The 144,179-nt window shown below is 39.8% G+C and overlaps 2 protein-coding genes across 13 annotated transcripts; both read left to right on the top strand.

Moving 5' to 3' along the window:
* The first annotated feature begins 25,014 nt into the window (after positions 1 to 25,014).
* On the top strand, positions 25,015 to 141,954 carry ENPP2 (ectonucleotide pyrophosphatase/phosphodiesterase 2). Of its 12 annotated transcripts, none has more exons than XM_016959803.4 (27): positions 25,040 to 25,479; positions 60,509 to 60,611; positions 72,282 to 72,437; positions 77,484 to 77,609; positions 79,696 to 79,756; positions 81,448 to 81,545; positions 81,768 to 81,847; positions 82,626 to 82,745; positions 91,021 to 91,076; positions 97,546 to 97,611; positions 98,258 to 98,330; positions 102,980 to 103,135; positions 105,129 to 105,237; positions 108,352 to 108,477; positions 111,919 to 111,950; positions 112,693 to 112,820; positions 114,945 to 115,032; positions 115,190 to 115,277; positions 116,394 to 116,578; positions 118,838 to 118,889; positions 126,766 to 126,840; positions 128,172 to 128,308; positions 129,647 to 129,782; positions 130,765 to 130,842; positions 134,065 to 134,197; positions 136,029 to 136,185; positions 141,349 to 141,954. In XM_016959803.4, exons 1-27 carry the CDS (start codon positions 25,459 to 25,461, stop codon positions 141,517 to 141,519), a joined length of 2,811 nt encoding a protein of 936 aa, XP_016815292.1. In that variant the 5' UTR covers positions 25,040 to 25,458; the 3' UTR covers positions 141,520 to 141,954. The 12 variants fall into 12 exon arrangements, with proteins under 12 accessions (XP_024201031.1, XP_016815292.1, XP_024201029.1 ...); XM_009455833.5 differs by lacking the exon at positions 25,040 to 25,479 and adding an exon at positions 60,046 to 60,288 and having other exon boundaries at positions 116,394 to 116,566; XM_009455832.5 differs by lacking the exon at positions 25,040 to 25,479 and adding an exon at positions 60,046 to 60,288.
* LOC112204199 (cytochrome c-like) lies at positions 80,443 to 80,929 on the top strand. The gene has a single exon (XM_063817361.1). It carries the CDS (start codon positions 80,531 to 80,533, stop codon positions 80,843 to 80,845), a length of 315 nt encoding a protein of 104 aa, XP_063673431.1. The 5' UTR covers positions 80,443 to 80,530; the 3' UTR covers positions 80,846 to 80,929.
* Positions 141,955 to 144,179: the final 2,225 nt, after the last annotated feature.

Genomic DNA, 144,179 nt, shown 5'->3' with positions numbered 1-144,179 from the left:
AGAAGAGAAAAGGCAGTTAGCTTCCCGCAAGGTCATCAGTACAAGGCAGAAAGATCTCCAGCCAGAGCATTAGCACAATCGGCTGTAACTCAGAGACTCACTAAATTCCTTTCCAATTTTGCAGGAATGGTTTGAGTATTCCGTAAGTTCTGTGGCAACCTCTTCTTTGTTTTGTCTTGGCAGAGCTGAAGGAAAACTACAGTGGGGGTAATTTTCCGTATTTTTACCATAAATTTTAAACTATCCACCAGGAAAGAAAAAGAGCAGTAAATTGAATGTTCTGCTCTTAAGAGAGACTCATGCAGAGAGGAAGGAAACTCACAAGGCCCTAATGACATCATTTACTAAGAAAGTCCTTAGAAACTGTCAGCGCTGCCAATGGACTCAACTGAGAAGGTATCTGAAGGAAATTAATTGATTCCTGTTTTTGTGTTAGAGTGGAAAGGGGATTAGAAATAATGAATAGCTACTTTTACCTTGCCACTCGTCCTCAGATTTGCAAACAGCAATAAATGCCCTGAAGTATCTTCTGAGAGAACTAGTTCAAATAAGTGAAGAGATATCTCTGGTGGTCTTAATTTCTAATCAGAAGGCAAGGATTTTGTACTTTTTTTTTTTTTTTTTTTTTTTTTTAGAAAAGCAGTAATATTCAATAGGAATGGCACAATCTAAACAAAAAAATAAGAAAAGTGGTAATATATATGCTGAGGTTTGAATTGTATAACTGCAACTGCACATGAAGAATTTAATGATGGCTTGTATACGTTGTGAGCTTTCTTACAGTTTTTGACTCTACCTTTCATGTTAGTCAAATCAAGATTGCATTAAAGTCTGTGCATTTTATTTCATAATAGTCATAATTTCATATATAGAGCATTGACTTTGTGTCAGGCATTGTACTAACACTTCACAAGAGATCAAAAGAAATCGGTATTCTAATTTTTATTTTACAGGCAAGAGGAAACTGAGATTTGGAGATGCCTAAAGGAAAAAAAAGTAAGTAGAAGATTTGTGATTTGAAGCCAAACCACCTAATTCGGAAGTTTGTAGAGTTGAGACAACTTTAACCCTATACTTTCCTTAGGGATAAAATACTTCTTTATTTTATAGGGACTAAGATCAAGAGAGATAGAGATTTTCTTTTTTTTTTTTTTTTGAGACAGAGTTCCGCTCTGTTGTCCAGGCTGGAGTGCAGTGGCACGATCTCAGCTCATTGCAACCAATGCCTCCCGTGTTCAAGTGATTCTCCTGCCTCAGCCTCCCAAGTAGCTAGGATTACAGGCACATGCCACCACACTTGGCTAATTTTTGTATTTTTAGTAGAGATGGGGTTTTGCCATGTTAGCCAGGCTGGTCTCGAACTCCTGACCTCAGATGATCCACCCGCCTTGGCCTCCCAAAGTGCTGGGATTACAGGTGTGAGCCACCATGCCTGGCTGAGATAGAGAATATTAAAGGGAGGAAACAAAAATTAAAAAAGATGTCATTCGAAAAAATGGGCTGGGACTGTTAGTGTCTGATACCTCTTTTCAAATCATTTTAGCTTTGCATTTTAGTGGTATTCTTTCCCTAACTATGTATGTTCTTATAGGCAAAGTACAGTATACTTGAATCTGGGCTTTCTTACCTATAAAAGATGGAGTTGGATGAAATTAACATTAAATTCTTTCAGTTTCCTACATGCTATAAGAATACATGGTCCTGCCTTCAAGAAACCTGCCAACTCAGGTCAGGAGCAGTGGCTCAGGCCTGTAATCCCAGAACTTTGGGAGGCCAAGGCAGACAGATCGCTTGAGGCCGGGAGCTCGAGACAAGCCTGGCCATCATGGCAAAACCCCATCTCTACTAAAAATACAAAAATTAGCCGGGTGTGGTGGCACATGCCTGTAATCCCAGCTGCTCGAGAGGCTGAGGCAGGAGAATCGCTTGAACTTAGCAGGTGGAGGTTGCAGTGAGCCAAGATCCTGCCACTGTACTCCAGCCTGGGTGACAGAGTGAGACTCTGTCACCAAAAAAAAAAAAAAAAAAAAAAAAAAGAAAGAAAAAAAGAAAGAAAGATTCTCTAGTCTCTAGGCAGGTAAAAAGATAAAAAGATACTAGCAATGCATGATGCAAATAGAAGTTCAGGGTAATAATTGAAATATCTCTTAAGGTGGTCTTGGAGTCATTGCTAAATGAATGGTAAAAACTAAGGAAGGCATAACACTGAGAGATGACAACAGTACTGTCATCAGAAAAATTTCTCCAAGGGGATAAAACTGAAACTGGGTTTTCAAAAAGTTCAGCCCAATTTGGAACTTCAAAAAATTTAGAAGATGGATACATACTGTCTGTAATAAATCACATACTACAGGAGTAGGTGAAATTGAAGAAGATCAAAAATAGGTGGGGAAAAAGATGAGAACAAAGGTGTGCAGGGAAGCCCTTGCCCTAATACAGGATAGTTTTTCATTTTGCATATTCCCATTAATATTTCATACACGTTTATCTAACATCACACCGTATCATCACCATCTACTTATGGTCCCTTTATTTAGTCTGCAGCTCTTTGTCAATAATTCTCTATCTCCATACTTGGCACAGCGCCTGCATTGATGATTCACTTAATAAATAACTGACTGAATGAATGTTGGCACCATTTGGAGATATTTATTCATTCATTAAAAGAAGACAACTCTATTGAGCATTTTGTGGGTTAGGTATACCATGCAAAGGTTTAAGCAAAATTGGTCCTGCCCTCACGTTTCTCCATAGTCCCATTCATAAATATCTGAAATGTGAAGTAAGAAGGGAAGAATGCCTCGAGGGAAATTTTGTGATCGAAACTCTGCCAATTTGGATGGACCAGAAGGAAGAGTTCAAGTAACTTTTCAACTCACAGTGCCTAAAGAGAAGAGAGAACAGGCAAATACGATCCTGAACAGCTAATTTTTTGGTCTTGTTTCTCTATTTTCAGGATAGATTAGTTTCCTCAGGCCTTGCATATTTCCTCTACTATTCTAGCCTCTTGTAAGGCTATAAACAAGAGACTAAGATCATGTTCTGACTTTTTGGTAGAGGTGTATCTAATTCTAGAAGAATGCAGAACATATATAAAAGCAATGCAATAAGAGCATTGCTTTCCATCATTGACTGGAAAAAAACTTGAATGTAAATGCTGGCCTTGAGATTGGGAGGAAAAGGAGAGAGGAGGCTGAAGGAAAAATAGGTTGGTGTTTTAATTTCCATTCGTCACTTCATAGAGAGTTAAAGCATAGGAAGTCTAGATAAGTGATGGTTTCATTTTAAAATTAATCCACTCATTTTATTACAAACACAAATGGTGTGCTTACATAGTGTCCAAGGCACTATACTAAGCTTTCAGAGAGCCAACCCGGAGACTCAACATTTGTGTAAATCTGAGACAGAATATACAAAGTGTATACATTTGCTCAAATGGCCATAACAAAGCATTACAGACTGGATGGCTTATATAAGAGCAGTTTGTTTTCTCACAGCACTGGAAGCTAGATGCCTGAGATCAAGATGGCGGCAGGGCCGAGTTCTTCTGAGGCCTCTTTGGCTTTTTGATGGCCATTTTCCCCTTTTATTTTCACCTACATTTCCTCTGTATGTTGTCAGCGTCCTAATTTCCTCTTCTTAGAAGGATGCCAGGCATTTTGGCTTAGGGCCCACCTGTATGACCTCATTTTACCTTAATTACCTCTTTAAAGTCCCTAACTCCAAATCCCATCATATTCTGCAATACTAGGGGTTAGGGCTTCAACATACGAGTTTTAGGGAGACACAATTCAGCCCATAATACTAAAGCTTCAAATGTCCAGTCTTAATTCCAGAAGGGGAAGAGCTTGGGGCTTTAAATTTTATTCAAGTTGTTCTTTTCCAGCTTTAAAAGGTAAATAAATATATGTTCTTCTCAAAAATTAAAAACCAATTCAAAACATTCAAAGCATTAACATTTTCCATTCACTCAGGATTTTGCTGTTTGATAAAGATGGTGATTTTTCAATTTTTTGGCACTAGGCAGTGTTAACCAGCCCTGACTGTTTTGTTTACTAAGTCCTTAGTTACAGCTTGGGGTTGACGTACAATGTCTTGCTCTGGAAATGTGTACACATTGTACAAGCCCTAAAAGAGAAAAAAAAACATGATACTTTGCTGGCCTTAGGATAAGATTTACTATAAAGGAGGACTTCAAGGGTATTAAGAAAGGGGATACATGATGCTGAACAATTCCTTTCCAATGGGCACAGATTAATTGTTTGGACTTGGATAAGAGAAAACATTGTTATTTGGAATTAAGGGGAACAATGTGACATTAATATTGTTGGTTGTGCTTATCAACAGGAACCTACATGCTTGTTAAAGTCACTTCTGTTCCCATAGAGGACAATTCCATTTTTGAACTTAACAACAATATAAGAGATGTCATGAGGTTCTTGTATTGGTTGGAATTAAACTGAACTGTGGGAAACAGGAAATAAAGGCAATAGCTTAAACAAGTAGAAATGCGTGTCTACCACACATTCAAGAGGTCTGTAGGCAGGAGCCAGTGATCCATGGTGCAAGTGGCCTAGACAAGCTTTTTTTTCTGATTGTAATGCTGAGTACAGCTTCTATTCCAAAATGGCCTCTGGAACCGTAGTGATTACATGTAAACTTTAGCCAACAGGAAGGAAAATGTAATGAAGAATGATGGGTCACCTCCTGTTAGGAATACTTCCCAGAAATTTTATATGCCACTTTTGCTTATATCACATTGCCAAAATGTAGTTGTAGCCATAGATAGCTGCAAGGGAGGCTGGGGAATGCAGACTTTTTTCTGGGGAGCCACTGGCCTCCCTAAATATGAAGGTTTCAATTACTGATGAAGAGGAAAAATCAGGGAGAAAATGGGCAGGAACTGACACAACTCCAAGCTCCTAAAAACAAATTTCACTGCTGATATTTCAGTATGTATTTTTTTTTTTTAAATACAAGTTGTGGGTTGGGGGGGCAGTCCCCTGGTCTCTGATCTTATGATTACAATTGCAGACTTTATAATAAACATACCTGATTGTGCACTGGCACTGCAAATTACTCCATGTGTGAGTTTGGCACACACATGGAGTGATTAAGGCACATAACACATAGGGGTATTGGAAGAGTTAAGCCACATTCCCTGGCACATGTGCAGTATGGAATAAATGATGGTGTTTATTGCTATTGTTGTTCTTTTTAATTTCCCTGTTGAAAAAATGTATACCCCGAAACATGTCCAATAAAAGATATGCCATCTGGGCTGGGCGTGGTGGCTCACACCTGTAATCCCAGCACTTTGAGAGGCCGAGGCAGGCGGATCACAAGGTCTATTGATCAAGACCATCCTGGCCAACATGGTGAAACCCTGTCTCTACTAAAAATACAAAAAAATTAGCTGGGTGTGGTGGTGCGTGCCTCTAGTCTCAGCTACTTGAGAGGCTGAGACAGGAGAATCTCTTGAATCTGGGAGGTGGAGGTTGCAGTGAGCCAAGATTGCGCCACTGCACTCCAGCCTGGTGACAGAGTGAGACTCCGTCTCAAAAAAAAAAAAAAGATATGCCATCTGTATTAGTTCATTCTTATGCTGCTATAAGTAACTGCCTGAGACTGGGTAATTTATAAAGGAAGGAGGTTTAATTGACTCACAGTTCCGCAAGGCTGGGGAGGCCTCAGGAAACTTACAATCATGGCAGAAGGGGAAGCAAACACATTCTTCTTCACATGGTAGCAGGAGAGAGAAGTGCTGAGCAAAAGAGGGAAAAGCCCCTTATAAAGCCATCAGATCTTATGAGAATTCACTCACTATCAAGAGAACAGCAGCATGGGGGTAACTTCCCTCGTGATTCAATTACCTCCCACCAAGTCCCTCCTGTGACACATGGGGATTATAGGAACTCAAATCTCATGTACTCATGTTTCAAAACACAATCATGCCTCCCCAACAGTCCCCCAAAGTCTTAACTCATTCCAGCATTAACCCCAAACTCCAAGTCCAAAGCCTCATCTGAGACAAGACAAGTCCCTTCTTCCTATGAGTCAGTAAAATCAAAAGCAAGTTAGTTACTTACTATACACAATGTGGGTACAGGCATTGGGTAAATACACCCATTCTAAATGGGATAAATTGGCCAAAACAAAGGGGCTATATGCCCTGTGCAAGTCTGAAATCCTATTGAGCAGTCATTAAACCTTAAAGTTCCAAAATGATCTCCTTTGACTCCATGTCTCACAACCACGTCACACTGATGCAAGAAGTGGTCTCCTACAGCCTTGGGAAGCTCCACTCCTAGGTTTGCAGCCCCTCTCCTGGCTGCTTTCATGGGCTGGCATTGAGGGCCGCTTTTCCAAGGGCACAGTGCAAGCTGTTCGTGGATCTACCATTTTGGAGTCTGGAGGATGGTGGCCCTCTTCTCACAGCTCCACTAGGCAGTGTCCCAGTGGGGACTTTGTGTGGGGGCTCGTATCCCACATTTCCCTCCCACACTGCCCTAGGAGAGGTTCTCCATGAGGGCTTGTCCCTGCAGCAAACTTCTGCCTGGACATGCAGGCGTTTCCATACATCCTCTGAAATGTGGGCGGACGTTCCCAAACCTCAATTCTTGTCTTCTAGTACCCACAGGACCAACAAGTGGAAACTGCCAAGGCTCTGGGGCTTGCACCCTCTGAAGCAATGTCCTGAGCTGTACGTTGGTTCCTTTTAGCCACAGCTGGAGCTGAAACAGCTGGGATGCAGGGCACCAAGTCCCAAGGCTGCACACAGCAGGGGGTCCCTGGACCATTTTTCCCTCCTAGGCCCTGCCACTACCCATCATGTCTCTGACATACCCTGGAGACATTTTCCCCATTGTTTTGGTGATTAGCATTTGGCTCCTCATTATTTATGCAAATTTCTGTAGGTGGCTTGAATTTCTCCCTGGGTTTTTCTTTTCTACTGCATTGTCAGGCTGCAAATTTTCCAAATTTTTATTCTCTGTTACTTCTTGAATGCTTTGCTGCTTAGAAATTTCTTCTGCTAGATACCCTAAATCATCTCTCTCAAGTTCAAAGTTCCATAAATCTCTAGGGCAGAGGCAAAAAGCTGCCAGTCTCTTTGCTAAAGCATAGTAAGAGTCAAGAGTCACCTTTTTTCAAGTTCCCGACGAGTTCCTCATCTCCATCTGGGACCTCCTCAGCCTGTACTTCAGTGTCCATATCACCAACGGCATTTTGGTCAAAACCATTCAACAAGTCTCCAGGAAGTTCCAAACTTTCCCACATTTTCCTGTATTCTTCTGAGCCTTCCAAGCTGTTCCAACTTCTGCCTGTTACCTAGTTCCAAAGTTGCTTCCACATTTTCAGATATCCTTATAGCAGCACCCCACTAATGGTGCCAATTTACTATATTTGTTCATTTTCATGCTGCTATAAATAACTGCCTGAGACTGGGTAATTTATAAAGGAAAAAGGTTTTATTGACTCACAGTTGCACATGGCTGGAGAGGCCTCAGGAAATTTACAATCATGGTGGAAGGGGAAAGAAACACATCCTTCTTCACATGGCAGCAGGAGAGAGAAGTGTCAAGCAAAGAGGGAAAAGTCCCTTATAAAACCATCAGATCGCTTGAGAACTCACTCACTATCAAGAGAACAGCAGCATGGGGGTAACTGCCCCCATGATTCAATTACCTCCCACTAAGTCCCTCCTATGACATGTGGGTATTATGGGAACTACAATTCAAGATGAGATTTGGGTGGGGACACAGCCAAACCATATCGCCATCCAATCAGTTAGAGGAGACCACATGCCTTGCAAGCTGCAGTCACTACAGTGCCAAAACAAGGAGTTTCTCTTTGTTTCTAATTAAGTTGGTTTGGGGACCTATGGCTGTGAATATTCTGTATATATAAATCCTGGTCCTGTGGCCCCATGGAATAGCCTTTTCCTCTTAGAATTCTCTGTGAAGAGGGGCTAGGTGCCCTGGATAGAAATAGCATAGAGAAATTCCAGAATCTTTAAATATCTTCCCATCGTACATTCATAAAACATCTTTTCCCCCTATTTAGGAAAACTGGAAAGTTGCTGGTACCCCTTCCCACCAATATGACTGGTTGATTGGTTTTGAATCGGTTGAGCCACAAAATTGAGCATCAGTTCTGTATTCCAGCCTTGGTGTGTTCTTGGGCTCTTTTTTAAAGAGGCACATGAGTTATGAATCTACCTGCAGTGACCTCAGCCTGGAAAAAACAGCATGGTAGAATGAACATTCATTGACCATCTGTTATGTGATAGGCATTTTACTGAGCAGCAAAAAGCACTGATGTCTTGTGGGAGAGACAGGAGCTGAAAAAATAATCCAAGAGATTAGATGATACCCTCAGAAAGAGTACTTATGATATCATCTCCCACATCAAGGAATTTTGTGTATTCATCAACATACAGAAGTTGGAAATGAATAAACACAACTCGGTATGGAGAAATTTCTGTTAAAGAAAGTACAGGGGAAGCATAAAGAGATTTTCGTTGTTGCCCTTCTTTTGGTACCAATTTTGTGACCTCTATTAGTTTAGTTTCCATTCATTGGTACTTACCATTGCCAAGAATGGTACCAGTGCAGTCTGGCTAATTTGCAGGACAGAGGCTGATAAGCTAACATTATACCAAAACAGTCCTAGGTAGAATAATTACGTTTTGCATGGCAGCCAGAATTTGTAAAAGGAATCCAGCCACAGTTTTCTAATAGGAGTCCCTTGGAAACTATTATCTAAAAGCATGACTTTTTTTTTTAGCTTAAGGCATTTGTTAATTTAATATAATCTGACTTGAAAGTTAGCATAATGGAAATAGGATAGCGCTTTGAATCCAGGATAGGATTGTATGTAAATCTAGCTTTCTCTACTAGTTTCAGCATGATTGTGCAAGGGTTACTGAATGTCTCTTAGCCTCTGTTTCCTCTTCTGGAGGATTTTTCTGAAGATTAAGTAAAATGGAATATGCACAACACTAGTGTATTTCCTGGTATGTATTAGATTCTTACTTAATATTCGTTTGTCACCTTCCCTTCCACTCTCCTTTCTTCCTCCCCATATTGCTGTTGTCAATTGCCAAATTCAGTGGGCGACTTTTAGTGCCTGTTTTATGACACTTTTCAACATTTGACCCTGTAGACTAAATCCTTTCTTTTTTCTTTTTGTTTTTTTTTTTGGAGATGGAGTCCTACTCTGTGACCCAGGCTGGAGTGTAGTGGTGCTATCTTGGCTCACTGCACCCTCTGCCTCCCGGGTTCAAGCAATTCTCCTGCCTCAGCCTCCCGAGTAGCTGGGATTACAGGTGCCCACTACCATGCCCGGCTTATTTTTGTATTTTTAGTAGAGACGGGGTTTCACCATGTTAGCCAGGCTGGTCTTGAACTCCTGACCTCAGGTGATCTGCCCACTTCTGCCTCCCAAAGTGCTGGGATTACAGGCGTGAGCCACTGTGCCTGGCCTACAAATCCTTTCTTGGTACTCTTTCTCCTATTGTTTTTCACAACGTGACTGTCTCTGCGTTTTTTTCCCACCTTTGAAATGCTACCCTTCGTGAACTCAGCTTTCCCCACAAGTGCTTTAAAGACTGTTGTTCTTTAGCTTACATCTTAACCCTCCTCTCACTTCATACTGTCTTTCTTGTCAAATTAATCGTGGTTCCAGCCACCACAACTTTCAATCTATTGGTGACTTCCAAATTCATACCTGCTGCCCTGACTCCTTCTTGAATCCCAGTTCCATGTTCCGAACAGCCTGATTGATAACTTCCTCGGAAGGTCCCAGGCCCTTCAACATATTAAAAAATGAATTCGTTCCCTCTGCTGTATTTCCCATCTCAGTTAAGGCATGGCATTTACTAAGTTACTTCTTCTTTTCCACTAACCCTAAACTTCCCTTTCAATCAGTCAAAAAGTCTTGTCAATTTGGTCTGCAAAATTTTTTCCAGACTTTTCTTCCTGTCATTACTGGTACCCCCACCCCCCGCCCAGTTCAGTTTTGCTTCATCTCTGTTCTTATTTTTGATGGCTACATTAGCTTCCTAATTGATTTCCCTGCCTCCATTCTCTTTCCCCTTCTAGTCTCTCTGTTGATTAGTTTTACATCAGTATATTCTCTCCTGCTTAACTGTTTTAAAGGGATAAATGCTGGTTAGAAACAAAGAATTAAAGCCATTTCCACCCTAACTCTACCTTCTAAAACGAACTGAACAAAAGAAAAGAACATTTCATCTTCAAAGAACTTAGAAAATACCTACAATCCCCAAACTCTCAGCAATAATTGCTAAACATAGTCAAATTTGGATCTAATGGGAGGAAGACACTTATAGTTGTTGAAGTCGAATAAAAGAGAGAGACGAATCTTTGAAATTTAAACATTTTATTTGGGAAGAAAGAATTTCAATTCTAAGGCCAGGTGTGGTGGCTCACATCTATAATTCCAGCACTTTGAGAGGCTGAGGGAGGTGGATCACCTGAAGTCAGGAGTTCAAGACCAGCTTGGCTAACATGGTGAAACTCTACCAAAAATATAAAAATTAGCCAGGAGTGGCTGGGCGTGCTGGCTTACACCTGTAATCCCAGCACTTTGGGAGGCCGAGGTGGGCAGATCACAAGGTCAGGAAATCAAGACCATCCTGGCTAACACGGTGAAACCCCGTCTCTACTAAAAATACAAAAAAATTAGCTGGGCGTGGTGTCCGGCGCCTATAGTCCCAGCTACTGGGGAGGCTGAGGCAGGAGAATGGCATGAACTGGGAGGCGGAGCTTGCAGTGAGCGGAGATCACGCCACTGCACTCCAGCCTGGGCGACAGAGCGAGACTCCATCTCAAAAAAAAAAAAAAAAAAAAAAAAATAGCCAGGAGTGGTGGTGCATGCCTGTAATCCCAGCTACTTGGGAGGCGGAAGCAGGAGAATTGTTTGAACCTAGGGGTGTAGGTTGCAGTGAACTAAGATCATGCCACTAAGTCATGCCACAGCCTAGGTGGCAGAGCAAGACTGTCTCAAAAAAAAAATTTTTTTTAATTCCAGGCAAACATGCAGACCAGGTGGTTTTTGGTATGTCGAAAGAATAAAGAGAAGGTCGGAAGTTTTATTTTTTTAAAAAGATAAGTGTTATGTATTTCTCTTTGACAAAGTTCATTGGCACTAGTAAGGTTTTGGTAAGCTTTGCAAGTTTTGATTGGTAGGTGATGGCAATGGGTAAGACTATTCTTAGAGTCACAAGCAGGTTGTTTCATCAGCTGTTAGATAAAACCGCTTTCAGCTTACAGCAGAGAGTTTCAGCAGCCAAGCTCACAGAGAATTACATTCTTGGAGCAACGTTATGTGCCCTGAGTGTTTTTTCCTCCTGATCCTTCGACTCTGATTTAGTTGGGTGTGACCAGGATGACCCAATTTGTATAATCAACGTTCACATCGTAAATCCACAGTTCCACAGAGGTCTCCAAAAGGAGGCAGCGCATCTCTGAAGAGCCAGTTGTGCCTGAAACAGCAACACATGTGGTTGTGCGTAGACTGGGAGAGCATCCTTGTCCCTGTTCCATACTGCAGAGCAACATGGGAAGCAGAGTCAAAAGAGAATCCTGCTACCATGCCATCCTTATGGGAATTCTCAGTGAGAGAGAACATCATAACCCTGTCAGAGGGTGGACGTCATCATATCAGAGTCAACTGAACAACACAGGCAGATGCATAAACACACAACACTTGTGATAGAGGAGGCTTTACTGTGTGCCAGGTAGAGCTCCTGTTCTTCCATCAAATAATTCTCCATACAGAAAAACAAATTGCAGATAGATCAAAGAAGATGAAAACAGACCAGGTAACCAAAAAATGAAAATCTGAGAAAGAATAAAAAAAGAAGAAAACAAATAAGAGAACAGAACTAAGAACAAACATACGTATTATGACAATTTTAGTGAGGGTAAAATAATCTATTAAAAGAAAGACATAAAGAAGGAATAATAAAATAAAATCCAGATCTCATACCCTACAGCAAAACAAGATCTTAGTTTATCAAAAACATAAACATGAACTAGGAAGTCATAAAAGTGTGAAAGAAAACATGAGTGGATTTAAAAATAACATTGGCATGGAAGAGATCTTTCTAAGCATTGGATAGAGCCCAGAAGCCGTAAACGAACTGGTGGTCAATTTTCTTCTTTCTGTAAAATATAAATAGCTGTTATAAATCAGGGAGGAAAATATAACAAACTAATAGAAAAATTGGCAAGGAAAAATAAAAAAAGTTGTTCTTAGACAAAGAAGTGCAAATGGTTTATAAACATATGAGCCATTGGTTATCTTCACTGAGTTAAAGAAATGTAAGTCAAAACAAGGAAATAAACAATGTTCAGTTATCAGATTGGCCAAGACTTAAAGTTTGATAACAGAGTGATGTAAAGAGTATACAGAAGTAGATACAGTCATATTCTAGTTGTGGGAATATAAATAGGTATTTTTTTAAATGGGCAAGTTGAAAATAGCTCTCAGGTTTAAAAAGCACATACCCTTTGATCCAGCAATTCTCCTTTTAGGAGTTTTTTTCCTACAGTGATACTCCCACATGGTTGCAAAGGGTAGATAGTGCAAGAATGGATTGAAGCCTTGTTTGTAATAATCAACAATTGGGGACAACCTAAAAATCTGCCAGCTGGGGACTACTGAGAAGCTGATGTAACAATCTGATGTGTGGAATACCATATAGCTATTTCAAATAATGAGGTGAAATTATACATACTGAAATGGAAAGATCTCTGTGCTGTATTGCAAAGTGGAAAAGAAGCAAGTGTGATAGTGTATAAATATTTATTCACTAAAAAGGCTTATAACAGTATTTATTATACATGGACAATTTCTTGAAGGAGAAGGAATAAAGATTTGACACTGGTTACCTCTGAACCATAGACCCCATAGTCTGGGATAAAGAGAGGGATTGATTTTTAAAAGTTTATCTTTTTGTACTGCTTGAAATTTTTTTTTTACTACATGCATGGTTTTTATAATGAGGATAGAAAATACTAAAAAGAAAATATAATAAAATACAAAAGAGAAAATTTCAAAGCTCTTTAATGAGATTTGCGTTAAGCCTGCATTATTTATAGAACTCAGTCTAGATGCTCTGCCTGATAAGAGCTTGGTGAACTAGCCCAGTTCACCTTGCCAGCCCCATCTCTCAGCATTTCTTACCATACTTAACCAGTTATTGTTTCTTGAGCACATCATGGCCTCCGTGTATTTATTCATCTACCTCTTTTGTATGAAATTTCTCTTATTCCCCCCCCAGAAAATGTTACTCATCCATTAAATCCCAGTTCAAATGATACCTCATCTATGAGGTCTGAGCTGATTATTCTAGACTATTCCATTGTCCTTGCTCTTGTAGGGGAGACCAGATTTGTTTTTGTCTCATGCACTCTGAGTCAAAGGACAATTGGATGAAACTAAGCCCTCTACAGAGCACTCTGATCAGGTCATCAGTTGCTGTGTAAATTGGCTCCAGTTCCTTGGGACTTCTGGGTATGAGAGTTGCGTTCAGTGAGAGTTTGGCTTTAAACTTGCTTTGGCAGGTCATCAGACAGAAGGAAGAAGGGTCAAACACATTTGTTAACATCACGTATGTGTATGTGTTTTACATAAACTATTGCATTCAGTCTTTATAGCCCTCCTTCAAAGTAGGTCTTATCCTTGTTTCGCAAACGAAAAAACCTGAGGCTCAAAGAGGTTAAGTGAATTACTCAAAGTCATTGGGGAAATTTGGTTTCAAATTTGGGACTTCCTGTTTCCAAAACCTGTGTTTGTTCCACTCTGGAATTTGTGTTTGGATAGGAGGCAACGGTGCTCTCACGTGAGAGGCTCCATCCTCCAATTTCCTCTGATACGAAGGTGAGCAGAGACCAGGCTGAGGACAGGGGCATGAAGGCAGCATTGGCAGCATGGTAGGAAAGCTGGAGGAAGTAGGTGTGGTGATCTCCATTCTGCATGCCATTTATTTGTTAATTTTCTCTCTATGAAAGTCCTGGATTTGTTGGATGCTCTCCTGACCCAGGTTCTGTCCTTCCAAGGGCCAGCTGGGGTAATACCGTTTTCTGGAGTATCGTAGGGCATATGATTATTAATACTTGGCAAACTTTGGCCTAGGAAATGTGAAACACGTGCCTGTTTGTGAGGCTTCTTCACATGTTTCTAATCAACCAACCAGATTTCACTTGAATCTTTTATGGCTTCCCTGAAATTTGTAGTGAAACTGGAAGCCAAGTGTAGCTCTGGGCCAATTTGTGGTTGCTGTAATAACCATCCCTTTTCCTGACTCCTTCAACCACTTAGTGAAAATTATTATTGCAGGAAAATTTTTTAGTCATACTTTCCAGGGGGTTGCAATTTCTTTACTTGTCCTATGGATAAATATTATATTAGAGCAGTATGGTTGGATAGGTCTTTGCATGTTTTACGAAAGACACACCACTGACAGTAGGAATTAAATATATTGAAAATTGTATAAGTAGGATGAACTGCACCTTCAATTCAATTCAAGAAACATTTTGAATACCTCCTATGTATAAATTCATCTCCATGAATTTAAGGCATACCAAAGAGGGGTATATTGACACAGTTACTACCTTTGTTTCTTATGAAAGTTCACAACTTAAACTGAACACATCTTAAAGAGAACTCAATATCTTTTGCACAGTTCTGAGTTTGGATGATAGCACCACCAGGGACCCAGTGCTGAAACTAGAAACTCTGGAATCATTTCCAATTTTTCTCCTCCCCTTACATCCATCAAGTCCAAGAGATTTTGATCTCCTAAGTGTTTCTTGATTCTGCATTTTCATGTTCACTGCCGTGATCCCTTCCCTGGTCCAGACCTTTATCATGTCTTGCCTGGACTGTTCCAGTGGCTTTCTCTCTGCCTTCCCTGGCCTCAGGCTCTCATATTTCTTACTCTGCCAGAGTGATTACTCAAAACACAAGTATGAGCATGTCACTCTCCTGCTCAAAATGCTTCATGAACTCCCTGTCCCCGATAGGGTGAAAACCAAACTCCTCAGTAAGACATTCAAGGCCTTTTACTATATTGCCTTGGCTGCCATGTTGGGGAAGGGTGGGTAGACTTGTGAGTGAAGACATCTTAGAAAGACTGTTATCTTTTCATATAAAAATATCAAGACTCAAAGGAAAGAAATTTGACATTTTTTCATCTGTAAAATCTGAAAGTTGTGGTTTTGGATGAACTAAGATAGATTCTCAGTCCCTAGAAGTGCACCTCTGCAAGGGCATTCTGTAAGGGTAGAGAAAAAAACTCTTAAGATGAATATCGGACAGTAGGTATGAAGAAACAGAAGTTCAAAATTTTTAACATATTTATGCATCCATCCATTTATTCATTCATTCCTTTGATCAACAGATATCTATTGAATATTTAGGCAAAGAGATTACAAAAGAAACATGGTACAGACCCACTCTCAAAGGAAGACAGATAAATAGGCAATTAAAAGACTATAGAGGCTGGGCGCGGTGGCTCACACCTGCAATCCCAGCACTTCGATATGTCAAGGTGGGTGGATCACGAGGTCAGGAGATTGAGACCATCCTGGCCAACATGGTGAAACCCTGTCTCTACTAAAAATACAAAAATTAGCTGGGCGTGGTGGTGTGTGCCTATAATCCCAGCTACTCAGGAGGCTGAGGCAGAATTGCTTGGACCCAGGAGGCAGAGGTGGCAATGAGTTGAGATCACGCCACTGCACTCCAGCCTGGTGACAGAGAGCTAAACTCTGTCTCAAAAAAAAAAAAAAAAAAAAAAAGGACTATAGCATGATCTCTCTGTATGAAAAACAAAAACACTTGGTGCTTTGGGAACACGTATTTGAGGCACCTAACCTATTCCAAGAGGGTGTGGGAAGATGATATTTAAGTGGAGAGCAGGAAGAAGAATGTGACTTACCCAGGTGAAGAGAGAAAGAAAGAGAAGTTAAAGCAGCGGAGAACATGGGTAAAGGGTCAGAAAGAAGATAGAGAGAAATTTTGAGATGCTAATATGGTGGATTATAGTGCTGAGGTTAGGATGGAAGCAAGCGTAGGGACGACTAGATCTGAGTTTACAACAGTACGTAATAAACCCTCTGGGGCACCTCTAGTTCTCACTAGATCTTAGGCAAAAGTAGGCCATTGCCCGGGTTCATGGCTTAGCATGTGGGTTCCAGCCCCACTCAAATGCTTAGCCAGGTGCCTGTGTCTGTAGGCAGCAATCTTGGCCAGATGACTGCTAACCTATATTAAGGAGTTGATGCTTTCTCTTCAGGACAGTGGGAAACCCTGCAGGGCGTGACTCAGAGGAACTAGGTGGTCAGATTAGAATTTTAGGATGATCTGTCCGGCTGCAGCATGGAAGATTTCTTAGAAGATTTCAAACTGGAGTCAAGGAGAATGGTTAGGAGACCTACTCGGTGGTCCAGATGAGAGATAATTGTGGCCTGACCTAAAGTTGTGGCATTCATTGGCGTCGGTGCCATCATGACTAATTAAGAGAAGTGTATCAGCAGACTTCAAGAGGCAAAAGTCTTGCTCTTTCTCACCAAAGCCTGTCTTGGTGAGAGACACAAAATAATGGATTTGCTGAACCATTATTTAGACTCAGTGAGAAAATAGATTCTTCTATTTTTTAAAAACAACTTTATTGAGGTATAAATAATATATAAAAACTACACTTATTTAATGTATACAATTTGATGTGTTTGGACATATGCAAATATCCATAAAACCATCACTACAACCAAAGTAATGAATGTATCCATCACCTCTATCCAAAGGGAAATAGGTTCTACTTTTTTTTTGAGACAGAGCCTGGCTCTGTCACCCAGGCTGGAGTGCACTGGCGCCATCACAGCTCACTGCAGGCTTGACCTCCTGGGCTCAAGGGATCCTCCCACCTCAGCCTCCTGAGTAGATGGGACTACAGGTATGTGCCACCACACCTGGCTAATTTTTAATTTTTTTTTTTTATAGAAACAGTCTGACTTTGTTGCCCAGCCTGGTCTGGAACTCCTGGGCTCAAGTGATCTTCCCAAAGTGCTGGGATTACAGACATGAGGCACTGTGCCCAGCCTGGAAATCGGTTCTTAACAATAGAAATTACAAAGAGCAGTAGGAAGAGAAACAGAAAGAGATTTCTTCTGTCTCCTAAGCTGGCCCAAAGGAGCATCCCCTTTCCTTCCTTCATTTATGTAATAACCTCGCTTGAGCCTGACAAAAACATTTATGTTTGTGACAACTTATTCCATTCTTTCTTTCCAAGGGGGTATTGAAGACTTTCATTCATTGCCTCAAAAAGCAATTCATGCTTTCAAGATTGTGTAATTGCACCGAGTTAAATTTTTACAGGCCCTGGCGTGGGTGAGACATGAGCCTGCAGGACGAAGGTGTGAGAAGTGCAGAGAGTCAGGCAACAGTGCGATTAGCCACAGGGAGAATTTGGGTTGCTATGTGTAAATATCCTCAGCCACCAGCCCAGGGGTGCTTGCAGGGCTAGTCCTTGAGCTGGAAAAACCACTAATGAACACAATCACTCAGATTTTTCTCTAGTTTTCTTTTTTTTTGAGACAGAGTCTTGCTCTGTTGCCCAGGCTGAATTGCAGTGGTGCAATCTCAGCTCACTGCAACCTCCGCCTCCTGGGTTCAAGAGATTCTCCTGCCTCAGCCTCCCTAGTAGCGGGGATTACAGGCACGCACCACCACACCTGGCCAAGTTTTCTATTTTGGTAGAGATGGGGTTTTGCCATGTTGGCCAGGCTGGTCTCGAATTCCTGACCTCAAGTGATCCACCCACCTCAGCCTCCCAAAGTGCTGGGATTACAGGTGTCAGCCAGTGCATCTGGCCTTTAGATGTTTCTCTAATTTTCTAACCAAGTTATTAAAATTCTGTTATTTTAACCAAAGGAAAAATCCCTGCCATAAAAGAGCAAGGTGTATTCCTAGAGTTTTCCCCACCTAGGCATTGGGATGCTCAATAAGACCTACTTTCTCTGGGGCCTCCTTTGGTCTCTCGAAATTCCTTTCAGAATTAAAATTCCATGCTTTCATGAAATGTTTGCATTTTGAAGTTTCAGCACACAATAGGATCTCAATGCATATCTGTCAAAGGGAGGAATGAGCATTTTTTGTGCCAGACCCAAGGCTAGACTGGGAGACACAAAGATAAAGGAAAAAGGTCCTTACTAATGCTCACAGTGCAGCAGCAGAGTTGGTCTTATACACAGGTGACAACCGGGCACTGTCCTAGGAGCTGTCCTAGCTGGGGAATCATAGAGAAGGGAACGGCATGAGGGATGGTGGAGCGGAATCTGAGCAAAGGTTTGCCAGATGTGCAGGCAAGCCCATTCAAAGCAGTGGAAGTGAGACAAAGGTCCACTAATTATGCTACACAACTTGAAATAGACATGTGAGGCTTACATGCAAGAACAGCTCCCCTGGAGCTTGCAGGATAATTGTCTGACGAGCTGACAGCAAAATCAAGATACCCTGTGGCTCCTTGCTGCAGTGTCTGATGCAGACAGATGGTTGTATCTGACCAGTAGATTGCCTACGGAGGGTCAGCACCCCAAGGGCCGATTTCAGGTGTATTTTGGAGACACCTCCTGAGGGCTTGTATTCAGATCTATTTAGGAGACAGCACATACAGGTCTGGCACATAAGAATAGTACAAAGAAAATAAAGAAATTGTGGGAGAGGGGTGCAGGTGAATAGATGATCTGCCCTTGGTGAACAGAACCAAGTTCCATAAAGCCAACAGACTCTGCCTACTAGTGGCACTGGTGAATATATGGTAAGAAGAACTAGATCCCTTCCATCAACTTTAAAAAAAATTTTATTTAGACGGAGTCTCACTCTGTCACCCAGGCTGGAGTGCACTGGCACAATCTTGGCTCACTGTAACTTCCACCTCCTGGGTTCAAGCAATTCTTGTGCCTCAGCCTCCCAAGTAGCTGGGACTACAGGTGCTCACCACCATGCCTGGCTTTTTTTTTTTTTAATTTTGTATTTTTAATAGAGATGGGGTTTCTTCAAGTTGGCCAGGCTGGTCACTAACTCCTGGCCTCAGGCAAGCCACCCACCTAGGCCTCCCAAAATGTTGGGATTACAAGCGTGAGCCACCCTACCCAGCCTTCATCAACTTTTTGTGCTAGGAATGAACGCAACCTATCTCTCCCTTCACTTTCTGTGAATTACTCTTCAACTTCATCTAAATCTTTCCACTGTCCTAGCTCATAGCAAGCAGAACACAGATGATCATCTGGCAGAAGAATCCTGCATGGTATGTGAAGTTTTCCTAGAATAATGGTTTGCAGTACTTTTTAAAGCATCAGAACCCCCTTTCGATATTAAATATTGCTTAGAAGAACAATATACAAACAGCTGTGATCAAGCAACAAGTGTAAACATGCATTGGTATTTACAATGTCCCAGGTGCTGTGCTATGCACTTGTATGTGTGTTTTTTCATTTAATCTTCACAATTCTATGATGTGGTATCTATAAAGTAGGAATTACTTCTATCCTTTTTTAAGAGATGAGGAAGCAGGACACCAAAAGTTACAGGTAATGTGTGCAAATCTAGATTTTGACTCTGGAAGTTTGCCCTCAATGTGGGGGTCCTGATGGTGCAGGAGGTCCTGTTCATATGGCCCAGCTGGGACAGGCTGGGGCGGTAGGAGGCACAGCTGAGCCCTGTTGAAATCCATCTCTCTTTCCTGCTCTTCTGGGGTAACAGGTGTAGCTAAGTGTCTCCATTCTCCTTCTTCCTTATACTCTCTCACCTTGGGGCTCAGGAATTTGGATGATTTACCAGGCTGCTGTGAAATTTGGTCTAAGAAACATTGCCTTGGTTCATCCTTCAAGATCTCTACCAGAGTACATATTCCATCATATACACTCAATAGGAGAGTGATGCTTATGGACAAATGGGTCTTCAAAAGTGGAAGTTAATACCAATCACAACAGACAAGGTGTTGTATGATTCTATTTATATGAAATGACCAGAACAGGCAAACCTATAGAAACAGAATTCTGTCTCTATGAATGGTTACTGAGGCCTGGGAGAGTGAGGGGTACAAGGGGAATGACTGTTAATAAGTATGGGGTTCCTTTTGGATTTGGAGTGATGAAATATTCTAAAATTGATTGTGGTGATGGTTATATACTTTTGTGACTATCCTAAAAACCATGGAATGGTACCATTTAAATTGGTGAATTGTACATTATGTGACTAGGTCTCAATAATGCTGTTAAAAACAACAACAACAACAAAAATCACCCAAAAATGAAAGCAGAGCATCTCGTTTAAAGTTCATTAAGTGTGTTACTTCATTTCCTTCTACAACGTCTGTGGAATGCCGTTGCTGACTAGGCAGCCTGCCACACATGGGGCACAGGAGAAAAGAGCTCTTGGTCAAGAATAATCATGACACAGCAGCAGGAAGCAGCCTTGACTGCACTAATAGCATGTCATGAGCAAGCAGAGAAGAGGCCCAGAGCCTGGCAGAGGAGCTTGTGTTGAACCCAAACCCAGATTTTACCAGTAGGGAAACTCCTTAGGGAGCCAGGCTGGGGCATGGATGTTTTAGTAGAGCTAGCACCACTTGAAAGGTTGGAAAAATGAGAGGGCAGGGCTTGTTTGGGGGTTTGCATGCCTAGATAACAGATTATGTGGAGAGAGACCAAGGAGAAGAGGACTAAAGATAAGCAGAAGCTGAATGACCCCATTCCCTGAATCATTCATTCATCTCTTCACTCCTTTATTGAGCCTCACTTGTGTCATGCAGAGGCTAGGTCAGTTGTTCTCAAGCTTGGCTTTTCGAATTACCTAAATCTCACCTCAGTGATAGCTGGTCTGAGTGTGCTTTGGGCATGAAGATTGTTAAGAGCCTGGGAGATTCTAATTTTAGTTGATGTTGAAATTCAGTAGGCTGTATGATAGAGATAAAGAAAAAATTAAAAAAAAAGATTAAGGCAAATATGGTGCTGGCACCTGGTGTGTACAATCAACAATGCTTTCTGAGTTGCCTACTAGGTACGAGATACAGTGCTGAGTAAAACATAAGAGTCTCAGTCCTCATGAAGGTTCAGACTAGTGGAAACAACAGAAAATAAACAAGTGGGCAGACTGAGAAGCTTTTCATCACAACATCAGATAACTGATATGAAGGAAACAGGAAAGGTTAAAAGATAGCCAATAACGAAGAAAAAGATGGCTCATTAGATTGGCTGGTCAAGGAAGAACTCCTTCTTTTTTTAACATTTACTTACATATGTACATATAAATGCATACATATATATGTACAATCATCAACACAAATTACCATCTCCAAAAATTCCTCATGCCCCACTGTAATTTTTTTTTTAAATTTTACTTTAAGTTCTGGGATACCTGTGCTGAATGTGCAGATTTGTTACATTGGTATACATGTGCCATGGTGGTTTGCTGCACCTATCAACCCGTCATTTAGTTTTTAAGCCCTGCATGCATCAGGTATTTGTCCTACTGCTCACCCTCCCCTTGTCCCCCAACCCCCAACAGGCCTCGGTGAGTGATGTTCCCCTCCCTGTGTCCGTGTGTTCTCATTGTTCACCTGTCACTTATGAGTGAGAACATGCGGTATTTGGTTTTCTGTTCCTGTGTTAGTTTGCTGAGAATGATGGTTTCCAGCTTCATCTATGTCCCTGCAAAGGACATGAACTTATTCTTTTTATGACTGCATAGTATTCCATGGTATATATGTGCTATATTTTCCTTATCCAGTTTATCATTGATGGACATTTGGATTGGTTCCAAGTCTTTGCTATTGTGAATAGTGCTGCAATAAACATGCGTGTGCATGTGTCTTTATAGTAGAATGATTTATAATCCTTTGGGTATATACCCAGTAATGGGATGGCTGGGTCAAATGGTATTTCTAGCTCTGGATCCTTGAGGAATCACCACACTGTCTTCCACAGTGGTTGAACTAATTTACACTCCCACCAACAGTGTAAAAGCGTTCTTATTTCTCCACATCCTCGCCAGCATCTGTTGTTTCCTGACTTTTTAATGATCACCATTCTAACTGGCATGAGGTGGTATCTCACTGTGGTTTTGATTTTCGTTTCCCTAATAACCAGTGATGATGAGTTTTTTTCATATGTTTGTTGACTGCATAAATGTCTTCTTTTTGAGAAGTGTCTGTTCATATCCCAGGAAGAACTCTTTGAGCAGGTGACATTAAGCCAGCACCTGAAGTATGAGTAGAAACTGGCCTTGGAAGATCTATGGAAGAATGTTCCTGGCAGTGGGCACATGCTGGGTGCATGTGCTGTTGTTGTTGTTGCTGTTGTTGTTGTTACTGTTGCAAGGAACGGGCACATATTCAGACTCCATGAGGAAACATGGTGTGTGGGAGGGACTTTAATGTGTTTATAGGCTGTAAGGTTTTATTTATCCGTGTATGTGAAGAATCAAAGATGCTTGATTATAGTTGCTTTATAAATGCCTACTGAATAAATGAACTGATGTTATCAGTAGAGAAGAAGTTGAAAGGAAAGGCGATGGTTGATGAGTTTTCCATAGGAAGTGGGAAGAGAGGGAATCTACAGTGCACAGAAAAAGAGGTACCTCTGAGGTAGGAAGGGAGAAGTGGAGAATAGATATATTTTTCTGGTGCAGGGACAGGAAATAGAATTTCCTTCTGATAGCTACTGTGTTCTTTATTGGGGGAAAAGAGTTTGTTTGCTGAAAGCAAGCCAGGTGGGAGTGGGATCAGGGTTCTAAAGAGGTGGGAAGTGTTACTTTGCATAATTAGAGAAGTGAGCTGGCTGGGGACATTTGTAAGGACTGAGGTGGTGCTGAGTGCCCAGCCAGGGGTAGGCCAGACATCAATGGTGGTGCCAATGGCCATGATTTTGGAATGATGTTTACCTCTAGCAGATAGCTACATCTTGGGTGGAGAATTTGCAGATGGGTATGGCAATGGTAGGACAAAGAAGTGAACAAATTGAAGTGGAAGGAGAGACAGAATGAAATTGATATTAAAGACTAGTCGGAGACATAGAGGAAGTATTGTCAAGAAGGAGCTGAGGTCAGACGCAGTGGCTCACGCCTGTAATCCCAGCTCTTTGGGAGGCCAGGGCAGGTGGATCACTTCAGGTCAGGAGTTCGAGACCAGCCTGGCAAATATAGTGAAACTCCACCTCTACTAAAAATAGAAAAATTACCCAGTTGTAGTAGTGGGCTCCTGTAATCTCAGCTACATGGGAGGCTGAGACAGGAGAATCGCTTGAATTCAGGAGGTGGAGGTTGCAGTGAGCAGAGATTGTGCCACTGCACTTCAGCCTGGGCGATAGAGCAAGACTCCGTCTGAAAACAAACAAACAAACAAAAGAAAACCCTGAATATAAGAAGAGGAAGGAACAAGGGATAAACTTCTAATGAGTCCAAAGCCAGATGTATGATGAGAATGAGGGAGTGAGAGGACTGGGAGAAAGAGAGTGCCTTGTTATTCCATGGTAAGCACTGCACATATTAAAGTACTTTAAAATATAACAGCTATCTTTTTCTGAGTATAACTCCATGCCTGCAGAAAGGCTAAGGGTTTTATCTACAGAATTTCATTTAATCCTCATAGTATATATTACAACTCCAGTTTTACTGATGAGAAAACTGAGGCTTGGTGAGGTTAAATGTATTGCTCACATTTTCGCAGCTAGGAAGAAGAAATTGCATCTGTCTGATGAAGCAAATGCCCCTAACTACCGAGCTAAGTGATGTTGATCTATATCTTTTTGTTGTTGTTGGAAAACAATGCATGACTCCTGTATCCTTCTCTTGTGAGTTGATGCCCCAGAGCCAGTTATATTAACACATTCAGCGCTGCAAGATGAAGTCCACATCCCCTAGAGTGACACAGGAGGCTGGTCAGAGTCCATCCCACACCCCCTTCTCTAGATTCACCCTCCCACACCGTCTGCTCCTGCTTGCCCCGACTATTTTCAAGTTCACTGAACACACCACAGCAGCTTTGTACCTGGTGCTGTCTGGGTCGGTGATGTCCTTCCCCCTCTTCTTCTCCTGGCTGGCTCCTCCAAGTCCTTCAAAATTGAGAGTGAGTGTCACCCCCTTTCCACTTTTCTGAGCTGAAAACAGTGAAAGTACTATTGCCTTTCACACTGGACGGGTCTAGGTCTAGGGCTTCTCTGCAGACCTCCACCATAACTCTCTGCCATCCCTCAACCCCGCCTCCGTCACATTAAAATTCTGTGATGCTGACTGCTTGTCCATTGTTCATTTCACAAGCTCACAGCCCCTTCCCTTTTGTTTAGTATTTCACTGTCTGGAAGGACCCAGAAATAAGATAGGAAGAGGTGCTGATAGTAGTTAGTGATAGACTTTGCTAGCAGCCCGGGGAACACCTACCTGGCTTGTACCTCTAAGTGGCTAGTCTGGTTACCACAGCATCCTTTTAGCAGTAGACTATTTTTTTTTAAATGTAGCCAGTAAATTCAAGATATCTGTGAATATCAAGGAACAAAACATCTATTATCTAATAAAACAATTTGACACTCACTTTTGTAATTCAAAAATTAAAATAACTGTAGCTACTATTGCTTTATATTAATTGTGTTCTCGTTAGTAGTGTGGGTCACTCAGCAGGGTGGTGGGTGGTTTCGTGGATGTGGACTGGATGCCAATTAAGAAGACCTGGATTTCACTTTCTGGTTGGGTGATGGGGCAAATCCTTTTCTGAGCTTCTAATTCTTTATGTGTAAAATGGCAGTAGTAGGAGAGCCTCCTCGGCATTGTTTGGGAGGCCAAATGACAGCATGATTGTGAAAAGCCCTTTGTAAACTGTAGCGTGTTTTAGAAAAAAAAAATGGTGGTGATATTTTCCAGAGCGTCAGAGGAACTTAAACAGCATAGGCCTGCCCCTGTTTGACCTGGAAATGCTAGTTCAGGGAATGCATTAACAACACAGCAGGAAACTTGTGCTGCGAAATCCTTTTGGAAACAGACTGAATCCTACAGAATGAAAGAGAAACGGCAAACCAAACCTCACAGAGGTTCTCCTTGAAAGATGAAAAATTAACTAGGCATTGTCGGGGGTGGGAATGTGGATGGCGGCGCTGGACGCCCCGTCTTCAGCCTCCCGACACTTTCCTTCTCCAAAGCCATTTTAGTCAAAGGTCATGTGTGTGTCTTGTCAAAGGCCAGCTTCCAATGGAATCATTGTCCCCCGGGACAGCGGCCCCCTGACTACATCTGCACTGGAGAAATCCCAAAAGCAAACGGCCAGTGCAAACAAGAGCAGTCCGCAGCAGCCGTCCCGAGCACAGCTCCCAGGTCGCGGGGCTGCAGCCCAGGCCGCGTCCGCAGCGCCCGGGCAGGAACAGACGCCGAGACTCCCGCAGCATGACCCGCCACGCCGATCGGGTACGGTATGCGCCTCTCTCTACCCGTCCTCCATTGCTTGGGCTCCCAGGTCACAGCTGCCATTCTGTCAAGCAGAGAAACCTTGCAAAGGGCCTCCAGGTTTGCCGGAAAACAGTCCCTGTTGGGCTGTGTTCCCGTGCACTCAGCTGGAGCAATTTGCAGGCGCGCAAATGCGGAGCTCAACTCATTTCAAGTTTTCATTGCCAGAGAATGAATTTGTAAATATCGAGTTTGTCTCTGGTTTCTGGAAAGCGAGCCGGTCCAACTTGCAGGACTCTCGGTTCACCACGGCTCCAGACTGCAAGCGGGCGACCCTCAGCCCTACCAGCCGCAGGGCACTGCAAGTTCTGCCCTCCTGGGCGGCGAGACGGGCCCGGCTTCTTGTTTATTACCTGTGGGACAGGGGCTTGGCAAGAAGGACGGGGATTTTTAAAACAATATGTTTAGTAATGTCCTCTGGACTCCCACACTTGCCTCCAGGAGACAGAATCATCTCCCTGAAGGAGGGAGCCCCTTCCCCACAACGCGCCGATCGCAGGCTCCACAAAGATGCTGATTGACGTGCACAATTCGGCACAGCCAGTTTCTTGGTCCTTTGTCCTTTTCTATTTGAACAAGCCTTTCAAACGGATCTGGCTAATTTTGGATAAGACTAGAGGGAGCCCTGGGTCTTAACTGATTATGGGTGCTTTAGATCTGGACTTGGAAATCTCCAAGGGCGAACACTGGGGAGCGTCCGCAAGGGCAGTGGGCACAGCCGGTCTTCAGGTGCGGAGCGGGGGTCAAAGGGTTCCAGCGATTGCTGGGCTTCCACACTCTGGTTTCATTTTAACAAGTGAAGCACGAGCCGCTTCTCACTGATAGAGGGGATGGAAACAAAAGCCGCTCTAGTGCCCAGCAGGATGGAGAGGGAACCCGATTCTGGTATTGCTTATGTATTTATCACATACCCAGTTCCACGGAGCACAGGTTTTCTGCACTTCTGCTCATCAGGTATTTAATGGAGCTTCCGGTTTCCCCCGCACTGGTCACCTCTGGCTGCCACCTCAGTTTTCTGCTCCTCTTCCCACCAAACTCCTTGAAAGAGTGGGTGGCCTTTGCTGTCTCCCGACATGTCCTCACTACCGTTTCCTCCTTCACACCCAGTCACCTGGCGTCCGCCCTCACCTCTGAGGGCCAACCTTTGGCAAGGCCGCCGAAGACCTCCTTGTAGCAAAACCATAGAGCATTTTCAACTCCCCCCCTCCCACGCACACACACAGTCTCTGTGTCATTTTGAACTATTGGTCCTTTCCTTTCTCTTTTTGACTCTGTCCTGGATGCTGCAATCCCATGCTTCCCGGGCTTCCGTCTGACCTTTTGAGTTACAATTTAATACTTAAAGGGCTTCACTTCATAAATGTTTGTGTGCACTGCTCTTTCTTCTTGACTCTCTTCCCTTGTCATCCTGCAGTCTCTCTGGATAATCTCATTCACTCCAGCGGCTTTAACCACTACATATACATGGTGTCTCCCAAACGTAGCCTAATCTTTCTCCTAAAATTCCAGTCTCTACTTTGATGTTCCATAGAGCACCTTAAAATCACCGAGTTAGGACCTGGATCTGTCTTCTCCCTTCTTCTCCCAGGCCTGCTCTTCCTCTTTTCTTTGCCACTGCTTAAATGGCATTTCTCAAGTTGTCCAAGTCAGACACAACAGAATCACCCTAGGTGACTTCTTCCCTTTCATTCATGACAATCATCACCAAGCCCTGTCTGATCTCGTTGCTGAGTATAATTCATACACATACCTGTGTCTCCACCTCCCCCACCACTGTTATACTTACGGCCAGTATTCCCTCAAATTCCATTCTGGCCGCAACTTCCCATTAGTCTCATCTGGGGCCAGTCCTGCCCAGCCCATACCTCCATTTTGTTTCTGCACTGTGTCAAATGATCTTTCTTTCTTTTTTTTTGAGATGGAGTCTTGCTCTGTTGCCCAGACTGGAGTGCAGTGGTGCAATCTCAGCTCACTGCAACCTCCACCTCCCGGGTTCAAGCAATTCTCCTGCCTCAGCCTCCCAAGTAGCTGGGATTACAGGTGCCTGCCACCATGCCTGGCTAATTTTTTTTTTTTTTTTTTTTTTTTTTTTTGTATTTTTAGTAGAGGAGGGGTTTCACCATGTTAGCCAGGCTGGTTTTGAACTCTTGACCTCAAGTGATCTGCCTGCCTCGGCCTCCCAAAATGCTAGGATTACAGGCGTGAGCCACCGTGCCCAGACTGCATCAAATGATCTTTCTAAAATATAATATGATCATGCAGTTCATTTTGGAAAAGTCTTCAGCAGATTCCCATTTTTATTTTCTTTCAAGAATAATTTTGGTGGATACACATTGTCCAACTTGCCTTTTACCTTCCTCTTCATTGTTATATCTTACTACTCACTCCCTCTCCACATTTTATGCACCATTTTTGTACATTTTATATACATTTTGTCCATATCATATATGAATTTAGGCATGTTAAACTATTTATTAAATAAGACTTTCTTTCTGTACATCTGTGAGGTCTGTGTCTAACCTCTGTTTTTATTTAGACCCAGCTGAAAGCCCCTTTCTCTTGGAAACGATGCAGATCATCCTTCCTAATGGGTTAGGTGGCCCTCTCTTGTTCCCCCAGAGCTTCCTTTATTTCTGTGGGTCAGAGCACTTACCATTCTTTATTACAAGTATCTATTTACTTGTCCATCCCACACCAGTCCTTAGGGATCAACTCTTTTTGTCTTAGTATCATTACAGTTAGTGCTTAGACCCAGGTGGGATGCTCAATGAATTTTTGTGCAATTTTTGTGAATGACCATTTATGTTTAAGCATTGAATTAGATGACAGAGATACAGAAGCTTTCAGGAAATTATCATCTATAATATGCTAAGGAATAAAGGTTAAGCATGATTATCAGGGAAAACATAGTTTTCTACTTATTTAGCAATGGAAGGGTTTAGACTTTCTGGATATTTGAGAATAATGCCTCGAGTCTGTGGGTCTATCAGCTCCCTCTCTAATTCACATCTCAACAGGTGGGCTTCTCCTATTGCTATTGCACCTATCCTAACCTTCCCCAAGAAAGAGCTGCAAGAAAGGCCTTTTGCAGTTTTGGCTCTGTTGACTTTGTGAAGGCAAAGGAGTCCTCTTTAGGCTGGAACCTGGCATGGGACAAGGACACTAAAGGCCTAGATAGGTGGGCTTGTAAGAGTCCTTGGATAAGCTTGATCCAGAGAAGGCATCCAGAACCTCAGAATGGGCCAGTGGGCAAGCAAGCCCTCTAAAAACTCTGTAGAAAGTGATGGAGAATTTGGGATGCTAGAGATAAGAAAATGCAGTTTTGATTTCCTAAAAAGAGAGATGTGTGCAATCTAAACCTTCAGACAGAAAGGTGAATGATGATTAAATTTGATAGGGAGTTATTTAAACTTGAAGTTGTTCTCAAACTGTTTGAGACCAAGGTCCTTTTCAGGTATAGATACACACTACTCTTCTCAGAAAAAAATGCAGGATACACCACATATTGCACTTTGTATGAACTTTCAGTGGGTTCATGACAAGTCAACTCTGAGACTCCTTTGAGTTGTAATGAACCTCCAGTTAGGAATCTCTAATCAAAGGAGTTAATTAATTCCACAGACATTTGGGAGAGTGAAGTAGGTGGCGAATAGTGGAGTCAGCATAAGTCAAATTAGGCACGTTTTCTTTTTTGAGATGATCCCAATATCATGTGTGCTGATGACCATGAACTTGGAGTCACAGGACCTGGGCTCACATCCCTGCTCTGGCAATTGCTACTTGTGTAATTTTCTGAGAGATGATTTTATTATCTATTAAAAAACAGTAATAGGTGCTGGAGGATTTACCTAAAATAAAGTATGTGAATGCACCTGAAACATGGTTATACTCAATAAACTTTAATCAGTTCACAACATTGATTTCAGGAAGGCACAGATTCTGTGATCTTCTTCCGGATTAGAAAAGTGCATATGGGCTGGATTAATGACTGGTTGAATGCATTTATTAAAGGAGAGCTGATTAACAGATGGATTGACATGTGAATGTCTTTAGTGGCATGCTACTGGCCTCTGTCTTCATTCCTGTTTATTCAGCGTCATTGATATCTATAAAGGCATAATATAAGGCTCCCATTTGCTAAGAGAAAAGGCATAAGGATTAGGAGTCTAAAAGTTATCAATAAGTTATAATCTGTTTTAACTTTTAATTTTTGGGGTGTGTGTGTGCAGAGACGGATATAAAAAGTCTTATGCATGGATCCCAAAATTCAATTGCAAATTACTAGGTATGTGTGTATGTGTATGACAGGGGCAGGTGGGAAGTAGAGGGAGAGGGAAAGCGGATTGAGAAAGGAAGAGAGAGAGAGAGGAAGAGACAGAAAGTTAGAGAGAAGTGGCAGCTTTATATAGTTAAGGTTTAGAGATTTAAACGGATGATAAAATCAATAGTGATATGTTTCTTTTAAAATAGAATTTTGTTGTATTAAAAGAGGTCTAGAGGCCGGGTGCGGTGGCTCATGCCTGTAATCCCAGCTCATGCCTGTAATCCCCTCGGGAGGCCGAGGTGGGTAGATCACAAGGTCAAGAGATGGAGACCATCCTGGCCAACATGGTGAAACCCTGTCTCTACTAAAAATACAAAAATTAGCTGGGCGTGGTGGCAAGCACCTGTAGTCCCAGGTACTCGGGAGGCTGAGGAAAGAGAATTGCTTGAACAGGGAGGTGGAGGTTGCAGTGAGCCGAGATTGCACCACTGCACTCCAGCCTGGGCAACAGAGTGAGACTCTGTCTCAAAAAAAAAAAAAAAAAAGAAAAAGAAAAAAAAAGTATAGAACATGAGACATGATAGTCATCGTACTCTGTATTGTTCAGACCATATTTAGAACAATTGTATCTAGTTCTGGGTGCTACACATTAATTTATTAGCAACTGTATTGGCTATTATTATTTGAGCACCTAATATGTGGCAACCACTCTGCTAGATGCTGGAGACAACAGTGCTGAAGAAGACCTGATCTCACGGTATTTACAAAGGAGCAGAGGTGTTAGGTGAGGAACCAGGTGATTTTAATTCAATATTATACTTGCTTTGATAGGGGAAGCTTAGGTCCTCGTGAAACCACCTGAGAAGGGATATTTAATCTAGACTTAATGGGACCAGGGTAAACATTCTTTAGGAAGTGATGTCTAAATTGAGACCCAAAGGCTGAGTAAAGATGAGGAAGGTGAAGGTGATGGAGGGAAGAGGGCTTCAAGCAGAGGTGTCAGTACCTTCAGTGAGCTGTGCAAGGGACTAAAGAAGGAATGCAAGAGAGGGGATGAGAGAAATGAGACTGGAGTGGTGGCTGAGGCCAGAATGGCATGACACTGTCCTTCTTGAAGCTGTAATTGATCTTTACGAAAATGGGGAGCCAATGAAGCTTGTAAGCAGGGCAGTGTCACAATCGGTTTGGGGTCTTGGAAAGATCAGTCTGGCTGCAGTATGAACAATGAGTTGGAAGGATGGCTGGTAAGACAGAGACCACTTAGGAGGCACTGTGTCATATAAGCAAGAAAAGATGGTGGCCCTAAACAAAAGGGTAGCAGGGAAGATGACAAGAGTGGATTAATTCAAAAGCGAATTAGGAGTTATAAGAGTACGGTGACAGACTGCAGGAATGCTCTAGGAAAGATGGGTACGGATATTTAAACTGCAAAAGAGAGGATTTAGAGGGTCACAATGTCTATCTTTCCCTCTAATGTGGAGGGAGATAATCATTGTGTTTGTCTTTGAGAGGGCAGGATGAATGAATGAATGAGCCAAATGAATAAGAGACACAAGGAGATACACTTCAGCTCAGTACAATAAAGAATTTTCTAACAGGCATCCCAAGGCAATGAGTTCTTTGTCACAGAGAAATTTAAGCAAAGGCTTGATAGCAATTCTAGGAAAAGCTGGAGAGGCAGGAATATGGTTAGCCAGGCTGGAGGGCATTGACATTTCTTTTCAACCCTAGGATTTCAAGATTCTGTGTATAAAGTTCACGTATCTGAGCTTGGTATTTAAGGCATCCTGGGATCCAGTCCTTTGTTGGGTGGCCATATGTCCTGGTTTCCTGGTATGGTCCTAGCTGTTTCCTGCAGCTATCAACAGCAGCCTTTTTCATGCTTGAAGGGGTCTTAGTTTGAACAATAAATTTTATGACCATCCAGCCCTACGACTTGATTTTCCTACCTCGACCCCTGACATTCTTTTAGAACTCCCATGAACTACTCATACTAAACTATTTGTTACTCTCAGAGTAGACCAGGCATTTTACTACAAGTTGGTTTACTTATGCCATTTCCTGTGTCAGGAATACCCTTGCTCTCCATTGTCTGTGTACCTCCTGGAAAATATACCTTTTCATTAAGTCCTAATCTAAATCAAATGCTAAGTCCTTCATTAAGCTTTTTTTTTTTTTAGACAGTTTTGCTCTTTTTGCCCAGGCTGGAATGTAATGGCCTGATCTCGGCTCACCACAACCTCCGCCTCCTGGGTTCAAGCGATTCTCCTGCCTCAGCCTCCCAAGTAGCTGGGATTACAGGCATGTGCCACCACGCCTGGCTAATTTTGTATTTTTAGTAGAGATGGGTTTTCTCCATGTTGGTCAGGCTGGACTTGAACTCCTGACCTTGGGTGATCTGCCCGCCTCGGCCTCCCAAAGTGCTAGGATAAGAGGTGTGAGCCACCACGCCCAGCCTTTTTTCTTTTTAAATTGTCTTTTTATAATGCGATACGTTGCATTATATTACTGAATATATAATTATTTTTATACTTTTTTGAGCTCTTTCCCTAAATTATCATCTCCTAGGAGTAAGATACTAAGATCTTTGAAAAATACAGTAACCCATTGGAATGAGTGGTGCTTTGTTTGAAGCAATAATCTTTCAGAGGCAAATTTTCGTTTTTTAAAAAAGGTCATATTTTCATTATATGAGTGATGGATGCATTTTGTGGAAAAAAAATCAAAAAAGGAAAGTACAAAGAAGAAACAAAAATTATCTACAATCTCACTATTTAGAGATAAGTATATTAATTCATTAATGAATATCCCGTCTATATTCTTTTATGTGTATGTAGTCTTAAAATTGGAATTGTCCATAGCCTTCTGTAACCTGCTTGTCTATAACAGCATACCACGAATATTGCCCCATGCCATTATATATTTTTCAAAAACATAATCTTCAATGGGTGTATTGTATTCTAGATGTAGCTGCCTCATGATTTGTTTGGCAAACTCCTGCTTGATATCAGGCTATTTCCACATTTTTGATGTTGCAAAAAGAGCTATAATGACCAACTCCCAAGACAAACATTTATGCATCCATTTGGTCTGGGACATTTATATTTTTCTAAGATGGCAAGGCAATTATTGATGGAAAGAAGGATATTGAGTCACTAAGAAAGCATGAGTTAAAAAAAGGCTAACTTTGCTTTTAAAATGTCATTTTTATTTTATGTTACATATATCAATTATATATGAGATTTTTACATATGTGTATATACATATTAGTCCTATAAATTAATGAAGGTTCCTTGTCCGATTTGGAAATGTGTCAACAATCTGTAGGCTTAGTACCGAAGGGATTGTTAACTGATAAGTAAATTTCTTGAACAAAAAATTGAGTTTGAAATCTAAAAACTTCAGTGCCTTTGTAGCAATGTGAGACATAATTTCATTCATAAGCTAAATATAAGGGAAAGTGACATGTTTGCCACAGAATAAAGGCATTTCTGTGAAAAGAGGGGCATTGCACTGCCTAGTGTTTTGGTGTTTGGAGAAGGTATGAGGCCACAGACTTGAAACCTTATTCCAAAGTAAATAATTGATCGTCTTAAAGACCCAACAAGCAGGAAGGTGTCCATTGTAGAGTGGAATATTTTTATCTGAGGAGAAGCAGGCTTTGGGATACACTGTGAACCCATTTGACCACTTTTTAATAGAATAAACGAAAGATGTTGTCATGGGTTGAATTGAATCCTCTCCCAATTCAAATGTTGAAATCATAATCCCCAGTTCCTTAGAAGGTGACCTTATTTAGAGACAGAGTCTTCAGAGAGGTATTCAAATTAAAGCAGGTCATGAGGATGGGTCCTAACCCAATATGACTGAGGTCTGTATAAAAAGGAGAGATTTAGACACAGGCACATACACAGGGAATAGATGGCCATCTACCAAGCCATGGAGTGAAGCCTCAGAAGAAACCAATCCCGCTGCCCGACACCTTGATCTCAGACTTCTCATCTCCAGAATGTGAGATGATACATTTCATTGTCTTTTCTTGTTGTTATTGTTTTGTTTTTGTTTTGGCTCACTGCAACCTCCACCTCCTAGGTTTAAGTGATTCTCCTGCCTTAGCCTCCCAAGTAGCTGGGACTACAGGCGTGTTCCACCACACCTGGCTATTTTTTGTATTTTTAGTAGAGATGGGGTTTTACCATGTTGGCCAGGTTGGTCTTGAACTGTGACCTCAAGTGATCTGCCTACCTCTTTCTCCCAAAGTGCTGGGGTAACAGGTGTGAGCCACCGCGCCTGGCTGATATATTTCATTGTGTAAGCCACCCACTACTTTGTCATATGGAGTTAACTAACCCACATTTCTTGAAAGCATAATGTCCTTAGCATGGTTTCAGCTGGTAACACTCAGTACAACATTATTTCACTTTCTAGTCACCAGAGAGTTTGCTCTTCGTCATGGAAATGATCGGGACAGTGCTTTGCAGTTTCACGGCTTGCAAATCATTTTCATTTCCATTATCTCCTTGACCCTGACCAAAGCGTGTGAGATGGGAATTCTCATCCTCTCTGTTTTAGAGAGAGAAAACAGAGGTTCAGAGAGGCTAAGTGAATTGTTCAAGGTTGCACAGCTTGGAAGTGGTAGCACTGAAACTCAAACATGGGTCTTCTGATGCGACATACTGTGCCCTTTTTTTTTTTTTTTTTTTTTTTTTTTTTTTTTTTTTTTTTTTTTTTGAGACGGAGTCTCGCTCTGTCGCCCAGGCTGGAGTGCAGTGGCGCGATCTCGGCTCACTGCAAGCTCCGCCTCCCGGGTTCACGCCATTCTCCTGCCTCAGCCTCCCGAGTAGCTGGGACTACAGGCGCCCGCTACCAAGCCCGGCTAATTTTTTGTATTTTTAGTAGAGACGGGGTTTCACCGTGTTAGCCAGGATGGTCTCGATCTCCTGACCTCGTGATCCGCCCGCCTCGGCCTCCCAAAGTGCTGGGATTACAGGCGTGAGCCACCGCGCCCGGCCCATACTGTGCTCTTTTAATTAAAACTTAATGCGTTTGTCTTCATGGACATGTCAAATATCATCTTCCTTCTCTGAAGTTTGAAAAGACATAGTTTGTAGCATGCTGAGCCACTTTCCCCCATTTTTATAACTTTCATAAGAATGATTTTATAAGCCCTCTTGTTGGACTATATGTGAAGCCTGAGGGCACCTACTCTGCCTCCGTCATCATTATCAAATATTTACCAGGAATCCTTGATTTATGCCCCTGTGTTTACTTGCAAAGAAAATTTCGTCTCCACTTAGAAGCTTTGTTTACTAACAAAATAGGCTTTCTCAGTACACAGTTTGACTACCCACAAATCCAACTGCAAAACTTTGGATATGTTGGATATATTCGAGTTTTTCCATCATTAATACTCTTCAGATATTAATTCAACATAGTGGCATGAGGGACGCCTACATTTTCCTGGAAGCTGCTTGACTTTAATCAGCAGGAACAAATGCAAGATTATCGTACTTTTCCCTTGGGTGACCTAAGCTTGTTCTTGGCACCCGTGAGTGCAGAGCACTTGGTTGTCTCAGAGTGTTTCGGTGGCTTCTACACAGCGGAGTTATTAGTTTTTAACCTTGGGGATAATTCCATAAGAATGCAATTCTTTTCCTCCCTGACAGAACAAAATATTGCTTGTGTTAGGTTATCCCTGTTATGCAATAAAACCAGTGGTTCCCAGGTGGTGAAACTGTAAGAGATCTATAGGTAGGGTTGTTAGATTTAGCAAAAAACAACAAAACAAAAGAGACAAAAACAATAAAATCCCAGGATGCCCCAGTTAAATTTCAGTTTCAGATAAACAATGTATACTTTTTTAGGATAAATGCATCCCTGATATTGAAAATACTAAAAAAGTATTGTACCTGGCAACCCTATCTGTAAGATAATTTTGTGGGTGGAGTGTTAATAATTTTTCGATGTTTTAAAAGTCTATGAAAATTATGCATTTACCCAAGTAAGACTTCAGAGGTTACTGACAAGGTGTTAAATTTCCTCGAGTTTGGTTGGGATTTTGTTTTTTGACCTAACTTGAAAAAGCACTGCTCATCTCGTGGGAACCACGACAATTATACTACCCATTTTCTTTTCTTTTCTTTTTTCTTTCTTTCTTTCTTTCTTTTTTTTTTTTGAGACAAGAGTCTCTCACTGTGTTGCCCAGGCTGGAGTGCAGTGGCGTGATTTTGGCTCGCTGGAACCTCCACCTCCCAGGTTCAAGTGATTCTCCTGCCTCAGCCTCCTGAGCAGCTGGGATTACAGGTGTGTGCCACCACACCTGGCCAATTTAAAAAAATATATTTTTGGTAGAGACGGGGTTTCACCATGTTGGCCAGGCTGATCTCGAACTCCTGACCTCAAGTGATCCTCCCGCCTTGGCCTCCCAAAGTCCTGGGATTACAGGCATGAGGCACTGTGCCTGGCCTATACTACCCGTTTTCAATGACATATTCTAGGGGTCATGCAAAGCCCATGCATTATCTCTTGCAACGCTCAAAATCAGGGGTTGGTTAACTATGGCCTGCAGGCCAGATATTGTCCTGCCTGTTTTTGTTGTTTTCTCCAGCACGTGTAAAAGTTTTGTTTCACACTTGCAAAGCAAAAGACAGTGAAAAGAAAAAGCTGGTTCACAGAAACAGTCTTAGGAAAGGGCCCTATTAGGAATAGAAATATGTAGATCTGTAAATCTCAAATTTCAGCTGCATCAGAATCACCTGGAGGGCTTGTTTGAACACCTGCTGCTGAGCCCCACCCCTAAAGTTTCTGATCCAGTAGGTCTGGTGTGGGCAGAGGATTTGCATTTCGAACTAGTTCCCAGGTAGTGCTATTTTGACTGGTTTGGGTTCACACTTTGAGACCCATTGGTCTAGATTCTAAATAAAATTATTTATTTATATATCTATGCAATTTACTTTATTGTTTATTTATTTAATTGACAAATAAAACATTGTATGTATTTACGAGATACAACATGATGTTTTGATACATGTATACACTGTTGAATGTATACATATAAAACAAACTAACATTAGTTTATCACCTCACATCCTTATCATTGGTGATGAGAATATTTAAAATCTGTTCCCTTAGCAATTTTCAAGTATATAATACATTATTATGCCCTAGTCACCATGCTGTAAAATAGAGTTTGAGAACCTAGTCCTCCTGGAGGAATAAGATATCTTTTCTAACTAAAACTTTGTACCCTTTGACCATCAGCTTCCCATTTCTCCCACCCCTATTCTCTGCTTGTATAAGTTTGATTTTTTTAGATTCCACATATAAATGCAATCATGTGGTATTTGTCTTTCTGTGCCTGGCTTATTTCATTAAGTATCATGACCTCCAGGTTCATCCAGATTGTTGCAAATGACAGGCTGTCATTCTTGTTTAAGGCTGCCTAGTATTCCATTGTGTATATATACCACATTTTCTTTATCAGTTCATCTGTTGATGGACACTTAAGTTGATTCCATATTTTGGCTATTGTGAGTAATGCTGCAATAAACATAGGAGTGCAGATATCTCTTCAACGTGCTGATTTCATTTCCTTTGGACATACACCTGGTAGTGGGATTGCTAGATCATATGGCAGTTCTATTTTTGATTGTTTGTGAAGTCCCTACACTGTTTTCCTTAATGATTGCACTAATTTACAATTCCATGAAGAGTGCTCAAGGGTTTCCTTTTCTCCACACCCTTGCCAACACTTGTTGTCTTTCTTTATTGTTGTTTTTGATAGTAGCTATTCTAACAGGTCCGAGGTGATATTTCACTGTGGTTTTGCTTTGCATTTCCCTGATGATTAGTGATGTTGAGCGCCTTTCCTGTACCTGTTGGCCTTTTGTATATCTTCTTTTGAGAAATGTCTATTCAGGTTCTTCAACCATTATTTTTTATTTTACTTTAAGTTCTGGGATACATGTGCTGAACATGCAGGTTTGTTACATAGGTATACATGTGACATGGTGGTTTGCTGCAACTATCAACCCGTTATCTAGGTTTTAAGCCCCACAAGCATGAGGTATTTGTCCTAAAGCTCTCCCTCCCCTTGCCCCTCAGCCCCCAACAGGCCCCAGTGTGTGATGTTCCCCTCCCTGTGTCCATGTATTCTCATTGTTCAACCCTCATTTAGGAGTGAGAACATGCGGTGTTTGGTTTTCTGTTCCTGTGTTAGTTTGCTGAGCATGATGGTTTCCAGCTTCATCTTTAAATCAGGTTGTTTTCTTGCTATTGTATATTTTGGATCTTAGGCCCTTATCAGATGTATGGCTTACAAATATTTTCTGTGAATATTTCCTTGGGTTGTCTTCTCACTCTGTTGAAGGTTTCCTTTGTTGTGCGGCTGCCTTCTGTTTGTGTAAATAAAATTTTAATGGAACGTAGCTACCCAATTTGTTTCCATACAGTTCATGACCAATTTCGCACTACAACATCAAGTTGAGTCACTGTGACAGAGATTGCTGGATGGCACACAAGACCTAAAATGCTTTTCTGGCCCCTTACAGAAACTTTGCCTACAACTGCTCAAAACTCTCTTTGAAGCTGTACTGTTATTCTCATTTTTAGAATGAAACAAATGGAAAACTGAAACTTGAGAAAGGTCTCACGGTTCTTAGAATTCAAACTAAGATCTGTTTGAATTCCAAAGCTTCTGCTCAGAAGCTGACCCAAGAGGGGCTGGTTGTTTGTTACCTTTGTCCTAAATTGATAAACAAAGGGGAAACTGATTTGTGACTTCTTGTTAAATACTGTCCTTTTCAAAGACAAGACAGATGGTATGGTGTAGTGGTAAAGTGCTCAGGCTCTGGGGCCACACTGCTTACATCCCAGCTCTCCCAATACATTCCTCTATATCTCAGCTTCTACCCCTATGAATTACAGATAATGATAGTACCTATGTGCATGATTGTTGCCAGGTTTAAATGAGATCATGTCTGAAAAGAAATTACAAGAGCACTTGACATGTGGTCCACAAGACATTTGTTATTTTAATTTCAAATAACTGTTTTTTCAAAGTAAGGACGTCTATGGAAATGAAAACAAAGAGTGTGGAAAGGTTGTTAACCAAAGCATCTCCTGTGGCTGGTTGTTAGAACATCTCCACTAGGAAGTTTCTACAGCACAGTGGCCCCTCCTTTTTAGACGATAGCTAGGAGAGATACATTTTCAGCTTCTCAATATTTATATTTATACTTATACTTTGGCCTGTCCACATTTCTTAGTCCCTTGGCCAGCCAGGGTTGCCTTGAAAAGGCCTGTGGTGAGATAAGATGTTTATCCAGTGATTGCTGGACCCTGAACCTCTTATTATTGTTACCCCTGATATTTATAGTCCCAGTATCCATTCCCAGTGACTCCAGATTGATTAAAAATGTAGTCAGGGCTGCCAGAAAATGGCCTTCTTAATACAAGACAAGCAATTTTCCTCAGAAACACCTCCATCTATAATTTGATCCTTAGGCAAAAGAAAGAAAAGCAATCAGTTTTTTCACCAATATTCTTCACCCTTTGAAGCATATTTTCTTATGGAATCACAAGGAATAAAATCTGTGTGTGGTGTGTTAAGCATATTAGAATGGCCTTGATCATCTGACGAGATTAGGAGATAAAGTTGTTCCCTGAGAGGGTTGGGAATGGAAGGTTCAAGACATTGTCCATGAACTAGTCAATGGATGGACATGATGTAGTCAAAGTCCTGGCAGGGAAGGCTGGAGGCTTTGCTGAAGTGAAGCCTCATGAATGCATGAATGTGTGTGGATAACATCAGCAGGGTTTTGTAATTTTTCCAGCATGTTTTGGGTGCCTTGGAACAGGGGTAAGAAAATAGTGTTATTTTTCTAGGGTTAGGGATTAGTACTGCACTAGGAAGAGAGAAAATTCTTAAGAACTCTGGCTTTTTTTTTTTTTTTTTTTTTTAATTGAGACAGAGTCTTGTCCTGTAGTCCAGGCTGGAGTGCAGTGGCACCACCTCGGTTCACTGCAACCTCCCTCTCCTAGGTACAAGCAATTCTCATATCTCAGCCTCCTGAGTAGCTGGGATTACAGGTGCACACTACCACGTCTGGCTAACTTTTGTATTTTTTTTGTAGAGATGGGGTTTTGCCATGTTGCCCAGGCTGGTCTTGAACTCCTGGCCTCAAGCAATCTGCCTGCCTTGGCCTTCCGAAGTGCCGGGACTACAGGTGTGAGCCACTGTGCCCAGCCAAGAAGTCTGGTCTTGGGTGCCCAGGCTGGGGAGGGATGGAGGTAGAAGGGCCCAGCAACCCTGCTGCCACTGACAGAGAATAAAGCTGCAGGCAGTTGCCTGATCCCTTTTCTCCTCTGCCTCAACCCTCCACACTCCAGTTATATTTTCCTTCCCCTTTCTTCGGCATTCTCTTCCTTTGTTAAATTATTCAAGCAATGTTAGTTGAACGTCCCTGTGTGCCAGGGACAGTGCTGGGGTCTGGGGACTTAATGGGAGGGACATAGACTTGGTGTCTACACTGGTGGGGCTTATAGTCCTGTGGCCTGGGGTGCAGAATGTCAGGAGTTGGGTAAGTGCTCAAGGCATAAGCACAGGGGAGAGAAGGATGAATGGGAGGGGATAAGGTGGTCAGGGAAGGTCTCTGTCTGGTCTGAGAACCGAGGATCCTCTGAAAGCAGAGGTGGAGAAATAGGAGGAGTTATATTTTCCAAAATTAGCCAGCTAGTAAAGTGGCAGTGCTGAAGTTTGAACCTAGATGTGCCTGATTCTAGGAAATGTCTGCTTTTAGCCTGGGAAATATAGTGAAACCTCTTCTCTACAAAAAATTAAAAAAATTAGCCGGCGTGGTGGCACATGTCTGTAGTCCTAGCTACTCAGAAGGCCAAGGCAGGAGGATCCCTTGAGCCCAGGAGTTTGAGGCTGAAGTTAGCTATGATTGCACCACTGCACTCCAGCTTGCGCGACAGAGCTGAGACTGTCTAAAAGAACAACAAAAACAGAAGCCCCAGTCCCTACCATTACACAGGCAATATCCACATAACAAACAAGCACGTGGACCCCCTGAATCTGAAATACAATTTTTGAAAAAAGAAATTTAAAGTATTTAAAACAATACCTGGCACATAGTAAACACATAATCGATATTACGTGTTATTATTTTAAAAACTGTTTACTTGTCACTAAATCTTAAGAAAAACATTAAACTTCCTCTGCAAGCATCTATACGTAACTGTATTGTGTTGCCGTGAAGGAACTTGAACAGCAACAAGACAAAAAATCATTCATTCACCCATTCTAATCATTTACTATGGCTTAGCCACGTTGTGTGTGTAAATGCACAAGGCAAAATCCTATTGTGCAGCTGTGAGCACCAATGCTGAGGAATGCTGAGAAAAGCATTGTTAGCCTGAGGTTGGGGCAAGACAGCAAGAGTCCACACACTCTTCCAATTCATCACAATGCCCCCTTCACGCCATAGGATGACAGCTCTCATTGAAATGCAGGGCATGTACATCCCACTTGTTGATTCCTTTCATTCCTAGACAAACACACGTCTAATAAAGAGGCACACATGTCTGTCCAGGTCACAAGCCTGGTTGGGAATGCGGGTATTTCAGAGAGGTTAGGCTGATGCTAGCATGTTGCTATTGCATCGTGAACTTTGAAAGTCCTTTAGCACTCTGGTGTTCAAAAGTCATGTTGACCGCATCGCTAATTACATGCTGCAGCCCACTGCTAAGGGACGATGAGAAGAACTGGAAATTAGAATTGGCAGACTTCGACATACAAAGTTCAACACTTTCTAAGCCAGATATTGTAGAACTTTCGGGAGATGATGGAGATGAAATCTCTGTTCTTGGGAAACTTTCAGTTTAGTAAGAAGAATTTCCAATAGAACAAACTCAATAGAGGAGGCATGGTATGGCGTAAAAATCATGGACTTTGAACGATGCAGACTGGGTTTAAATCATTTCTCTACCACAGACTATGTGGCCTTGATCAAATTATTTCATCTTTCTGCGTCTTGGTTTCTTCACTCATAAAATGAGATTATAGTCTAGCAGCGGTGGCGCATGCCTGTGATCCCAGCACTTTGGGAGGCCGAGGAGGGTGGATCACCTGAGGTCAGGAGTTCGAGACCAGACTGGCCAACATGGTGAAACCCTGATTCTACTAAAAATACAGAAATTAGCCAGGCATGGTGGGTGCCTGTAATCCCAGCTACTCGGGAGGCTGAGGCAGGAGAATCGCTTGAAACCGGGAGGCAGATGTTGCACTGAGCCAAGATAGTGCCATTGCACTCTAGCCTGGGCAATGGAATGAGACTCCATCTCAAAAAAAAAAAAAAAAAAAAAAAAAAAAACGATATTATATAAATACTTCATGCAATTCTATAACTACCTTAATAGATGGTAACTATTATAATCATTGCTGTGATATTGACTACTGTTATTATCAGAATATAGCAAATTCCTGCTGTATCACTGATGTGGTGACTGCACAAATTACTCAAACTCTTCACCTATAAAATATGATAATTCTAACTGCCTTATTTGTGTAATTCAGGAGGTAACTGTATTCTGTCATTACCAGCTAATATATTTATATATTTTCTGTTTTATTCCATCCAATAAAATGTAAGCTCTCTGAGCAGGGACTTGGATTCTTGTGTTAGTTACTGGACTCTTGTGCCTAGAACAGTGCCTAGGCCATAGTAGATTCTCAATAAAGTATGCTGCTGTTTAAATAAGTGGACAAGGAAATAAATGAATGGTCAATCTTATGTTAAATGTTCAGCAAATGGTAGGCTCTTGGTACATGGTAGTTGTTACTGCGCTTAGTATCATTATTATGATTAGAATGTGGTGGGTGCCGTGAGAGGAACGAATACAGAGAGATCGCTCCCAGCTCTGTCAGTCGGTGATCCTTGTTCTTAGCACTGGCATGTCATCAATTGTGTTGTAGTTGGGAGAAACAACCAGGCCATTGTCAATAGTAAGGTCATATGAGATTAACTGCAAAAATAAGGGTTTCTGAATTTTTATCAATTCTTAGGAGGAAAGGGAAATAGCTGCAGAAAGGGAGGGAAGATTGAAAAAAGGAGAAAAACAGCATCTTTTGCAAAATATTTTATCGCATGAGGCCATAGGCTACAAGTCTGTGATCAAGATTTACCCAGCCCCAAACTTAGAAGGCATGCAAAACCAGCTGCACCAGTCAGATGACACAAAGACAGTATTGGTATAGTGGCTCCAACCTGCAGCTGGGAGCAAAATGAGAAACTGTCCGTAAGAGAATCAGTTCTGCTTCTGAACTTTTAAAGGGACTAGGGAAAAACTTCTCAACTGCCCCTCACTTGAGAGATCGGAGGAGTTTCTTTTAATAGCAATAAAACTAAATGTCCCATTGCATAGTGTGCTGTTGCAAGAAATACCTAGAAACTGGGCTCTGGCTGGGCGGACCTGAATTTGAATGACCTGAATCTGTCCCGTGCTAGGTATGTAAATTTGGGCCAGTTACTTAAACTTTTGTGGGCCTCTGCAAAAAGAGAAACCAGTATGTATTTTGTAAGACTGTTGAGAGAATTCAGTAAGATAATCTCTGTACAACATCTGTGACATTTTAGTTCTTCGAAATATGGTGGCTACTATTATTAGCAATTAGTGCTACATGGATTATTGTATTTAATTCCCACAGCAACCCTATGAGGAAGGGATTATATGCATTCTCATTTACATATGAAGAAATGAAGGTCCAGAGAGGGTTCCTAACTCAGTCAAGTCCATAGAGCTAGTAGCATCCAAGTCATGATTCTAAACAAGCCAGAGAGTCCAGATTTTCAGCAATTAACAAGTTATACAGCATCTCTCATAAGAGCAATGGAAGCTTAGCAGGGCAGCATAAGGTCCAGAACTTCTGGCATTCTCTTGCATAATACTCTGGTGGCAATCTGAGGTAATTGTATTTCAAATATGTGGTGACTCTCTGTTTACAAAGGATTATGAGAGACACAGACGTGTCAGAGAGGCAATGTCAGGTCAACTTGGTCAGCTTATCGTATGTCTGTCTTCTGGATCAATCCAAAAAAACATTGCTTCATCTCTTGCTTAAGTCCATCATAGGATTTTGTGAAATGTGTTTCTTTCTTCTTTTCTTAGCTTACCCTTGACAAGTGTTCTGTGTATTTGGCATACATTAAATTGTGCATACCAATATTTTCTTTCTCTCTCTGTTTCCTTCAGGAGGTGAAATAGTAAGAACAAGGTATGTATAAAGATCCTTACCTTTCCTTTTGATTTATCCAGGAAAAAGTAAGACCAAATTCTGATTATTTAATTTAATTTGAGTAACTCTTTTTTGGTTATTATAGGGAGAGGACTCAGCTCTCTGAGAGAGTTTAAAGAAGACAGAGAAATAGTAGATGCTTAGAGTTGGAAAGAAGCTTAGATGTTGTATAGCCAAAGTGCTTCTGAATTCAGATACTTTTTAAGAAATCCTGACTACCACCACCTAGCCTTTGCTGAATAGTGACTGTTAGTTCATTTTTTATAACTATTTCTTTATCTCTTTTATGAGACAAAATATGCTTCTCTGTAACTTCTAGTTTTGCCTAGAAAAAGCATGCATGGGAGCCTGGGTATGGTGGCTCATGCCTGTTATTCCAGCACTTTGTGGGGCTGAGGCGGGAACATTGCTTGAGGCCAGGAGTTGTAGACAAGTCTGGACAACATAGCAAGACCCTCTCTCTCACTCTAATATTTATTATATATAATAAATATATAACATATTATATATAATAATATAAATTTATATTAAGTTTATAAATATAACAATATAAATTTATACTATAAATATTTTATATTATATATCTAGATATTAATATATAGATATATCTCTCTATATAATATAATTATATATTAAATATTATACAGAGATATCTCTATATATAATTATATATTAAGTATTATATATAGATACATCTATATAATATTGGTATTAGTATTATAATATAATATAGATATAGATATATAGCTATATCTTTTATATCTATACATAATAGTTATATATCTAGATATATAATACATGTAATATATATAGAATACCTAATATTATATATAGATATTTATATTATATATTATATCTCTGTATATAATATTATATATCTCTGTACATGTTATATAGATATATAACACATAATATATAATATAATATATAATATGTCTCTCTAGATAATATAACATATAATAAAATATTATACATATATAATATATTTAATATATAATATTTTCTATAGATATATAATAATATGTAATCCATTATATTACATATTATATAGAGAGATAAAAAATATATAGAGAGATGCATAATAAAGCCTGTGCATTTTGCGTTAACTTTCAAACGTTTGAGGAAGGGCAATGCACACCCACCTTCTCCCCTCATCTACGCCACACGTTCAGGCTGCACAGTCACAAGCGTGCTCATTAAATATCCATTTCCTGAACAGCAGTAAGAGTGAAACTTTTGAAACATAAATTGGACCATGTCATTGTCTGATTAAATCCCTCCAGTGGCTTTTCATTACATCCAACATGAAACATGAAGCCTCCATTATGGCCTGTAGGGGTCCTGCATAAACTAGCTCCCAATTACTTCTTTGACATTGTCTCTTACTGCTGCCTCGTCTCTCACTCCGCTCCAGCCACACTGGCCTCACTGAGCACACTGGGCTGCTCCTACTTCGGGGCCTTTGCACCTGCTATTTTTTCCAAGACACCTGGCTTCCCCCTCATGTCATCCGGGTCTCTGTTCACATGTCATCCCTTTAGAGAGATCTTTGTTGCTGCCTAACTGAAAATAGCTCCACCCGTTACTCCTCTGTTTTCTTGCTCTTGTGCTCCTTTTTCTTTATCGTTTATCAGCTACTTGACGTTATTTTCTTCTCCTACTAAAATGTGGGATTGCTGGGGCAGAGGCTGCATCCTCAATGCTTGACGTATACTAGGTGCTCAATAGAAGTTTGCTGAGTAAATAAACAAATGAATGAGTGAATTAATGAATTGGTTGGGTGATAAGGACCTCTCCTCATCCTGGTCATGCCTCTCTTAATGCTGTCCAGTTTTGTAGTGACCTCTTAAAACGAGCTATCCAGAGGTGAACACAATCTAGATGGAGTCTGGCTAGGCTCGGCTGAAACATTCCCCTCCTGGATGTGGGCAGGAATCATTATTAAAGAAGCCTAGGATAAAATGAAGTCATTTAGGGTGGTAGCCAAACATGGGCTTCTGTAGAGCTTGCAGGTTACCCAAATGCCTGGGTTTCTTTTACAAGAATTGCTGTTAGTGCTGGTCTCCCCTAGTGCAAAGTTGTATAACTAAATTTTGTATTCTGCTTCAAGAATGTTGTCCCAGATAGATAGATCTGGCTGTCTCGCTCAGATCTTATTTTTTAAACTCTTGATTTCAACCTGTCGATATATTTTTGAATTTTGATTCAGTCCATGGTACATTGTATGTGGCAGCTACCTATCACTGGAATATTGAGTTCAAGAACATATCTTACATCTGTGATTCAGGAATCAGGAGGCTACCATCTCTATCACCTCCACAGGTGTCTCTTGATGCTTAGGAAGCTGGAGAATAGATACTGAAATAATATTGCAGAAAACCTATCATTTCTGATCTTGTTTGCACAGATAACCAGCTGAAAGGGACAGGAAGAGGGATCTCAATTCTGCTGTCCAAATCTCATGTGCATAATGACAATCTCAGGAGCATAGTTGGCAGAGTCTATAAACTGTTTCTGTAACCATTTCTGCAAAAAATCTGCAGGACACGAAGGCAGCCTGGATGTGGGATGAATAGATTGAGGGAGCCAATTCTCAGGATATGGCATCTTAACAAACTGCTGACTTCCTGCTATGATGTGAATGTTTATGTCCTTCCCAAATTCATACTTTGAAATCCTAACTCCCAAGGTGATGATATAAGGAGGTGGGGACTTTGGGAGGTGATTAAATCATGAGGGTAGAGGCTTCATGAATGGGTCAATGTTCTTATATAAAAGACCCCACAGAGACCCTTACCCTTCCATAATGTGAGGTTACAGTGAGAAGACAGCTTTCTATGAGGAAATGGGGTCCTTACCAGACACAGAATCTGCTGGTGCCTTGATCGTAAACCTCCCAGCCTCCAGAACTATGAAAAATACATTTATGTTATATATAAGCCACCCACTTTATGGTATTTTTTTATAGAAGCATGAATGGACCAAGATACTTTACCATCTCCCAATTAAAACACACCTTTCATCTCACTATCCTTGATATCAAGTGGTACTTGACAAAGAGTAAGCTTTCAATAAGCATTAGCTAATACTGCAGTGGATGCTTACTAAATCTGTATTGAACCACTATTATTTGAATTTGGAAAACTCTGGTTTCCAAAATTTAGGCAATTGTCTGATAATGACCAGCATTCTCTCTGAGATCTTAGGATTTTGAAATGACATGTCCAGGATGCCCAAGGTTCTGGTCACTTTTTCATTTGCAACCTATTCTTTTTGGGGGTCACAAGAAGGTCAGCTTACAATAAAGGTTAATCTGTGGCTCCTATTATCTTCTGAATTAGGAAACATTATCAAGTATCAAGACTCATCAAACATTTACTAGATCCTCTGCCTTTAGTGGACTCAGGTTTCTTTCAGCACACAGTTGAACTTCCCATTCCTTTGAGGTCTTCCCAGTTTTGTAATTCTTATTGGGAAATCAAGAGAAAAGATGATTCCCCCACTTAATAGGCACTTGAACTTCGGCAAGTTGTTTGATATATTTGAAGTTGTTTTCATATCTATTCACAATGATAATACTGTGAAGGTTTTATAAATATTAAATTATGCACTATGTAAATGTCCCCAGTAGGTTGCCTGGCAAAGTGCAAACAATTACCGAATACTAGCTACCACTTAAAAGAATGTCTGTTCCATGTCAAATGTGGTACTATGTATACATGTTTGCTTTTTCCTTTCTCTACTCCCTTTCTGAAATTTTTGAGACTTTGCTCCTGGAATTTCCTCTGCTTGCAATGCCCTTCCCCTCTTTATCAACTTAAAAATCCCCTATCTATAATTTAACCATTATAATACATGCCCATCTGCCATATGAGCTGTCCTGATCTCCCTGTCAGAGGTCCTTTAGCTCTGTGACATATCTATGGACAGCCTTTCTGTTTTATTGATTGCAAAGTTGGAAGAGTGAGTGAGCCTTGATCTATCTGACATTAACTCTAGTTCATAAGGCTTTTTTTTAAAAGAAGTATTCTCCAAATGAAAGGTATTATTGTTCTTAAATTCTCACAACTGCCCCACAAACTCTGTTTACAGTTTGTTGCCATTAAGTTTCAGGATACTTGAGATGTGTACGCAAGAACTAGGGTCTCTTCTAGGCTGTTTTATTTAAAAGTAAAATGAAACAGAAAACCTGATGAAAGAGATATGGCGGAGGGCCAAGTTGCTCTGACAAACTCCCAGTTCTTCTAATTCTGGGGGATGCAAAGGGTTTCATCACACACACAGGGGCTCGTTAAGAGCAGTCCACACCATGACTCAAATGCATCAGTCCTCCTGTTAATCATCAGGTTCAGAGGATAACCGGGTTGACTCTGGGGACAACATTGAATGCATGAACCTGAGAACTGAAAATCAGGGTTAATGTTCCTTTTCTGTGCATCCAGATGCTTTGGAATTTGCTTCTCTGCAGGTATAATCTCGGTTCTTTTTTAAAACAGCTTTTTTGGGATATAATTTATATATTATACAATTCACTCTTTTAAACTGTACATTTCAGTGGTTTTAAATATATTTACAGAGATGTGCAAACATCACCATTATGCAATTTTAGGACATTTCATCACTCCAAAACAAAAACTCATACCCGATATCGGTCAATACCCCATCATCTGACAGCTGCTAATTGACCTTTTATCCCCTGTGGGTTTGCCTGTTCTAGATGTTTTATATAAATGGAATCATAAAACATGTGGCTTTTGTGGCTAGCTTCTTTCACCCAGCGTAATGTTTTCAAGGTTTGTGATGCTGAAGCACATATAAGGGCTTCATTCCTTTTTATTGCTGAGTAATATTTCACCGTATGGATATACCCCATTTCGTTTATCCATTCATCAGTTGGTAATGCTGCTGTGAACATTTGTGTTCAAGTTTTGTGTGGACGTATGTTTACTTCCTCTTGGGTATATACATAAGAGTGGAACTTTTGAGTTGTATGTGTAACTCTATATTTAACATTTTAAGAAACTGCCAAACTGCTTTCCAAAGTGACTGCATCATTTTACAGTTCATGTTTCCACATCCTTCCTAACAGTTTGTATTAACTATCTTTTAAATTTTAGCATCCCAGTGGGGGTAAAGTGGTGTCTCACAGTTTTGACTTGCATTTTCCTAATGATGTTGAACAAACTTTCATTTGCTTATTGTTCATTTGTGTATCTTCTTTGGAGAAATGTCTATTCTAATCCATTGATCATTTTTAAAAAATTGGATTATATGTCTTTTTATTGCTGAGTTGTAAGTGTTCTTTAAATGTTCTAGATATTTGAACATTATCAGTTATATGATTTGTAAATATTTTCTTCCAACCCGTAGGTCATCTTTTCACTTTCTTGCCATATTGACAATAATGTCTTCCGATCATGAAAAAGCAGATCTTCCCAAATTTAGGTCTTCTTTAATATATCTCAGTGATTCTCTCTAATGGCTATTGTGCAAATCTCACTTATTTTGTCAAATTTATTTCTAAGTATTTTAGACCTTTGACTATTATAAATGCAATTTTCTTTTCTTTTCTTTTCTTTTTTTTTTTTTGAGATGGAGTCTTGCTCTGTCATCCAGGCTGGAGTGCATTGGCACGATCTCGGCTCACTGCAAGCTCCGCCTCCCAGATTCACGCCATTCTCCTGCCTCAGCCTCCTGAGTAGCTGGGACTACAGGTGCCCACGACCACACCCGGCTATTTTTTTTTTTTTTTTGTATTTTTAGTAGAGACGGGGTTTCACCGTGTTAGCCAGGATGGTCTCGATCTCCTGACCTTGTGATCCACCCACCTCCGCCTCCCAAATTGCTGGGATTACAGGCATGAGCCACCGTGCCCGGCCATAAATGCAATTTTCTTCTTAACTTTTAGATTGTCTATTGTTAGTGTATAAAAATACAACTGATTTTTGTATTTTTGTCTTGTATCAAGCAACATTCATGAACTCATTAGTTTCACTTTTTATTTTTGGTAGATTCATTAGGATTTTCTATATACAAGATCTGTGAATGGAGATAGCTTTATTTCTTCTTTCCCAATTTGGATGGCATTCATTTATTTACTTATTTGCCTAATTCCTCAGGCTGGAAGTACAAAGTTGACTAGAAGTGGTAAAAACAGACATTTTTGTCTTGCTCCTGATCTTAGGGGAAAGCATTCAGTCTTTCACCATTAAATATGATGATGTTAGCTCTGGACTTTTCATAGAAGCCTTTTATCAGGCAGAGGAAGTTGTCCTCTCTTCCTAGTTTGTTGAATGCCCTTCACTGTTGTATGATTGCAAGGGGAATCACAGAAATGGCAGTTTTGCTTCCTCCCTGAGAGAGTTCCATTGTGCTGGTAAGCACGTGATGACACCTTTGCAGCGGCAAGTGTAAACTTCCTTTTAGATTTGAATCCAAACACATTCATTGAGTTAAAGCTCAACTTTTTGGGGCTTTCCAATCCAAGTAGAGGGGCTTTATTATTGTGGTTGAAATGTGTCCTTCAAAGCTGTTTCCAGAATCACCCTACCCTTTGCCACATAAGAGCTGCTCATTTTCTCATGAGGTTAAAAAGAATGTGAAAAAGGTGGATTGAAACATTTTTAACTTTACTTACATATAATCTCTCCATAAATAAAGGGATTTTCTTAGAACCCATGTCACTACTAAGCACTCTATGCCCAGCACTTTAGAAGATGCTGAGAGCACGATAGCAGATGACACAGACCTTGCTCTCTTATATATAGAGTAATGGGGAATATTTGTTTATTTTGTGTGTTTTAGCACTGAGGTACTTGCTTAACATGCATTATTACATCATTTGGTCTTCATATCAACCCTGTGTGAAAAGAACAATTATTTTTTAAAAGAAACTCATGTTTTAGAGAAGTTAAGCAAGGTCTCATGCTTGAAACAGGCAGACTCAAGTCAGTGGGACTCCAGAATCCAAACTTTTCTTTTTTTTGGGATGGAATTTTGTTCTTGTTGCCCAGGCTGGAGTGCAGTGGCATGATCTTGGCTCATTGCAACCTCTGCCTCCTGGGTTCAAGTGATTCTCCTGCCTCAGCCTTCCAAGTAGCCGGGATTACAGGCGCCCACGACCATGCCCAGCTAATTTTTGTATTTTTAGTAAAGATGGGATTTTGCCATGTTGGCCAGGTCGGCATCGATCTCCTGACCTCAGGTAATCCACCCGCCTCTGCCTCTCAAAGTGCTAGGATTACAGGTGTGAGCCACTGCGCCTGGCCACAGAATCCAAACCCTTATTCTCTATAGCACATTGCTTTTTTCCCCTGCTCTCTAAGAATTTATGCTCTTATTCCTGAGACAAGAAATACTGAAAAAGCGGGGAACCCTAAGAGAGAAAAGTACTCATTTTAAGATTTTATTTGGAAACAAAGTTTTAATGTTAAAAAATATGGCTAAAAGCCACTTAGCCTGCTAACTCCCCTTTACAAGTGAAGAGGCTTGGGTTTGCAGTGACAAAGCTAGTGAATAACAGAGGAAGGACTACAAGTCAAATTTCTTTGTGCCAAGTAGTTCACTTGGGAAATATTTATTGTGTTCCTATTATATTCCAGGCAGGGTGAAAAGCTCTGTGTAGTGCAAGGATAATTGGTCCCTGCATTTGGAGAGATCAAAAGGGATGGAGCTGCCTTAAAAGAGGTTGCAGACGGGCTGGGCGCAGTGGCTCACCCCTGTAATCTTAGCACTTTGGGAGGCTGAGGTGGGTGGATCACAAGGTCAGGAGTTCAAGACCAGCCTGGCCAAGATGGTGAAACCTCGTCTCTACTAAAAATACAAAAATCAGCTGGGTGTTGTGGTGGGTGCCGGTAATCCCAGCTACTTCGGAGGCTGAGGCAGAGAATTGCTTGAACCCGGGAGGCGGAGGTTGCAGTGAGCCAAGATTGTGCCACTGCACTCCAGCCTGGGCGACAGAGCAAAACTCTGTCTCAAAAAAAAAAAAAAAAAAAAAAGAGAGAGATTACAGACAATATGGTAACACAGTTCATTGTTGTTCTGTGCGAAGATGAGGGCAAAACTGGGGAGGCTCACAGCAGAGTGACACCTGACTTGAATTTTCATAAATATGTTGGTATTTGCCAGGGAAATTAGGTGGAGAAGGGCATTCTAGGCCAAAGCAACAATGTATGTTAAGGAATGGAGGTATGAAAGAGCACAACTTAATCAAGGAACAGAAAATAGTTCTCTAATTAAGAAAACTTAACATTTATGAACACTATTCTATGCTGGGCATTGTGCTAGGTGATTTACATGGATTATTTCGTGTAATACTCTCAAGAATCCTACCAGATGGAAACAGACAAGAAAACCGAGTTTTAGGATGGAGAAGTAATTTGCCTAAAGGTCATATAAGGTCTCACAGTTAAACTGTGGTCGAGCTGGGATTTGAATTCAGGGAGTTTAGTTTTGGATCTAGGGTCCTATGAGCCTGGTTAAGCAGCTTGAATTTACCCTCTAGGTCAGTGGTCCTCAAACTCGCATCAGAAGCACCTGGTGGAGTTGCGAAAACAGATTCTGGGCTTTAACCCAGAGTTTCTGATTCAGTAGGTATGAGGCAGGCTCCAAGCATTTGCACTTCTAACAAGTTTCCAGGTCATTCTAACCCTGCTCGTCCAGGGACCATACTTTGAGAACTGCTTTGATAGGAAGCCAAACAGAAAAGTTTTAAGTTTAGGAGGAAAAGGCCGGGTGCGCTGGCTCACGCCTGTAATCCCAGAACTTTGGGAGGCCGAGGTGGGTGGATCACGAGGTCAGGAGATCGAGACCATCCTGGCTAACACAGTGAAACCCCGTCTCTACTAAAAATACAAAAAAATTAGCCGGGTATGGTGGCACATGCCTGTAATCCCAGCTACTTGAGAGGCTGAGGCAGGAGAATTGCTTGAACCCAGGAGGCGGAGGCTGCGGTGAGCCGAGATCGTGCCATTGCGCTCCAGCCTGGGCAACAAGAGTGAAACTCCATCTCAAAAAAAAAAAAGTTTAGAAGGAAAATCATTAGATTTGCATATTGTTTAGGGCTTTCTGGGTAATGAATGGGAATAAATTATAAAAGAGAACTTAATGAAATGGTGGTCAGAGGGGACAGAGAGTACAAACAGGAAGAGCAGTTATGAAAGGACCTTTTTTTTTTTTTTTTGAGATTGAGTTTCGCTCCTGTTGCCTAGGCTGGAGTGCAATGGTGCGATCTCGGCTCAGCTCAACCTCCACTCCCCGGGTTCAAGCGATTCTCCTGCCTCAGCCTCCCAAGTAGCTGGAATGACAGGCATGCGCCACCACGCCCGCCTAATTTTGTATTAGAGATGGGGTTTCTCCATGTTGGTCAGGGTGGTCTTGAACTCCCAACCTCAGGTCCACCTGCCTCGGCCTCCCAAAGTACTGGGATTACAGGCGTGAGCCACCGTGCCCGGCTATGAGAGGACCTTCTAATGTGTGTCCAGAATAATGAAGCTGAAGGGATGAACCTAAACATTATCACATAGGAAGAAAATTTAGGAACTAACAGCACCTGATAACGGATGGCAGTAGTTGTCATTATTAACTAGAATCTGTAGACATGGTGTCTGGCAAGAAACAAGAGAGGAAAGGATTGAAATGAACAAAAAGTGAGTTGAGTTTAAGGTTTTCCTGAAAAGAAATGAAATTGGGAGGGTGAACTTGTTGTGTAGGTAGCTGCGTTTTGGACGTGTTGAGTGGAGGCCCTCGTGTGGTGTAGTAGAGAGGCATCACGCTGTGGCAGAAAGAGGACTGAGCTGGCATAGGAGACCTGGTTTTTAGAACTGGCTCAGTCAATTATCTGACCGTTTTGGAGATGCCCCATACTCTTTGAACCTCCATTTCTTTATCTGCAAGTGGAGTTTGTAGCCTGCCTATGTGAGTGAGACTGGAGGGTAAAATATGGGAGTCGTCAACCCTAGGGTAAAACTTTTGGTAAAACAGTTGTTTTTCCTAATTATCCTGTCACTCATTTGTGTTCATATATCACATAGTCACATTATAAAGTAGACTCAAAGATGAAAACCTTCATGTGGCAAAAATCCTGCTGGCGACTCAGCCCTTCTGAAAGGGGAAATTTTCTCCATTCATCTGGACACTTAGCATGCAGGGTTTAGAGTAGCTGAAAAGAAATAGTTACATTGAGTTTTGAGTTTTAAAATGTTTTATTATGAGCTAGAGTTAGGAACAAAGCTGAGTTATTTCCTAGGGGGAATGCTTTTTAAAACCTCAATATGAATAAATGCATTTTTAGTGTTTAAAGTCCAGTATATATATATGTGTGTGTGTATATATATGTATATATCTATATGTGTGTGTATATATATATATATATATATATATATATTAGTAATCTCCAGTCACAGCAGAAAATGGTTTAAAGCTATTAGCTCTGTCCCTTATTTTAACTATTTAATTCTAGGGTGTTAGCAAATGGATACCTATCCCCATGTCTTTCTTATGATCTAATTGAAAAGAAGTGACTTCACTGAGTATATATATGGTCATCATAATCATTAAGTATCTATTAATTCAGGAGTCACACTTAATACCTTCCTGCCCCTCAACTCCCATATCCAGTTCATTAACAAGTCTTTTTTCCTAACTCCCCCACTTGTCTTCCTCTCCACGCCGCCATAGCCTCCTCTGTGTAAGCTGTCATGATCTTTTGTCTGGCTTACTGCCAAAGTTTCCAAACTGATCTGCTATATCCATTCTTGACTCCCTCTGATTCATATCTACACCGTGCAGAGATTAATGCTTCAAAATCTGATTAAGCCTCCCCCTGCTTAAGCCTTTTAAGGGCTTTTTGTTGCCTTTAGGGTAAAGACAATATCACCTAACATGACCTCGGAGGCCCCACATGACCGGCCTCTGTTAACCTCTCCAGTCTCACTTCTCTCTATACTCACTTCTGCTCTCCCTGCACTAGTCAAACTGGCTGCCTTTTTGTCTCGTGGATGTGCCATACCTCCATCTTACAGAGGATCTTTGCCCGTTCTCTCTCCTCTGTCTAGAAGTCTTTGCTCCTTTCTTAATCTGGTTACTCACTCCCACACACCCTTCCAATCGCAGCTCAATGAACACTTACTCCACAAATTCTTCTCTGACCCTCTTGACTAGGTAATCTGAATGATATTTGCTCAAATCATGAGTTACCTCTATATTTCTTCATTTTCCACAGTTGTAATTTTACATTTATTTCTGTGTCTACTTGATTAATGTGGAGAGCAGGAGCTATGTGTGGGTCAGCTCCCTATGTAGTACGACCAGTTCCCAGAAGAGTGCTTGGTACCTTGTAGAAGCTAATGAATATTTGTGCAACATTCATACAGGGCAGAGATTATTCTGGTGTCAGGGCTCATGTGTAGATTCCATAGGGAGTAAATGTAATGCATAAAATTTATGCCATAAGTTAAAGTCATTGAAAGTTGCAACAGTGTTGATGTCAGCTTTTGATTGTGTAACAATAGCACAAGTCTAGTTTGCATTTGAACAGGTATATGCTGTTCTTCTACTGGAGAATCCTGTGGGACCATAGACTACCCATAAAACTTTGCTTTTGTGGTTTAGAATTGTAACTGTAAGACTTATACATGTTTGCAGCCCTGGATTGTGGGAGCAATTGAGCCAGCTTGTTCCTCTATTAGCCATCAAAATTTTCTGCTCAGTTTAGACTAGTAAATCCTTTTGCAAAGACTGTTGTCCAGTTTTTATCTGAATTTTCTAATAGTTCTCAACCACAGCAAAACTTAAAAACAGGACAACAGACTTTTAAGATAGAATAAGAAGAATATATATGGTGTTTTCTTACTTTTGTAGCGTATGCGCTATAGTTACTGCTAAATGATACTACAGAAAATGACATGGTTAATAATTATCTAACATCATACATAATCTTAGGATTATTCTGGGAATAATGTTAAATCTAGTGATGTCAGTTCTGCATAATGAGAAACTCTGGGTGTAGATACAGTTTCAATCAGTTCATGACAATTAATTACTTCAGGAAGCAAGAATGACAACCCTCTATCACTTATCTTTCAAATCTCACTGTTAACCTCAAGCCCTCTTATCTTCATCAGGGCTAGGGAACAAGGACGCATAGAATAATTTCATGAAAAGATAGACTGTGCATTTATATAAATGCAACTACTGTATTACAATTAAGCAATACACACACTGCTGCTTCGTGTCACCAGCAAAGTAAATAAAATACTACTCTGCTTCTTACAGTTTGGAGATGAGTCCCCTGGAAGAAAAGCCATAGTTTGTTTTTAAGGGATCTAAACTTTAATGTCCAATTAATAGTGAATGCTATTAATAACATATTAAAATTCCATATGAATTAGGCCAAACAATTCAGCATGCAGGGCATAAATACATTAATTCAGAGTAATTTATTATAATGCTCTACTTCTCCAAATGTGGTACTTATCTTTTTTTTGAGGAAACATAGATATTGTATTTATTAGACAAAGGCTTTATGTCAACCATCGTTAGCATATTAAAAAAACTAAAAATAAAAACATGAACAAAAAGTAAAGCAAATGAAGAGAACAATGTTTCCCTAAACAAAGTATGTCAGTGAACAAATAATTCAAAAAATAAACAAATAGAAATTCTGGAGCAGAAAAGTACACTAACTTAAATAAAAAAATTGACTAGAGTGATTTAACAGTACATTTGAGCAGGCAGAAGAAAGAAGTGGTGAGCTTGAAAATGGGTATTCAAAAGAGTATACCAAAAAGTCGTTTAAACCCCAAAGAAGGAAGTAACGGAGAAATTGAGAAGCAAAACTTCTAGATTTCCTAGAAGTCTCAGGTCATCATCCAGTTATAAATAGATCAAGGCATCAAGTGGAGCATGGCCTAAAATTAAAGCTCTATATTATGCGTTGCCTGGATGTCTGAAATCAGGAGGACCTTAAATGATCTAACTGCAAGTTCCTCCTCTCAGTGGATAAGATCCTCTAGCCATCAGTTTTTCCTATCTGGGAATCATAGTTTTTTGTTTATCCCTATGTTGAATTTTCCTGCCAGACCACAATTATTGAAGCCAGTCAATCACATCTGCTGCAGGAACCAGGTCTTATCTCCATAAACGTGGTTCTTATCTGACTTTCATCAAAGTAACCTATTGTGCCAGTTCTTGTCTGACCTCTAAACTCCTCTTTCTTCTCCCCACCTGCCAGACCTAATGAATCAGGATCTTGATACGCAGGGCATAAACATCAGCATTTTAAACAAGCCTCTAGGGTGATTCTGATACCCAATAAAATTTGAAAACCACAGAATGATTTCTAGGGACTGAGACTGTTGAAAGATTTGTTTCTAGTTCTAGGTTTTCTTCTGCCAGGGGGCAGTGTTCTCTGAAATATGGCTGGGCTAATAAACCATGTTGGAAGTTAATTTTTCAGTCTTTGTTATGCACTTCTTGTTTACTGAGCCAGCCACATGTGTCCTCATTACAAAATCTTAAACACCATAGCAAGTGAACTTCTCATAATTTAGTTTTCTTACAAAAGGTTTTGGACTAATTCCAGTCATTTTAATTGAATTTCTTAACCTACTTTATGCACTGTCAATCTTTTTTGTTTTTTTTTTTCAGCTTTAGGTAATGAGGGATAATTTTATTTTGTAGTTAATTTGATAGCCGAGGTAGGGACTTTGGTCATCTTGGTCATTCTCCTGACAGTTAATTTATAACAATAATCTTGTAGTGAAAATCTGTTTAACTGTGGCAAAATGATGTGTGTATGCACATATGTGCTTGTGTGTGTGCGTGTATGTGTGCATGTTAACATGTTCCTTATGCACAACAAGCTGGTAAAAGACAAAGTTCTTTGGCAGAACGGTTAACAGAAATAGTGGCTGAGGGCCGGGCACGGTGGTTCACACCTGTAATCCCAGCACTTTGGGAGGCTGAGATGGGCAGATCACCTGAGGTCAGGAGTTCGAGACCATCCTGACCAACATGGTGAAACCCTGTCTGTATTAAAAATACAAAAATTAGCCAGGCGTGTTGGCATGCACCTGTAATCCCAGCTACTCGGGAGGCTGAGACAGGAATCACTTGAACCCGGGAGGTGGAGGCTGCAGTGAGCCGAGATCGAGCCATTGCACTCCAGCCTGGGCAACAAGAGCGAAACTCCATCTCAAAATAAACAAATAAACAAACAAAAACAAAAAAACAAAGAAATAGTGGCTGAGGTCAACTCTTTTGGATATTGGGTAACAAGCAGATCAACTTGGCTATTACAGCTTTTTCCCCTGCACAGCTAGTCTGCATATAAGAGAAAAATAAATGGATGATGTTCAGCTTCTGAACTCTAACTTTTTTTCCAAGGGAACCCTCATTGTCTTCTAGCTAGGTTTATACAATCAAATATCAGACAAAGTCAAAAGTTGTTAGACTCTGGCAAGGCAAAAGAAGAGGCTGTTTTTGTTTTTAGAACATTTAGAGCACTGTGGCATATAATGAAATAACAGGATTGCCTTGATATTTTTCTTTGGGGTTTATTGTTTTCCTCTATCATGTCTGGCTTGTATCTTGAAATTTAACATAAATTATAGGAAAATCTTTCATGGAGTTAACATCTTTTATAAGCCTTGCTAAATACCCTACTCCAAATTTGTTCAGTATGGCATACAGACAAAAGCAAGAGGCTTACATATAAAAATGTATAAGCCTGTCCTCTTTGCAACAGTGCAAAACTAAAAGGATTTTAGAAAGGCAATTAACAGTTTGGCAGTATGTGTATTTTCTTTTTTTCAATTAGATATTACTAGATTCTAAGAATCTATAATGAAACCCAGGCCTACTGTACAACCCCCTATAAACAAGTTTTTGCTTTTGTGCTATCATGTTTTATTTGAGCAGAGCCACTACTCTGTTACTAATTTGTTGCATGGTAAGTCTCGTATTTGTTTACGCACGAACACATGTGCTGCGCAAGAAAGATGGTCACTGGACCTGCTGAGGAAGAGGCCAAAAACAAATCTTTTTCCCTCATTTGAATCCTGAAGGCATGTAATATTTAAACAACTTTCAGATTTAGAGCCCTTGATTTTTTCTTTTGAAAGTGTGCTGGTTGCCAAATTGCTTAGTAAAGAAACTTTAGTACCCACAATAGCCTCAAAGGACACAGTATTTGGTGGCTACATTTAACCAAGAAATAACTAGGGAAACAATTCTTGACATTTCAATTCTTGCTGCCATTGAGATTTCCTTCCTAAATTCAATTGCTAATAAAGCTTCCCATGCCATCCCCTTCCCCCACCCATCTGCCTCTCAAAAACCGCCCCCCCACCCCGCCCCGCCCGAAACAAGCTGACAGTCTTTACGGGAAGAAGAGGCAGAGACTGAAGTTATTTTGTCCGTCCTCCCAGGGCAGAAGGACTTTATGCTGCGTGGCTGGCATTTCCAGTATTTTGATAAAAGTTACTTCTCTAAACTTGAACCACAGCATGGGGAAAATAATGTTATCTTTTATGTTAGTTACAATTTTGCGAAATTTCATCATGAGAAACTTTCAAGGAGGCAGAAGTAGCTGAGAATGTGATACTAGGGACAGGGTCGCTCAAACTGCCAGCAAAATAAATAGATGGGAAAGACAGGAACGTTATTAGGTTTATAAATGATAAAACTTTCCTTGCTTAAAAAAAGTGGTGAGGTTGACGCCATTGAATGACTGCATTGTAAACCTTAAAAGCTTAAAGCTGGTGGAAAGCCCTTGCACAGCCCTGTTTTCATTTTTATCGGATGAAATGCATTTGGTTTCTTTTTGACAAACCATGTTTTTGTGAGGAAAGGAAAATGAACATGCACTGTTATGGGCCACGGCAATGTAACAAACCCTCCTGTTGCCAGAGGATACCACAAGAAAGTGTCTGTGGGTTAGGGGAGGGACCTGTAAGGGGGCGGGGATAAGGGGGATGATAGCTTAAGCCTCTTATGCTCAGAGCTGCGATTTGTGAACACCCTGTGATGTAATCAAGCTCTGGACAAATCAGAGGAGTCTGTCAACCTCCCAGGTGGGATTGCTTATAGTTAATAGACTAAACCCAGAGCCTCAAAGCAGTGCACTCCGTGAAGGCAAAGAGAACCCGCTGCAAAAGGCTTTCCAAGAATCCTCGACATGGCAAGGAGGAGCTCGTTCCAGTCGTGTCAGGTGGGAGAACGGAGGAATGACGGGGGACATGCTTGATCTTCAGAATCAGTGACTGATTGGCATTTTCCTTTTTGTTGTGCAAATTAAGATAGCACCTTATTATGCATTTTGTAAGTGGTAGGATTGGGTGGTGATATTGAAGCCATTTGAATCGCCTTTGTGTAATTTGATTTAGTCTTCTCCAGCTGTATTTGACGACTTGGTCTCTTTATTCTCTTAGATAATATCCCTGTTCACTTTTGCCGTTGGAATCAATATCTGCTTAGGATTCACTGCACATCGAATTAAGAGAGCAGAAGGATGGGAGGAAGGTCCTCCTACAGGTAAGTGTCAAAACTATTTGCATTTTCAATTTTTTAAAAATATTACATATGGGGTAATCAATGTAAGCTTATTAAAATATTTATTTTTAATACAATCTTGCAGTATAACTAAGTTAGTCCTAAATTTCTCTGGGTAAAACCACCTATTTGTATAATTCAGGTGGGAGAGTGTGGTTTTCATTAGAGAACATTTATGATTGTTTCATAGCTGGCTATTTCCATTTTTGTACTCAAATTTGTAAATGTTAGGATACAATTAAAACTCTTGTTCACAGACAAGGCTAAAGTAGAAGTGGTGAGAACAGGTGTTGGTTTAATATTGGAGCTACCCAAATCTGATTTGCTGTCACATGATATAGGATGTAGTATTTGCCACTAGAAAGTTCTGATGTAGGAAAAAGGAATGGAAGTTAAAAAGGCAGTGAGCTATCTTTATGAAACTTCAGAAATTTAGGACTTTAAGATTTACTTAAAATTGGAAAAACATAAAAGAGAGGAGGTGTTTAAAGATTTTTCAGGATTGATTTGTCCTCATTGTGTGTCCTTATGGCAAAGGAAAGGTAAGTTTTAATAGTGTACCTTGACTTAAATAATAGAACCAAAGTGAAAGAGTTTCTTTTTACAATACACTACACCATAAGTAGTGTTCCCATACAGTGTTCTTATAAAGGAGCTCCTTGTGCAGACAGAGGGGGCTTAACTGACCAGGTCTTAAGCAATGAGTTGGTTAATTTCCTGGAAATTGGAGCTGCTGATGGTTTTAGAAATAAAAAATTACATTTTAAGTAATGGGCACTCTAGGGAACAATATTTTCTGGACTTTTCCTGACATGCCAGCATGTTTGTCTGTCTTCCTGTGAATTTTGTGTTTCTCTGTATTTCTTGATTTGATTGTTATAAAAGACCATCACTTGCCTCTGTTTAGCCAGCTTGAAATTTTATTATCAACCGGGTTAGGACACATACATTGATGGAATACTAAATCTTCCTTACATCAATTAAGTTACTTTTGAATCATGCCAGTAGGTTGAAAGAATAATATTAGAAGTGAATTAGTGAATTGAAGTGGGGTGTGGCGGGGTTAAGAGTGAGAAAATAGATCATAAAACTTGCAGCCCCAGGGAGCCAAATGGACAAAATGAGTCGTCTTCTGTTGGGGAGGCAGAGGACAGTGGATCACTGAGCTAGAGAATGCTGTTTTTATTAGCAGCAAATGCTCTCTTCAAAGGCCTCTTTTTCGCTCCCATTAACACTGACTGTGACTGAACAGACAGGGGAATCAGATCCTTAGCATGGTCATGTGGGAAAGCTAGCAACTTGAGAGCCAACTGCTGGTTCTTTTCAATGAACACTAAAGGGAACTTTTTTTTCTGTTTCCTCTTAATATATTACTCTGGCTAAAACTGAGATTGAAAGAATTAAATGCTGTTTCCTTAATGAATATAAAATTGAGTCACTCATTTTTAAAGTTGACTTCTTTTGGAAAACAGTCATTAAAATCCTAGACTGGTACCCTGGAGTCCTGTAACTTGCTGTGTGGTGTTGAGCAAGTCACTTGTGAAGTCTGTTTCCTTAGCTGTACAATGAGGAGCAGACTTAGATGATTTCTACTTTTCTTTCTGGATTAAAAAAAAAAAATCCCAGGAATTATTCTGTTTCATTGCCTCTTGAATTTCTGTGCTCACTACTGGAAAACTTGAAAAGTATAGATTGGATTTATTAGTCTTTGAAAATATTTTGTGTATAGTAAATTATTTCCATGTTATAAGAATAGCTATATGAACTAATGAATAAATGCCACTTCTAGAAAAGTAGTATGGTCTATATTATAATTTATAAACCTAAATGGTCTTAAGTGGGCTACACAAATTTGCTCCTTGAATTATTTAATTAAGTCATTGGTTATTTTAGGCCTTTATGATATCATCTAAAATAATTTATTAAACTTCTAACCACGTGAAGCTTAGTCTTAGAATACAATGCAACCTAACTCTGAATTTTATGGTTTGGGTATGCCTGAATACTTTAATTTTTCTTTTGATGTAGCTTATGTGCTTTTTAGGAACTGTGGTTGATTTCTCCTGAATAAAAATCAAAGATGTACTTAGTAAACTAGGTAAAAGCATCCTGTAGACAGTGGAAATATCTTTATGTGTTTAAATGCTGCATAAGCTTAGAAAGGATCTCTCTCAATTGATACATGTGACTGATTATTCTGACCATTAGAAAAGCCTTCCCATCAGAAAATACTGGGTGAATTTTATAAGCCTGTAAGAATAAGACACTAGGTGGGGAGGAGGCAGCCATGCCTATTTCCAACAACACTTTTAGGCGCCAAAGAAATCCTGGGAAGCTCAGTGCTCCAAGGGTGCAACAAATAGAAGGAACACAAAGGGTATTGATATATGGCTAGCTTCGGATTGATCAGAGTGAGATCCACCATTCAAAAGCATGCAGTTGTTTAGTAACCATAGCTTCTCAGAGTCCTCAACAATAGCTGAGAATGTTCTGCACACATGGATGCCCTCGCTGCTGTACTATGGACTGGGGTGTTAGTTTCAAGGTTGTGGCAGTGCAAACAGACTGTCATAATTAATTAACTAACACACTTGTTACCTGGATTTATTGTTAGCGTAGGAAATAATGGCTGAATAGGATTTTTTATACCAGGCCATAAAAGATTTATAGATTTATTAGGAGATATGAAATGAGAAAAGCTACTTATAATTCTGTTGGGTAAATACAATGGGCATTCAGGTTAATGAGATGGTGAGATGGCTGGAATAAATTTTCTAAGAAAATATAAGCCATAACTGTGATTTAGTTTGACATCTTTTTCTCATATGTCTGATGTGGCCCACTTGATTTGCCTTTAAGACTGCAAGAGACTTTATATGTCTACAGGTGTCTGTGCACTCATGTGCACTTGCAGTGTGTATGTTTGTGGTGTTATGCAGGAGTCTATTTTATTGAAACTTGTGCTTTAGAAACTGTCTCCAGGTGGAAATAGAATATCCTCTTTGATATGTAAGTAATTTAATTCTTAAAAGACAAAAAGAAATTTGTGAGCTTGTGAATAGCTGGCTAACAGAGACTTAAAAGCTCAGTTTAATTCGTCATTGTTTTTAGTGGCTTGAAAGGAAAGTTGAAAAGTATGTGAATGAAATTCATAGGTTCATATGAAATGTAGACTGTCACTAACAACTTTATGGGTAAAGCTTTTCTTTGAGAATCATAGGGAAATCAGAAAATGGTACTAGAAGTGAGAAGGTTTATGTTCATTTGATAATTTTAGAAATTTTGCTCTGCAATGAAAAGCTATTTAAATGTTGGCATGGGAGAATGCAGGAAACTGTAAAGGGGACATAGATCAGCCATTTGCTCTGTGAGCAAAACTCTGTCATTAGGATTATCCTGTCATGGGGCTTTATGTGAAATTTCAGGTAGAAATTGGGGAGTTTGAGTCAATGGAATGAAATTATCTGAACTGGAAGCTAAGGAGGGTACAGATTTTTCAGTTCTTTGTTAAATGGGGCTGTAGTGTAGTGATTTTTCATTTATCTGAAAACTGTAGAGACTCCTCTATCTAGTTTACATACTCAGAAACCTCAGTCTTCCATGAAGTTCAGCCTAGATTTTTGAATCAATAAAATCAGCAAATCTTCCCCAAAATTATATTTTGAAAAGAACTTCTAAAATTTGAAAACTATGTACAAAAGTTTGAAAAACCTTTCGTTAATGAAAAAAATACTGTAGTTACAGTGAGATGATCTAAAATTTTATCCAGGCCTTGGCTAACTCATACAAGGCCTAGAGATCTAATTTTCCAACCAGGAAAATGGAGATAAAGTCGCTTTTATTTATCTGAAAAAGTTTTTGAAAATGCCTTTAAGGCTGATGAGAACTATAAGGTGTTAAGTATATGATAATTCATTTAATTAATCTTCAATTAGGCTTGAAGGCCAGTGTTTAAACTTATACCGTATTGAGTTAACAATACCTTTAATTTTAAATGACAACATTTTATTGTTTGGTAGCAGATGTGCAAATCATTCAGATTTATGCTACTGATGACCATTAAATTCTATTTAAGTGGTTTAGATGTTGAATTAAAGTTTTTAACTTTTAACTTCAATTACATAGAAATCTTTTTTTTTCCTTCTAGTTTGTGAGCTCTATATGAGGACATTGTATGTATGTATGTATGTATTTATTTTTTGAGAGACAGTCTCACTCTGTCACCCAGATTGGAGTGCAGTGGCGTGATCTCAGCTCACTGCAACCTCCACCTCCCAGGTTCAAGCAATTCTCCTGCCTCAGCCTCCTGAGTAGCTGAGATTACAGGTGCCCACCACCGTGCCCGGCTAATTTTTGTATTTTTAGTAGAGATGAGGTTTCACCATATTAGCCAGGCTGCTCTCGAACTCCTGACCTCAGGTGATCCACTCGCCTCAGCCTCCCAAAGTGCTAGGATTACAGGCATGAGTCACCGAGGCAGGTCAGAACATTGTATTTATAAATGTTTTGAAAGCACAGGTGTTTAAAAACTTCCCAGGTGGACCTCTTTATTAAAAAAAAAAAAGTTTATGAAATCTGGCCTAGCAGCTGTGAAGAGGAGAGAACAGTGATGTTGCAGTAATGGATATTTATAAAAAGTTATGTATTTAGGAAGCAAAGATACTGACATGTAGACCTGTGTGTAAGTTCTATTTACTAAAAAATGAGGTCAGAAGCATCAATAAAAAATGGCAAATTCAATACAAAAAAAGTATGACCAGAAAGAACGAACCATATACTCCAGAAGAGGCATAATACAGTATTAACTCTAGAGCTGGGCAGCATCTTGAATGCCACGCACACTGTCCTCTGCCTCGCCCTGTGGGTTATGCTTCAAACAGGGCAGCAGACACAAGGGAACTTGTCCTGTTTTAACGCTCTTGAGAAAAGGAGCTGGTATAACCACAGCTGGTAACACATTTTAAGGTTTTGCTCTCACTTTCAGGAAACACCTGGGCTAAGAACCAAGGAGAATGGGAGGAACAGATAGAGAGCAGTATCATAAACAGGAGCAGACAAAGCTTAGAAGAACCTTCCCCCTTTAGGCTAAGCTAAATGTTTCCAAACTTAAATACTGCCTCTTCTATTGGCCATCATCCAGATTTGAGTATTTGCATCTTTACGGGGGACATTTAGAGGGAAATATGATTGGGAGCCTTAGATCAAGTAATGTTTTGGCCATAACTTTTGTCATCGGTTAGGCTCCTTCCAAAAATTTAAATCATCAATAGTTTTGTTGTATCTTATGGAACAGATGGCACTAGAATTCTTTTGTTGTTGTTGTTTTTTGAGATGGAGTTTTGCTCTTGTGGCCCAGGCTGGAGTGCAATGGCATGATCTCGGCTCACTGCAACCTCCACCTCAAGCAATTCTCCTGCCTCAGCCCTAGCTGAGATTACAGGTGTGCACCCCCATGCCTGGCTAATTTTGTATTTTTAGTAGAGATGGGTTTTCTCCATGTTTGTCAGGCTGGTCTTGAACTCCCAACCTCAGGTGATCGGCCCACCTTGGCCTCCCAAAGTCCTGGGATTACAGGCGTGAGCCACCGTGCCCGGCCGGCACTAGAATTCTACAACCCTACCTCTCTATACATATTGTAAGATGGAATATTTTAGACATAAAGTTGACTTAAGTAAAAGTAATTGTACCTGTTTCTGTCAGAATTATGAATTTGAATGAAATAACGTATGTTTTACATTGGTGTTTCTTTAAATCATGAAATTATGCTTCTGTGAAAAATAAGAAATGCGTTGCATTGTTGTTATACATGTCATATATGTACCTGTGTGTATTTTAAAATTTGAGGTTTCTATTTTTTAAAAGAACACTATATAAAGCTATGAACATTTGTTTTTCAAGATTCTGGAACTGACTTGCATCTTTGAAGTAAAATAACATCATTTGAATATGTATTTTAAAAGGCGGCAATAGAATTTGAATCTCATAAAGGTATTAGCAAATGCCTCATAAGAAATTTCAAGCCTCCATCATACTTATCATATATTTCTGCCTTGATACATTTGGAGAGTACTTTTTGTTTGTTTTAGTTGTTTTCTGAGCTGTTATGGCCATCTCAGTAATGATGAAAAATTTGGGATACCACAAGTTCGTTGATGTTTCAGTTTTCATCCCGCCTCTCAATAAGTTACACATCTGAAGTGCTTACATCAATGTTCTCTTGATTTAGGTCAAGTAAAGGAAGACAACAGATTTTAAAACTCAGACTTCTAACAAATCGGATAATCTTTCCCTATTTGACATTACATCAGGTACAATAAAGAGAGAAGTCCTAAAAACTTCAAATGCATGCAGGAACAAAGGACTGAGGGATGTGCAGAATGTTCAGATAAATGGCTTGGGTGAGCCTAGAAATGACTTTTAACATCGTTCTCCTTCTGCTTCTTGCTTTTTCTTGATTTTAAACATCTTAGGCTGGGTGTAGGGAGAAGGACAGGGAACGTGAAGACTCCAAGTATACTGACTTGATTTTTATCAACTACATGAATGTATTATCACCCCAAAACTATGTATCTCTATTATTCATCCATAAAAAATGATTAAAAAAAGAATATGAAGGTGGATTGCAGAACTCCTAGGAAAACAGTTGGGACTAGAACTTGTCATGAAAGAAGATGGCTGGGATGGAATAGACCCTGGAAAGGCAGAGTGAATATTCCACTCTATTGTTCTATTTTATTTATTTGTTAATTTAATCATTTTGTTTATTTTTTTGTACACTCATCAAGATGGTCTTTTCCATTGCACACAGGAGTGTGTGGCATTACTGAGTGTCATCATACACTCATTCTATTTTATTTAAAAGAGATAGACTGGGCATGGTGGCTCACGCCTGCAATCCCAGCACTTTGGAAGGCCAAGGTGGGTGGATCACAATGTCAGGAGATCGAGACCATCCTGGCTAACACGGTAAAACCCGGTCTGTACTAAAAATACAAAAAATTAGCCGGGCATGGTGGTGGGCACCTGTAGTCCCAGCTACTCAGGAGGCTGAGGCAGGAGAATGGTGTGAACCCAGAAGACAGAGCTTGTAGTGAGCCAAGATTGCGCCACTACACTCCAGCCTGGGTGACAGAGCAAGACTCCGTCTCAAAAAAAAAAAAAAAAAAAAAAGATAGCAGCATGGCTGGGCGCAGTGGCTCACACCTGTAATCCCAGCACTTTGGGAGGCCAAGGCAGGCGGATCACGAGGTCAGGAGTTCAAGGCCAGCCTGACCAACATGGTGAAACCCCGTCTCTACCAAAAATACAAAAAATTAGCCGGGCATAGTGGCCGGTGCCTGTTATTCCAGCTACTCGGGAGGCTGAGGCAGGAGAATCACTTGAACCCAGGAGGCGGGGGTTGCAGTGAGCCGAGATCGCGCCATTACACTCCAGCCTGGGTGACAAGAGCAAAACTCCGTCTCAGAAAAGAAAAAAAAGAAAAAAAAAAAGAGATAGCAGCTCAAATTTATTTGGGTTATTGGTTTATAAGAGGTTCTATATGGCTCAAACTACCTTCCCTTTTTCTTTCCTGTCATTCTCAGCTGAATTCAAATCATCCGAGAATGAATTTTGACATAGGTATATCCTAATCCACCCAGCCCCAGGAATATACTCTAATTTGAAGCTGTCAATAACTTGATCTTAAGTACAGTACTTCTTTTGAGATACATCTTGGCATTATGAGTGTAAGGCTAACCCTAACAAAGTTGTCTTTAGTTTTGCTTGTCTTTAGGTTTGGCAAGAACTGTAACTGATAGGGACCGACTATTAAGTGAGATTCAATTATTTTCCAAAAACAAAGCAAAGGACAAATTTAGAGAATGATTAATGTTGTAAGAAAATAGTAAAAATCAGGTGAATGCGTGAAGAAAGATTAAATGTGGCTAAAAATTCACACAGATACTCTGAAAGTAAAGAAAGAAATAGGCCGGGTGTGGTGGCTCAAGCCTGTAACCCCAGCACTTTGGGAGGCCAAAGTAGGTGGATCACCTGAGGTCAGGAGTTAGAGACCAGCCTGACCAACATGGTGAAACCCTGTCTCTACTAAAAATACGAAAATTGCTGGACGTGGTCGTGGGTGCCTGTAATCCCAGCTACTCAGGAGGCTGAGGCAGGAGAACCCTTTGAACCTGGGAGGCAGAGGTTGCAGTGAGCCGAGATCACACCATTGCACTCCAGCCTGGGCAACAAGAGCAAAACTCCGTCTCAAAAAAAAAAAAAAAAAAAAAAAAAAAGGAAGAAATGATGATGAAGGAAAGCAAGGCGCGTGGTTGCAGGACAATTTCAAATGCATGCAGGAACACCGCACATCTGTAAACAAATTGCCTTTAGATCTCTTTGAAGTATCTCAGCTATCAGCATAGCTAAGCTTATTTATTTAAGCAGCTCGTGGGAATGAATTCTACTGAAGATTTACTAGAACGCTGTTGAAATGAGTCTATCTAAGCAGTATCCTTAAGGAATATTCAATTGTAAGTACTTTCCTTATATTTATTTTTACTGTAGGACTTTCTCTATTTTTTTCTGTTTTGTAATTTTTTTTTTTGTTTTACTTCTCAACCCCTCCTGCCTCCATGGTTTCTTATGGTTCAGCATGCACTGTTGATAGGTTGGTCAAAGACAATAGAAAAATGTGCTTTATGGACCACTGCATTGGAAGTGAATATTATTTTCTAAACTGAACTCGTACGGTTTGTATGTCTTTCAAAATCCTAGGAGCAACCATGCAGAAGTGTTTCACATCTCATGGTCTGGTAAATCTGTGTGCTTTAGTTGAACTGATCTGATGCCATAAAGGCTGGGATTGGATGACTCTGACTTTAAGACTTTAACGAGGACACAGGACTAAGGGATGAGCAGAATGTGCAGATAAATGGCTTGGGTGAACCTAGAAGTGACATTTAACATCTGTTCTTCTCCTGCTTCTTGCTTTTTCTTGATTTTAAAAGTAAGACATGAATTATAGAAAATGAAAAATTCATAAGCATGTAAATAAGAAAATAAAATTATAAATCGCATGTCAATAATATTTGTTAGGATATTTACATATATGGTATATATTTTATGCATATATACACATACCCACACACACATATATTATATGGTATATATTTTGTACATATATATACATACCCACACACACATCTATTATACGGTATATATTTTGTACATATACACATACCCACACATACATATATGACATATATTTTGTGCATATGTATACATACCCACACAGACATATATTATACAGTATATATTTTGTACATAAATATACATACCCACACGCACATATATTGTATGGTATTTATATATAATGAGAGAGAAGGAAAGAGAAAGTAAGTAAGCAAACAAAAAGACCAGGCAACTACCTGTGAATTCGTAGAATGTTAGAAATTTCAAACAACAGGAAGGTAAAAATCTTCCTCTTTCTTTCTCATTTTCCCTAAATGTAATTCCGTAAACTGTTTCTTACAGAAGGAAAAAGTTTGTTCACACCTGCATTTTAAAAATGTGATGCAAACTTGGACATTTTCTCCCTCCTTCCGCCCTACCCTGTCTCTCACTCGTCTCTAGTTTTGGCTCTGTTTTTATTTCTATCTTCATTTCTATCCTTATTGCCCTGTTTATCTCTATTTTTAAACACAAAGTCTAATATATAACACTCTATCCTGTATTTATTCTTTAAACAACTTATTTATATATTTTGTAGATCTTTCCATATTAGCCTACACAGATCTGACTCATTCTTTTTAAGGAGTGTGCAATAGTCCTCTTACGGTGCAATAGTCCACTTATGGATATAGTGATTCTTTCTTTCTTGATGGGAAAAACAACTTTGGTTGATTTCAGGATCTCTTTACCTGTAATAAAAGGACTGCAATGAACAATGGACATTTTTTGTACATGTAGCTTGGCAAACTTTTGCAAATATGTGTAAATGGTAAATTTCTAGTAATAGAATTTCTGGGTGAAACATTTATAAGCATTTAAAACATATTGATAGGTCTTTCTAAATTGCATTCTACTTTACAAAAATTTTAATTCCTAGAAACAGTTATGAGGCTGTTTATATTTTCCATTTATCAGAAATTATTTTGTATATTGAGATGAGACTCTAACTTAATTATTTATAGTCCCTACTTACAGATTGGGTCCCATCCACAACATTAATCTACTTATTTTCTAGTATCAGACTACTTTGATTATTTAACTTCAGAATATACTTTGCTATCTAGTCTTTATCAAATTACTTTTCCTTTTCAGAGGTTTTCTATTTTAAAATATTTTGTTTTTAAATAAGTGTTTAATATTTTTTCAAGTTTCATGAACTCTCAGTATTTTTGGCTGTGATTGCACTGAGTCTTCTGGTTTGTTTAGGAAGAATTAATATTTTTATAATATTGATATTTTTACCTTTAAGGTGGTATGTCTTTCATTTTAATTAGCTCATATATATATATATATTTTTTTAAGACGGAGTTTCACTCTGTTACCCAGGCTGGAGTGCAATAGTGCGATCTCTGCTCACTGCAGCCTCTGCCTCCCAGGTTTGGGCAATTCTCCTGCCTCAGCCTCCCGAGTAGCTGATATTACAGGCACCTGCCACCACGCTGGGCTAATTTTTGTATTTTTAGTAGAGACCGGGTTTTACTGTGTTGGCCAGGCTGGTCTCGAACTCCTGACCTCAGATGATCCACCGACCTCGGCCTCCCAAAGTGCTGGGATTACAGGTATGAGGCACCTTGCCCCCACCTTAATTAGATCTTAAAATTTTTTTTTTTGGTAGACTTTTCTTATGTATGTAGGTTCTACATACATATGATTAAATTTATACCAAATAAAATACCTAGCTATTTTATCATTTAGGCCCTATTGAGAATGAAACTTCCATTTAATTTTGAAACTATATTGTGTGCATATTACAAATTTGTGGAATTTTGATCTCACTGAATTCTTTTTTCCCCAAATTTTAGTTGATTCTTTTGATTTCTGATATACACTTATATCATGTGAAAATATTGATGGAGGAGTTTTTTGAGAAGCCCAGATTGTAGAGCTTGTATTTGTAAAACACTAGCTGAAACTGTAAAAGTCTTCTATTCCAATCTCATATATTCGTTCTGTTCTTGGAACATTTGAGCTGAATTTTCCTTGTAAAAAGTTTTGGATTTTTAAATAGGGACATGCTCTCTTGTTTCTAAGGATATAGATCAAGGTACTGTTCTCTGCGGTCATCGTTAGCACCCACAGGGGCACTAATCATCACAGATTTGCAGTAATAATAATTATAAATAGTAATTGAACAAATCGCCAACACTTGTTACTCTTTCTATATGTCTGACATGCGGCTAAGTGTTTTACATGGATTGATTCATTTAATTCTCTTTTCAACATAGAGTTACTTTTATGAGTCCCCCACTTTACAGATGAGGAAATCGTAGAACAAGGAAGTTGGGCAACCTGCCCAGAGTACATGGGTAGTAAGTAATGGAGCCAGTGTTCTCCTCCAGAGTCCACTGCAGCATCACACCACACAGCTTCCCAGTGCCACCTTTCCATGGTGACATGACCACTCTCCAGTCCATTGTTTTTGCCTCTTGTTCTTTGCAGTGCTATCAGACTCCCCCTGGACCAACATCTCCGGATCTTGCAAGGGCAGGTGCTTTGAACTTCAAGAGGCTGGACCTCCTGATTGTCGCTGTGACAACTTGTGTAAGAGCTATACCAGTTGCTGCCATGACTTTGATGAGCTGTGTTTGAAGACAGGTACGTAACTTATGAGTCCTCTCTACCTTCAAGTAGATGGCTTAAAGACTGCCTGCTATTGTATGCATCCTGGAGTGGCCACCCTGCTTTGGTCTATCCAAACTGTGGATTCTAGTTTTGTTTGTTGAATGATTATTGGTTGTATGTAGAGCATACCCTATGTCAATGACCATTGTTTCCACACAGGATCCAGCAGAGAAAGGTTCTTTTCAGCTGCAGTCATGATGTGCTGGTTTTGCAAATGTTTTTTGTTTTCGTTTTTGTTTCTTCACCTTCATCCTTTCTATATCTTGCTGTCAATTCCCACATTCACTGCTAGGGCGCGTGGGCTAAAATTGTGTATGTTCTTTTTTATTATTTATTTATTTATTAAGAGATAGCATCTCACTGTGTTGGTCAGGTTGGTCTTGAACCCCTGGCTTCAAGCAATCTTCCCGCCTCAGCCTCCCAAAGTGCTAGGATTATAGGAGTGAGCCACTGTGCCTGGCCTAATTGTGTACATTCTTAAAAAAATTTTTTTTTCTTGCTGTCCCAGCTTCTAGCATTTGTTTCACTTCATCTTATTGTACAGTAACTGTTAGTGTGCCTGTCATTCCCTGCTGTCTGTGCAAACGGAAAATTGTTATGGAATTCTGTTTGGAGTCTCACACTCTGGGTAGCTCTAAAATCTTCCTCCACACTTTTTGTGACTTTCTTTACATTTCTTTTGTACTGGAACAGTTACTAGGATATACAGGCTTCTGTATGAATGCACATGAGTTGAGAAAAACACCTCTGGGGACTTCTGCCATCCCACCTACTCTGTTTTCAAAGGACAATATTTCAGATAGGATTTTTGAGATATCTTGTAAGCTATCCACCATGCTTCTGGACAACACCATACTCAAACTATCTGAGAAAGACAACCGTCAATGCTGTTCTTGACATCACCAGAAGCAGTTTCCACGGTTTCCTTGGCAGGTTATTTCTTGTTTTTGGACTTTTATGCTTAGACAATTCTTTCAAAGACCTAACTCTTACTATCATTGCTATTAGTTTGATCTTTCAAATGTTATCATTAGAAACAGTTATTACTGTGTTTTGCTTAAGTGGTAGCTCTTGATTTATATGAAATCCAACATAAACTTCCTTACTAGTTCTGATTTGTTTTCCTCCTGCATCCCTGCAATAAGAACAGCTTCATTAGGCTGTTTTTTGCAGAATACATTTTCCAACCATTTAACCACTTTTTTGGGAGTTGCTTTCCTTTGGAACTTCTCCCAGTTTCTTTTAGTTGTGGGTCTGCAAACTAAATTGCTGAGACTATTGTAAGCTGAATGTATAGATGGAACAGATGTTCCAGCAGAGTTTTTTTGGCTCTAAAACATTATTTCAAGCCAGCCATCTGTGTTTGCTTGGCACTGAGGAATTTACTAATGTTTTATGTTTCCTCCTTACCTTGAATATCTTGTCTGTGGCATGTCATATCAAACTTCTGGATTCCTGGTCTTAGAATTCTTTGCAAAATGTAATGAATCCCTGACTCTAGCTTAGCTCTCTTTTGAATGTGGTTCATGCCTTTGTTCCTCAATTTATTAAGGATGGGATATAATAATATCTTATAGTCCATTTCCCTGTGTACAAAGATAACATATCCTGAATGTGAAGGAATCAAATATCAAATAATAATAAAAGGATGAATAGAAAAACAAAAGGCTCTGAGATTCTCCTTTGCTGAGGGAGCACTGCCTAGAAACAACCACAATGTTTCAGCGAAACTTTGATAACTCTGTGTGTGTGTGTTTTCAGTATGTATCTATGTGTGCATGTATACTTTTCCAACTGTGTGTATGTATATGCATGTGTGCGAAAGTATCTGTGTTAATAAATCTTTATACACATCGTCCTTTTGAATGGCTATGTAATGTTCCATTGAACTGTTGCAACCTAATTCATTGAGTAATTAAATGAATATTTCCCCGAGTTTTGCTATTATGAATGATGTATCAATGAATATAATTGACGCATATTCATACTTTTGCCTATTCTCCTTAAGATAAATTTTTGGAAGTGGGATTTTGGGGTCAAAGTATATGTGCATTCTTTTAAATTTAAATATACATTACTAAATTATACTTCTGAAAGTTTATGTTTCTACTAAAGGACACAAAGACCTTTCATCACTTCCTTTTCAGCATTGAATACTCTTATTTTAAAAAATATTTTTAAAATAATCTGGTAGGTGACCTCCTCCTTATTTTCCAATAAGGTTAAATATTTTTTATGTTTATTCCCATGTTTGCTTTGAAAATTACACAGATGACTGACTTGTCCTTTGTGTATAGTTCACTTTAAACTCTGGATTTATTTTATATTTCATTTGTACATAAAGACAATAGTTCCTCAATAAACGTAGCTTATTAATAATGATATTATTTTGTAAGTAATGTAGATGTGATTTTCTTATGGAATTAGGAGTGGAATAAAAGTTTATTGGTGGATAGAATCACCTTGAATTGAAAAAACCCCACAATATCTAGAGTCAAAGCAACCTTAGAAAATTGCTCATCATTGGGAAGAGCAGGTCATGGGAAAAGCAATTCTAAGCACTTAATCTCCTCGAGAAGAGATAGGAATGGAAACGAGATATTAAAAAATCAGAATGGCTGGGCATAGCTGCTCACGCCTGTAATCTCAGCACTTTGGGAGGCTGAGGGAGGCAGATCACTTGAAGTCAGGAGTTCGAGACCAGCCTGGCCAGCATGATGGAATCCCATCTCTACTAAAAATACAAAAATTACCCAGGCATGGCGGGAGGCACCTGTAATCCCAGTTTCTTGGGAAGCTGAGTCAGGAGAATCACTTGAACCTGAAAGGTAGAGGTTGCAGTGAGCTGAGATTATGCCACTGCACTCTAGCCCAGGCGACAGAGTGAGACTCTGTCTCAAAAAAACAAAACAAAACAACAAAAAATATCAGACAGCAGAATCAGGATGCAAAGGTAATTCTAAAAGAATAAAAATTAAATAGTAGTTGCATGGTTTTCTGGCTAAGATTTACCAAAAGGGGCAGGGGTAGCACTTATGCCAAACAACTAATATCTCTTTTTTTTTTTTAAATCTTTTTAGACGGAGTCTCCTCCTGTCACCCATGCTGGAGTGCAATGGCATGATCTTGGCTCACTGCAACCTCTGCCTCCTGGGTTCAAGCGATTCTCCTGCCTCAGCCTCCTGAGTAGCTGGGATTACAGGCATGCGCCACCATGCCTGGCTAATTTTTTGTATCTTTAGTAGAGACGGGGTTTCACCATGTTGGCCAGGCTGGTCTCGAACTCCTGACCTCACGATCCACCTGCCTCAGCCTCCCAAAGTGCTGGGATTACAGACATGAGCCACTGAACCTGGCCCGTAATATCTCTTTATCAGTGTATTCACCTAACAATAGTTTCTCTTGGTAGAATATTACTAAGAGGCAGGATTGCTTTCAAAATCATTTCTTTCCACTTATCACATATTTTAAGAGATAAAGACCTCAAGTGTTCATATGTATTTTAGCTCAGTGACATCTTTCTTGACCATTCTACTTCCTGGAGTAGCACCTATTTCACCCTGTCTTTCTCTATCAATGCCACCTGTTACTTCCTTCTCAACATTTGGCATAAGCTGAAATGATCTTGCTTATTGATTTACTTGCCTATGATCTGTCTTTTCCAATTGGAATGTAAGCTCCATGAAGACAGACCTAGTCTCTCCTGTTCTTTATGACATCCTGGCACCGAGAACATGGAAAACATGGTATAAGAGTCAATGAGTAAATGAATTAACTATGAAAGTTCTCAATAGAGTAGTTCTGAATTTAAAGAGTTATATTTTATCTCCATGGTCATTTCCAATTCAATTTAATACATATTGATTGAACACCTAGCATGTGCCAGGTGCAGCCTCCCAGGCTTACAGTCTGCCACTGGAAATAGAAGAGCGAAGAGAGAGGTGTCACTTTTCCTGCCATGGCGCTTACACTCTAGCAGATGAAAAAGTCAAAAAACACAGCACTCCTTTTAAAATGGAAAGGTTGTTTTTCTGAAATGTAAGAATTAAGCAGTGAGCTGTCAATCAGGTATGTTCACAGGGAAATCTGTAACCCATTTACTTGGCTTGAAAGTAGGAACTCTGATCTGTCATTGTAGGTAGGACCACAATGGGTCAGTGGTTAGAATCTTGAGCAAACATTGTAATGCCCCCTTTATACTCTTCACATCCTATTTAGGACTTTAACCTCCAGGTGCAGATAGAAACCATGTAGTTGTCCTGTTATTTGTGTTTGAATCACACTGATTAACGCTAAGCACAGCTACTTTAGGCTAGGCGCTGTGGCTCATGCCTGTAATCCCAGCACATTGGGAGGCCAAGGTGGGAGGATCACCTGAGGTCAGGAGTTTGAGACCAGCCTGGCCAACATGGTGAAACCCCGTCTCTACTAAAAATATAAAAATTAGCCAGGCGTGATGGCATATGTTTGTAATCCCAGCTACTCAGGAGGCTGAGGCGGGATAATCGCTTGAACCAGGGAGGCGGAGGTTACAGTGAGCCGAGATTTCGCCACAGCACTCCAGAGTGGGCAAGAGAGCAAGACTCTGTCAAAAATAAATAAATAAATAAAATAAAAATAAAGCTAAGCACACCCACTTCAGAAATTAAAAGAGCCAAGCTATAGAGGCTGTCCCTACAACAGTAGATAGCCCTATCATAAACCTTTGATGCCATAAATTTGTTGGGTCCTTTAGGACAATTCAAGAATGGTAGGGATACTTGCTTGCCTTTCAGGGTCCCATTTCTCCAAAGGAACCCAATTGCATTTTGATGTTGTTCTCTGATTTGAAAACTTAGAAATTCATCTTATCTGTAAGTTCTCCAAATGTCCTCTGGGCCTCAAGCCAACTCAAATTTCACAAGCAGAGTAAATGATGTGAGATTTTAGCTTTCTTCATTGGAAATCCTGTAAGCAATTGTGGCTTCTTTCATTTGGTTAGTGTGCAGCAGTGAAAATGTTTTATTGGGATGATTTTAGCCCGTGGCTGGGAGTGTACTAAGGACAGATGTGGAGAAGTCAGAAATGAAGAAAATGCCTGTCACTGCTCAGAGGACTGCTTGGCCAGGGGAGACTGCTGTACCAATTACCAAGTGGTTTGCAAAGGTACGTGTTTCTTTGGATTGGCCTGAGCTTTAAAAGAATAAAAACTGGAGGTGCTCCAGGAGATCCTGGATGCTAGGAATAGACCACACTGGATGTGAGTTTGGGAGGAAGGAATGAATTGTCCTTTTTAATTTCTCATGCTTCTTCATTAGTTTTGCTACTCTGTATTTCACTGATCTGAAGTAACAAGGGAAGAAACCAGAATTTCTTAATTAGACAGAACCATAATAATGAAGAGATTTCTAAATTTCCTATCTTGGTTTTAGGTCAAGTTTTCTAGAAGCAGATCCTGAGGCAGGAATTCGGTACGTGCAGTTTATTGAGGAAACGGATATACTGCAGGAAAACCATGTCGGAGGAAAGGGAAGCAGGATAGGGAAGTAGGAGTGTGGAGAGACAAGTGAGGACATGCTCTCAGTTAGCCTCGCCTCCCTCTATTGCTTGCTCTGAAAAGTGAATCCAGGTCACTACTCTTGAGGCAAGGAGCCAGGGCTTTTTTATCTATTGGATGTACACTGTTCACCAAGGCATTGGCAACTGCCCAGGGATGGGGGTACTTGCTGGTAAAGGGGATGAGGGGGCCAGCATTTCCTGTTATACCCCAAAGCCATATATGCATGAGTGTTGGCTTTGTCTGGTTGATTGTGGAATATGATGCTTTTATTCCAACAATTAACAATAGTTAATGGACTACAGAAAATATAAAAGATGCAGTTATTCTCTTTAATGGGTTTAAGTTGCCATGCAACCCACTTATAGAAGTTGATGGGAAGATCCAAGAATCTTTATCTATTGTTTGTAAGTCACTTTTTAAATTTCAAAATCAAGTCCTTTTCATTATCTCTGATGTGGAACATTTAAGAAGAAGTTCGTTAAAAGATTTCAGGAAAAAAATCAAGTCACTTCTGCAATATGTAAGGTGTTTAGTTGTGGCAAGAGGGTGTTATATTAATATATTTGAAGAATTTCCCCATACCCAAACAATTATTGTATTGTTAATTTCCCCTACCCAATAATTATGCTTTTATTTTGAAGCATAAAATTGGTTGAGAATTTATTTCCCTTTCCTTTTTAATTTGCCTGTGCAGTAAGTGTACCAGGAAGCCACAAAGGCCGTTAGAAATAAATTTTTTTTTTAAAAAAGAAGCCCTTGGAATCATTGATCATTGAATCATTAAGCATTGGCTTTTACTGGTTTAAAATTCTAGTTTCAGTACTTTTGTGAGGCCCACGTGTGTGCTCTGGGTTACTATATGTGTAGTAAATCTTCTTTATTTTAAGGAGCATAATAGTTACCCCATTGTCCAGTAGTTAGAGTCTTATTGACCAGAGAAGATTTCCAGTTCTCTTTACATGGGAGCAATTTCTCCAATGTGTTGGTTACAAATTTTACTTCTGTTCAGGATATGTAACTTTTGTTTGTCTTAAAATAATTTAAGGCAAATTCTTTTTGATAACTTGTATTTTCTTCAAAGGAAAGCTTATTTTTTTATCTGAGGCCTTTTCTGTTCTCTATTCTCGACATTATGCTCTTAGATCTTGATGGAAGATAAAAAGTGAAATTTAGCATTTTTTTCTTTCTAAATTCAAGGGCTGTATGGAGATTTATTGGCAAATAATCTTTCTATTGTAATCTTCCACTTATTATCTCTGTAGATTCTAAGCCTTTTTTTTTTTTTAGAATCTAAAGGGAAGTTTTGCCATGCTTTCTATGGCTTTGAGATCTCCAGTGGTGGAGAAAAGAATGTTCCATCTAATGACCAAACAGTTTATTTCTGGAGGGATACAAACATGAAATTTTGTTCACTGACGCCACTGGTTTTTTTAATCTACAAACCATTTAGACTCGGAAGGCTCAAATAAACACCTCACCACTTGTGGTTATTAAATCTTAGCTTTCCCATCATGTATGGGTGTACTTTATAAGCCAAACCAGACACTAGATTTTTTTTCAGAATTTTTTTTTTTTTTTTGTTATATCCCATAAAGAAAGTATCAAACAGGACACAGATCCCGGAATTGTGAGCTTCAAGGCATGGCATTTGTAATTAGATCCAACAATACATTTACCCATTTTTCCTTATAGGAGAGTCGCATTGGGTTGATGATGACTGTGAGGAAATAAAGGCTGCAGAATGCCCTGCAGGGTAAGTGTATTTTATGACTATTTTGAAGTTTTATGTATTAGCTGATAAACTCTCACAGGAAATGAAAAGAGAAGTATTTAGAAACAATGTGGAACTGAAATTCTCTTATACAGGCAAACTTATGAGTACTTAGGAGTAATTCATGAGTCGAAAGGTCGAAGGTAGGTCTTAAAATGATGATAGTTTTCTTCCCCCCAGTTTTCTCCAGTCACCTCTGCACATATTGGGGTCTGAACATCCCATATATTCCACCTCAGCTGAGGATTTTGAAAAATTGCATCTGAATATTCTGGCTAAGACTTTTTTTCAGTATTGTTTTTCCTGGAGTTCTTGTTTTGCCTATTTTGCAGGGAGTGGGGAATGAAAGAGGAAGTCCTGAGAACCTTTAAAACTATGTTATCCAATAAGTAATTATTACTTATTGATTACACACCTGTAATCCCAGCACTTGGGAGGCTGAGGCGGGCATATCATTTGAGGTCAGAAGTTTGAGACCAGCCTGGCCAACATGGTGACACCCCGCCTCTACTAAAAAAAAAATACAAAAAAAATTAGCCAGTGCTGGTAATCCCAGCTACTTGGGAGGCAGAGGCATGAGAATCGCTTGAACCCAGGAGGCAGAGGTTGCATTGAGCCCAGATTGTGCCACTGGACTCCAGCCTGGATGAAAGAGACCCCCTCTAAAAAAAAAAAAAAAAGGCATCCAAGGCAGTGGGACATCTGGCTTCTGAATGGGAACCTTTATAGCACCAGCGACCAAAGAGAGAATTAAATATGGGTGATGTTGAAAAAGGCAAGAGAATTTTTGTTCAGAAGTGTGCCCAGTTCCACACTGTTGAAAAGGGAGGCAAACAGGTGGCTGGGTCAAATCTCCATGGTCTCTTTGTGGGGAAGACAGATCAGACCATTGGATTCTCTTATACAGAGGCCCATAAGAACAAAAGCATCTCCTGGGGAGAGGATACACTCATGGAGTATTTGGAGAATCCCAAGAAGCACATCCCCGGAACAAAAATGATCTTTGCAGACATGAAGAACAAGGCAGAAAGGGCAGCCTTGATAGCTCATCTCAAAAAAAGCTACCAATGAATAATAACAGGTCACTGTGTTATTTGTTACAAAACAGAAATGTTTCATGACTTCTTAATCTGTACCATAACTTAACAGATCTCATACACAAGAATTCAGATAATGAATGACTGACAGAGTATTTTTGTTGGGCAGTCTTGATTTAACCATGACTGGCTTGTGGTTAAATGGTTAAATGAATATGTTCGGTTATTTTATTTTATTTTATTTTTTTGAGATGGAGTTTCGCTCTTGTCGCCCAGGCTGGAGTGCAATGGTGCGATCTCAGCTCACTGCAACATCCGTCTCCCCTGTTCAAGTGATTCTCCTGCCTCAGCATCCCAAGTAGCTGGGATTACAGGTGCCCGCCACCACGCGCAGCTAATTTTTGTATTTGTAGTAGAGATGGGGGTTTCACCATGTTGCCAGGCTGGTCTTGAACTCCTGACCTCAGGTGATCAGCCCGCCTCGGACTCCCAAAGTGCTGGGATTATAAGCGTAAGCCACCACGCCCGGTGAAATTTTTTCTTGGAAATTATTGCTCCCATTATTGAGAATCACTAGGCGTAATGGCAACTCTGTGGTAATAATGTTTCTAAAAGCTTAATGTGTTACTGTTTAAGGTTTGTTCGCCCTCCATTAATCATCTTCTCCGTGGACGGCTTCCGTGCATCATACATGAAGAAAGGCAGCAAAGTCATGCCTAATATTGAAAAACTAAGTAAGTAATTTCCATACTCTGTGTTCTTATCTGTAATCTAGGATCTCCACACTAACCAGTGGGCTGTGGGCTTTGAGATCTATGGGCACGTAGTTTTAAATGTGTTTTATTATTTGAAATACAGAAGTGAAGGTAACACGTGTCTGAGTGTTTATAAAATGGATTTTCTATAAGCAATTCCTGTTGGTTCTCTTGTTCTAATATTTGCAATTCTCTTTCCAGGGTCTTGTGGCACACACTCTCCCTACATGAGGCCGGTGTACCCAACTAAAACCTTTCCTAACTTATACACTTTGGCCACTGTAAGTATTTTTTCGAATGATACACATTCAAAGGGCTGATTTCATCCTGGAATGACTTTAAAGGGGAGACTTTACTTTTAAAACGTGTTCCTTAGTGTTCAAAGAAAATCTTTCTGTTTTCCATCTTAACTGGGTCATTTGTTCACAGCAAATGCCTTTTACAACTTTGTGGGTGATGGAACTTCATTCCAACTTTAAAGCTGAAAACTTTTTTCAGGTGCAGTTCTGTTTGAACACATACATTAAACTTCTCTCAAATACCAGAAGGTCTATTGTTTATTTTCTGAATTTGCAAATAAAAATGTTGACTTCAGGGCTATGTTTTAATTTTCAGGTACTTCAAATTCTACCACTCTTTCTTCTTTAAAACATAATTTATTTATATATTTTTATTGATTTGGGGAGCAATAGAATTTAGAAAGAAAGAAAAGTGTATTTAGAAATAGAAGCTTCTTTGGAGGCACATGTATACATTCCAAACTAAAGGTTAATTTATTGTAATGAAAATTATTGTCATCTTCTTAAATTACAGCAGAAAAAACCCCAATGTTAAATTTCTTATAATCATATTAAGTTTCTCAGATGGCTTATAATTTGTCCCATAGATATTATTCATGTTTGCTCAAACAGATACACAGTGAAGGTTATACATGTCTGATATAATTTTGGAAATTAAGTATCGCTATAAAACCTTCTATGCTAAGAAAATTCATACTAGAACTAATGTATGTGGATTATTGTATTGTTATTTTAACAATAAATTTGCTTTTACAAAAAGGGGCTATATCCAGAATCACATGGAATTGTTGGCAATTCAATGTATGATCCTGTATTTGATGCCACTTTTCATCTGCGAGGGCGAGAGAAATTTAATCATAGATGGTGGGGAGGTCAACCGGTAAGTTTTGCATTTATTGTGTGTCTCTGTGTTTGTGTGTTCATGTATTGAGACATTTCATCCCCAAATTTGTTAGATGTGGAAAAAATGCATATAATTTCCTCATACTTGGCAATGTTTCTGTCTTTTGATACTTTTAATATACATACAAACATGAAATATGTGTATATATGCATTATATATATATCTGATATATGTATATATTATATATTTATGTATGTATACATACATATGTGCACATAGAATATACATGTATGTATACATATGTGTATGTGTCTCTGTGTGTATATATGCATGCATCTTTGTGAGGCTATGATTATAAAAGTGAGATAATATGAATGTCTTCCCTAGGATTATGGTGGTGACAATGGTGATGAGGTGAATTTCAGAACCATTTTGACAAAGAAATAGTCAGATCTCATTGATTTCCCAGATTTAGGCGTATAATAAAAAAGAGAAGTGTATGACTGTGACTTCCCCAATATGCTAGCCCTGATGCTATAATAACAGAAACAGGGAAACTTGCTGGAAAAAAAGGGAACTCACTGAAATCCACAGTAAATTAATGAATTTTTAAATTTAATCTATTTTTTAAAAATCATGAAGTTAAATACAAAAAGCAGAATCCTACCTTGATACTGAAATAGCAAATTAATACTTTGAAAAGAAATCACCCTGTTTACTTCAGATCAAATGACTGGGCAGAAAATAAAAAGGGTTGTAGGTGGCTTTCTACCTAATGTTTTTCCTGTGACCGTGTGTATGGTTACGCAACTTGCTTTGGTCAGACATGAGCAAAGCAGCATAAAGCCACAGTTGTTGAATGTGCAGAGCTGGGCTGAAGTGTACAAGCTTCTGGCCAGAAGTATCAGAATCACCTAGGAACATAACCCAGGGCACACAGGCAATCAGAAACATGTAGAAGTAAGATGGTAAGTGGTTCCATCTCATGCCAATTCTGATTGGAGACAGTGGCTTCCTGCAGCACTGGTTAGAGAAGAGGGCTGTGAGAACTTTGTGCACTCAGCCGTGGCATGACTGGTGGGCAGTGTCTGCACACATCCATGTATCCACCATGCCTCAATGATCTTGTACGTGGAAATCTTTTGCTGCAATTTATGGACAAAATAAGGACTATAAATAGAAATTTTTTCTTAAGGTATCTCACTTTAAGAAAAGGTCATTTGTGATCAAAATATTTATATTGCATAATAGGTAAATCAGTATGCAAGGATAAATATGAGCTTTTTATTAAAAAAATAAACATTGAAAGACTTCTTGTACATCTGCAGAAAAGTTTCTTTATAATAGATGTTCTGATTCTGCTGTCTTTATTCAGGCTGGACTCCCAGAAGTCCATAATGGCCTAGGGTGTGATCATAGTGAAATTTGTTGACAGGGTGGATTTTTCAAAGTTTATGATAGGGGAATAATTTATGAGTACACAAAATGATTGAAATTAGAGCTCCATTAAGCTTTCGCTAGTGGGTCTTTTATATTAATTTGATTATGGAAGCAAACTTACCTGAAGAACCTTAAAGGATTAGAGATAAATAGTAATTTTATCAAATTGGATCACCTTACACCAAGTGTTGACATAAGGTTTGCTTTGGGTTAGGATGACTCAGAAGAAGATGAGGCCACATATTCATTAACTTCTGCAAAAGCAGAGCAGAGGAAATGCTGTTAACCTGCCCAATGAAGTGAAGTCTCTGTTTCAGCTCTGTTTACCTGTTTCCTCACTAACTCCCAAAGTTGACGCATCTGACCAAGTTTAGTACTCTCCTCATGCTGACCAAGATTTGTGGTGAAACTGACTAGTGTTTCCGTCATCTTGGGCAAGATGGCCACCATAAGAATTCCTAGGAGGGGCCGGGCGCGGTGGCTCATGTGCGATGGCTCAGCACTTTGGGAGGCTGAGGCGGGTGGATCACGAGGTCAGGAGTTTGAGACCAGCCTGGCCAACATGGTGAAACTCCATCTCTACTAAAAATACAAAAAATTAGCCAGGTGTGGTGGCAGGCACCTGTAATCCTAGCTACTCGGGAGGCTGAGGCAGGAAAATTGCTTGAAGCTGGAGGTGGAGGTTGCAGTGAGTTGAGATCACACCATTGCACTCCAGCCCGGGTGACAGTGCGAGACTCCATCTCAAAAAAAAAACAAAAAAAAAAACAAACAAAAAAAGATTTCCCAGGAGCATAGTAACTACAATTTAAAAACACATTTTATTGAAATTTGGCATATTGGAAAAACATATAGACAAGTATTGTTCTATTCTATTATACAGTAGGGTGTTCTATTATACAGTAGGGTGACTATAGCAAATAACAATGTAGTGTATTTAAGATGGAAAATTTTAAATGTTGTCACCAAAAAGAAATGATAAATGTTTAAAGTTATGGATATGGTAATTACCCTGATTTGATCATTATACAATGTACACATGCATTGAAACATCACACTGTATCCCATAAATATGCACAATTATTGTATGTCAGTTATAAATAAAAAGTAATTAAAAAGAAACTTTAGTCAAAATATAAGAATATAAGCAACTAAAAGTACTATAAGAAAAAATTAATGAATATTCTACAAGCATTTATACCATCCTCTCAGAGGCTTCGTTTTAAAATCACCAGTGAAAAAATATTTATAAAAGTCTTATAAATTTTTATACATTTATAAGAGAAAATATTTATACAAATCTTAGACTGATAATTAAATTAAACTCAATTTATTTTTACTGAGGGACTAAACCATGCAAGACATTTAGCCAAATGGCATAGGGGTCAGATTACATGGTGAATAAAAGCCACTTCTTGTCCTAGCATAAACTCTAGTAGATGGGATGAGGCAATTGTACAATGGCCATTTGAAAATTTGAATCTAACTAGGCATCTTCCGAAAATAATTTAATTTAGTCTTTTATAATTTAATTTAATCTTTTTTTTTTTAGCCTTGATATAGTCAATTAAAGTCTAGTCTGCTTTTAATTTGTTAATACTCAACATGCACTGCTAGAAGCAGTCGTTTGCTGTAGGACCCTGCATTTCTCATACGTAGTTTAATGGAGTTCCTTAAGTGGGTTGGTTTCTTTGGAAATTCTCTCTGCTACGGTCCTGCAATTTCTAATACAAAGATACTTCCATGGGGTTGTTCCCTGTTCTGTTTAAATCTGGATTCTCAGCAATGGGAGGAATGAATGGGATTCCTAGGAGTTGACTAAATGTGGAGATTTGAGAAACAAGTCTAATACCCCATCATGATCCAAGTCCCCTGAAGTCAGCATTTCTGGAGTAAGGTGTTTCAAAGAGAAGCAGATTATTATTTTTTAAAAATTTATTATTATTATTATATTTAATGAGACAAGGTCTTAGTATAGTCGCCCAGGCTGGAGTGCAGTGGCATGATTTTGGCTCACTGCAGTCTCAGCCTCTCGGGCTCAAGCAACCCTCCCACCTCAGCCTCCTGAGCAGGTGGGACTATAGGCACACACTACCATGCCTGGCTAATTTTTGTATCTTTTGTAGAGACAACATTTCGCCTTGTTGCCCAGGATTGTCTCCAACTTCTGAGCTCAAGCAAGGTGCCTGCCTCAGCCTCTCAAAGTCTTGGGATTACAGGCGTGATCCCAACTGCAACTGTCCAGCAGATGCATTCTTATCACTTAAGTTGCTTGACCTAACATTGCTCTCTGCCAGTATTGGTGATACAATGAGTTGGAACAGAAGCCATTTTAGTGAATGACTGCAGTGTAAAAATGCAAGAAATGTGTGTTTAAGACAGAGACAGCAAGGAGAAGAAGAATGACACAGAATAGGGGTGACTTTCCAGGCCAAAAGGGGTTGACTTGATGGAAAGTACAAGTCATTGCTAACCTCTTTTTATCTGTTTTATTGTCCTGATAAAGAGACAATATTTCTTTTCAGGAACATTTAACCTATTCTTTATTCTGTTGTTTCTTTTCCATATACTACCGCAGACCTGCAGTTTTTTCTCTTTGTACTGTATCCAAATGTACCTAGTTAGGGCGAGCTCTGCTAACCTGGCGCCTTTGCTTACCAGCCTCTTATTTTTATTCCAAATTTCAGCTGAAGTGTCTGTCCCCAGGAGGCCTTCCTTCCCCCAGCATTTCCAGCTCTGGCTAAGCAAAGTGACTGTCCTTTGGGCTTTTATATTTTTACTATCACAAATTTGACAATCTCTTTTTATTTTTATTTTTTTTGAGACAGAGTTTTGCTCTGTCGCCCAGGCTGGAGGGCAGTGGCACAGTCTCGGCTCACAGCAACCTCCGCCTCCCGGGTTCAAGTGATTCTCGTACCTCTACCTCCTGGGTAGCTGGGATTACAGGCGTGTGCCACCATGCCCAGATAAAATTTTTTTGTATTTTTAGTAGAGTGGCATTTCACTATGTCAACCAGTCTGGTCTCGAACTCCTGACCTCAAGTGATCTGTCTGCCTTGGCCTCCCAAAGTGCTGGGATTACCGGTGTGAGCCACGGTGCCCGGCCTGACCACCTCCTTTTGAAGTTGGTTATTCACAGGTCTGCTTTACACTGCAGGTCCCATGCAGGTAGGGACTTGGTGTATTTCTGTTTCAAAGACCCAATCTAGAGCCTGGCTCCGCTATTGTGTTTTGGATGGAACTGTTCTTTGTTTCCTTCGGGGGCATATTTGGCCTGTGCTTCCCCTAGGGTAGGTGGCCTTAAGGACAGCACTCCATCTCAGCCTCGGCAGCTCTGGCCACATGCCAACAGCTTCCTCACTCACCTCCTTCTGGCCCTAATCACATGGAAACCAGCTGCATTGGGCCCCAGTCTCTTCTGCTGCCTCCCCCAACCCCCACACCCTTAATTTGTTCTGATTCTCAGCGATTGATCTGCTGAAGCAAGTGCCCCACCGATCCCCTGGTCTCCTGGAATTCTGTTTATCCTAGCTCAATGCTTTCGAATGCAAAGGAATGATTTCCCTTCGAGGAACTGCTAGAAAGACTGCACTAGTAGTTTATGTTTTTTGAAAAAATGTTTTTGGCTAATATTTTTCTTTTTCCAAACTTCTCCTTTTCTCCCAAAGCTACATGCTGAATTTGAGAAAGTGTTGAATTTCATATTTAACCCACTTGGTTCCTGTGGAGGAAACCTTTTTGATTTCTAGTAAATAGCACATCACAAGATACAATGTCATTCCCATTTGTCCCCTTTTCACAAAGCAGCATCTAGGACACAAATGTTGAAAGCTGGGCCTCCAGATAAAGGAAAGCAATGTAGGGAGTTTTGGGATTAGAGGGAGAAAGCCCAAACCCAGTGTTTTCTTAAGCTTATTTTTTTAGTTGTATGATTTTTTTTCTTTTTGTTTTAAAGACAGAATCTCGCTCTGTCATCCAGGCTGGAGGGCAGTGGTGCGATCTCAGCTCACTACAACCTGTACCTCCTGGGTTTAAGCCATTCTCCTGCCTCAGCCTCCTGAGTAGCTGGGATTACAGGTGCCTATCACGATGCCTGGCTGGTTTTTGTATCTTTAGCAGAGATGGGTTTCACCATGTTGGCCAGGCTGGTCGCGAACTCCTGACCTCAGGTGATCCACCCTCTTCGGCCTCCCAAAGTGGTGGGATTATAGGCATGAGCCACCACACCTGGCCTGATTTTTTTTTTTAAACTACCCTCTGAAGAAATTTATATTGCATTCAAATTCAGAGAAATTTTGACACTTATATCTCTGAATTAACAAGGAACCGGGAAGCTTCTCTCTCTCTCTCTCTCTTTTTTATAACCTTATCGGCTTGTATTCACTTTTCTTCTTCTGGACCAATATTTTAGTGCCTTTTTTTCCCCCCTTTGGAAAATGTGCTTTTCATTTTAAGTATTTTATCTTTTTTGTTCAGTTTTTATACTTTTCTGATCATGCTCTCAATTTTCTTTTTGAAAATGTGGTCAACCTGACTTTTACCAAGAAACAGGCAGAATTTTTCTGCTTTTTGATTTTGTTTTTAGAAGAAATACAAATTTTACCTTCAAATTGCCTCCATAGTTTACACTGTATGCTTCTAAGACACTGCTTTTTAAAATTGGTTAGTTTTTTTTTCTGATTACAAGTAAGTTGATTGTCACTGTAAAATTGTTGGAAAGTACAGAAAAATATAAAGAACAAATGATCTTAATTTCGCCATCATAATAATTGTAACATACCCTGTCATTTTCACTCTGTGTGCTCCTTCCTTTTGACACTGCAAAGACCTCTTCCAGTGATCTTTTTTCCCTAAGGATTACTGAGTTAAATTAACTCTCAGAACTTCCTGTTGCCCTAATGATGCCAACATCAGCATGTATTCTACTGTATACTTTTTGAAAGTGCAGGGTCATTATTTGAGAAATTTGTATTAAAAGTGTGTTTTCCTTTAGGAAACTCCATATTAATCTTAAATTTCATAGATGCCAAGTATTGCCTAGTACAATCTTCTTGGAAATAGCAAGGCAGTACATCTAGGAAGTTGTTTGGATATTGGAATGTGCTAAGATTGTGTATAAGCAATTAAAATAAGTATGAAAATAGATCCCTTAATATAAGGAACTGGCCTCTTTGGGAACTGGCATGGTTTTATAGTGTGTCCAGCACTTCATTTGAGCTCATCTTCTTGCTGGTGGAGGTGCTGGAACAAGAATGAATGAAAGTCCAGGACACATTCTGAACCCTAGTTGGGCTGGGGTTCCTGGAGGATGCCAGAATTTGTCTTTAAAATAGAAAGAGCTTTGGACTAAATGGAGTGAAGGACTCTCAGAACAATCTGAGATTCTTATATCTCCAAACATCCCAGGGAACCAAAAGTCTGGCCAAGAAGGTCTGGTCCCTCAGAGCCATGTGAACAGGATGAGGCCCCTACCTCTCCCAGGCTGATGAAATTCACCAGCAGCTCAGAACCCACAGACTGAAGAGTGCTCTGTACGTTCTCCTGCCCCATCCCTCATTTGCCAGCTACAGTAGCTGTTAGTTTGGGGCTGAGGATTTCTAGAGGCTCCAAGGGGTCTGGAACCCTTTTCGAGCTTTCCCAGGGCAGGTATCCCAGGTGATTTTGAAACAATGGTTAAGCTTCTGGATGTTCTCCACCTCCCAGTTACCCATTTCCTCAAAAAATAAGTTGTCACTCTTTAAGGATACTCTCAAAAGCTGGTGACAATGAAACCAGAAAAGGGGCTGGCTACAATTCCCAGATCATTTTTGTTTTGGTCTTAGGCAAACCACAATTCTCTCTCGTATTTGCTTCCATTCTCTTTCTTTAAGTGAGGGGGTTTCTTCTCATAGACTTCTGTTCAGTGGGACACTTGCCATCTTAGGCTGTTTTTAATATTACTAGAATAATTGGATTATTTATTTCCATTATTGCATAACAATAAATATGTAAATTTATCGAGTGTTTGCCAGATGTTAAGACACTGGTTTAAGGACTTTAAATGTATTAACTCATTAAAGCTTAGAATAATCCTATATGCTAGATAAGATTATTTACATTGTAAAGGAAACAGAAACACAAAGATATTAAGTAACTTGCCAAAGGACTACATGGCTGGTAAGTGACAGAAACAAGGCTTAAAATCCAAACTGTCTGGTTGCAGAGCCCAGGTTCTAAACTCCTATATCTTATGCCTCCCCAATAGTACACGGTGTAAAGAATATTTTAAAAACCTTAATGAAATGCTTGGTTCACTTAACTTATTCTAGGAACTTTCCTCTAAAATAACATTTACTAAAAGGCTAGGTAAAAGATTTAGGAAAAATCAAAATTAAAAATTAGCCTTTTCCCCCCTTCTCATTCATCTAGTTTAAACTAAAACAAGACAATCTGGGTTCCAAAATTCTGACATCTGGATGCCAAATTGGGGCACTCCTCTTTGAGGCTTTCAATAGTAAAGGAAACATATGGCCCACTCTTGGGTCCTTTGATGAGCAGAATTATGCTGCATAAGTTAATTGTTCAAAACAATGATCAGAAAAGACAGGTACAGAAGAGAGAGGCTTTTGAGATAAAATAAGATTTTAAAAAATATGTCACTAGAATCATAGCAGGAGCTTTTGAGAGCTTTTGCAGAGAATATATTGAATAACATTTGTGGAAATAATGATTCTGACTTCCAGATGTGAAAATAAATGGTTGCAAATAATGGAAAACTTATGTTGGGGTGTGAGTAGAGTATAAGATATCTGATCTAATGTATTTTAAAAACTTTTTCTTCTTTGACAAAAACACAGAACACATTTTAAGCCGCTTATATTTTCCTCATTAGCTATGGATTACAGCCACCAAGCAAGGGGTGAAAGCTGGAACATTCTTTTGGTCTGTGTAAGTTACCTTTATTTTGTCAATGTTTATAAAATGACAGCTATGATTCAATTTATAAAACATCAATTTAAGTTTTATTTTGTTTCAGTTAAATGTGAAAATATAGAACTTTTGAATATTTACTAAATCAAAATAACCTTCCAGGTGTTTTTTTTTCTGAGATCCTGCCTCTGTGCCTCATCCTACCTTCTCTTTGTCCTCCAGCTCTCCTTTTTTCCATCCTGTCTCTATTTTTTTTTTTTTTTGAGATGGAGTCTTGCCCTGTCACCCAGGCTAGAGTGCAGTGGCGCAATCTTGGCTCACTGCAACCTCTGCCTCCCGGGTTCAAGTGATTCTCCTGCCTCAGCCTCCCAAGTGGCTGGAATTACAGGCACCTGCTACCACTCCCGGCTAATTTTTTGTATCTTTAGTAGAGACAGGGTTTCACCACGTTTGCCAGGCTGGTCTCAAACTCCTGACCTCGTGATCCGCCCACCTCTGTCTCCCAAAGTGCTGGGATTACAGGCATGAGCCACCGTGCCCAGCCCCATCCTCTCTTAACAGAATGTAAGATGGTCTCTCCTTCCGGATATCCTTTAGATTTTTCTATTCCTGTTTGTAGGTTCTTGGTAACTTGCCATCTAGGACATGTATATTTCTCTTAGACTATTTATGGCAGTGGCTGTCGTTATCATTTTCTATAAATATATGACAACATATTATATTTATTTTGGTTCACAACTTAAAAATATCTAGATGGTCTCAGGCCTCTGGGGAGCCGAAGGAGTGGTCTAGAGATTGAAAGTTCCAGACAGGAGACCAAGGGGAAGCCTCTATTTTCACCTCATTTTCCCACTGAACTCCAGGATTTTTCTAATAAGAAAATGGGGCTCCTTCCCATCCCTAAAGAAGTGATGAGGGGATAAGCAGTTAATGTTCATAAGCCTTAAGATGAATCTTACCTAATAAAAGTATCAACATGTTGATGATTTTTAAGGTTCCTTAGTAAGAAAAGGAATCTGTTTCAACTTTCACGGGGATTTTGTTCCCACTGAGATGTTCTTTCCATCTTTTTTTTTTTTTAAAACCACCTAAAGCTGTTTCTGTATTTGCCTGTATGCCTAACAAAAATCTGACTATTCTATAATAGCAGTGTGCTGAGAGCCACTGCAGGCTCAAATTAATCCAGAACGGTACTGTCTATACTCTCTAAAATCAGAAATAAAAGTAGCTTTTTCAGATTTGAAGGGCTAAATTGAAATTGGGTTTGGTGATTTGAATCTAGCACACACTGTCCCTTTAAGAGATTTCTTTCTTTCTTTTTTTTTTTTTAAAGAGGTTTCTGAGCTGAGAAGTAAGTGTAGGTAGGTTGGAAATGATACTGCTTAATATAAACAGCATGTTGATTTACCAGTGTTATCCTATGTGTGACATTTCTTTAACTCTTGACTGTCATAGATGCTCATAGAAGTAATTTCTTCTGTTCTGTAACATATTTGCCTGGCAGAATGGAGAGGAGCCAACAACATAATTAATACTGAGTCCCCACCTTTGCCCCCCTGAAACTGCTGCAAAGCCTCATTGAAAAGGCCCAGTGTTCTGGTTTTGAATGGCAATTTTCTCCACCCATTTGAAATCACTTATAAGAAGGTGGCTTTTGTATGCTCCAAAGATGTCTGTAGCTTTCATTTGCTTCTCAGACTATTATTTTATCTCTGTATCCTGAAAGTGACTTGGATTCATTTTTTCCCCTTTTCTTTGAAGTATTTTACAACTTTAAAAAAATAGGATCACACTTTCAGTTAGTTAAGAGAATATATATGTCAAGGAAATCTACACAGTGTATATTCTGAAAACTTAAAAAAATTTAGAACCTGATTCAAACCATAGACTTAGACTTTGAAGGCCATCTTTTTAACATGGTTCCGTACTGCAACCTAGAATTATTCTTGCCTTTTAAATGATAGTATTTCATTCTGAAATAATCTTCGGCTGATGCTCCATTCTTTTGTGCCAATTCATGTTCAAAGACAGTAATTCTCATTATGTATGATTGTTTACGTTGATTCTCATCCCAGCTTGGCTGCTTATTAGATTGGTGACCTTGGACTAGTGATTTAATCTCTCAACAAATCCATGTCCTCATCTTCAAATAAAAATTACAGTATCTTTGGCTGGGTATGGTGGCTCATGCCTGTAATCCCAGCACTTTGGGAGGCTGAGGTGGGCAGATCACCTGAGGTCAGGAGTTCGAGACCAGCCTATTCAACATGGAGAACCCTCATCTCTCCTAAAAAAAAAAAAAAAAAAAAAAAAAAAAAAATTAGCTGGGCATGGGGACACATGTCTGTAATCCCAGCTACTTGGGAGGCTGAGGCAGGAGAATGGCTTGAACCTGGGAGGCAGAGGTTTCGGTGAGCTGAGATCATGCCATTGCACTCCAACCTGGGCAACAAGAGTGAAACTCTGTCTCAAAAAAAAAAAATACACACACACACACACACACACGCACACACATATATGGTATCTTCATCATGGGATGTTGCAAAGATGCAATGAGGTAACATATTTAAAATGCTTATGGCCGGGCCTGGGGGCTCATGCCTGTAGTCTCAGCACTTTGGAAGGCAGGTGGATCGCTTGAGCACAGGAGTTTGAGACCAAGCTGGGCAACATGGCAAAACCCCATCTCTCCAAAATATACGAAAATTAGCCAGGCATGGTGGCACGTGCCTATAGTCCCAGCTACTTGGGAGACTGAGGTGGGAGGATCACCAAGCCCGAGGAGTTTGAGGCTGCAGTGAGCTGAGATGGCACCACTGCACCCCAGCCTGGGCAACAGAGTGAGACCCTGTCTCAAACATAAAATAAAATAGGCCGGGTGCAGTGGCTCAAGCCTGTAATCCCAGCACTTTGGGAGGCCAAGGTGGGTGGATCACAAGGTCAGGAGATCGAGACCATCCTGGCTAACACGGTGAAACCCCCTCTCTACTAAAAATACAAAAAATTAGCCAGGCGTGGTGGTGGGCGCCTGTAATCCCAGCTACTCAGGAGGCTGAGGCAGGAGAATGGTGTGAACCCAGGAGGCGGAGCTTGCAGTGAGCCGAGACCATGCCACTGCACTCCAGCCTGGGCGACAGAGCGAGACTCCATCTCAAAAAATAAAAAATAAAATAAAATAAAACAACATAAAATGCTTATTAGGGTATTTGGTACACAGAGAACAACTAATAAATGGTATTTGTTTTCTTATTCACATTCTCTCTTTCAACATTGACTAGACAAGGGCTATATATGACTTAAGATAATTTGCTCTCCTTTACTAGTAAATACTTAACTTAGTCTTTTTTTTTTTTTTTTGACCATTTCTAATATACTTGGTCTCATGACAAATTCTCCATCAATCAGTGGTGGTGAAGACAGCAACATGTACCCCATTTCTTTTTTTGCTCTTTCTTGGTCAGATTTATTTGTGCTGTCTGTGCATTGTATTTGAATATTTGAAATGCTAATGGCTAAGGGCCATGTCCTTTTGGTCTTTGAGGTTATTTCATAAAGATAATCTAGAACTCCTAGGAAACAGAGACAACCTTGCCCAACTCCTCATTTAAGAGATTAGAGGCCGGGTGTGGTGGCTCATGCCTGTAATCCCAGCACTTTGGGAGGCTGAGGCGGGTGGATCACTTGAGGTCAGGAGTTCAAAACCAGCCTGGCCAACATGGTGAAACCCCGTCTCTACTAAAAATACAAAAATTAGCCAGGCGTGGTGGCAGGCACCTTTAATCCCAGCTACTTGGGAGGCTGAGGCAGGAGAATCGCTTGAACCGGGGAGGTGGAGGTTGCAGTGAGCCGAGATTGTGTCACTGCACTCCAGCCTAGGCGACAGAGCAAGACTCCATCTCAACAACAACAACAACAACAACAACAAAAAAAAAAAAAAAGAGAGAGAGATTGAGAGGTTAGAACACTAAGGCCTAGAGAGGTTAAATGTTGCACCTAAGGTCAGAGGTAGGATGGCTACTCAGACCTCCAGCGTCCTCATCTTATTCTCAACACAAACACAATCAGCCCCTGCCCAGAAAAGAATTATCACTTGCTTATCTTTCCCCCAAGAAAATGACGACCCCTCCATAATAGTCTTTTTGGTAGGAATATCTTTATTTACGTTTACACAAATGCCTTAAACCCAATATGCCCTTAACAAATATTTTGTGAATGAATATATCGTCTCTGCAGACCTATACATTTAGTATATAACAATAAAAGCTAACATTTTTCTAAACCCTTTCTATGTGCCCAGCACTATTCTAAATGCTTTTCACTATTCTAAATGTATTCTCTTTTCACCTTTACTACAACTTTATGAGATAGGTACTGTTATTGTCCTCGTTTTCCAGAGGCATCAAAAGTTTAGATAACTTGCCAAGTCTTATCACCAGCATTTGTTGGAGTCAGGATACAAACCCAAGCACTCTGGCCTCATAGCTGGTGCTTTTAATTCCCTGTCTACCGTTGTTCAAGTACCCCATCCAACGAGGGCATTCAGGGGTGAGCATTCTGAGCTTGACACAGATTCTGTTAGTTTGTATTTTTCCATTAGTATTAAAAGTGGGTTCATTAGGGCCCATTTCTGTGGCTTAACACCAATTACGTAAAATAAAGCAGCTTTTAGGCAGGTAGTGAAATAAAGTAAAATGAAAAGGCTCTGGCATTCACTTTTTTTTTTTAAACAGGAAAGAATTCAAAGTATGCAATTATTTTGCTCAGATACAAAGGATTTCTAAAGCTGAAGAATTAAATTCCTTAAGTGATTAACCTGGCTTTGCTCTGCCTAGTTCTAATTCAATTATAGGATATAGTGATCAGGGTCACATTTATCCAATAACATTGGAATATGTTTAAATTTGGACTCATTTTATGGCACACGTGATTTTCTGGTCTTGTGTGATAGTTCCAGAAAGAGAGGGTGCCTGGGGAATGACAAATCCCTGTGAGCTGGATGGTGATGGGGGAGGAAGAGAAACCACTTGATGAGAGCCCTGGCTTGAGGATTTATCCTTCTCCCAGCTCTCTCACTGCTCATGTCCACTGAGAGTAAAAGTTTAAATGGCTCACCAGTGTTCCACAATAATTTTTCCTGACCACATTTAAACTTGTGCTTTAGTTTGAATTCATCATGAACATGCCTCTAATGCCTGGTCTTGGATCGGGGAGTGAAAATGCATTTTGTGCTCCCTGTTGGGAAAGAGTGGGTGAATTTCCCCTGACTAAAGATATCACTCAGCTTGTGAGCATCTGAATGTAACTCAGCCGGGGATGCAATACTGTCATGTTAGCTGCGAGGCCTTAGAGCCCTTAAAGCTAGTGCCAGACTTAGGGTAATTATATTTCAACAGAGGAAAGAGACTTAAAGACAAAAGTTATTGTGGATGAAGATTATACCCTTTTTGTCAGTCTCTTAATTATATGTGCCTATTCTTTTTTTTTTTTTTTTTGAGACAGAGTTTCACTCTTGTTGCCCAGGCTGTAGTGTAATGCTGTAATCTTGGCTCACTGCAACCTCTGCCTCCTGGATTCAAGCGATTCTCTTGCCTCAGCCTCCGAAGTAGCTGGGATTACAGGCATGTGCCACCATGCCTGGCTAATTTTGTATTTTTAGTAGTGACGGGGTTTTGCCATGCTGGTCAGGCTGGTCTCGAACTCCTGACCTCAGGTGATCTGCCTGCCTCGGCTTCCCAAAATGCTGGGATTATAGGCATGAGCTACTGCACCTGGCCTATTCTTGGTAGATTTTTACAGGGCTGGAAGAAAATGGCAAGAATACCTTCCCTAACCCATTATTTTATAGAGGAGGAACTTAAAGTTTCAGGTTAGATAGTGTTTCTAAAGTCATACCGTTATTTAGAGGCAGAATGATGACGAATTATGATCATTAATAAAAATATGTTTTTAAAGAACTTACTGTGTCTTAGGCACTGGACATGCCCTTTCCTTGTCTTGTCTCATTTCATCCTTACAACCAAGCTGTACAGTGTCCTTTGCTGTTAGCTTTATCTTACCGATGAGTAAACTGAGACCGAGTGGTCAAGAGAGGTCACACTGCCAGCAAGAGGCGGACTGGGGATGTAAGTACTGATCCCTTTATGGCCACAGCTAAAGGCTTGACAGAATAAATGACAGTGATTCTGAAACCAGGATCCTTTCTGCTTGTAGTGGAGTTTCTGATTAGCAAGACAAGTTCCTCATTCTGACTGTGAATCAGAGTTTCCAGTGTAGTCTTCTGTGGAAGAGGTTGAGCAACGTAATATGTTGCAAATGGAAATAGTAGTTTAAACGCTAATTCGAAAGAGGGCCCTTTACTACAAATGAAGTGAAAACAGATGGTGGTAAATAGAGAGCATTTGGCCTGGGTGCAAGAGCAAGCACTCATCAGGCTTGAGTTTGTGGAAATGAAACCTAACAACATGCTTTGCTTGCTTTTACCCTCCAGTGTCATCCCTCACGAGCGGAGAATATTAACCATATTGCAGTGGCTCACCCTGCCAGACAATGAGAGGTATTTATTTCTCTCTTTCTTCTTTCTTCAGTACATTTCTATCTTAGTTTAGAATTGCGTGAAACACTAGACTGTGGAATAGAAGCACAGCTAATGTTTGGAATTAAAAGTTTTGTGGTTCTTAGCCTTAAGTGTTACTTCCCTAAGAAGGATACAATAGACTTTGGTTATTGGGACCATTTAATTACTTGGATTACTGCAGCTATTAATTCTGTCCACTACAGCAGAGCTGAAGGGAGTTTCTGGCTTTGATAAATGAACCAGCAGCATCCCAAGGATTACAGAAGTATAAAGAGAGACGCTTCTCTGTAATGGAGTTAGTTGTTGTTTCAGGCTGCAGATTGCACAGCCCATGTGAATTACCGCCAGGCTCTGTTATCTTGAGGGTCAAGGATCTGAGTACAGGTTCAAGTTTTCCTTTGTGACTTTTGATTCCTGAAGGTGGTTCCAGACAGTTACCACAGATGTGGAGGTGGTCATAGAAGCAACAGAAAAAAAAAAAAGTTTTCCATGCTAACATGAATAGTAGTTAAAGGATAAATTAAACTTGAGAACATTTTTTTTTAAATGCGTTTTTTTAAAATATGTGATATTTTTTGTTACATGTGGTTTAGGAGAGATTCTGAACCTTCCAATTTTCTTATAGGCCTTCGGTCTATGCCTTCTATTCTGAGCAACCTGATTTCTCTGGACACAAATATGGCCCTTTCGGCCCTGAGGTTAGTGGTTTAGCATCTGCCTGAGAAGAATCTGTGGCCCTAGGCTACCTGATCTACTGACTTTATTTCAGGATTTGTATAAAGTCTGGATGGATGTTTCTATCTACATGGTTTATGCAAAGTCAAATAACTACAAGACTAAAAAATTTTTTAAAAATCTTAAAACGACCTGTTTCTGTTACAGGAGCTTCATTTCAGATTGATTTGATATTTAAATAATAATATATCCTAAACTTGATGTTAACAGGAGATGGGGTGTGTTCTAGCCTTGTGGGCGTCAGTTGGAGGGTGAATAATTCGGAAGAGTTGGCATTTGCCTTCAATGGGCTAGGCATGGAAAAAAATCTTGAGATGAAACCTGCAATGCAAAACATTGTAAATGAATTTCAGCACCCTTGAAATGATTAGGCAGTTTAGAGAGGGTAGATCAGCTAAGCAGCTCCAATAACCTTGGCAGATATAATACAATCAACTTGGCATAAGTTATAGTAATGGACCCTTTTGAATTTAATACATTTTGGCATAGGTATATATACTGTGAAATTGTCACCACATTCAAGATATGAACATAGTCATCACCCCCCAAAGTAACATAAATTCTTGAGAAAAATATACCACTGAATGAATCTGCTTAGCAGAGCAGGCTGACTTTTTTTTTTTTTTTTTTTTTTTGAGACAGAGTCTTGCTCCGTCACCTAGGCTGGAGTGCAGTGGTGCGATCTTGGCTCACTGCAACCTCCACCTCCCAGGTTCAAGTGATTCTCCTGTCTCAGCCTCCCGAGTAGCTGGGATTACAGGCGTGCACCACCATGCTCGGCTAATTTTTGTATTTTTAGTAGGGACAGGTTTCCGCCATGTTGTGCCAGGCTGGTCTCTAACTCCTGACCTCAGGTGATCCACCAGCCTTGGCCTCCCAAAGTGCTGGGATTGCAGGCGTGAGCCACCACACCCAGCTGAGGGTGACATATTTTTATCAAACACTCAGCCATCATTGTGGAAGACAATCTGTGAGGTAGTGTCCAGTATAATTTCAAATTCAGAAGGTGGGAAAGGAATGGTTAGAAATGTTCCCACATTTTCAGCATAGATAGTAAAAAATATGATGGAGTTTGCAAATCTAAACTTTTAAATATTTTTAAATATTTAAGTAGCCTAGTAACCCATAGGACACTGCTGACTATAATTAAGTTCATTGTTTTCAGATGAATTAGAAATACAGGTAAACATATCTTGGTTTAAACATACTTGGTTAAACATACTTGGTTTAAGTATTTTTGACAATACTTAAGTATTTTGACAATACTTGCAGCATGTGACCAAGGAGTCATAAGTGTTTCTGAATGCTTTGACATCAATTCAGAGGTGATTTATTTAAGCACTAGTAACTAATAGCTACGTAAAACCACTCTTAGTCTTAAATCACTGAAGTTATATAAGTCAGATGCTCTTTTTCTGTCCCTTTGAAGTTTAACCCGTCTTGTATGATTGTGAAACTAAAATGATAAAATGAGATAAACATCTGCATACATGATGCCAGTAAAGAACACCAAAGCAAGAATGGCTGTTTTATTTTTAGATTGACTTTCTTTGAGATTAACCTAAAGGGAACAAAAGGAACCACATTTTATCAAAATGTTCACAAAACAAAACAAAACACCTAAGCAGTTCCATGTTCCCTACTTAAAAGTTTGACTTCTTGGGTAATAGCATCCCCTCAAAGAACCTGTGGGGTAGGCAAAATGGATTGGTATAGCCATCCTTTTAAAAGTAGGACTCCGGTACTCTCGCTTGGCTGCTAAGTGGAGAACTTGAAGATAGCACCACAGAACTTTTGACTCCCAGAGCACACTCCCTTCCATGGAACCATTTAACCCTCCTGCAGTCCAGGAGATAAGCAAAGTGGCCAGTTAATAACTATGTTCAAATTATATGAACATTTTCTTTATGGCAAAAGTTTGGCTTTTAATAATACAGATGAGGTATAACTCAAACCTTAAAAGTTATATGGCTTAATGATAAATGTTCTTAATCAATAAACATCTTTGGGTTTCTAATAGGTGTAGTTCAGTTACAATTAAATGCATGAAAGTATATGTTTGTGTGAATTAAGAAACAAATAAGTTTTTTTGAAAGTACTGAGTAGGGAATAAATGAAGCGGGATACAGGATGCTTTAATTTGCTATAATAATTTTTCTATGCCCAGGGTTGCTCGTAAATATATAAACAGAGATTTTTCCTATAGTGCCTTTGAATTAAGAGTTGAAAGTATTCATGTTATGTTTTTTTCAGTATTACTACTTCTTGCAGCTAGGGTATTTTCATATGTCTACTGGATAAACTCTTAATTGGGTATCTTGGAGTATATCTTCAGTAATGGTAATCTGATAACCTGGTCATTTTCTTCTCATATGGCAAAGGATATTTTCAGATTTCAATTATTTCTCATCTGGTTCTAGGAATCTTATTTTAACTGAATGAAAAACAAAATAGTTTATACTTTTAAAACATGAAACCAAAGCAAGTCAGCAAAAATTCCCTTCTATTGTAGGCTAATCGGTTTATACACCTGTGTATCCTATATGCCTACCTATATATCATCATTTACACTTATTATACATGAAAAGATTATAACATACTAGTTGAAAGATTATTTTAAAATCAGTAACATATCTTTTACATATAAGAAAATAACCTATATTTGAAATTTCATTGAAATGATTTTAACTACCAAAATGCTATATGCTACAATAAGATGAATTCAGTTGAAATTTGTGCTTTATTTGCTAAATATTTGAGTACACATTTTTTCAGGATGATTCTCAAAAGCTATTAAATGAGATGACCAAACATTGAGTTAATAGTTCAAGAAATGGTGTATTGCTCCTGGTTTCAGAGTGTAATGGTGAATGTTCAAAAATATGCTTGCTTTTGATTATTGGCGCAATCTTTTTCTTTTTGACCTTCTATGCTTTTTCTGTGACCCCTTGTTCGGCTGCTCTTCCGGGCCTACAGACAGAGCTTTGGCTGGCTAGTCTCTACCTTCAGATGGCAAAGTATCCTGAAATGCAGGGAAATTTGCACCTCTACCTCCCATCCTCTTAATAACCTCAGGCTAAAATTTCTAAATTCAGGCTAAAGTATGGCTGGTCAGTGAAAACTTAGCTTTCATGTACCTCTAACATTTGAAGAAGGAAATACATGCGATATAATCACTGGATGAAAACCCAGTTTGACTAAACCCTACTCTTCTGCTCCTCTAACCTGCTGCAATTGGAAGGGCTCACCTTTGGAGTCTTTGGAATGTTGAGGTCTCTTGCAAATGGCATAGAGTTTGATGGGCCGACTTGAGCGCTAGCAGAATGTATTCAGTGACCATGAAACGGAAAATCCTCTTTTCCTTTTGCTGCTTTTCTTATGGAGATTTGCCTAAAACTAGGAGCATTAAAAAACAAACAAACAAAACCAAAGTCTTTGGGGCTGTGTCTTTTGATCGCTTTGGTGGAGAGAGAGGATGAGACAGAAACAGAAGTGCCTTTGCCGTGGCTTGCCCTGGAAACAGTGAAATCGCATGGCAGATGTTCCCCTTCTTGGATACACTAACATTGTTTCTCCTCCCGCCCCTTCCTGCATCTGAATGGCTCTCAAGACATTCCCCCGCCCCGAGAGAAGTCAGTGAGGTAGACAGCAAGGCTTGCTGCTTTAATTCACCTTTGCACCATCAGCAAATCAGGGGCCTGTTTTTCCTCCAGCATTTGGAAATCCCAAAAGGTTATCTTCAGTTTATGTGTCAACTTCACTGCTCTCTGGATTTTCAAAACAAAACCCATAGCATGCAACGCCCCTTAAAAGCAGGTTTCTGATAGCAAGAGCATAAGTAGACTCTTTCTTGGTCTGTATATACCAAGACAAAAAAGAGATGACTTTTTGATGACTTTTTAGATTTTACCTAATTTTAAAAGGACTTTAACTTAGAGTTCCTCCGTAGTGAAAACCTTAATTGTCAGTGAGTTCTCTCTCCTGCTGAAAGTCCTGATTTGTGGGAGTACGTTTATGATTAAGGAGGATTACTTATTATTTATGTTTCATTCCATCCTTGGTTTTAAAATTTTTCACTGGATCCTTGCCAATGAAAGTGACAGTTGCTTTGACATAGTTGCTGACGTGAACAGAAAGATACTTGTCAGATTCTGAATTGGAATCACTTACATGAACCTCATTGTCCTCTTGAAATGACCAAGTGGCTAGTATTTAGCCTACTTTTCAGTTAGTTCTTTATAAATGGAGAGCTTTTCATAACCAAAGACCAGTCTCTCCCTAAGGCAGGAGTTATGGAATACAGAGCTTGTCTAATGCCACCTTCCCATACATCCATAAATATCAGCCAAAAGAAACCCACATGACTAGATTTTCTTAAATTGGATTCTTGTTCTCAGCGAAGAAGCTGTGACAACAGTATCAACATCAATTTAGGAGGCTTCTCTCCATAGAGTTCCTCTAATCATCCATCCCTCATTCCAATTTTTTCTCACTTAAGGAGCCTTAGTTATTCTGAGACTCTGCTGATCCCAGATGGGAAAGTATAAGCTTTATATCTGACTCAGAGGGACAGACGACTTCTGAGTCCAGACATCTCTATCCGCCAGTACAGGAGAGTAGTTATGGCTCACCTTTTACTCCGGCTAAGAGACCTAAGAGGAAAGTTGCCCCTAAGAGGAGACAGGAAAGACCAGTTGCTCCTCCAAAGAAAAGAAGAAGAAAAATACATAGGATGGATCATTATGCTGCGGAAACTCGTCAGGACAAAGTAAGTTTATCTATTGTTCCAAAGCTTTGTGGCGGGCAGGTCTGAATTGAAGGTTGCCTTCAGTGCCTTGGTTGGAAAATCGGCTGAGCAAGTTTTAGAAAAACTCTGGTGCATTGACCTTGGCTTTGAGTCCAGAAGAATGTGGTACTTCAGAGGTTAACACTGATGTGAAGACTGCCTGAACTCAACATGACAGGAAAAAAAGAAGTCTTTTCCTTTTTTTACGAGTTAGTTGCCCTAAAACTAGTATTAACATTTAGGCTGGAGTGACTATTAAGATTGGTTTTGTTTGTACTTATTCACAGAATCAGTCACATGGTTTGTGGCCCTGGTTCTTGAGAACAACCCTGCAAGGTAAAAGGAAGTATTCTTAAAGACAATGTGGATTAGAACTCAATAGGAAGTTGGCTTAGATTAGGGGTCTGTACCTTCAGAGATCAGGAAAGGTGTAGGTTGTAGAGAAGGAAATAGCTAAGACAGAAAGACAGAGAAAATAATGGGCGGATAGAGTTGTATGTAATTTCCACAAGTAATGTCTACTCTTCCCAGTATGTTCAGAAGAGCCTATCGGTTGTTGCTTTTCCTAAAACCTTTGAATACCTCTGAGGCAGTATCTTATTTGTGATGCTCTGAACTGATCCCTAAGAAGTAGGTTCTGGATTTTACCTGAGTCATCCTGCTGAGTAAAGGAAAATAAGTCATTGCCAAAGATCAAAACACGTTGTGCATTTGGTATTTCTTTATCTAGACAGAGATCTTCGAGGAGAGCATGATTTTCTCAGAAGCAAATACCACTTTGTTCCACACCCGTTAGTCCCTTCTGATTATTCTGCACATGTCTTTCTGAAACTTTCAACTGTGGCTTCCTCCTTGGAATAGGACTTGAAATACTGACTCCCGTCATGAAGAAAAAAACAAAAGTTTACACCTGATTTCCCAATGAAATAATAGGAGGAAAGGTCTTGATTCATCTGAGAAGATGCTAGTGGAAGATAATATTATGTGTCTGAGTAAAAATGATATTCACATCCTTTCTGTTCTTATCTTAATCATCTTGGGTATATTTATGTGATTGTTAGCTAAGCTATAAAATTCATCTAAATATACTCCCTGTATCTTTCTATTCTTTGTCTGATCAGATGTTTCTTAAAAATCTTCCCATTGCACAGCTAAAGATGAAAGGGGGACGGAGAGCCTCTAGTATGTGAGAACATTCATGCTGTTAGAAACTTCCATTTGAAGTAAGAAAATGAGAAATGGATAATGTTTTTTAGGCTTTGGAAATGGTCTTCAGAAAAGAATTGAGTTTTCATATTTTGTTAAAGAAGAAACCTTCTAGAACAAACTCATGGTTCACTTCTTTTTAAGTTAGGACTCTTACAGATTCTTGTTTCACTCAAAATCAGCTTTGAAAGAACTAAAGTGAGAAGCAATAACTTGTTTCTTAGAATAGATTCTTCTGTTAAGAATCTATTGCTTTCAGATGCCAACAGTTAAATTACTTAGAACAAGATGGATCTCATTGTATTAATGATATTCTAATTTATTATCCAGTGCAACGTTGTGATTTTAACCTCAGAACAGCTTTGGATTCACTTAGTGTCTATCTTCTTGCCATGGTTCAAAATCTAATGTGATTTCACTTAGGGACTTTCTGTTTACTCTCAAAACTCTTGGATTTAAAGGATGCTGTCACATATTAGAAAGTCGATTTTATCTCTTAGAGAATTTTCATTAACAATATTTTTGACATTTTTATATCAAAGAATCTTTAAAGGGATTGGATGAGGAGAGGTTTTAATTCTGTCAAAAGATACAAATATAACGTGCTTAGACCAGATTTCCATTAAGAATGGCAGGCAAATCTCCCCAGACAAAGCTCTGCCTCTGGGCCGGAAGTTTTCTTTCCAAAATGTTCTAGGGGTAGATCTATGAGAGACTGAAAGGGAAAGAAAGAAAACCCTGTGGGGACTAACTTGCTTTTTTTTCCCAGATGACAAATCCTCTGAGGGAAATCGACAAAATTGTGGGGCAATTAATGGATGGACTGAAACAACTAAAACTGCATCGGTGTGTCAATGTCATCTTTGTCGGAGACCATGGTAAAGCTTTGTTTTTTCTTTACTAATAGGATAGATGGATAATGTTTCTGATCATATTGAGGAAAAGAATCCTTGCCCTTAGAAGCCAAGACTCCATTCTTAACCTCATCCCTGCTTTCTTTAAGATGGGGATGGAAATCAGGCCAGGATTGAAAAGTATGAGATGACCTGAGAGATCCCTGGGTTCATTTTGATCAAAAGCTGGGACTTCTTATATATTTCTGTTATTTGCAGGAAAGACCTTTCTACAAAAATCTGTCTCTCGTTAAAGCAACACAGACAGTTTCCTTGTGACATTAATAGCTTCTTCTGTGAATGTGACATATCAGGTGATAATCTCCTATCCCTGCCAGCCACATCCCCAAAACGAGCCCATGGAGTTTATATGGTTAAAAAATACGTCTAAATATGATAAAGAAGCAGAGATATGGGATTCTTGTCAAAGAAGTGGCGTGTAAGTCAAATCATTTCCCCGAATCCACTGAGGGAAGTCAAGGTCCAAACCGGAAGGCCCTGCTGTAATTCAGATGACTGTTAAAGAGAGGAAGAAGCATTATAGGAAGTAGTTTTTCTAAATCACTTTATGAAGTAGAAAAATTTATGACCAATTCTTTGAAGAGATCAAGAGCATCATAAACATTATATGACTGTAGAGCTGTGCAGGGGGTGGGGGCTCAGAGACATGCAGACTGAGTTCTAGAGGGTATCTCCTGTAATCCAGAACTATTAGATTGAAACAGTAGCATTGGAATTTGGGGCTTCTCCCTTCTAGTGGAGTTTGGAGGATGAAAATTGGCTGACTCTTTGGCAGTTCTGTTAAGAATGGTAGGCAAATCTCCCTAGCTCTGGTCCTGAAGGTCTTTCCAGAATGTCCTAGAAGATCTATGAGAAATTAGAAAAAAAAAAAAAAAAAGCCAAAGAGATTAGCTTTCTCCTCTTGAGTGGGCTAGATGTAACCCTTTGCGAAGTCATGCTCCATGCATTCGGCTTAGTGGAGAGCTACACACAGGTCAGAGAAGTTGGAGCATGTGTCACAGCTGATTGAATTTAAGTTGCCCAGAGGTGTCAAGAGCATTTGCTCACATGCTGGAGCCAGACGTCTAAGTAGAAGGGTCCCAATGAATCATGTGCTGAGGCATTGTAAAGGTCATGGATAGGTTAAAACCTTGGCTTGTCAGTGTGTAGGCTTCCAAGATGAGTAGATCCATTTGGTTTGGGACAACTACAGCACTTCTTCTTCTTCTTTTTTTTTTTTTTTTTTTTTTGAGATGGAGTTTCACTCTCATCGCCCAAGGTGGAATGCAATGGTGCAATCTCGCTCACTGCAACCTCCACCTTCCGGATTCAAGTGATTCTCCTGCCTCAGTAGCATCAGTAGGGATTACAGGCACCTGCCACCAGGCCCGGCTAAATTTTGTATTTTTAGTAGAGATGGGCTTTCATCATGTTGGCCAGGCCGGTCTCGAAGTCCTGGCCTCAGGTGATCTGCCTGCCTTGGCCTCCCAAAGTGTACAGCACCTCTCTCTTAAAAGATGGTATGGTTTAGTGTTTTAGGGCATGGTCTTTGGAGTCATAATGAATTTTATTGGAGTTCAAATTGCACTGTGTCATTTAACAGCTATATGACACTATACACCTTTTGTGGCCTCTCCAAGTCTCAGTTTCCTCATCTGTCAGGTGAGAACATTAACACCCCTCCACAAAGTTAGTCTGCAGAGTGAAGGCTGATGACGCTTGAGGAGCACTTAGCATAGTGCCTGATGGACTTCAAAAGTAAAGGAGATTGCTCACATTTGGGGTGGCATAAGGGACTTCCTAGAAATATAACAAATGGGAAAGACTTTCAGCCCTCTATTAGTAGGTATTTGGGGACTTTCCCTTCCCGCGCTAACATTGTACTAAAACACAGTAGCTCTTCATTGCTCTATTTTTCTTCCTAAGGGTTTAACTGTTAAAGTGCAAGATATATAATCCTTATGCTGTGTGGTTTTTCTTGCATTTCATTCCAATTTGTATTAAACAAGGGAAGGTTCTGGATCTGGGATCCTGGGAGGTGATTATTTGAATTTTACCAGATCTGGGGTACTCTGGGTTGTATTTCCTTATTTTAAAACCTTTGGGCATCCTTTACAGGATATAAATATATGAGTATTCTCCAACAGGGTTATTTTCCCTGTTAGAGAATATGTACATATTGAATTGTACTGAGCAATATATTAAAATGTTCCAGGTCATCTCATACATTTCAATAAGATCTCTAGTAGCCTCCATAGTCTATGATGCTAAGATTTGAGTTTACAACAATGTTTTAAATAAAAGCATTTTAATAAAAGAATTTTCCTTGATGGGGACACACAACAAATCTTGGGGTGGAGGAGAAATATTTGTTGTTTAAAAAAATTCCCTACCTAGAACCTTCTTGCTTTAGTTGCTAGCTTTCAGTTCTGACTAATTACATTGTTTACAACTTGTTTTCAATGTTATTTTGTTTTTCAGTTTGGGTGGTCATTGGAACTGACATTTTTCTTTCTCATCTCTTGTTGCCAGTATTGTTTTGTCAGTAACATCCAAGGCCACCAGTGGAGACAGTGAGGACTGGTGATTATGTACTCAAGACAGGAGATATATTAGAGAGTTGGAAAATGACATTTTGTAAAAGAGACACAGAACTGTATATTCCATTTATACCACCCCCAGCTGGGAAGAGTTTGATGCAACCTAGGGTTTCTTTTTTTTTTTTTTTTTTTTTAAAGAATAGATCTTTTTCATAAAGACTCTGTCAATAATTATGTTTGTTGTTGTTGTTGTTTAAATCATGGTGACTTCCTTTGTCTTGCTATTCTGGCTGAGTGACTTAAAATGTAATTGAGGTAATGCACTTTCAGCCTTCTAGTGCTTGCAAGATGATATGGCTAAGTAAAAGTCTAGAGAAAAGATTATACAGAGAAGCCTTAAACCATTTAAAGTCAAATACAAAAATCTCAAAAGTCAGGGCTCTTCCCATTAAGTTACTGAAAACTAACTAAAGAGATGCCTGGATGTTATCTTTAGTGTCTATGTTAAGATTTTCATTTTAATCTTGCCTGAAAATATTCTTTTTCTCCCTCCCCATAGGAATGGAAGATGTCACGTGTGATAGAACTGAGTTCTTGAGTAATTACCTAACTAATGTGGATGATATTACTTTAGTGCCTGGAACTCTAGGAAGAATTCGATCCAAATTTAGCAACAATGCTAAATGTAAGTTGATTCTTAAAATATTAAGTGGTTAGAGTGGTAATACAATGGAATAGGTAAGGGCTTGTTTTCTAAAGCTGAAATACTTGGGTAAAAATTCTGGCTCTGCTACCGCTTAGCTGAGTGACCTTAAATAAGTCATTTAGACTCTAAGCCTCAGTTTTTTCATCTGAAAAATGGGGATGATAAATGCTGGCAGCTATCTGTAGAAATTAATCTATGCATATTGCTTAGAGTGGTTCCTGGCACATAGTAGCATTATATAAATATTTGCTCTCATTCTTATTATGTGGAAATTGCACTTAGTTTGAAGCATATTCATGACCGTAAACAGAAGTTTATAAGATAAGAATTTTTTTAATAAGAAATTCAGGCTGATCCTTTTTATAGATGAAACTAGAGGGTCTATGTAAGGGCTGGCAGAACCACATTTGGACTGTGGGGGTTCCTAGGAGCCTTGTGGAACGGAGTCCATTCTCTTTGTAAAAGTGATTGGTAGAACCTAGTAGGAAAAGATATTAAGCCCTTGGGAAGTGGCAGCTGTCCTGAAAGATTAGAAATAAAAATAAACAGGAATAATCTTGTCACTTATGTTTTACATGTTTATGTTATGATCTACCACTGATACAAACTTAATTTGTGGACTAAGATTTTTAGGTGCTGTCTACCTAGCTTTTGAGAAGTCCATAGTTTTCTTGGGGTTATGCCGCACTTTGAAAAAAAAATTCTTTAGAGTTTTTAGCCTTGGGAATAAGAAACCATTGACACCAACCTTACAGCTTTGGAAAATTAAGTTTTTCCCTAATTATGTTCCTGAGTCAACACAACTGGAACTGTTCCAGGGTCAGCTCCAGACCATGTTGTGAAATAAACAAAATGTGGGTGTTTCTGCCCTCTCTCCTCCATGACCTTTCCTGTCCCTGTGTCCTCCCTTTTCTGCCCTCGCATAGACTGGATGCAGTCGCTGTGGCACCCCTCGATTTTAGTATTTGCACTTCAGGGCTATGCAAAAAAGATTTTCTCTATTTTTAACAGTATTTCTGACATTAGTACATGTAATGGGGAGGTTGGTTTGGAGGAGAAAAAAAAACCTTCTCATGGCCCATGAAATCATAACTATCAATGATAAAAATTTTTGTACTTTACAAAAACACTTTCCAATGTGGTTTCATTTTGTGGGAGACAGTAGCATGGGGTGGTGACAGGCACAGATGTCTGGGTTCATATCTCAGCTCTGCTCGGTACTCACCATGTGACGCCCTGTACCTCTGCTTCCTCATCTGCAAGGTAAGGATTATTAGGAAGATTAAACAAGAGATTGTGTTTACATAATTTAGATCAGTGCTTAGCACATAGTCAAAGCTATATAAAGGTTGGATATGATGATGATGTCTTAGTCATACCACTATTTCAGATAGACACACACACACATACACACACACTCTTATTTAATCCTTTTAATAGCATTGTGTGATAAGTATCACTATCCCTTTTATAGTCAGTAGAAATCGAGGCTCAGAGAGGGGTGAGGGAACTAGCTTCGAGGATGATGGTTAGTAAGTTGCAGATCTGAGATTTGAAGCCAGATTAGCTGAACCACCGCCCTTTCTTCACACAAAATGAGGACTGTTAGCCTGCAAAGACTGAGTTCTTCAGAATTGAAGGATCGACGTCCCCAGCATGGACTCAGGCATTGGATATTCCTAGTAATTCTCTGGGACTTATCTGAGTACATGCTATTTACTTCTCTTCATTGTCAAAGACCATGAACTTACTCTGTTTCGTCCCTTTGAGGAATATGATTTATGAGGCCTGGCTTGCTCAATCAGGTTGCTTGAGTGTCAGAGTGCCAACTCCTCCTCCTTCTGAAAACCCATTGGCTTAGTGAGGATTTGAACAGCATTTACCTCCCAGGGTTATTGTGAATGACCAGAGAGAAAGTGCCTGCAAAGCTCTTTTTTTTTTTTTTTTTTTTTTTTTTTTTTTTGAGGCGGAGTTTTGTTCTGTTGCCCAGGCTGGAGTGCAGTGGCTCCAACTTGGCTCACTGCAACCTCTGCCTCCTGGGTTCAAGCAATTCTCCTGCCTCAGCTTCCCAAGTAGCTGGGACTACAGGCACATGCCACCAAGCCTGGCTAATTTTTTGTATTTTTAGTAGAGATGGGATTTCACCATGTTAGCCAGGATGGTCTCGATCTCCTGAACTTGTGATCCACCCACCTCTGCCTCTCAAAGTGCTGGGATTACAGGCATGCGCCACTGTACCCGGCCACCTGCAGAGCTCTTATAGAAAGACAGGCACATAGTATGAAATCTATTCGGGCTATTATTATTACATTATTACTTATTTGCCTTCTAGTAAGAGATGCAATTAAGGCCAATGGAATACACATTTTAGTTTCGGATTTCAAGCTTTAGAGCTAAGATTCTGAAAATAGACTTTGGAGTCTGTATATTTATATCCCAAGGCAAGTTTATTCATACATTTTTAACAAATATGAACAAATATTTATTAACAAATGTATATTGAGTGTCTACTCTGAACAGGCCCAGGGATGCAGCAGCACGTGACACAGATAAGGCCTGCTCCACTGGTATTTAGATGCCAGGGAGGGCTGCCTCATGATAGTTGCTATCTCTTCTGAACACCACTTTCCTTTTCTGCTGATTCTGTAATAACATACTGAAGCAAACTTCCTGAAAACAAAACAAAATCCAAGCAACCTACAATCTCCTCTTTCTCCCCACATTCCGCCCAAAAGGGGAGCTTCAGATAATATAATCCTGTCCACAGTTTATGCACAGCCATCATTTACATAATTTTGCTTTTAGCTAGTTCAGAGTATTGACTAAAATCTTTTACTTGATGCTATTGAAAATAAAGGAGGTGCATGCACGTGTGTGTCTATGGCTGGAGAGGTGCAGCTACCTGTGTAATTACACCCAGGATATAAATAGGGAAACAAACTCCCTTTTAAAAAAATAACTCAATGGATTAGAAGTTTCAACTTAAAGTGGGTGAAGACTTGTTTCAAAAATCTGCAGATAAATAAGAAGTTACATTAAAAGCCCCAAATGCCCAGTTTAGTTCCTGAGGTCAAACTGCAAATAAATTATGTCTCAGGGGGAACCATTAGGGGGAACTTAAAACAAGAAGCAATTTACCTAGCAGTATCCTGGTGCTATGGAAGGAGGAATTCCCTCCAGAAGAGCAGAACTGGACCTAGGAGGGCAGTTTACTATAGGATTTGTTCCACTTGCTTAGCTGCATGTCAATGACTGAAATGTTAAATACCCCTACACAATTATTTATCTTTCAAACAAAACACTAAAGTGATAGTCTTCTGTGGGATGGAAGGAGAAAGAATTGAGTATCTTGCTGCAAAAATGATTTCTCTTGGTAATGATTGTTAGTTCTTTTGAAATCTTTCTCCTCTCTTTGAACAGATGACCCCAAAGCCATTATTGCCAATCTCACGGTAAGTGTTGCCAGTTGTCCCGCCTCTGCCCTGCCCAGGCCTCTGCCCCTGGAGCAGCCTCCCTCCTGTGTGTGCCTCCCCCGGTGGGGGGGGGGGGGGGGGCGGGCGGGAGGAACACTTTCCTCACTGCCCTGCCATCCTGTATATTTGTTTCCTTAAGAGCTTTCAAAACTTCTGGCCTGTGGTCAGCTGCAGGCTCCCTAATGGTCTTGGCAATGATACAAATGGAGAATATCTGATCCTTCCATTAGAACTGAAAAGTATTCATTCATGATTAAACAAATCTTTACTTTCCCTGAACCAGAACTGCCCACCCACTCTGCTCCATTGTTCCCGGATGCTGGGTAGCGACCTTAGTGGTACAAGAGCATCTAATCAGATAAGCCTAAACCCATGTGCTCCTCCCCTCCCACCGACACCCCACCCCCAACTGCTTGACTTGAAGGAGTTGGGAAAGGCCTTGGAGTGTGAATTGCTCTTAGCGATGGTCTCACAAGCCAGGAATGCATCTTAAAATTCCTAACTGTCCTCAGATAGCCTGTCATATCATCTCCAAGGTTACTTAATCTCTTTTGAATCTATTTGTTTTCAGCGTACATTATTTAATAGAAACAAATTTCATTTATTCACTCACTAACCTTTGGTTAGGCTTAAAATCTCCTTCAGCTTTCTAGAGAGAGAATTTGTAAGAATTTTTCCAAAAGACATTCCATCTGAAGTCTGATTTCCATTTCTATTTCAGTGTAAAAAACCAGATCAGCACTTTAAGCCTTACTTGAAACAGCACCTTCCCAAACGTTTGCACTATGCCAACAACAGAAGAATTGAGGATATCCATTTATTGGTGGAACGCAGATGGCATGTTGCAAGGTAACTGGTATATGGGCTATTTCTGTTTCTCATTTCCACAACCACCCCTTTGGCAACTGGAAATATTTTATCATCCTTAGTCATCACTGAAAGAAATATCAGTTGGAAATCTCACTGTTTCCAAAGATTTTGTGGGCTACATAAACCATCAGTGCTGAGATAATATATCTCTATGTTCTGGGTCTCAGCATTGTGGTGTCTCTTTGCAGTCTGTCAGTGCATCTGTGTGTGTGTGTGTGTGTCTCTTTCATCCTTTGAATTTACATTCTAAGCTCTATTCTTACTACTTGAGTAAGTCAAAAGTATAAATGGGAGCTTGCCTTAGTGTATTGGGCTGATTTGATCTTGGTTGTTGAGACTTTGCTTGTAGCAATATTTATAGAGGACTTTAGAAAATGTTGTTAATGTTAAAAACTCTGTTATTGTGGGCACTTTTTACATTGCTTTAAATATTCCCAATGTTTGCCTTCTATTGAACTACAAAACACTCTCCAATGTTGAAGAGAATGTTCCTTGCTTTTGAATGTGGTCTAGGACATGTCTGGAGGCTCTAACAACTTCCAATGAGTTAATTATTAAGGATTTATCCATTTTCACACAGACCTGGAAGTAGCTGTTCCCACTCACTCTTGCTCCAACTTTCTACTTAAGAAAAGCACTGTGAATTTGTCTATCTCAATAATTGAACAACTGCCACATGTACTCTAGCTGGGTACTAGTTTGCAAGAGAAAGAAGATAACAAGAAAATATTTAGAAACTCTAAGTTCTAAGAAGAACTTAGAACTCTAGAAACTTGTATCAGTATGGGATGTTTAGAGAGACACATTTGACAGATACATAAATATCATGCTGTAATTTTCCGGGTGTACTTAGAGTTAGATATGTGGGATTATGAAGAAAGATGTACGAAGAACAGGAATTATTAGAGTCTTCTAAAACAGTTGTGGGAAATCCTCATGGAGAATTTACTGGCCCGGTAAATTAATTGGGATGTAACTGAGATTAACTGGCCCGGTATGTGCTCCTGAAGGACCTTTTATGTATGGGGCAGCTTGGAAGGGGTCACACTGGCGCAGGTAGTAGGTTCATATGGCAAAAACATGGGAGCTGAGTAGAAGTTAAGTGAAAGATGATGACAGTTGGGCAAATTAGTGTAGCCCAAAACCAGGCATGTTGGTTAACAATGCATCTTTTAAATTTAACTCATCTTGCATTGTTGAGGTATTGTATGCATATGTCTTATTATCCCAAGCTCTTATTATTCCAAGGGTGGAGACCCGTATGTTAGATTTTTTGTTTTCCCAAAGCACTTTCAGTGCTATATACCCATAGGTACTTAGGAAATATTTGTATTAAATTAACATGAAAGCTATTTTGGAAAAGGGTCACATGACAGTTTTGCAAAAGGTGTCTTCTGTCACAAAAGGAAAGATCAGATGGTCTTGATGTCTAGAGAGCAGTATTTCTGTTTTCTGTTTCTAAATAGAGATATTGTCTAGGTGAGACCATGCTTTTGTCAGATATGTCATGATTACTGTTAAGTTGGCTGCTTAGTTGTACTCTAGTTGTATTGTATATTGATAGACAAATTTGCATGCAAATATTTTTATAGAATATAGATCTCCATTCATTGTTTAAACATCACAAATTTATTTTATTTTAAATTTTAAATTATTATGGGTATATAATAGGTGAGACATCACATTTTTTTAAAGTGCCAACTATGTCTTGACACTGACCCTAGGGAGGGGTACATAGAAGTGAACCAGACAAACATGGTCCTAGAGTCGAGAATCTTACAGTCTCAGAGCTAGCGAAGCACCTAGACAGGCAGAGCATGACTTTTGACAAGTGCCCTACTTGGTGTAAGCACGAGCTCCAAGGAGGGCATCATGACTTCAGTTCACAGGTCGCCATTTATCCTGCAATAACTGTCAAAGAAAAGTCACTTGGAGAAATGCATAGGATCCTCTTTTCATCATCACAAGAAGAATGCAATTAAAATAGAGACAAATAAACTTTCAAAAGCCCCTTCTTAGATATTCTTTGTACCCTGAAATTACCTTTTTATCAAAGTAATTTCATGAGAAATTCTAACTAATCATGAAATTGTTTCAATTTAGGAAACCTTTGGATGTTTATAAGAAACCATCAGGAAAATGCTTTTTCCAGGGAGATCACGGATTTGATAACAAGGTCAACAGCATGCAGGTATGATGGCAGAACTGTGAATTGAAATTGTGTTTTAGTGGTTCTTCGAAACGATAAGTAATGGTGGTGTGAGTGAAGTTGTACAGTATTCATAAATAGAGGAAGGGTTCCTACCTAACAATGCTTAACTGTTTTTGTTTTTCTTTTCTTTTGGAAGACTGTTTTTGTAGGTTATGGCCCAACATTTAAGTACAAGACTAAAGTGCCTCCATTCGAAAACATTGAACTTTACAATGTTATGTGTGGTAAGTCACTCGTTTAATCAAAACCATTGAAACAATCTTTAGTTAGTATATATGATCTTTCTCAATGTCAGAGAAAGAAATGAGGTGTCTATTTTCTGGGACTACCTCCTCTTCCCCACAAAAGGTTGTAACTTGCCCATTGGTTCAAAGACAGAATATTATCCCCTTCTAAGGCTTCTTTGTCTTCCTTCAACAGTTGACTAATGGGGCGTTTTCATAGTGTTGCTGTTGGCAGCCTCTGGCTGGACTAACATAGCATTACAGTTTGACACCACTGGTCAGAGACCTGATGAAGCAAGAGTTCTGCACAGAGTCCCCTCCACCTCCATCTCTCGCATTGCAGCCCAGTTAAAAATGTTGCCAGCTTGCATCCTGGCCAGCTATTTATGTGCTCTTAATTATTTTTCTTCCTTGAACTTCTAGTTGCTGAATGAGGACAACTTTTCCTATTTAGTAAGGGAGTGCCAGTCTGGTGGTTAGAGGGGGAGTCTGCAAGTCGGGTCTCCTGGGTTCTTTTCCCATCTTGGCTGCTAGCTCTCCCCTGTCCTGCCTCTGAGCTCAAGCAAGTTACTGAATACGCGCTTGGCAACCATTCACTTGCTATGAAATCAGCCTGTTCATTGCTCAGTGGCACTTCAGGGGACAGGGCCAAAGCCTCCTCATGTCCCCACACTTCTGTGGAGTCATTAGAGGGCAGACTTCTAGTTAGTTATTGATTATAAGTCTCATTTCAAAACATGGAATTAAATAGTCCCAGAGAAGTGCAGAAAAAAGTGATACTGACATTGATCACTCTTGGGTTGTAACTATCGCAGATACAGGCAATAGTTAATCAAGGTCTTGTTCCTTCACTCTTTCTTTCTGGGAATCTCTCTCTCTCTCTATTCATGGTCAGGCAATGAACTTGGGTATTTCAGAAAGCTGTGGCAAGATGTTTTTAGTCCAGAATGGTTCAGGAGGTAAGGAGGGGGTGCCTGCCATCTACATTTGGTTTTGTCCAATTCTGATTTGTGTTCACAGTTTTCAGACCCATAGAAGGTGAAGGGTTTTAAATCTTACCATATCTCATCAAAAAAATGTAAGAAGCACCTGCCTCCTTTTCTTAATTTTCATTAGATCTCCTGGGATTGAAGCCAGCTCCTAATAATGGGACCCATGGAAGTTTGAATCATCTCCTGCGCACTAATACCTTCAGGCCAACCATGCCAGAGGAAGTTACCAGACCCAGTTATCCAGGGATTATGTACCTTCAGTCTGATTTTGACCTGGGCTGCACTTGTGATGATAAGGTAGAGCCAAAGGTAGAAATAATCTTTATGTTTATTATGGAGAAGTTTGTTGGGTGGCTAACAGTGCTGGCCCATAGAACTTTCTGTGACAATGGACATGGTCTATAATTATGCTGTCCAAAATGGTAGCTACTGGCTAGTGTGACTGAGGAACTCAAATTTTTATTTCATTACTTTATAATTAAAGAGCCCTGTGTGGCTTGTGGCTACCATATTGAATAGCACAGGTATAGACCATGAAAGACAAAAAGTAGAATTCATGTTGCTATTCTGTGCAGTCACAGTTCTCAACCAAAATCTTTTTCTGTTTTCTTCAACTGTGGATCACATGTCTATTAGTGATGGTCCCGATGGGAGACAGGTGGCCCATATAGAAGAGGTTTTGAAAGAGAGTTTAGGCCAGGTGTAGTGGCTCACGCCTATAATCCCAGCACTTTGGGAGGCTGAGATGGGTGGATGATTTGAGGTCAGGAGTTCCAGACCAGCTTGGTCAACATGGTGAAACCCTGTCTCTACTAAAAACACAAAAAAATTAGCTGGGCATGGTGGCGCTGGGAGGCTGAGGTGGGAGAATCGCTTGAGGCAGAGGTTGCAGTGAGCCGGGATTGTGTCACCACACTCCAGCCTGGAAGACGGAGTGAGACTCTGACTCAAAAAAAAAAAAAAAGGAAAAGAAAAAAAAAGAGAGTTTAAAGGAATTGTTTCAGTCATGTTTAATGAGTAATTTACCAAGGCTGAGCAGGGTGGATGGAAGTCAATGAGGAGTGACGAAGTGCCCTGGGGTTCGCATAGTACCTTCTAAGGTTTAAAGGGTGAGGGGAAGGAGTAAGTTTCCAAAACATGGAGAGACAGCCGAATAGGAAGGAACTATTGTATTTGGCCAATGAGTGCAGCTTGTTCATTGCAACCCAGCAGGGAGCACTCCCAGATAGGGGAGTGCTACCATCATCTTCCTCCCCTGTACTTCCATTCACATGTTTCCCCTTGGTAGAGCCCAACAGGGAGCCACAGGGCAAGTCTGCTCTTTGATGCCATCCCTAGAGGTCAGCCTCCCAGGCCACAGAGCCAGGCCACAGGGTGTGGGAGGGTGCAACAAGGATGCGGTGGTGGTGCAAACAGAGACTACCCCCACACACTATGCTTGGACAGGTTTTCTTTCTTTTTTTTTTTTTTTGAGATGGAGTCTCGTTCTGTTGCCCAGGCTGGAGTGCAGTAGTGTGATCTCGGCTTACTGCAATCTCTGCCTCCTGAGTTCAAGTGATTCTCCTGCCTCAGCCTCCTGAGTAGCTGGGATTACAGGCTCCTGCCACCATGCCTGGATAATTTTTGTAGTTTTAGTAGAGACGGGGTTTCACTATGTTGGCCAGGCTGGTCTTCAACTCCTGATTCAGCTGATCCACCCGCCTTGGCCTCCCAATATGTTGGGATTACAGGCGTGAGCCACTGTGCCTGGCCTTATATATCTATTAAATAATGTATGAAGTAATCTTTTGTGTAGTTTCCTAAAATAACCTATACTATAGTTTTGCATGTTATAAAATTTTTAATAAATGCTATTATACTATATGTATCCTGCAATTATTTTATCATTATGTTTTTGAGACTTAATGTATATTAGTACATGAAGTTTTAGCTCACTTATTTTTACTGCTAATACAGTAGTTAATATTTAATTATATAAATGTACCATAAGAATTTTTTTTCATTTTCCTACTTGAGAACATTTAGTAATTTGCAAATGTTAGCTCTTACAACAATGTTGCCACAGACATTACTGGAAATGTCTTCTTGCACGCATATGCTAGGGTATACAGTGAAGGGTAGAGTTGCTGACTCATGATGTTTCAGAATTGCTGAGTCATTACATTTTAGCTTTGGTGAAAAGTGATTTCATAAATTAGTTTGGGAATCACTTCAGTGTGCCTAGAGATTAATCTGAAACATTTAGGCGCTATCCTAATTAACTTACACATATATGCCCAAGTCATCATCAGTACCCACATGGGAAATTGGTACTGTGGTGACTATCCACAGTTTTAAGGAAGGAAACAGAGACTGAAGAAGGTGCTTACAAACATAGAACTGCTAGAGGTGGAGCCCAGAATGTCAGTTTGAGAGAAAATAGTAATTCCTCGAAAGAATGTATGATATAGATGGAGTTTAGAGTTCGCTTTTGAATTTAGCAGGGTGCTAAGTCGACAGTAGGGCACAGAGGGAAAGAACATTTCTGATTTGCTTTCTTTTTTCCTTTACTGGTTTTCACACATGAAGAACAAGTTGGATGAACTCAACAAACGGCTTCATACAAAAGGGTCTACAGAAGGTAAGGGGTTGTTGCAAAACAATCAGATAAGGTTTTTCTCGTTTTCGAAAATCGAAAAGGCTTCTTATTTACATTATAGTGTAAGCACAATATTGTTTAAAATTAGAATTTGTATTTCAAAGTGACTTTCATACCTATCTGGCAAAGGATATTGGTTTATTCCATGTACACAAGATGCCAGCTGTGTAATAAAAAAATTCCAATAGCTTTTCTCCCCTCTCAATAGCTTTTAAGCCCTCTGAAAAATACACAATCCATTTTGTATCTGATGAGTCATAAGACACTGTGGGGCACTCCTATAAATGGAATGATAGTCACAATGATAAATAATAGCAGCTGGTGCCTATCCTGAAGGTATCTACCTCGAGAGTCAGTGTATATATAGATATATATATATTGTGATAGGGAGAGATTCACCAAAGGAATCAAATCAGAACTGCCTCCTCACATGAAGGATCATCTCGAGCCCTAACTCTTACTTTACGTACAATGACAACAAGCACGTATTAGTGAACTTTTGCAAGCTTATGATATGACCAAAAAAAAAAAAAAACTTAGTGATTTTGTACTAAGATGCGTTTCTCGCTCCCATTTTAGTGTGCTGGCTGTAGGCCAAGGGCAGCTTTGCTCCATGTGTATTCTTTATTCTGGAACCCAGGCTGAAGGAGCAGCCTCTATCAGAGACATGTCCTGCTCTTGGTAGAGGGAAAAGAGTGGCAGAAATGTGCACTGGGTCTTAATGCTTCTGCTTTTATGAGGCATATGTCACTCCATTCAGTTAGCTGGCCAAAGCTGAGCACATGATACCAATGGTGTAGGGAAGTACATTTTCTCCACGGGGACTCTATCCTGCAAGTCATATGGCAATGGGTGGAGGCAGTAAATATTGAGGAACAATAACACAATCTACCATGCAGGCTCTTTTTATCTGATTGTGAAGTTTCACAAAATTGGAGGAAAATAGAAGGGGAGGGGAAGCCTCCTATACATGTTACTAAAGTAGATGGGATAACATGTTGAAACAGCCAGGAAATGACTAAAAGTGTATGGAAAATGCAGAAAGAATTCAAGCATAGCAGCCACAAGTCATGCAGCAAAGATGCACGTGGTCAAATTCTCCTGAGAGCATCGCTTGAGTTATTAGCTTACATATGGTTCTGTTTATCATATATGCTCTTTCCAATCTGATTAAGTAGAGTTGAGGAAACCGGTAGAAGATTTGATTTACTTGACTTATTTTTCCTCTTTTAAAGATCTTCATCTGCCTCCTTCTTCCTTTTCTGTATCTCCATCATCCCACTTCTCCCTTTGATCACAGAACACACAGACTCTGGCACAGAACGGAATGAATCTCACTTTGAAGATAGGCCATTGTTGGTAGAAGGCACACAAATCTTTCACAAACTCTACAAGTGCTTTGCAATGTTGGACACCTAACCTCTAGTGGACTATAGTGTCATTATAATTAGAACAATTAGAACATTGCTAGAGTCAAAAGATGGGGAGTCTCATGATTCAAGTTTTTCAGATATTTAGTTGCCAAGGCAGATAAATACTACTCAGATGCTTCTCTTCTAAAAGTCACTCATGAAATTAATTATGGTAACTTCTGTTGAACTCCCATGATTTTGCTGATTCAAAGTCTGACTGTTCATGGTACTAAAGCATTTCTGTCTGAGAAAAACATTCCTGCATTTAATTTGTTGGTGGCAGTGTCCTTATATGACAAAACCAGTCTCACAATTCATTATAAACAATAACCTCAGCCGGGCACAGTGGCTCACGCCTGTAATCCCAGCACTCTAGGAGGCTGAGGCAGGTGGATTACCTGAGGTCAGGAGTTTGAGACCAGCCTGGCTAACATGGTGAAACCCCTTCTCTACTAAAAAAATACAAAAATTAGCCAGGCGGTAGTGGCGCGTGCCTGTAATCCCAGCTACGTTGGAGACTGAGGCAGGAGAATTGTTTGAACCTGGGAGGCAGAGGTTGCAGTGAGCTGAGATCGCACCATTGCACTGCAACCTGGGCGACAGAGCGAGACTGTCTTAAAAACAAACAAACAAACAAACAAACAACAACAAAAAAACACACACAATCACTTCAAACTTAAGAGCATAAAAATAAGAGACATCTTCTTAGTGAATCACTGACTCTCAGGGCTATAAGGAGCTATAGTTAGTAAGGTTACATCTCCATTGCTCTGCTCTGAGTGGAACATGAGTTTCTTACTTAAATCCCTGAAGTGTCTTTTTATACCACTGAAGCTTAAAGTTTGTGTATTTTCATGGAAACAAACCCTCATGGATACATTCAGCAAGCATTTGTTGAATACTGACACTGGGCTGGCACTGGTTACTCTGACACAACTGTACCACTGAGAGTTTCTAATTCATGGCTTCAAAGTGGTGGCATAAAATATTAGGGGGGAATCTGGAATAGCTCATGCTATTCTAAGTCTGCTCATGGCCTAGTGGCACCAACCTTTAACGATACAAGAGAGCCTTCAAAAGTATTTGTCTTATTATGTGCAATGCATTTCCTTCCTTAGATGCTGGAATATGTATAAACCTCAATGCTCTTTCTCCTGTTGCTCTCTCCTATCTCTGTCTCTTGGGCTTTGTCTCCTTTTGGGCTCTATCTTGGTCATTTCTTCAGTGGCAAAGCGATGTTTTCTTGGTCTGAGTTCTTTCAGGCCATTATGGTGTTTCCTGTGTCATAAATTTGGCCTCCCATTTAAAATATTCAGTGTCTGCCCTACTGGAGGAGATCCTTGTGAATGTGAACCACCATGTATGTGAGCACACATGTATTATGTTCAGGGCAATTACTTCCCCTTTCTGGGTAACTTTGAATACATATGAAGGCTTTTAAAGTAGTTTGTAAACCTAAACTTCTATACAGATGTAAAGTTGTACTATTTTTATTATTAGTTTTTTAAAACACAGATGTAAGTAGTTGATATTTTTCAGAATATGTCATGAGCTATACATACTTCACCTGTAACATTTATATGTGACTGTTTTAATGGCATATGCTGTAAAATCAGTCATACATCTGTACAAAATACATGAGTAAAAGCTGCATGTTCCAGTAGTGAAACCATCACAGGGATATCTGTGATAACAAAGAGGTATGTTAAACCAATCTTGGGCAATATTTTGCTATAAATATTTAAACTGTTATGGAATCAAATCCTTTACTAAAATAAAGAGAAAGAAAAATGTAATCCTCAAAAATGGCGATCTAAGCTGCTTGCTAAACTTTAATATTTCTAGATAGGTGGTAGACTCCAGATCTTAATTGCATGCCTGTTGTTATTTCTGGATCTCATATACCTAATGTCTTGGCCGACTTTCCATGCAATGAAAACTCATTTCCTTGTGGCATTGAATTGATGGATGAATGAATGAATGAAAAGAAAATTTAAAAAATCTCTTGTAGCAAGCAATTCTGGCACTATAGCCAAGTATAATTTTCACTGCAAGAATAATTGCACCATTTATTTTCACCTTGGTCTTTTCTCTATTTACATTGCTATAAAAATGTTTCATATTTTCTTAGGTTAGCCCTCACCATCATCTTTGTGAAAAAGAAATTAAAAATAATTTTAACACCTATGTATACTTGGCTCCTTATCATACACAATGAGAAGTTAGTTTGGATAGGAAAATGACTTAAACACAGCTGGGTGCGGTCAGTGGCTCACACCTGTAATTCCAGGAGTTTGGGAGGCCGAGGTGGGTGGATCACCTGAGGTCAAGAATTCAAAACCAGCCTGACCAACATGGTGAAACCCCATCTCTACTAAAAATACAAAAATTAGCTGGGCATCGTGGCATCCACCTGTAATCCCAGCTACTAGGGAGACTGGGGCAGGAGAATCGCTTGAACCCAGGAGGTGGTGGTGCAGTGAGTCGAGATCTCGCCATTGTACTCCAGCCTGGGCAACAAGAGTGAAACTCTGTTTCAAAAAAAGAAAAAGAAAATTGACTTAAACACTAGTAATTCTTGTTAACTTTAAAGCAGAGTCCTGAATATGGCTACAGAGGGAACATCTTCTTTAGCTCTTGTCAATTCTGGAATGTTTCTCATTTGTGTTATTTCTTTGGAGATATTAGTTGTTCTAGAGAAAGAAGGAGATAGCATTCACTCCTGCTTCTGAGTGTTTGTGTCTGCATGTGTATCTGTGTGTTTTTGGGAATACTTGGAAGAAATCAGTACATAGTAATTGTTTATTGTTTATAGTAGAATTCAAGATGAATTTGATGGTAGATTGAATTTTAACAACTTTTACCTAGCAATATTCTTTGCCAGTATTGAGGTAGAGCCCATACCTTTACTAAACAGTACAACTGCAACTGCTACAACTGCAGTTACTTTGGGTTAAAACTAAACAAGGCACTTTACATATTTTGCCTGTAAACAGTGCAACATTCCAGGGAGATATAAAGCTTTGGGAGATTAAGTTACAGAGTACCACAACTATAAAGAGCTGAGATTAGATTTGAACGCAGTTTTATATGACACTGAAGCCCATGTGCTTTCATCTGAAAATGCTTCTTATTCTAAGAGTGGGAATAAAGGGAATATGTCAAAAGAAAATTTAGCTTTTCATATACATTTTGTGGCCTAAGTAGAGAGACTCTTTGCTCAACAAAAAATTTGTATATCAAAGTTTGGAAGTTGCTTCTGAAATACTAGATGCTTTGACAGAAACTACTGTCCTCATTAGCTTCTCAGTAGGCATTACTTGGGCAGAGTTCATGCCTGGAAGTAGTTGGATCTTCTTTCCCATACACTCTCCATAAAATAACCCAGTGGCCAGCACCCAACTGGAGACCACCCAAAAGGCCAAGCAGAAGAGTAATGGCCTGGTATTCTAGTGCTGCTATGCAGCTGAATTATTTTGTGCAAATCATAAACCTCCAGTTCCTTCATCAGTAAGTTGGAGATGATACTACTGACCTGCCCAGTGTACCTTTCAGGGTAACATTGGACAGGTCATATGTAGAAAGCCAAGATTTTAAAAAATATATATCATTAACTTACCAACAAGTGTTTGCCAAGTAGATATTATGTGATGGGCATTGTTGGAGATGGAAGATACAGTGGTGAGTAAAACAGATGAAGTCCTTGTCCTCATAAAGTTATTGTTCTATTGTAGGATTTATCCAGTTGATACATTACAGCATAATGTTTTCAAGGTTGGGGTAAGAAAGAACAGGGCACTAAAGAGAGGCCTTAAATCAAATCTCAGAGGAGGTTGAAATGGCAGCAAATGATAATAGGCACTTGTAAGGCAAAGGAGAAAGTATGCAGGAAAAGGAAAGATCTTGGGTAGAGATTTTGTGGTAAGATTTAAAAGCATATTATTGTGGGAGTGTATGTTTTGAAAAAACAAAAAAGAGGAGAGATTTTCATGTGGCTGTCAAGACAGCCTGCTCATCTGTGGGAATCTGAATCAGGAAGCTAAGGAGGGAAAAGGAACACAAACTCCAGTCTCTACGACCCAAATTTGGAATACAAAAAGAATGAGTGCTGGGGAAGTCCACACCACTTAAAAAGATTGGCCTCACAGTATTTTGCTAAGTGTGGTATCTGGAGGAGAACCTTGGCATGTACCAAAACTGCCAGAGACACTATTGTAAACAGGGAACTGGGGCCTGGAATTCCATGACAGGCATTCCCAGCCTGGGAAGACCAGGTTATACTAGATCCACGTGAAGAAATCCCGGAAACATATTGCAGAAGCAGAGGCTTGCAGGCTAGTCTCCAGGGTTGCTGGTCTCGAGATAAAGATCTCAATGTGTGCCGAGAACAAGATTCAAGTACATTTTGTGGCCTGAGTAGAGAGACTTTTTGCTCAACAAAAATGCAGTGGGTGGCTCCCCCAAGATGTCATAAAGACTAGGAGAGTCAGGCTATGACTCTGAACCTGTGATTCTTTGATACTTTGATAAACTGAAAAAATAAAATCTAAATTTTGATTCTGGACCTTAAAATGTGTGTTTCTTACTGCAGAGATTATTTCCCCCTCTTTCTTAGATGAAACTGTTAAGCTCCAGGAAGACCCAAGTAGATTTTTTTGGGTCATTGGGGACCTTGGTTGGATTTTTAGGAGGCTGTAAAAACCACTGTATTTTTTCCCCTTATTATGCTATTTTTGCTCAGTAATAATTGAGAAAAAGGCAGTCAGATAGTGATACTTTTGTGTTACAGCTGTGTGCCGAAACTTGCAGTTATGACAATAGCTTGGAAGCTATGGAACTCAAATTTCTTTCTTTTCTTTTCTTTCTTTCTTTTTTTTTTTTTTCTGAGACAGAGTCTTGCACTGTTGCCCAGGCTGGAGTGCAGTGGCACGATCTTGGCTCACTGCATCCTCTGCCTCCCAGGTTCAAGCAGTTCTGCCCCAGCCTCCCAAGTAGCTGGGATTACAGGCGTGTGCTACCATGCCTGGCTAATTTTTGTATTTTCAGTAGAGATGGGGTTTCACCATGTTGGCCAGGCTGGCTCAAACTCCTGACCTCAAGTGATCTGCCCACCTCAGCCTCCCAAAGTGCTAGGCTTACAGGCGTGAGCAACTACACCTGGCCAGAACCCAGATTTCTGAAGCAAGTTGAATCTATATATGTAGAGCAGTAGAGTGAGTAGAGATGGAGAAGCTTTATTGAGGAAACCTTTCAGGAGAAAATGAATCTTTTTTTTTTTTTTTTTTTTAAGAGACGGAGCCTCGCTCTGTCACCCAGTCTGGAGTGCAGTGGCACGACCTTGGCTAACTGCATCCTCCACATCCTGGGTTCAAGCGATTCTCCTGTCTCAGACTCCCCAGTAGCTGGGATTACAGGTGCGCACCACCGTGCCTGGTTAATTTTTGTATTTTTAGTAGAGACAGGGTTTTGCCATATTGGCCAGCTAGTCTTGAACTCCTGACCTTAAGCAATCCACCCGCCTTTGCCTCCCAAAGTGTTGTGATTCCAGGCATGAGCCACCATGCCCGGCAGAGAAAATGAATCTTAAGATATCTCTGCCCCTCTTGGGCCCCTCGCCCTTTCTTCTTCATGTCTCTTCCATGAGGGCTGAATATTTGTCATACACTTTTGAGCGTGAAAAGGGACACTATTAACAATTATACCAGGGCAACAGGCATAAAACTGTAACATGGGGCCAGCCTGGTTTAACTTCATATGCTCCTTAAAGGACTTTATTGATGCCACCTTCACTCCATTTCCAGTATTCATCATCCTCTGCATTCCCATCACACTCTGTAACTATCTTTAATATGGTGCAGACCACATGGCATCTGTTATTTGTGCTATGTTTGTCTCTCCCTTTGACTTGTGAGCTCTTTGAAGGTAAGAGCTCTACCTTAATCATCTTTGCCCAGTACCTCCATTCTACAGCGCAAGGTCTGGCACAACCAAGGCGCTCAATGTTTGATGACGAAGAATAATGGATACATTTGGAAGGAGATAGGTGACAGACTTGGCGAAGACTGGAGAAGTTATTTCTGGTAGAGAGAAAGGAAATAGCATATATGATAGTGTAATGTTGCTAACAACGATTGTGAAGAGAGTGTTGCAAATACATTAGCCTTTGTGGAATAGAGTGTTACATTGAATGCTTAGAAATGAGGGAGGATTTAGAGGAAGAGCCAGAGTTAGTAGAGACTATAGATTGTCCAAGATTCTTGTTTGGTGGTTGCTCTAGGGAGGGGTATTGCATATGGGAACATGGCTGCTATTTTGTTGTCCCCTAATGGAATCGATTAGATGCCAAGCTTGAATTTGAGTTTGGAGGACTGTGTGTGGTAACCATGAAAACTTAAATGATGAAAAGAGAACAGCTTCTCAAAGAATTTTGATACTTCTGCTTCCAGCTGAAACCAGGAAATTCAGAGGCAGCAGAAATGAAAACAAGGAAAACATTAATGGAAATTTTGAACCTAGGAAAGGTTTGGTTTGAGTTTTGAAGGAAAGTCTGGGTTGTTTTACTGCCCCTAAGTACTACTGTTACGATTTGCTGGCGTTTTATTTGTTTATTATATTTCATTTATTTAATATTGTCAGATTATGTTCTAATCCTTAGGGGTGGGTCCCCAAATTTGGCAGCTTAACTAAGGCTTCTACATTTACTGCAATGCTGGAGCAGCCGAACTACCCAGAACAGGCTTGTGTTGTAATAGTGTGGGCCGCTTTGTCTCAAATCCGCAGTTCTATCTGGGAGGGTCTTGCAAAGTATTCTACAAAGACTTTTCTCCATTACTTGCATAGAATGGTAAGACTTTAATTAAAGCAACATGTATACATTATTTAATAAGTGTTTTTCAGAACTGATTTTCTCTAGTAGAAAAAATAGTACAAGAATTTATTATTTTTTTAAATTTATCACTTAAGGAATTGTGAATTGCCTAAGCCTCAGTCTCTAAATATTTTGGTCAGTAGGGCCCCACATTTCCAAGAATCTATGGAAGTTTTGACTTTAGCCTATCCAAAGTGGGCAGATCAAGCTCCAGGTATTTATTGCAGAGTGTGGAATGAAGATTTTCATACTGAACTCCCATCTCTTCTTCCACAAAGAGTAAAGCTTCAGACCTTTTTTTCCTAAGAAGGGAGCTTTCCTTTGGATGTCTGAATCTGCACTGGGGGTCTTCATTGAGTTCTTTGGTAACTGATGAGCTTCCCTCTTCTGTACTTAGAAGACCCTCTTGAATGCCCACTTATTTTATCTATACATGTTCCTTTAAGTTCTTACCTAAAGACTTCTCCTCTGTATGACAAAGCTGCTTACTTTAAATGCTCATCACTACTCACTTTTTATGCTGAAGGAATGCATATTTGAGTTGCTGTATGCATACAATGATCAACATGTGCCTTCTTCTTAATTAAATCATTGGTGTACCTGATAAGCCTCTTCAGGGGTCAAAATAATTAATTCTACAGAAATCCAATCCTATTGGCTTTCCATTCAGCTGAATCATTTCAAAATTTATTACATAATGTTTCCTTTATATACAAATCGTAAATTCTTTACAACTAAAAAAAGCATTCTGTAAATACAGCATTTACATTATGGGTTTGATAACTGTAAGGCTTGACCCATGGTTAGGTGATCAGATCAACCACAAACGTGTTAGGAAAACTAGCTTGATTAAATTAAGGAGAGGGTGCTATATTAATAATGAGTAAGCTAGCCATTTTAGGTAACTTGACTCTTCCAATATTTCTTTAACATTTGATGTAAAATTTAATATGCATCTAACAGTTTATTTTTTTTCTTTTTTAGAGAGACACCTCCTCTATGGGCGACCTGCAGTGCTTTATCGGACTAGATATGATATCTTATATCACACTGACTTTGAAAGTGGTTATAGTCAAATATTCCTAATGCCACTCTGGACATCATATACTGTTTCCAAACAGGTCATTGAGAAAATCGGATTTTATATTTTTTATTTTATTACATTCCTCATGTTAATACAATGATTCCTTGCTTAACAGAATTTTGTCTTAGAAAATATTTTATTTTTTCTTAATGACAGAAATCCTATGTTGGATTTATTGTAAGATATTTTGAATTAGCCTTTATTCAATGTTCTGGTAATTCCATGGGAATATGTTAAACATTGAAGGTAGATCAGTAATTCTTTTATTTTCTTTTACTCTGCCTAAGTCATTGCCCAATAGTTACAGAAACTGCCAAGGTTTGTTTATTTATTTTAATAGACTTTATATTTTAAGAGCACATTTTATTTCTCAGCAAGATTGAGTGTAAAGTGCAGAGTTCCCACATACTCACCCACCCCCCTTCAACCTCCCCCACTATCAGCATCTGTTTTTTTTTTTTTTTTTTTTTCTAATGTTTTGAGACCGAGTCTTGCTCTGTCTCCCAGGCTGGAGTGCAGTGGCATGATCTCAGCTCACTGCAACCTCCGCCACCTGGGTTCAAGTGATTCTCCTGCCTCAGCCTCCCGAGTAGCTGGAATTAGAGATGCACGCCACCACACCTGGCTAATTTTTGTATTTTTAGTAGAGATGGAGTTTTGCCATGTTGGTCAGGCTGGTCTCGAACTCCTGACCTCTGGTGATCTGCCTGCCTTGGCCTCCCAAAGTGCTGGGATTACAGGCATGAGCCACCACGCCTGGCCCCGGTTTGTTTTTTAACAAAAGTTTTATGTTGGGGGTTTCAGTTTTGATGAAGATGAGATAAATAGGTATATATCACAAATTAGAAAATGTTATTTGGCAGTTGAGGCATGTTTTAAATTTTTTAATACAAAGGAGGAGAACACTTCTACTGCCCCAAACACAGTTTATTGTTGATTTGTACTGTGTACACATACGTATGTTCTTGTACATTCTACACACACACACACACGCACACACACACACAGATAAATAGTCTATTTAGAGGAGATACATCTATATTGTTTCTAAGAGTGTTATTTTATAAGTTATCTTCAATGAGATTCTATTTATTATTTCAACAGTGGGATTTCTGCTTTATGTTCTGCTTTCTATATTGTTTTTCTTAAGACTTTGATAAAGAGAGTTATGTTGATTAAAAAAAGTTTGAAAACTTGTGGCTTACTGTACTTAAAACTAAGGACTTTTAAAAAGAAGTCAGACTATCAAAGATAAAAAATTTAAAAAAGGAGTCAGACTATCAGAATACAAGCATAGGAGAAGCCAGAGGGGTTTTGATTTCAGCCGTTCGTAACAGAGCCACGGCATTGCTGAGTGCCTCTGACTCCCGTGCAGGCTGAGGTTTCCAGCATTCCTGACCATCTGACCAGTTGCGTCCGGCCTGATGTCCGTGTTTCTCCGAGTTTCAGTCAGAACTGTTTGGCCTACAAAAATGATAAGCAGATGTCCTACGGATTCCTCTTTCCTCCTTGTAAGTTAAGAATATCAAGATCTGATGCCTTCTGAGGGATGTCACATTGTGCAATCTTGGTATTTGGAATTTCAGTGGCTTGGGTTTTCTTCAAGAGAGGGTGCTCAGAAGATTATCTAAATGAATTTTTATGGGATCCTTCCAAAATCAGCCAAAAAGTGACTAGCTTTCAAAAAATCTAATTCTCCAGGGGAATTCTAATGTGCAAGGGAATCTTCTGTGTCCCGCCTTACATTATTAAATGAGAATCTGAAAAGGAAACAGTGAATCATTAAGACACTAGTCGTTTATGTAATACTATAGAGGGGATCTCTTAAGATTACTTGAGGCCAGGCATGAGCCACCATTGTAATCCCAAAGTAATTCCAGCACTTTGGGAGGCCAAGGTGGGAGGGTTGCTTGAGTCCAGGAGTTCGAGATGAGCCTGGACAACATAGCAAGACCTTGTCTCTAAAAAAATTAAAAAATTAGCTGAGCTGGTGGCACACGCCAGTAGTCCCTGATACTCTGGAGGCTGAGGTGGGAGGATCCCTTAAATCTGGGAGACTGAGGCTACAGTGGGCTGTGATCAGGCCACTGCACTTCACCCTGGGTGACAGAGCAAGATTCTATATTTAAAAAAAAAAAATCTGAAGCCCTTAAACCATCTCTCATTACCTTGATGATTTTTTTTTAAGTCTAAATGGCACTGATGAAATCAAGGAGTTATTTTACATAATGTTGGTAGACTCGAGAAGTAGATAGGAAGAAAAAAACATTGTAAATGGCTCTTGGGAGAGAGCTATTGAGTGAAGAAGAGACTGAGTGGGAGGGGAGTAAGGAGATGTTGTATAAAGCAGTTAGGAGTAGGAATAAAAGAGTAGATTCATTTACTTCATGTTGTTTGGACCATTTAAGAAAATTCTACTCCCCCCGCCCTTTTTTTTTTAACTGATATAGATTTTGGTAAGTAATGTATACTATTTGTTTTCCTAATGTTTAGATCTGAGCTCTTCACCAGAGGCTAAATATGATGCATTCCTTGTAACCAATATGGTTCCAATGTATCCTGCCTTCAAACGTAAGTCCAATATTTACCTAATACACTGTTATTTATGAAAATAAACATTTCTAAATTTACCCCTTACCTTTTCTACCTCTGTTAATTTTAATAAGAATACTTTTCATGTGTTTAACCTTTATAATTTTTGAGGACCTTTGATGTAAACTTTCTACATTGACGTAAACTTTGATTTCATGTAAACTTTCTACATTGATCCAAAATTTGAATCTGTGAGGAAGGTTGGCTGGTAGTTTATCCCCGGTTTATAATTAAGAAATTGATATCACAGAAAGTGACCACAGGTCATGCATGGTAGAAACTGAACTAACCCAAGTTTGTGTTTTTCTTCTAATCTGGTTGTTATTTTTATGTCAATGCTTATTATCTCAATGGTTACAAAGGGTCTTCACTATATTTTGAAAGCCACTTGATATTTAACAGCATCTGTATTTATTTGTTGAGCATTGCAGTAAAAGCTAGTAGCACCTCTTCCTCTTGGGGTGATACCATTTTCTGAATGTTGGCCCTGAAACCCAGCAAGAGCCGAAAGGACCTTCTGAATCATCAGAGTGTTTATTTCAGATGATTTTAGTCCTGTACCAATTATTTTAGTTTCTTTGAACATTTGTAATTTCTTTGTACCTGACATAAATGTTTGTGGATGCTGGTGAAGTCAAGAATTGTATAGGCACAATGAGCTCGGGCACAAAAAACCAAGTTCCTGGAGTGTGACCACAGGCTGTGTGATCGTAGAAATGTCATTAAATCTCTCATTTGTGAAATTAAGAGAGATGATTGCATGACCTCTAAGGTTTATATGGATTTCTGACTTAATTATCCAATGGCGAAAGCACTGCATTTTTTGTTTCTGTTAACTGTTCATCTATGTCTCCATCCTCATTCATCCATCCATCCCCCTGTCCACCCATCCATCCTTTTATCTATCCATGTGTTCAAAGATAGAGTAAGCATTATGAAGTAGCTTTTACCACCTTTCAGTACATTTGTAGTGAACAGAACTTAAATCGTTATGGGAAAGGTAGGAAAAGGAAGCACCTCTATGTGCTTCAACTTGATGGAGGAGGTTCAGGCTGTGTTATGTAACTCTCAGGGCTGAAAGGGAGTCTCAAAATAGGAATGGGCGATTGTGGAGTGTCAGCTACAGTGGCGGGCCTCCGCAGCTTAACATTGGTGAAAAGGGCCACACGGTTTAGAGAAAAAAATGTTTATTTGATGTCCTAGTTAGTAAACGAAGGTTTATTCAAAGAGAATTTATTGCTTATGAGTGAAAAATTAAAGTATGCTTTTAAAAGGTTTCTTGGTTTGTTCTCAGACCCAACTGAGAAGCATTTCAGAAACTCACATAGTTACATTTATCACAATGTTACATAGAATGCAGCTTCATTTAATTTCTGCAAATCAGGGTTCTCTGGATTTCTTTATTCTTTATTGATGTGTTTTTTTGACCAAATGGTAATCGAGGCAACACACAGTACCACCCTGAGGCTGGTGTGGAGAAGGCCTTTCATAGAGAGCTTGCTGTTCTCCACGAGGGGGGTGGTTTTTTCACATGCCACATTTCTGCAGGCCTGGCCTTTTGACTGTTCTCATTGTTGTTTCTTTCCTTCTCTTCCTCTCCATTTTTTCTTAATGCTTAAGTTAACATTTGAACTCCTTTCTTACTGTCTGGCTTCTTTCTTGACTGCAAATAATTATCTAAGGTATTTTGGCTCTTGTGGGCTGCTCTGCCATTCAGAGTTTCAGAAGGCAGGAAGAGCAATTGAAGCAGTATGAGAAGGATGGCCAAGTGCTTTTTAATAAGGGGAGGGAAGAGGGGTTAACAGCCAGAACCGCATGACACCCATGTTGAAGACAGCATGGCGAATTCGATCTAATATTTCAGAACCAACCCATTGCTTGCCTATCCTGTCTCCTTCTGTTATTCTCTTGTTTTTCTCCATTTCCATTCTGCCCCTCTGGTTGGCCATTATGGAAATTAGAGGCAGGGGGATAAGGCAGTTCTCTGCAGGGGATGACAATGAAAGTGAGAAAGAATTATAGAGGAGAAAGCAGACATGCACAGATCCAGGAATGTTTTTCAAACGAAGGAAAGAGCAAGTGCAAAAGCTTAGCCTGAAATAAGTTAGGTGAAAAGTTAGGGGATAGGAAGAAAGTCTTGCGAGTGATAGGGAAAGGGGTAGGAAGTAAAGTCACAGAGGTAGGCAAAGACCATGGTGGGGAGTTGGGATTTCACTCTAATTACAATGAAAAATAATCTGGAGTGTTGGAAATGGGTGGTGTGTGTGTGTGTGTGCGTGCGCATGCAAGAGAAAGAGACGATCTGACTTATGGTGTAAAAGGCTCCGTCTGGCTACAATATGGGGGAGTGGGCTACAAGGTACAAGGGAAGTAAGCGTTTCACAGGGAACCCAGGGAATAGTCTTTTGTGGTGTGATAGTTCACTTCAGAGAGGATGGTAAGTTAGACCAGGATAGAGCAGTGAAAAGATGAGAGGTGGTCAAATTTGGGATAATTGGGATGTACTTTGGTGATAGCACTGACAGGAATTGTTCACATGTGTCTATAGCTAGGAGAGAAAGCAAGGATGACTCTTAGGCTTTTGGCCCAAACACCTGGGTGAGTGCCAGAGCCATTGATTATGATGGAGAAGGCGAGGGTTGGGGCAGGATTAGGAAGGAACATTAAAACTTCTTTTGCTTGACATGAATATTAGGTATTCCAGTGCATTAGGAGGTAGGTGGTTGGATAACATGTCTGGATCTCCAGGAAAGTTCAGGGGTAAAGCTTAAACCTGGGAACTAGCATATTGATGAGATATGAAGGACGAGAAGAACGAGTAAGGCCTTATTTTCATTACTCTGAAACACCATACTTCCGCTTTTGCACATTCTGTTCCCTCTGCCTGGCGTGTCCTGCCTGGGAAACACCACCTACTTATCCATGCTTCAGATCTCACCTTGGGAGGATCCTTTCCTGACTTTTGAACTACGTTAAACTCCCCTACCGTTGTTTCATAGCTCTACACTGTTCCCTTTGCTGGTTTGTAAATGACACACACACTGGTAATGCCATAGAATTGATTCATCTCATGAATCACGACAGCTCTCTTGTCTCTTGGCTTGTGAGATTTGGCTCGTAGCATGCATCATAGAGAGAATTTGGCCAGAGTAAGGAGTTTTCTTCATGAATAATTGATTTTTGGATTTTGTCTTTGCACAGGGGTCTGGAATTATTTCCAAAGGGTATTGGTGAAGAAATATGCTTCGGAAAGAAATGGAGTTAACGTGATAAGTGGACCAATCTTCGACTATGACTATGATGGCTTACATGACACAGAGGACAAAATAAAACAGTAAGCGTTTCATTTCTACTCAGTGTGTGATTCTTAAGTCCCAAGATCTCACTCAGGAAGTTTTTCAAATATTCATATACTAGAGAAGAGATGACACCCCTTAAGTTTTTTGAATTTTTCTATATATATATATATATATATATATATTTTTTTTTTTTTTTTTTTTTGAGACGGCATCTTGCTCTGTTGCCCAGGCTGGACTGCAGTGATGTGATCTCGGCTCACTGCAACCTCCGCCTCCTGGGTTCAAGTGATTCTCCTGCTTCAGCCTCCTGAGTAACTGGGATTACAGGCATGCACCACCACATCCAGCTAATTTTTGTATTTTTAGCAGAGGCGGGGTTTCACCATGTTGGCCAGGCTGGTCTTGAACTCCTGACCTCAAGTGATCTACCCTCCTCGGCCTCCCAAAGTTCTGGGATTCCAAGTGTGAGCCACTGTGCCCAGCCTGAATTTATCAATTCTTTTGATTAAATGGGCATTGGTGGTGGGAATGGAATTTTGGGTTTTGTGGTAAATAAATGCACTTTTTTATTCTATGAAAAAAATGTATTAAAGGATTTAATTTTGTTTAGTCATTTCTTCAACAGCTCTTCAATGGGAAGATGACCATTCCCACTTATCTTCATTATTTGGGTGGGACTTAAGAATCCCTTAGATTTTCTGAGTCAGTACCTCTCAGTAGCAAAGTGCGTATGGACTTGGATTGAATCTGGTTGTCTCTGTCTCTTTGGTGCTGTTGGGCATATAAAAGCCATTATCTGTGCTCATAAGGGACCCCACAGTCTAGTGGAGAAGGCAAGATTTAGAGTGATTGGGACGTATTTTCATTGTATAAAATTAAATAACAACATTCTGAATTTGTCAACAAATTTGTTGACAAATTCAGAATGTTGTTATTTAATTTTATACAAGCATGAAACAATCAGCAGCCCAGAGTATAAGAGGGTTTAATTGTGATTTAGAGATAATTACGGAATAAATTGCTATTTTATAAATACAGATAAATAAGATAGAAATTATCTTACTTCTTTTCCAGTCATTCTGAAGAGAAATTTTGTGTAAATTGCACATTTATTTTATTGCTGATCACTGTTAGCCAAAATTAAATTAGTAGTTAAATCATAATTTTAATATTTGGAAAATGAATAAAATTAAGATAATAGAAAACCAGGCAAGGAATTATGAATTTCTGTACTGATCTCTACAGGAAAATATTTTTTATACCTCTAGGTCCATCATTAGCACTCGGTCCTTAGTATTTCCTTTGGCAAATGAGTTCTTTGTATCAAGTTCTGCATCTCATTGTAGCTTGAAAGGGTCATTATTCTCCTAGCTCTAATGTCTCTTGCCCCGGTCCATTTTATACAACTCTAGGAAAGTTATCTTCCTGAAACATGGAACTAATAATGAATGACACTCCCTAGCACAAAAACCTTTAATGGAGCATTACTACCTAAATAATAATGCCCCAGTCCATATCCTGGCACTCAGAACCCACCATAATTTGGCTTTTATTGACTCTTCCAGCCTTTCATTTCTACTGCATTGGCCTATTCACCATTACCTGTCTCCAATTCTTAGATCAATCCATTTTCTTTGCCTGGAATATCTTTCTTACTCTGCCAGGTTGAGGAGTGAGGGGATTCCAGGCAAAGAAAACATTATTTTCAAAGACATAGAAGTGGGCTAGTGCTTAGAAGTGAAAAATGATTCAATTGAATGGGGATTAATTTTAGTGACTTAGGCAATATTCATTGATCACCATTTAAAAAAGAAAGCTTCAACATCAACTCATCAACTGTGACTTCGTTTTACCTTCCTGTTTCAGGTACGTGGAAGGCAGTTCCATTCCTGTTCCAACTCACTACTACAGCATCATCACCAGCTGTCTGGATTTCACTCAGCCTGCCGACAAGTGTGACGGCCCTCTCTCTGTGTCCTCCTTCATCCTGCCTCACCGGCCTGACAACGAGGAGAGCTGCAATGTGAGTTTACAGAGAGAGTCCTTTAGGATTTGCTTCCATAGTTCACCTTTGTTTCTTACTTTATATTTCCATCATTGAACTAGAACATACTTATTATAAAGCATTCACCCTAAACAGAAAAAAGAAAGGAACCAAACAGAACTTTGCTTAACACGTAGGAATTTTGCCTTCTAATGACTCTTTATTTTTCAATGTATGTGTGCATTTAACATAATTCTATCAATGTGTACAATTTTGAGAAATAAATGTCCAAATGTTTTTCATTTTGCAAAAGAAAGTGGAGAATGACAAAATTTTATAAAAAAGTAGAAACTAGCAAAATTTTGATAATTGTTGAAGCTTGGTAAGGGGTCATGGAATTTTATTATATTACTCACTTCACTTTTCTGGATGTTTAAAAATTTCCATATTAAAAACTTTTTTCTTTTTTAGCTCTGTCGCCCAGGCTAGAGTGCAGTGGTTTGATCTTGGCTCACTGCAACCTTCACCTCCTGTGTTCAAGTGATTCTCCTGCCTCAGCCTCCCGAGTAGCTGGGATTATAGGCGGGCACCACCATGCCCAGCTAATTTTTGTATTTTTAGTAGAGATGGGGTTTCACCATGTTGGTCAGGCTGGTCTTGAACTCCTGACCTCAAGTGATCCACCTGCCTTGGCTTCCCAAAGTGCTGGGATTATAGGCATGAGCCATTGTGCGTGGCCCATAATGAAAACTTTTTTTTTTTTTGAGGCGGAGTCTCACTCTGTCACCTAGGCTGGAGTGCAGTGGTGTGATCTTGGCTCACTGCAAGCTCTGCCTCCCGGGCTCACGCCATTCTCCTGCCTCAGCCTCCTGAGTAGCTGGGACTATAGGCGCCCACCACCACGCCCAGCTAATTTTTGTATTTTTAGTAGAGACGGGGTTCCACCGTGTTAGCCAGGATGGTCTCAATCTCCTGACCTCGTGATCCGCCCACCTTGGCCTCCCAAAGTGCTGGGATTACAGGCGTGAGCCACTGCACCCAGCCATGAAAACTTTTTAATACACACACACACACACACACACACACACACACACACACACACACAGCAAGAGCAAGCGAGAAAGAAATCTATACCTTACTAATCAGGTTTGCTACTAGTTATGATGGAGGTGTAACAGTCACTGTTTTCTCAGATAGCACAGATGACTCCTGATTCACTCATCCTGTGGGGAGACAGCTAGGATGCAGGATGGCATCATGAAAACACTAGGGAGGAAGACAGGAGCCATGCTATATGCTCCTGGCCCTGTACTAACTTGACACTCAGGGACAAATGGAAAAATCTTCAGGTCCTTTTACTTTGATGGAAAGTTTGTGCTCAAAGGTTGATTTTAGAAGTAATGGTCTATGCTTTCGTTTCACATGACAGAAGGAGTAGAGATGTAATCTACAGAAGATAATCTTTAGTCAACAAGTACTACTCAAATTCCTAAGTTGTATAAGGTACTCTAGGAGAAACAAGAGTGTATTAGACAGAGTCACTATTCCTAGGCAGCCCACAGAGTGGGTCAACAAATAAAACAGGTATGGAAATTGCAACACTGAAAGGCAAGGAGCCACAAGAATAGCTTCAATAGAGATGATCAGCTTTGTGGGCAAGATAGTTTTTGATCTGTTGACTTCAATTATGGGTGAAGATTGAGGCTATGAATGTAGAAGAAAATTAGAAAGTTTAAATATATCCCAGAAAGTGAATTAAGTTTTGCCTGAATATTAGAAATGAGGGCAAATAGTGGGAGAAAAGATTTTAAAAGTTGATTGGAATCAAATTTTTTAAAAGTAGTAGTAGTAATAGTAGCTATAGTAGATATCATAGCAGGAGCAGTAGTAGTAGTTGTTACCATTTATTGAGTACATGTTGTGATCCGATTATGTGTAGGTCCTCTACATATATTATTTCTAATCATATAACCATAGTATGAGGCAAATATGTATATATATGATCTCTCCCCTGCCTTTTTGTTAACTGTTGAGAAATTTATAGCTACTAAGGGGAAAGTATGTTGTGTGGTTACTTGGTTAGTCAGCAGAAGAGCAGAGCTTTAGATTTAAGGCCTCTGACTCCAAGAGCCCATCCTCTTTCCAATTTATCAGACTTCCATAGTAGAACCTTGGGAATTTAGGAATTTTTTTCTTACGGTTCAGGCATTAGGTACCCAAGGAAAATGTTTAGTTGGAAGAGCAACGTTTTTGGCTCTGCTTTAGGAAGATAAATTTGAAATGGAGGAGACTGAACATTGTGCTCAAAGGACTTAGGCAAGATACACAGGAGTGAGGCAAGAGAGAACTTGAACTGGGGTTGTGGTCTTGGAGATCTAAAATGAAGGATGGAAGACAGCAATATTATACTTGAAGGATCCATAGGGTTTTATAAATGTTGGGAATGGGTGGTAGAGAAATGTGGAAACTGCAAGTGAGAGACAAGCTGTTATCAACTTACTGGCTTGGCCCTCTCAATTTTGGTTGTTTACAACCAAAAACCCCCAGGTGGATGTAATGCTTCCGTATAACATGGTATACATTCTCTGAGCTTCAGTTTTATTAGAAACTTGTAGGGAGGTGAAATTCTTGCAAAACATTAAACTGTTGTATTATGGGATAAAAATAAAAATTGCCATACAGTTCTAAGATGAAAAGACTACAAAGGTATTTCATATACATAGCAGGCCATTTAAGGTGTACCTAGATTCCTGGGGAATACATGTTCAAGTTCGGTCATTAGAGGAATTTGGTGATGGGGAGTTTTAAAAATACTGCTCTAAACTCGGTACAAAGGATGTTCTGTAATTGATCTAAATTTTATATCTGATAAATGAAATCCACTGAAGTCCTCACAGGTTTTCCTCTCCCTACTGGTTCCTGACTCTGCACAGAGTCTGGAGGCACTTCTTGTAGAGTTCATGGCCAGCATGCTTCTCGTTGAAGGGTCACCTGTTCATGTAGAAGCTGTCCTTGCTGTGAATTTTACCTTAAAACTGCTGGGACTTGAATTCACAAACCTGGGGAGAAAGTCAGGGAGAAAAGACAGGTGAAGAATAAATGTCCATAATGAGGAAGACAGCAAGCAAGTTCATGGATTGTGCTTTTGTTTGCATTAATATTCTAAGTGATTTATTTTTAAAGTCTTTCCTGTCCTCCCTACCTTGCTGTTCATGAACTTTTATTTGAATTGTCTTAGTTTTGCATCTTGCAGCACAGTCTTCATCAGCGAATGCTTCTGTGGATTGCCAGCTCACATCAAGGCAGAAGATATTTCCTTCACATGCCACATAGCTAGTATTTCCTAATGATGAATTATAGAACAGATTTCAGAGTGTGAGAACCAGAAGAGACTGCCTCTCCAATGAAATTGGCAAATCACTTCCCAAGGAAAGAAATAGCAAAAGACAGATGTTTTTGCAGAATTCTTATAATCCCAGCTAGCCATCATTTAAATTAGGAAAAACCTTTTCACCCCTGTCCACATATTCAAAATGACTGCATTTACAAAGAAAAAAATTGGACTGACTGACCATTGAAAAATCAAACAAATGAGCTGAATATGAAAATTCTCCCAAAATACAGGCTCATGCTTGCCCTGCTTACTCTGAGGGGGTCCTGACCCATCTGGAGACCTCCTACTTCGTTAATTATAGGGTCACGTTGAGGACTGGTCAGTACCATTGTGGGTAGAGTTATATTTAGGTCTTTCCTTTCCTGTGAATCGCAGAGATCTTGGTTAGGTTGGGTTAGGAGGGTGGGACATGAAGGTTAAAATTCTTACCTCCCCAGCCTGCAAAGCAATTTCTTCCCCTTTCTTCATTTTGCCTGAGATGGCCAGGCATCAGTTTCCTGAACCAACACCCTCCCGAACATATTTAGCACTGGCACAAGCTGCTGCAGTTCCCTGTCCAGGTTTGTGTGGGTTGGAGCTTTCCGAGAAAGCCCATTGCAGGTTCTTGGGCTTTGGTGGATAGTTCATTGAGACCACTGGTGGTAAAGAGTTGGATGAGGGCATGTCTGAATATTCCCAGACCTGGGACATGCAGCCACCCTTCAACTTGTAGAAGGGCTTTTGGAAGCCATTGCAATTCCAGAGGCATTTGTGAATGGAATTACTTGCAAAGGCCCTCCTGCTCAATGTCTACTAATGAAAGTAGACACTGCTCCATATTCACAGGGCTCTCAGATCTCACTCTTTCCCTCAACTTCCCACAAAAATGAAAGAAGCTATTTTTGAGATGCAAAGAACTGCTTCCCTGAATTACCTTTTAGTTTCAAGTTAGACATGAAATAAGTTGTTTGATGTAGGACATCTGAATGTCTTTCATCTGCAACTTGTGTCAGTGGGGCAATTTTTGGCAAGCAGCTGAGGCAGAGATTCACTTTCTTTCTTCCGTGTTTCCTTGCTTTACCTTTCCCCCCCTTCTTCCCTCCTCTCCTCCCTAACCTCCCAGGGAGCTGCAGAAGTAAGCATTATTATCCTTGTGAACCAAGGAAGAAACTGAGGCCTCAAGAAGTCAAGTAGCTTGACCAAGGTCTCATAGCCAAGAAGTAGTACAGCCTCATTTCCACCTCTGGCCTGTTGGGCCCTATAGAGTGCCAGATGTGTCAACTGAGCGGCTTCGAGTTGACCTCATTTTTCAAATAGCAATTTATGCATTCTAGTAGATGACGTAGTTGAGGCAGCAGTTTCTTTTGAAAAACTAGGAATGCACACACATCATTTCGTGCATTAGGCTTAAGTTCTTCACCTTCCTTGGGAAGCAGAAGCATATTCCAAGTTACTTGTACTCTGTGCTCAATATTGCAATTTGACAGCTTGGAAAAGAAACAAATTACTGAATTCTCTAGGGCCTTTGGTTTTCCTAATTTGATTTATGTTCTGAGAACCTATTGAGTCAAATGCCCTCTGACACCACATGTCTCGTTTATTTGGTACAGTTAATTGCTGTTGAAAATGTTTACAGCCAAGGGCAGGTATTTGTGGCACATTACCCATAGGAATGCGGTAGAGTGGCAGGGAGGCCAGGAAGGATCAACATGCATTGGCTCTGTGTGCAAGAGTGCACAGAGGTCATTTGTGGACTTGGAGTAAACTGACCATTTGGAGAAACTCCTCTGGAAAATTCTGATTCTGATTTTGTTCTATTTCCATTGCAGAGCTCAGAGGACGAATCAAAATGGGTAGAAGAACTCATGAAGATGCACACAGCTCGGGTGCGTGACATTGAACATCTCACCAGCCTGGACTTCTTCCGAAAGACCAGCCGCAGCTACCCAGAAATCCTGACACTCAAGACATACCTGCATACATATGAGAGCGAGATTTAACTTTCTGAGCATCTGCAGTACAGTCTTATCAACTGGTTGTATATTTTTATATTGTTTTTGTATTTATTAATTTGAAACCAGGACATTAAAAATGTTAGTATTTTAATCCTGTACCAAATCGGACATATTATGCCTGAATGACTCCACTGTTTTTCTCTAATGCTTGATTTAGGTAGCCTTGTGTTCTGAGTAGAGCTTGTAATAAATACTGCAGCTTGAGTTTTTAGTGGAAGCTTCTAAATGGTGCTGCAGATTTGATATTTGCATTGAGGAAATATTAATTTTCCAATGCACAGTTGCCACATTTAGTTCTGTACTGTATGGAAACACTGATTTTGTAAAGTTGCCTTTATTTGCTGTTAACTGTTAACTATGACAGATATATTTAAGCCTTATAAACCAATCTTAAACATAATAAATCACACATTCAGTTTTTTCTGGTTTTATTTGGCTTTTATTTCTCTTATAAATTAGAGGGTTTGTTTCAGGTGTATTCATGCGTGTAAGGAACACATGTCTTGTACTAGGCCCTTTTCCTGGTTGCTTATATGACATTTAACCACAGTGGTCTGGATGAGATGGTTTAGGTACATATCTATAGGAAATCAGAAGGGCAGAGGGAAAGAGGAATTAGAAGCACTTCTGAATACAATCTCTCAATGTATCTCTTTTAAAAATATTTTGAAGTTTGGAAAAATATTTTGAAGTTCTGACCAAGTTGGTTGAAAACTGTAAGTATTAGATTCAACTTAAACTGCCTTGAACAAATATTCTGTACAAGGTATTGACCTAAGAACCCTGGAGGATATAAAGAGAAATAAGACAGTGGGATGAGATATGGATATAAACATGTAATTAGCCAATCCAGGTAGAGAATAACAAATGCCAAGTAAAAAGTATTAGTAACAACACAATAGGACAGAAAGGTCTGAATAGTAATATGTGGGGGTAATTTTAAATGGACATAGTTATAGCTTTAAATACTAATGATGCATGGAGTGAAGAAGTCATTAAAAAATTTTCAGTCTTTCAAATTGTGGCATAAAGACTCAGAATAGTGTTGTTATATCTATAACAGTTGTTAATCTCCCTTAAATAAAGAAAACAAGGTCTGGCGCAGTGGCTCGTGCCTGTAATCCCAGCACTTTGGGACACTAAGGCAGGCAGATTCACTTGAGGTTAGGAGTTCAAGACCAGCCTGGCCAACATGGTGAAACGCCATCTCTACTAAAAATAGAAAAAAAAAAAAAAAAAATCCCTGCATGGTGGTGGCACATGCCTGTAATCCCAGCTACTTGGGAGGGTGAGGCAGGGGAATCGCTTGAACCCGGGAGGCAGAGGTTGCAGTGAGCCAAGATAGGCCCACTGCACTCCAGCCTGGGTGACACAGTGAGATGCCATCTCAAGAAAAGAAAAAACAAGCAGACAAAAAAATCAGAAGAAAATAGCCTATTTTTTGTTTTATTTATTTTTAATTGTTCCCTTTTATGGTCAGTGAAATGGGTTTTAATTTCTATAAATTTTCCTTTAAAAATACATTAAGAAGAAAGACATTATGTCAAAAATAATTTACATCAAAAGTAGCGCAGTAAATTTGATGGTATTGGGGATATGTGAAAAATTGGGAAGGCGGTAAGGGAAAAACTGATGTCCTGGAAACAGGGCTGTAGGACTACACTGGAAGAAGTGATCATGGTGATACCAATGTGGCTGTATTTATGGAGCTTTCACTATGTTCCAGGCATGCCTCTGGCACTTCCTGTGGTTTGTCTTTGAATGCTGAAAAAGTGGGAAGCTCAGAGAAGATTTCATGGAAAGAGGAAGAATGAAGATATGAATGAGGAGGGATGCATTGGGCTTTGGAGTTTGGGGTAGGGTGAAAGCGTGGTAGAAATGAATTAGAATATGATTCATTATTCATTTAATATTTAACAATAATTTATTGAGCATCTACTATATGCCAGGTTGAGCATCCCAAAGCCGAGAATCTGATATCTGAAATGTTTCCAAATCTGAAATTTTTCAAGTGCCAACACAATGCACAAAGAAAATGCTTGTTGGGACATTGTGGGTTTCAGATTTTTGGATTTGGGATGCTCAACCTAGGCATAATGCAAATATTCCAAAATTTGAAAAATCAAAAATCCAAAACACCTCCTGACCCAACCATTTCAGATAGACAAGGGATACTTTCCATTGAGGATTAAACAGTGAATAAATAAACATAGTTCCTGGCTCATAGAACTTGCACTTTAATGAAAGAGACCCTTTTAAACACCTCCAATTATATGTTATATGTGCTGTGAAAGAATTAAACAGGTGGAGGAGAGTAACAAGAAGGTGGAAAAGGAATGGCTTCATAGGTGACTTTCTAGCCAAGACCTAGGAGATGAGAAGAGCTGGCCTCTAGAAAAAGAGGGACAAAAATGAAGAGCATGGTCAAGGACTGGGGTCGGGAAAGATCTTAGGATGTGTGAGAATCTGAAAGAAAACAGATGAGCCTGAATGAAAACAGATGTGCCTGAACACAGTGGTGAGGTGGGTTGGGATCAGGTCAGGTCTCATTGAGGCCCAATAAGCTCCACTGAGGCATTTTGATTCCACCCTAAATGCAACGAGTAATAATAGAAAAGTCTCGGACAGAAGTGTGATGGGATCTG

This window comes from Pan troglodytes, chromosome 7, assembly GCF_028858775.2.
Source record: "Pan troglodytes isolate AG18354 chromosome 7, NHGRI_mPanTro3-v2.0_pri, whole genome shotgun sequence".
Taxonomy (NCBI): Eukaryota; Metazoa; Chordata; class Mammalia; order Primates; family Hominidae; genus Pan; species Pan troglodytes.
Note: the sequence above shows the minus strand (reverse complement) of the source record. Positions and strands in the feature narration are given on the sequence as shown.

Excerpts from the sequence above, each read along its gene's own strand:
- ENPP2 (XM_009455832.5), top strand. The coding sequence starts at position 60,256 with ATGGCAAGGAGGAGCTCGTTCCAGTCGTGTCAG. Across the intron at positions 105,238-108,351 it reads CATCTTTGTCGGAGACCATG|GAATGGAAGATGTCACGTGT; the intron begins GTAAAGCTTTGT and ends CCCTCCCCATAG. Across the intron at positions 129,783-130,764 it reads CGGATTCCTCTTTCCTCCTT|ATCTGAGCTCTTCACCAGAG; the intron begins GTAAGTTAAGAA and ends CCTAATGTTTAG.
- LOC112204199 (XM_063817361.1), top strand. The coding sequence starts at position 80,531 with ATGGGTGATGTTGAAAAAGGCAAGAGAATTTTTGTTCAGAAGTGTGCC.